At 42.3% G+C, this 144,179-nt stretch overlaps 2 protein-coding genes across 2 annotated transcripts; one reads left to right on the forward strand and one right to left on the reverse strand.

The window, feature by feature from the left end:
- The first annotated feature begins 16,292 nt into the window (after positions 1-16,292).
- On the forward strand, positions 16,293-79,106 carry fsip1 (fibrous sheath interacting protein 1). The gene is made up of 11 exons (XM_024430703.2): positions 16,293-16,536; positions 16,653-16,830; positions 19,756-19,813; positions 19,918-20,087; positions 20,179-20,260; positions 20,554-20,649; positions 23,775-23,911; positions 24,093-24,206; positions 28,109-28,276; positions 61,267-61,401; positions 78,740-79,106. Exons 2-11 carry the CDS (start codon positions 16,660-16,662, stop codon positions 78,980-78,982), a joined length of 1,374 nt encoding a protein of 457 aa, XP_024286471.1. The 5' UTR covers positions 16,293-16,536; positions 16,653-16,659; the 3' UTR covers positions 78,983-79,106.
- Positions 79,107-93,616: 14,510 nt separating this feature from the next.
- On the reverse strand, positions 93,617-106,702 carry LOC112256663 (thrombospondin-1-like). Its single transcript, XM_042325400.1, has 22 exons — positions 106,505-106,702; positions 106,286-106,366; positions 105,587-106,146; positions 105,223-105,298; positions 104,910-105,002; positions 104,687-104,796; positions 104,238-104,363; positions 103,526-103,622; positions 99,665-99,838; positions 99,383-99,559; positions 99,116-99,289; positions 98,731-99,011; positions 98,396-98,614; positions 98,196-98,303; positions 97,642-97,801; positions 97,405-97,523; positions 96,696-96,930; positions 96,303-96,530; positions 95,907-96,178; positions 95,695-95,792; positions 95,448-95,587; positions 93,617-95,343 (listed from the first exon to the last, which is right to left on the reverse strand). Exons 2-22 carry the CDS (start codon positions 106,347-106,349, stop codon positions 95,336-95,338), a joined length of 3,519 nt encoding a protein of 1,172 aa, XP_042181334.1. The 5' UTR covers positions 106,350-106,366; positions 106,505-106,702; the 3' UTR covers positions 93,617-95,335.
- Positions 106,703-144,179: the final 37,477 nt, after the last annotated feature.

Here is a 144,179-nt window from a genome sequence, read left to right on the forward strand (position 1 = left end):
CCTTCGACATCAAACCGTTGGCTGAGGCTATTAGAATGTGCCCTGACATACATGGCTTTGAGGTGGGCCCCCATACCCACAAATTATCGCTCTTTGCGGACGACCTTATTTTATTTCTAACAAACCCAGAACACTCCCTCTATCACTTGCAGATCCTACTACAGTGTTATAGTTCTTTCTCTGGATATAAGGTCAATTTTGATAAAAGCGAAATCTTACCGTTGTCTGTCTTTGACCACCATACCATCAAGCACAAGTTTCCTTTTAGATGGTCACCTATGGGCTTCACATATTTGGGCATAATGGTGGATGGTAATCTGAACAGCCTCTATAAACTCAATCTGGCCAGTTTGTTGCAAAAGGTGGAGGGTGACCTTTGTAAATGAATGGATTTACCGCTCACTCTACTGGGTAGAATCAATGTAATTAAAATTAATGTCCTGCCCAGGTTTCTATATCTGTTTCAATCTCTCCCTATCCCTGTTCCCGCAGCATTTTTTTCCTCTCTCGACAAGCTGACCAGACAGTTTATCTGGCACGGCAAAACCCCTAGGGTTGGCCTGGATAAACTGACCCTTGATTACAGTCAAGGGGGCTTAAACCTCCCCAATTTTAGAATGTACTACTGGGCTGCACAGTCTAGGTTTCTGGCTCAGAGGTTTGACAATGGTCCCTCTCCCTCATGGTTCAACATTGAAAAGCTTGAGGTAAATGATGACACTGGGGCAGAATTGTTTTACAAATGGGACAGAAAATCTATAAAAACCATCACAGACAACCCTTTAATCATACAGTCTGTCCTGGCATGGTGCAAACTGCATGAGCTGTTCAGACGAGGGGGATTCCTTTCCCCTAAAACCCCTTTATGGAACAATAGATTGATTCCTATGTTTTTCCAGAATAGTAACTTTAGACCATGGTCTGATAAGGGGATCACTCTTCTGGAACATTGTTACGAGGAGGGAGTTATGTCTTTTGATCAGCCGAAACAGAAATACCACTTGCATAACAGGGACTTCTTTAGCTACCTACAACTATGAAACTTTATTAGGGTGACTCTCAAGGGACAATGGAACCTACCTAAGATGTCACCTGTTGAACAACTCTGCCACGTAGACCAACCACTGTTCAAGACCATTTCCCATGTATAGAATGCTCTTATGTCAGGACTAACACTGCCTGGGCTAGATAAACCCCGACTTAAATGGGAAAAAGATCTGGGTATTGATCTTGAGGATCTATGGAGTGACCTATGCAGGGATGGTGTTACATCCACATTGAACTCCAGAGACAGACTGATCCAGTTTAATTTCCTCCATCAGCTCTATATCACCACATCTAGACTGTTTCCTCATGGCATGCAATTTAATCGGGCATAATCGGCGTCCAAAAATGCAGATTAGAGTGTTATGAAACCTTGATCGCCCCTAATTAATCGGCCGTGCTGATTAATTGGTCGTCCTCTAAATGATAGCTTTGAGGTTCGTAAGGATAGCGTAGCCAACAAATTGTCATTCAACATAACATGTAGCGTAACTTATTCGAAAGACATTACTTTAATACATTGCTCAACATTCTTAACTTGTCAGAATTAGTTAAAACAATGAATTTGTATCCACTCTCGTCAGACCTTAGCTGGTTGTGAAGCCATGCCCCTTTCCTGAAGTATTGTGTTATGGGCCCGGAAAGTATGGAAATCGTGTCCACTATGTGTATACTTCGTATTTTGGTGAATGTAGTAAGACATCTGGGAACTTCTGGCATACTATCTAAATCCATACTTTGACCAATAAGCATACTATATACTCAATTTACATCACAAATACTAGCGTTAGTGCGGTTTGTAGTAGGTGCCTGACACAGGTTGGCCCCTTACTTAGAGAGGATGGGCTCACTGTAATGCTGTAGTGGAATGATATCAAATACAGCCAACATATGGTTTCCATCTGTTTGATGCCATTCCATACTCTTAGTTCCAGACATTGAGCTGTCCAGCAGCCTCGTGTTGTCAGGTGCATCGGTTTGTGTAAAGAACTGCAACGCTGCTGGGGTTCTCACACTCAAAAGTTCTGTGTCTATAAAGTATGGTGCACTACCCAAAGGACATCCAGCCAACTTTACACAACTATGGGAAGCATTGCAATCAACATGGGCCAGCATCCCTGTGGAACGCTTTCAACACATTGTAGAGTCCATGCCCTGGGGAATTGAGGCTGTTCGGTGGGCAAAAGGGGTGGGTGCCACTCAATATTAGAAAGGTGTTCCTAATGTTTGTGTTACAAATCCCTTTTGGCCCGACAGTCTAGGGGGGGGATGGTAATGAGACCCGTAACATAACTCATGCAAATTATTATTGTGACAAAGTAAAAGTGTGAACGAAATAACCACGACAACAGAAATCTACCGTCAAACTCCAGGTTTATTTATAAACACACAGTAATGGGGGAGCAGGAAAAGGGGCTGAGCTGGACCCAAGGAAAGAAACAATAAATATACAAAAACACCCCTAAGCTAGACTAGCCTACTTTAACAGCTAACTAACCAAAAAAATACAGTGGGTGGTCCGCCCAGTTCTAACTAGTGTATTTAACAAAGTTCACCTACAGGTAGTGTATGCCCATGGGCGACTTGTCTTGGTTTCCCCCTTTTCCCACCAGCAACAAACAAACACCATAACCAAAAACAATACTCACAGGTGATGACAAAGTGCTATGGAGGTGCTCAAACAAAAGAGAGGTTAAGACACAAAGCGAGAGAGTGACACACAGAGACCTACAGACATGGCATTTACAGAGAGATTGAGCTCTAGAGCAAACAAATTATGGGGTTTTTAAACCATGGGGAAGGAACTGTGATAGGGTAGGAAATAGGAGGAGGTGTGTCTTCTGATTGATGATTGATTGTTGACTGATTGGGGAGTGATGATTTTCACCTGTGAGGGGAGAAGGAGAGAAAAGAAACACACACACACAGGATACACACACAGGATAACTGTACCCGTAACAGTTTGGTATAGTCAGTGTAAATATACATGTTTTTTATGTCTTAACATAAATGTAATATGGGAGTATGTGAGTTTCAACATAGATTATATCAGTTTCAATCTGGCTTTCCAATTGTTTACTTCTGAACAGTTAGTTCTGACCCGGTTCCAAACTAAACAATATTCCGGTTTATATGGTCCCTTTCTGTTCCTTTTTAAACCTCAGAAATGTACTTTTAGCTTGACATTAAATTACTTCACCAATCACTGCGGATAGAGCAGCTTGCTATAGGTTGCAAGATGTGACAGAAATTTTGTGAGTGAGGAGAGAGCAATAATGATCAGCTTTAATATTGCACATTGTGGATTCTATCAATGTAATTGTGTGCATCATTTCCAATCCCGCATATATTTTTTAAAGCATTTTTTCCTTTATTTTTTTCCCCTAACGCTACCACCCCTTGTACTTTCAGCTTATACATACAATATACATTTTACGGACATTTTCCATGTTCTCTTTTTAAAAAACATTTTTGTCCCACCCTTCAGCTACCCTCAACACCTCCCATCTATCTCTGAAAACCATCCAGTTTTGATTTCTAATCGACATGTATTTTTCAACTGTGCTGTAATGTTTCACAAAAGTTCTGAACATTTCCATTCTCATAGTTTCTACAGATTGTAAATTAAAGATGAAAATGTTTACTAAGAGTATGATATTATTGATCAATGGACTATGGATTTTCAAGTCACCCAGCAGTGCTATTTGCAGAGTTAGCTCCAGGTAAATGTTGCAACTCTTTAGCCATCCCTGAACCTGTGACCAAAAACAAGCTGCAGTTCCAAAACAAGTGATCTAATGATTCTGTCTCTTCGCAGCAAAATCTGCAAACCTGGGATGGTTGTATCCCCCATATACAGTGGGGCAAAAAAGTATTTAGTCAGCCACCAATTGGGCTCCAAACGGGCTGTCATGTGCCTTTTACTGAGGAGTGGCTTCCGTCTGGCCACTCTTTCATAAAGGCCTGATTGGTGGAGTGCTGCAGAGATGGCTGTCCTTCTGGAAGGTTCTCCCATCTCCACAGAGGAACTCTGGAGCTCTGTCAGAGTGACCATCGGGTTCTTGGTAACCTCCCTGACCAAGGGCCTTCTCCCCCGATTGCTCAGTTTGGCCAGGCGGACAGCTCTAGGAAGAGTCTTGGTGGTTCCAAACGTCTTCCATTTAAGAATGATTGAGGCCATGGTATTCTTGGTGAACTTCAAGGCTGCAGGAATTTTTTGGTACCCTTCCCCAGTTCTGTGCATCGACACAATCCTGTCTCAGAGCTCTGCAGACAATTCCTTCGACCTCATGACTTGGTTTTTGCTCTGACATGCACTGTCAACTGTGGGACGTTATATCGACAGGTGTGTGCCTTTCCAAATCAGGTCCAGTCAATTGAATTTAACACAGGTGGACTCCAATCAAGTTGTAGACACATCTCAAGGATGATCAATGGAAACAGGATGCACCTGAGCTCAATTTTTGAGTCTCATAGCAAAGGGTCTGAATACTGTAAGTAAAGTATTTGTTTTTATTTTTAATACATTTGCAAAAACGTATGAAACATTTTTTGCTTTGTCATTATGGGGTATTGTGTGTAGATTGAGGAAAAACAATTTAATCCATTTCAGAATAAGGCTGTAACGTAACAATGTGGATGAAGTCGAGGGGTCTGAATACTTTCCGAATGCACCGCATATGGACTCACTGTGTGAAATGATAGGGGTTGACATGATTTTTGAATGATTACCCCTTCCTCTGTCCCCCATACATACATACATACATACAGTTGAAATCGGAAGTTTACAAACAACTTAGCCAAATACATTTAAACTCAGTTTCACAATTCCTGACATTTAATCCTAGTAAAAATTCCCTGTTTTAGGTCAGTTAGGATCACCACTTTATTTTTAGAATGTGAAATGTCAGAATAATAGTACAGAGAATGATTTATTTCAGCTTTTATTTCTTTCATCACATTCCCAGTGGGTCAGAAGTTTACATACACTCTATTTGTATTTGGTAGCATTGCCTTTAAATTGTTTAACTTGGGTCAAATGTTTCGGGTAGCCTTCCACAAGCTTCCCACAATAAGTTGGGTGAATTTTGACCCATCCCTCCTGACAGAGCAGGTGTAACTGAGTCAGGTTTGTAGGCCTCCTCACTCACACACGCTTTTTCAGTTCTGACAACAAATGATCTATAGGATTGAGGTCAGGGCTTTGTGATGGACACTCCAATACCTTGACTTTGTTGTCCTTAAGCCATTTTGCCACGACTTTGGAAGTATGCTTGGGGTCAATGTCAATTTGGAAGACCCATTTGCGACCAAGCTTTAACTTCCTGACTGATGTCTTGAGATGTTGCTTCAATATATCCACATAATTTTATTTCCTCATGATGCCATCTATTTTGTGAAGTGCACCAGTCCCTCCAGCAGCAAAGCAGCCCCACAAGATGATGCTGCCACCCCCGTGCTTCACGGTTGGGATGGTGTTCTTCGGCTTGCAAGCGCCCCCCTTTTTCCTCCAAACATAACTATGGTCATTATGGCCAAACAGTTCTATTTTTGTTTCATCAGACCAGAGGACATTTCTCCAAAAGTACGATCTTTGTCCCCATGTGCAGTTGCAAACCGTAGTCTGTTTTTTTTCATGGCCGGTTTTGGAGCAGTGACTTCTTCCTTGCTGAGCCTTTCAGGTTATGTCGATATAGGACTCGTTTTACTGTGGATATAGATACTTTTGTACCTGTTTCCTCCAGCATCTTCACAAGTTCCTTTGCTGTTGTTCTGTGATTGATTTGCACTTTTCGCCCCAAAGTACGTTCATCCCGAGGAGATAAAACACGTCTCCTTCCTGAGCAGTATGACGGCTGCATGGTCCCACTTGCGTACTACTGTTTGTACAGATGAACGTGGTACCTTCAGGCGTTTGAAAATTGCTCCCAAGGACGAACCAGACTTGTGGAGGTCTACAGTTTTTTCTGGTCTTGGCTGATTTCTTTTGATTTTCCCATGATGTCCAGCAAAGAGGCACTGAGTTTGAAGGTAGGCCTTGAAATACATCCACAGGTACACCTCCAATTGACTCAAATTATGTCAATTAGCCTTTCAGAAACTTCTAAAGCCATGACATCATTTTCTGGAATTTTCCAAGCTGTTTAAAGGCACAATCAACTTAGTGTATGTTAACTTCTGACCAACTGGAATTGTGATACAGTGAATTTTATGTAAAATAATCTGTCTGTAAACTATTGTTGGAAAAATTACTTGTGTCATGCACGAAGTAGATGTCCTAACCAACGTTCAAACGTTTGGGGTCACTTAGAAATGTGCTTGTTTTTGAAGGAAAAGCAAAAAAATTTGTCCATTGAAATAACATCAAATTGATCAAAAATACAGTGTAGACGTTGTTAATGTTGTAAATGACTATTGTAGCTGGAAACGGCTGATTTTTAATGGAAACTACATAGGCGTACAGAGGCCCATTATGAGCAACCATCACTCCTGTGTTCCAATGGCAAGTTGTGTTAGCGAATCCAAGTTTATAATTTTAAGGGCTCATTTATCATTAGAAAACCATTTTGCAATTATGTTAGCACAATTCAAAACTGTTGTTCTGATTAAAGAAGCAATAAAACTGGCCTTCTTTAGACTAGTTGAGTGTCTGGAGCATCAGCATTTGTGTATTCGTTTACAGGCTCAAAATGACTAGAAACAAAGAACTTTCTTCTTCAAGAACAATCTATTCTTGTTCTGAGAAATGAAGGCTATTCCATGCGAGAAATTGCCAAGGAACTGAAGATCTCGTACAACACTGTGTACTACTTCCTTCACAGAACAGCGCAAACTGGCAATATACAGAATTGAAAGTGGAGTGGGAGGCCCCGGTGCACAACTGAGCAAGAGGAAAAGTACATTAGAGTGTCTAGTTTGAGAAACAGACGCCTCACAAGTCCTCAACTAGCAACTTCATTAAATAGTACCCACAAAACACCCGTCTCAACGTCAACATTGAAGAAGCGACTCCGGGATGCTGGTCTTCTGATTTTTTTGTTGTTGTAGAAAATTTGAAATGAAAATAGATAGCGACAATTGTCTTACACTGTGCATTTCCATTGAACTGTCTTGTCGATAAAAACCAATACGGTCCAGCTGCGACATCATGTCTCAGAGCAGTCATTCCTCAGGGTCTTTTGGTTGCCACCTACTGATATGTCATCTCTTGGGAAAAGTGGTGGTCGAAAGGAGTGTGGTTTTGAAAGGAACCATATAAGGAGAAGTGGGGATTTCGAAAGGAATCTTTTAAAACATGATATTTAAATTATTATTATTATTTTAAATATTCAATAATAAATAATACATTGTAAAATTAATGCATTTTATATAAGTTAAGGCATGATGTTACAGCTGGACCCCTCTCATAAAAATAGCTGGACAAAATGTCGTCACACCAAAAAAATGCTGTACTTTTTCCTAAAAAGCCAGAATGTCGAATAGAAATGAAGTGGTTGAAGTGTTTCCATAATCTTATTAGTAAAATAAAGTGGCGACAATCTGTATGCCCTGCTCATTGAATTGAATGCAAGAATTGACGTTTTGCCATGTTCTAAATATTCTCATGTGCCTACTTATCGCCATGGTCCGTGATGTGAAATTTGCACTCTTGTAAGCAATACTGAACAAAAATATGAACACAGCATGTAAAGTTTTGGTTCCATGTTTCATGAGGTGAAATCCCAGAAATTTTCCATTGCACAAAACGTGTATTTCTCTCAAATTTGTGCACAAATTTGTCTAAATCCCTCTTAGTGAGCGTTTCTCCTTTGCCAAGATAATCCATCCACCTGACAGGCTTGACATAAACAGCCTGATCATTACACAGGTGCACCTTGCGTTGGGGACAATACAAGGCCACTCTAAAATGTGCAGTTTTGTCACACAAACACAATGTCTAAAGTTTTGAGTTAGCGTGCAATTGGTATGCTGACTCCAGGAATGTCCACCAGAGCTTTTGCCAGAGAACTCACTGTTTATTTCTCTCCCATAGGCTGCCTCCAACGTCGTTTTAGAGATTTGGCATCCAACCGGCCTTACAACCACAAAATAAAAACCCACCCCTGTCGATCGGATAAAATGTTAGTCGATCTTGAGAACATTTCTTCAACATCTGCCGTTTTCGTTACACATGTCACAATGATTTTTTTGTTGTAACATTGCTTTTGTGGATTAAACCTTGGTCATTTTTTAATTATTATTATTATTTTAAATCCAAGATGGCAGCGAAGTAGGACGTGTATATGTCTTTTCCAGTGTCTTATCCCATGTAAATAGCCGGTCTTTTTCGTATATATCTTAATCTCTCTTTCTATCTACGAACTAAATTTACTTACCTGTAACCCGCCTCACCCAATTTGGTACGGATCTGCTATTTTTATTCTTTATAACTGGAAATTCCATCAGGAGCTAGCCACCTAACCAGCTGCTAGCGGTCCTCGCCCATTCATCGCCATTTACCCGTTGTTGTCTTAGCTCTCCTGATCAACACCTGTGATTGCTTTATGCCTCTCTCTAATGTCAATATGCCTTGTCTACTGCTGTATTGGCTAGTTTTTATTGTTTTATTTCACTGTAGAGCCCTCAGTCCCACTCAAAATGCCTTAGATAGCTCTTTCGTCCTACCCCACACACATACGGAGACCTCACCGAGGTTAACTGATGCCTCCAGAGATGAAACCTCTCTCATTGTCACCCAACGCATAGGTTGTCTTTACATTATGCCTTGAATCTATTCTACCACGCCCAGAACCCTGTCCCCAACGCACTAGACGACCAGTTCTTATAGCCTTTAGCCGTACCCTTATCCTACTTCTCTGTTCCTCTGGTGATGTAGAGGTTAACCCAGGCCCTGTAGCCCCCAGTTCCACTCCTATTCCCCAGGCGCTATCATTTGTTGACTTCTGTAAACATAAAAGCCTTGGTTTCATGCATGTTAACATCAGAATCCTCCTCCCTAAGTTTTTTTAATGCTTTAGCACACTCCGCCAACCCTGATGTCCTAGCCGTGTCTGAATCCTGGCTTAGGAATGCTGCCAAAAATTCTGAAATGTCCATCCCCAACTACAGCATTTTCCGCCAAGATATAACTGCCAAAGGGAGTGGAGTTGCAATCTACTGCAGAGACAGCCTGCAGAGTTCTGTCATGCTATCCAGGTCTGTGCCCAAACAGTTCGAGCTTCTACTTTTAAAAATCCACCTTTCCAAAAATAAGTCTCTCACTGTTGCCGCTTGTTATAGACCCCCCTCAGCCCCCAGCGGTGCCCTGGACACCATATGTGAATTGATCGCAGGCCATTTATCTTCAGAGTTTGTACTGTTAGGCGATCTAAACTGGGATATGCTTAACACCCCGGCCGTCCTTCAATCTAAGCTAGATGCCCTCAATCTCACACAAATTATCATGAAACCTACTGGGTACAACCCTAAATCCGTAAACACAGGAAACGCTCATAGATATCATCCTGACCAACCTGCCCTCTAAATACACCTCTGCTGTTTTCAACCAGGATCTCAGTGATCACTGCCTCATTGCCTGCGTCCGTAATGGGTCCGCGGTCAAACGACCACCCCTCATCACTGTCAAACTCTCCCTAAAACACTTCAGCGAGCAGGCCTTTCTAATCGACCTGGTCCAGGTATCCTGGAAGGATATTGACCTCATTCCGTCAGTAGAGGATGCCTGCTTATTCTTTAAAAGTGCCTTCCTCACCATATTAAATAAGCATGCCCCATATTTTTTTTTTAGAACTAAGAACAGATATAGCCCTAGTTCATTCCAGACCTGACTGCCCTTGACCATGCCAAAAACATCCTGTGGTGCACTGCATTAGCATCGAATAGCCCCCGCGATATGCTACTTTTCAGGGAAGTTAGGAACCAATATACACAGGCAGTTAGGAAAGCTAAGGTTAGCTTTTTCAAACAGAAATTTGCATCCTGTAGCACAAACTCTAAAAAGTTATGGGACGCTGTAAAGTCCATGGAGAATAAGAGCACCTCCTCCCAGCTGCCCACTGCACTGAAGCTAGGAAACACTGTCACCACCGATAAATCTACGATAATCGAGAATTTCAAGAAGCATTTTTCTACGGCTGGCCATGCTTTCCACCTGGCTACCGCTACCACGGTCAACAGCTCTTCTGCACACCCCACAGCAACTTGTCCAAGCCTCCCCCATTTTTCCTTCACCCAAATCCAGATAGCTGATGTTCTGAAAGAGTTGCAAAATCTGGACCCCTACAAATCAGCTGGGCGAGACAATCTGGACCCTCTCTTTCTAAAATTATCCACCGCAATTGTGGCAACCCCTATTACTAGTCTGTTCAACCTCTCTTTCGTATCGTCTGAGATCCCCAAAGATTGGAAAGCTGCCACGGTAATCCCCGTCTTCAAAGGGGGAGACACTCTAGACTCAAACGGTTACAGACCTATATCTATCCTACCCTGCCTTCCCAAGGTCTTTGAAAGCCAAGTTAACAAACAGATCACCAACCATTTCGAATCCCACCTTACCTTTTCCGCTATGCAATCTGGTTTCCGAGCTGGTCATGGGTGCACCTCAGCCACGCTTAAGGTCCTAAACGATATCATAACCACCATCAATAAAAGACAATACTGTGCAGCCGTATTCATTGACCTGGCCAAGGCTTTCGACTCTGTCAATCACCACATTCTTATCGGCAGACTCAACAGCTTTGGTTTCTCAAATGTCTGCCTCACTTGGTTCACCAACTGCTTCTCAGACAGAGTTCAGTGTGTCAAATCGGAGGGCCTGTTGTCTAGACTTCTGGAAGTCTCTATGGGACTGCCACATGGTTCAATTCTCAGGCCAACTCTCTTCTCTGTATACATCAATGATGTCGCTCTTGCTGCTGGTGATTCTCCGATCCACCTCTACGCAGACAACACCATTCTGTAAACTTCTGGCCCTTCTTTGGACACTGTGTTAACAAACCTCCAGACGAGCTTCAATGCCATACAACTCTCCTTCAACTGCTCTTAAATGCTAGTAAAACTAAATGCATGCTCTTCAACCAATCGCTGCCCGCACCTGCCCGCCTGATTAGCAATCACTACTCTGGACGGTTCATATTTAGTACTGTGCACCTTCCATAGTCTGTTCTGGACTTTGGGAATGTGAAGAGACCTCTTGTGGCATGTCTTGTGGGGTATGCATGGGTGTGCTAGCTGTGCACCAGTAGTTCAAACAGACACCACGGTGCATTCAACATGTCAATACCTCTCATAAATACAAGCAGTGATGAAGTCAATCTCTCCTCCACTTTGAGCCAGGAGAGATTGACATGCATATTATTAACATTAGCTCTCTGTGTACATCCAAGGGCCAGCCGTGCTGCCCTGTTCTGAACCAATTGCAATTTTCCTTTTTTGTGGCACCTGACCACAGGACTGAACAGTAGTCCAGGTGCGACAAAACTAGGGTAGGTAGGACCTGCCTTGTTGACAGTGCTGTCAAGAAGGTAGAGCAGTGCCTTATCATGGACATACTTATCCCCATCATAGCTACTGTTGTATAAATGTTTTGACCATGACAGTTTACAATCCAGGGTAACTCCAAGCAGTTTAGTCACCTCAACTTGCTCAATTTCCAGATGATGTATTACAAAATTTAGTTGAGATTGAGGGTTTAGTGAATGATTTGTCCCAAATACAATGCTTTTAGTTTTAGAAATATTTAGGACAAACTTATTCCTTGCCACCCACTCTGAAACTAACTGCAACTCTTTGTTAAATGTTGCAGTCATTTCAGTCGCTGTAGTAGCTGACATGTATAGTGTTGAGTCATCTGCATACATTGACACTGGCTTTCCTCAAAGCCAGTGGAAATTCATTTGTAAAGATTGAAAAGGTAAAGGGCCTAAACAGCTGCTTTAGGGATTTCCTGATTCTACCTGGATTATGTTGGAGAGGCTTCCATTAAAAGAACACCCTCTGTGTTCTGTTAGACAGTTAACGCTTTATCCACAATATAGCACGTGGTGTAAAGCCATAACACATAAGTTTTGCCAGCAGCAGACTATGATCGATAATGTCAAAGGCCGCACTGAAGTCTAACAAAACAGCCCCCACGATCTTTTTGTCAAATATTTCTCTCAGCCAATCAGCAGTCATTTGTGTAAGTGCTGTGCTTGTTGAATGTCCTTCTCTATAAGCATGTTGAAAGTTTGCTGTCAATTTGTTTACTGTAAAATAGCATTGTATGTGGTCAAACACCATTTTTTCCAGAAGTTTACTAAGGGTTGGTAACAGGTTGATTGGTAGGCTATTTGATCCAGTAAAGTTTTTTTTACTAATCTTAGGTGGCGGAATGACTTTTGCTTCCCCCCAAGCCTGAGGGGACACACTTTCCAGTTGGCTTAAATTGAAGATGTGGCAATATCGTCCGCTATTATCCTCAGCAATTTTCCATCCAAGTTGTCAGACCCCGGTGGCTTGTCATTGTTGATAGACAACAATAATTGTTTCACCTCTTCCACACTAACTTTATGGAATTAAAATGCTTGTCTTTCATCATTTATTCAGTTATACTTGGATGTGTAGTGTCAGCATTTGTTGCTGGCATGTTATGCCTAAATTTGCTAATCTTGCCAATTAAAAAAATAATTGAAGTAGTTGGCAATATCAGTTGGTTTTGTGAGGAATGAGCCATCTGTTTCAATGAATGATGGAGCTGAGTTTGCCTTTTTTCCCAGAATTTCATTTAAGGTGCTTCAAAGCATTTTTCTATCATTCTTTATTTCATTTATCTTGGTTTCATAGTGTATTTTTTTCTTATTTTAATTCAGTTTACTCACATGATTTCTCAATTTGCAATAACTTTTCCATTCGGTTGTGCAGCCCGATTTATTTGCCATTCCTTTTGCCTCATCCCTCTCAACCATTACATTTTTCAATTCCACATCAATCCATGGGGATTTAACAGTTTTTACAGTCATTTTCTTAATGGGTGCATGCTTATTAGCAACTGGAATAAGCTATTTCATAAATGTGTCAAGTGCAGTGTCTGTTTGCTCCTCATTAAACACCACGGACCAAAAGATATTCAACAACAGGAATCACTACAAAACTTATTGTATGACTTCTTATACATTATATTAGGCCCAGCCTTTGGAACTTTGGTTTTCCTAGATATGGCTACTATATTAATATCACTACATCCGATGGATCTGGATACTGCTTTCAAGCACATTTCTGCAGCACTAGTAAAGATGTGATCAATACATATTGATGATGTCATTCCTGTGCTGTTTGTTTACTGACCTATTCAATATCTCCCTATCCCAGTCTGCCGTCCCCACTTGCTTCAAGATGTCCACCATTGTTCCTGTACCCAAGAAAGCAAAGGTAACTGATCTAAATGACGATCACCCCGTAGTACTCACTTCTGTCATCATGAAGTGCTTTGAGAGGCTAGTTAAGGATCATATCACCTCCACCTTACCTGACACCCTGGACCCACATCAATGTGTATATCGCCCCAATAGATCCACATATTATGCAATAGCCCTATCCCATCTGGACAAGAGGAATACTTGTGTAAGAATGCTGTTCATTGACTATAGCTCAGCCTTCAATACCATAGTACCCTCCAAGCTCATCAATAAGCTTGGGGCCCTGGGTCTGAACCCCTCCCTGTGCAACTGGGTCCTGGACTTCCTGATGGGCTGCCCCCAGGTGGTGAAGGTAGGAAACACCACTTTGCTGATCCTCAACACTGGGGCCCCACAAGGGTGCGTGCTCATCCCCCTCCTGTTCACCCATGACTGTGTGGCCTCGCATGCCTCCAACTCAATCATCAAGTTTGTAGATTACACAACAATAGTAGGCCTGATCACCAACAATGACGAGACAGCCTACAGGGAGGAGGTGAGGGGCCTGGCGGAGTGGTGCCAGGAAAATAACCTCAACAAAACGAAGGAGCTTTTTGTGGACTTCAAATCAAAGTTTATTTGTCACGTGCGCTGAATACAACAGGTGAAATGCTTACTTACAGGCTCTAACCAATAGTGCAAAAAAGGTATTAGGTGAACAATAGGTAGGTAAAGAAATAAAACAACAGTAAAAAGACAGGCTATATACAGTAGCGAGGCTATACAAGTGGCGAGGCTACATACAGACACTGGTTAGTCAGGCTGATTGAGGTAGTATGTACATGTAGATATGGTTAAAGTGACTATGCATATATGATGAATAGAGAGTAGCAGTAGTGTAAAAGAGGGGTTGGCGGGTGGGACACAATGCAAATAGCCCGGTTAGTCATTTGATTACCTGTTCAGGAGTCTTATGGCTTGGAGGTAAAAACGGTTGAGAAGCCTTTTTGTCCTAGACTTGGCACTCCTGTACCGCTTGTCATGCGGTAGTAGAGAGAACAGTCTATGACTGGGGTGGCTGGGGTCTTTGACAATTTTTAGGGCCTTCCTCTGACACCGCCTGGTGTAGAGGTCCTGGATGGCAGGCAGCTTAGCCCCAGTGATGTACTGCGCCGTACGCACTACCCTCTGTAGTGCCTTGCGGTCAGAGGCCGAGCAATTTCCATACCAGGCAGGTTGTGTCGACTTCAGAAGACAGAGAGAGCATGGCCCTATTTTCATTGACAGGACCTTAGTGGAGAAGGTGAAAAGCTTCAAGTTCCTCTGCGTACACATAAATGACAATCTGAAATGGTCCACCCACACAGACAGTGTGGTGAAGAAGGCGCAACAAGGGAGAATTGAGAGCATCCTGTCGGGCTGCATCACTGCCTGGTATGGCAACTGCACCGTCCGCAACCGCAGGGCTCTCCAGAGGGTGGTGCGGTCTGTCCAACGCATCACCGGGGGCAGACTGCCTTCCTTCCAGGACACCTACAGCACCCGATGTCACAGGAAGGCCAAAAAGATCATCAAGGACATCAACCACCTGAGCTACGGCCTGTTCACCCCGCTCTCATCCAGAAGGCGAGGTCAGTACAGGTACATCAAAGCTGGGACCGAGAGACTGAAAAACAGCTTCTATCTCAAGGCCATCAGACTATTAAATAGCCATCACTAGCCGGCTATCACCTGCTTACTCAACCCGGCACCTTTGAGGCTGCTGCCCTATCTGCATAGACATGGAATGACTGGTCACTTTTAATGGAGCACTAGTCACTGTAATAATGTTTACATACTGTTTTACTCATTTCATATACTGTACTATATTTTAGTCAATGTCAGTCAGACATTGCGCATCCTAATATTTATATACTTCTTAATTCCATTCTTTTACATTTAGATTAGTGTGTATTGTTGTGAATTGTTTGATACTACTGCATTGTTGAAGCTATGAACACAAGAATGTCGCTACACCCGCAATATCATCTGCTAAATATGTGTATGTGACCAATAAAATTGGAATTGATCCCTAGCTTTTTTTTTTTTTTTTTGTATTCTAGGGAGTCTCGTGAGTAAACTGGACCATGGTTTTATGGATACACAATCAATTGTTTTTCCTGTACAGTGAAATTTGTTTGTGCAACATAACAAAAATAAAGACTTTTCTTAAACATCACATCTGTAAATTAAGAATAATTATACAATCAGAATAATTTCTTATTTCTTAATTGTATATTTTTTGTCAGTAGGCTAATGTACCTAACCTTCATGTACTTAAGCTTACTTACTTAAGTTTCCGTTTCTCAATGTGGCCCAGCGTCATCCAGGTTTAGCTGGGGTAGGCTGTCATTGTAATTATTTATTTATTTAATATATATATATATAATTTAACTAGGCAAGTTAGTAAAGAACAAATTCTTAATTAGAATGACGGCCTACCCCAGCTAAACCTGGATGACGCTGGGCAAATTGTGCACTGCCCTATGGGACTCCCAAACACGGCCGGATGTGATACAGTCTGGATTTGAACCAGGGACTGTAGTGACACCTCTGGCACAGAGATGCAGTGCCTTAGACCGCTGCACCACTCAGGGAGCACTTATTATATTCTTTATCTTATATGAAGTAGAAATGCTCAAACATTTCCCTGATTTGGTTATACTTTTTGAACCACATTTTTATATTACGCACTATGCGAAGCTGCCAAAAAGATTGATATCGTATCATACACATAGCGTTTTACCTCGGACTTGTATTTTGAAGGCAAAATCTGAAAACGGGAAGTCATGTGGATAGATGCTTCTACAGGTTTCTTCTGTGAAGCGAATGTTAGTGCAATCTGTGATCCTTGGGACCTCCCTACTCTAAACCCATATACCCTAACTATAACCATAACCTAACCCTACCATTTTAAATGTCAATTTCCCAAGGATTCCAGATTGCACCAACCGTGATGCTAATAATACATATATATGCCTTGTATTCAAAGTTTGTAGTTACCACATCCGGGTCTTTTGCGTCCTTAGTTACCATTCGGAAAGAGAAACATCACCACCCCTGCCTACACAGCTATCAGGTATCTAGGCTATATTTATAATTTAACGAAAAATACAATAGAACATTTGATTTATTTACCTATATACTCATTGCAAAATGCTCTAGTCTAATATTGGGTTACGTTAACGTTACCAGAGCACCCATGGATATTACGAGAGGCAGTTTAGATGATATCTCCCGCCCGGCATCCAACGAGCGTTCTCGCCCGGGTAGCCGTGTATCAACTGTGTCACTGCCTGACGTCGGGAGAGTTTTTCATCCCAGCCCGACGTCCCTGGTGGTCCTTAGCGATGATGCCCCCAACAATAAGCAGGTAATGTGCTTGCATGCACACTTTGTGCGTGTAGAACAAGATGACCTGACATATGCTCCTCAAGAAGTAAAGGGTCAAGTCAAGAAAACACATTTGGAATAATGTGTCAAGAAGGGGACACAGTTTGAACCTGATAGTATCTGGTTAATGTTTCACAATTTCCTTTGGGTGGTGGGCCATTCTTGATACACACAGGAAACTGTTGTGGTGAAAAACCCAGCATCATTGCAGTTCTTGACACAAACCTACCATACCCGGTTCAAAGGCACTTAAAGTTTTTGTCTTGCCCATTCACCCTCTGAATGACACATACACAATTCATGTCTCAAAGGTTAAAGAACGATTTTCAAGCCATCTCCTCCCCTTCAGCTACACTGATTGTAAGTCGATGTAACAAGTGACATCAATAAGGCATCACACTGTAGCTTTCACCTGGATTCACCTGGTCAGCCTATGTCATGGAAATAGCAGGCATTCTTAATGTTTTGTATACTCATTGTATAAAAGCACCACCATATTTGGTTCTGTTAGCAAACTGTCCAGGTTGGAGCTTTGTACCTGAAGGTCCCATGTAGAGGCTGTGTTGTGTGGTTGCTGTGCATGTTTGTTCAAGAACCATTTGAGGACCTTAGAATAATTTGGTGTGGTGGAGTTTCTTACACTTTTGTACTGTGTTTGGAGGCTTTGATGATGGCTTTTGGGTCTGGGTAGACAAAATATCCACAGGAAAGAATTATTAAACCGACTTCAACACACAAGTCTCACTGTGTGGTGAATATTTGTTTGCTCGAGACCTAAGACACATGCATGTAATTCATGCATATTAACTGAAGTCTTGCAGCTGTTTTACATGGTTTTGCGCATGTGACAGAAATTTAAACAGCAGTACTTTAAATAATACTTTCCTATGGATATTTTGGCAAAAATGTTGACCCACTGAAGGACCAACCGCACACAGACAACCGATAGAGTAAGTTCAAATGTAACCTCATCCCCAGGCTATTGCGCATATAAGCCTGTGACCATAGAAGTCTATGGAAGTGACCTACTGAGTAAATTATTTGAATCAGAACATTTTTTGTGAATCACACAGCTAGCTGTGTGTTGTGGGAGATGATTAAGCCAAAGCCAATTTGTCCAGGTCTTTCTGTTTTGGCAAACAAAGGCCAAGCTTGATGCGTTGGTCCACCAGACATTTGGGTGGAAGTGTCTGGGAACGACATTAGTTCAAATGTAATTTGATTCAACATTCTGGCTTGTAAGGAAACTTTCTGTCACGGCCTCACCAAAACCGCCACCGCGGAGTTATGCCCACCCAGACCCTCCCATATAGGCGAGTCCGCACCTTTGGGGGGGGGGGGTACTGTCACGCCCCGCCCTGAGTTTGCTTTGTTGTCTTTATTATTTTGGTTAGGTCAGGGTGTGACAAGGGTGATATATGTGTTTTTGTATTGTCTATGGGTTTTTGTAAGTCTATGGGTTTTCACTAGTCTAGGTTTTTATATGTCTATGGTTGCCTAGATTGGTTCCCAATTAGAGGCAGCTGTTTAGCGTTGTCTCTGATTGGGAACCATATTTAGGCAGCCATATTCCTTGGGTTATTTCGTGAGTTTTTGTCTATGTGTTAGTTGCCTGTGTCTGCACTTATCATATATAGCTTCACGTTTGTTTAACCCTAACCCCTAACCTAACCCTTTGTTCTTCGTCTTATTAAAGAAGATTTATTCATCTCACGCTGCGCCTTGCTCTCCTCCATACATCGAACGTGACACTTTCCAAGTTTTTGCAGTGCTCTGTTTGACTGTATACCAATAATTGGTATCACAGTCTGATTTATTACATTTTAGTCGATGCTTTTATCCAGAGCCTCTTACAGGAGCAATTAGGGTTATAAATGTCTTGCTCAAGGGCACAATCCCTGCTCAGGGATTCGTATCAGCGAACTTTCAGTTACTGGCCCAATGCTCTTAACCGCTAGGCTACCTGCTGCTCTTATTATTAGGCAAGGGTTGAGCAGTGTAACCTATATTCAACCAGTAGAAAATGAATGGTGGCAGAAGGTGGTTAACTAACTCTATGTAAACTTTGATAACTTTCTGAACTATACAGAAATAGTAAGAGCATCTTGGTGTGTTCTCTTAAATTGTCTTTTTGTCTTTTACTGTTACCCAGTCCTTACAAGGCAAGTCAACCCTAACCTTTATCCTAAACGTTGCTTTAAATATACTACCATTCAAAAGTTGAGAGAATGCCAAGAGTGTGCAAAGCTGTCATCAAGGCAAAGGGTGGCTACTTTGAAGAAACTCAAATATTACATATTTTGATTTGTTTAACACTTTTTGCTTACTACATGGTTCCATATGTGTTATTTCATAGTTTTGATGCCTTCACCATTATTCTACAATGTAGAAATATAGTAAAAATAAAGAAAAACCCTTGAATGAGTAGGTGTGTCCAAACTTTTGACTGGTACTGTATATATATCTGCCTCTAGTAAGGTTTCTTATTGTAACATATTGCTGGTTATTTCTTGATCCGTGCCTGTTTGGCAACACTTTTCCCACCTCCGAAGGTACAGTATATCCATAATCGGTAGACTTTTCTGATTTGAAAAGTCGTCATTTGCATCACCAAGGTGTGCCCAAGAAAGATTTAAATAATATTGAGTAGTTATTTATGATGCAAGGTGATTTGTAGATTAGTCAGTTTCGACTCGCCTTTAAAGCCGGCTGCAATGTTGAAAGTGCAAAAGCGAAATTCATGGGAAACTATGCCTCCGCTTCTTGTCTGGAAAGCCCTTAAGACGGAATGTTAATGTTAAAATAACTATACTGTTTTTAACTGTAAACATGACTGCCTCTTGACTTTCCCCATCAATGGGCCTAGAACCTGTGGTTTGAATAGATGTTACAATTACTTTCCTAGGATCACAGCAACTCACATGAAAACCTCAGGTCTCCAGATGAAAGTCTTCCTGAGAAAGGTAGGCATAAGTTCATATCACTATGACATTTTAGGAAGTAGAATAGTGAAAAGAAAATGGATGAACATATTTGTATGCATGCATTTCTTTGAATGGATTTCCAGAACACTCCAATGGAGATGTATCTGATGAGGAGAACGAAGATCCAGAACTCCAGAAGGCCATCAAGAAAATGAAAATACTTGACAAAATCTTGGCTTCAAGGATCTCAAATGAAAAAGAGGTCAAGAGAAAAGGAAAGGAGCTCCATCAGAAACTATGGCAGGAACTATTGGTAAGCACAGGGATACGCAGAATACACACATTAAATTACATTTTAAGAATGTCTATATGTTAAAGGATGTTTCCTACCTATTTCTGTGCAGCAGATAAAGCCCAACAGATCTTCAGAATGGGCAGATGAAGCAGAAAATACAAGGATGTTTTTGTCCCTGGCTCCTTCCAGTAGTAAGTGAAATATTAAACAGTAATTCCAGAACGCAGATCAGTGTGGATACTGTTTACAATGCACATTAACTGGAGCTTTGAGGACAATGTACTCATGCCAAATTACTATTCCAAGATATACAGTATAAATCACGTTTTGTTTTGTTTATCACCATTTTTGATCAGCTTTTTTTTGTATGGGATATGTCACAGCAAATTGATAACGTTATTTAGATTCAGTCTCAGAATTTGTATATGGTAATTTACTATTAATATACAGGCTAAGTGTAATAATCCATTTTCATTTTCCATAGCTCACGGATCCAGTGAAGAATTGGACTTTGCTCCTGTGTTTGGGACTCAAGTGCCTGACAAAGAGTATGAAAGACACAACAGACAAGTGGAGGAAAGTGAGTTTGTTTAAATATGCTGGAACACAATTTTACATTTTACATCATAAAGTTGCTCATATATCTGTATGTAGGCCAATGTACACTGTAACTAGTCCTGTAACTCATGCTGCCAAACATACCCTCGTAAAACTGACCATCCTACCGATCCTCGACTTTGGTGATGTCATCTATAAAATAGCCTCCAACACTCTACTACTGGTTGAATATAGCTACTCTACTCTGCTAGGTAAAGCCCCGCCTTATCTCAGCTCACCGGTCACCATAGCAGCACCCACTCGTAGCACGCGCTCCAGCAGGTATATCTCACTGGTCACCCCCAAAGCCAATTCCTCCTTTGGTCGTCTTTCCTTCCAGTTCTCTGCTGCCAATGACTGGAACAAACTGCAAAAATCTTTGAAGTTGGAGACTATCTCCCTCACTAGCTTTAAGCACCAGCTTTCAGAGCTGCTCACAGATCACTGCACCTGTACATAGCCCATCTATCTACCTACCTCATCCCCATACAGTATTTATTTATTTATCTTGCTCCTTTTTGCACCCCAGTATCTCAACTTGCACATTCATCTTCTGCACATCTAAAATTCCAGTGTTTAATTGCTATATTGTAATTACTTTGTCACCATGGCCTATTTATTGCCTTAACTCCCTTATCTTACCTCATTTCCACTCACTGTATATAGACTTTTGTTTTTCTTTTGTTCTACTGAATTATTGACTATGTTTTGTTTATTCCATGTATAACTCTGTTGTTGTATGTGTTGAAATGCTATGCTTTATCTTGGCCAGGTCGCAGTTGCAAATGAGAACTTGTTCTCAATTAGCCTATCTGGTTAAATAAAGGGGATAAAAAAATTAAAAAGTAACAACGTTAGGACTATATTGCAATGTAGTTTTATTATTCTACGCTAGATGGCAGTATAACCCTAGGAAACAATGCAACTATTTTGTGGTTTCACTGTGTATTCAGTTTTCTTGGTGCTTTCATTCCTGAAAACACCGCATAGGCTACATCTTTCCCTCCAAACTATCCATGAACAACTTTTCCCATCTTTTGAATTTGCTGTTTGCTGGATGACATGTCACTCAGTCATAGTTTGAGAGCCATGAACATTGTGGAGTGGGCCCTTTTCAATTGCATGTATTTCAGTGGTCCAGAAACATTAATTGATGTTTCAGTGGTCCAGAAACTTTAATTGATACATGGTCATTTGGAATACTTCCTTAGATTGTTGACAATGTCTCTCCAAAGCGTCTCAGGATGATATTAGACAGAGCCTTCTAATGGTTCTTAAACTCCTAAGTTTACACATTTACCTGCTGGAATCCAAAAATGCATGAACAGCTCCCAGCAGTGGAGGATCCTCAGAGGAGGAAGGGGAGGACCATCCTCAGTAAATTTAATAAAAATAGAAATAGTGAAACATTTAAAAAGTAATCAATTTTAGATAAAACTATACTAAATACAGTGCATTCGCAAAGAATTCAGACTCCTTGACTTTTTCCACATTTTGTTACGTTACAGCCTTATTCTAAAATTGATAAATTGTTTATTTCTCCTCGTAAACCTACACAAAATACCCCATAATGACAAAGCAAAAACAGGTTTTTAGAAATGTTTTCAAATGTATTAATAATAAACAAATATCATATTTACATAAGTATTCAGACCCTTTACTGACTACTTTGTTGAAGCACCTTTGGCAGCGATTACAGCCTCAAGTCTTCTTGGGTATGAAGCTATAAGCTTGGCACACCTGTATTTGGGGATTTTCTCCCATTCTTCTCTGCAGATCTTCTCAAGCTTTGTCAGGTTGGATGGGGAGCGTCACTGCACAGCTCTTTTCAGGTCTCTCCAGAGATGCTCGATTGGGTTCAGGGCTCTGGCAGGGCCACTCAAGGACATTCAGAGACTTGTCCCGAAGCCACTCCTGCGTTGTCTTGGCTGTGCGCTTAGTGTCGTTGTCCTGTTGGAAGGTGAACCTTTGTCCCAGTCTGAGGTCCTGAGCGCTCTGGAGCAGGTTTTCAACAAGGATCTCTCTGTACTTTATTCCGTTCATCTTTCCCTCAATCCTGACTAGTCTCCCAGTCCCTGCCACTGAAAAACATCCCCACAGAATGATGCTGCCACCACCATGCTTCACCGTAGGTATGGTGCCAGATTTCCTCCAGATGTGACGCTTGGCATCCAGGCCAAAGAGTTCAATCTTGGTTTCATCAGACCAGAGAATCTTGTTTCTCATGGTCAGAGTCCTTTAGGGGCCTTTTGGCAAACTCCAAGTCGAGGCCACTGTGTTCTTGGGGACCTTCAATGCTGCAGAAATATTTTGGTACCCTTACCCAGATCTGTGCCTCGACACAATCAGGTCTCGGAGTTCTATGAACAATTCCTTCGACTCATGGCTTGGTTTTTGCTCTAACATGCACTGTCAACTGTGGGACCTTATATATATATATATATACACAGGTGTGTCCCTTTCCAAATCCTGTCCAATCAATTGAATTTTCCCCAGGTGGACTCCAATCAAGTTGTAGAAACATCTCAAGGATGATCAATTGAAACAGGATGCATCTGAGCTCAATTTTCGAGTCTTGGCTTGGATTGTTTTTTTCACCTGGCCATATACAGCTGATGTGTATTGACGTCTGCCAGCGAAGGGAAAAGGTGAGAGAAGGAGAGCTCATAGATGCGAGAAGGAATACAACCTGGCTGCTATGAAAGTGAACTGTGTTTACGTGTGGTCAGGGGTCTATTCATTCCGCCGATTCTGTTAAAAAAACCATTTCTAAAACGGAAGCAAATGGAACGAAACGGGGATAAACATACTTGAATTTGTCCACCCTAGATCAGCTAGATGCAGGCAAAATGTTCTCTCGACCTGTGTGCATCCACATTGTAAACATTCATTCATAGGCTAGGTTGTAGCAACCTCATGATGGGTATATGGAACATTTGAGTATCATTCATGTAGTAGCCTATCAATGTTACATTGAACTGGGTGAATGGAATATGAATGACAGTCATCCGATATGCTGTAATAGAAATAAGGCCATGCTCATGAAAAAAAAAAACATCCTCCTGTACCAACCGCCACATGTACCAACCGCCACTGACTCCCACACAGGTGAAAAGGACCTCAACACCACAGCAGCAGACTTGGCTGAAGTGTGTCACGAAGAGAGGGCAGACGAGTCAGAAGGCAGCCAGAGTGGGGTTCCCAGGGGCAAAAATAAACAAGACTTTGTAAAGAAAAATATTGAGGTATGTCAAAGTTCATGTTGGGCAAAGTGCATGACTTTGGAGTCTCACATTACTCATGTTATGTTTTTTCAATGGGAAATTAATATAGTTCTTCAACTCAAAGACTCAGGGGACTGATTTGAAAGTAACTACAATCTGATCTGATCAATGATTGTTGTCACTACTTTGTCAAACATGACAGTTGGCGAGTGGTGCTGGAGGCCCAGTGCAGATGACACAGGAGGAGAAGTATCGTCTCGAGGAGCTCCTCAGAGACATGGAGGAAGGGGACAATGCTGGGAAGGCAGGCTGTGAGGTAGGCCAAAATACAGCCCTGATGGTGAGCATGTGGTGTAGGAGGACTCATGTTTTCAAGTGTCTAAATGTGGCAAACAGAGTTCATCTAGACTGCACCATTTGTCTCTCTCGCATAGCACTTGGTCTACACACAAACATTTCACTTATTATGTTTAGGGTAGTAGTAGCCAGTAATCACTCGTTATCATGGTGTGAATAGTTTGTCATGTATTGAGCAACGTCTTTCAAGCACTGTGTTACTCACACAGCTGTTATGGTTGTTGATATGGCCATTACTCATGAGAACTCAGAGAAACTGTTTAAATGATCTACCGTTTTGAAGTCATTTGCTAATCAAATCGAAGTGGCCTAACTAAACTGCCCTAAACGCTGACCTACTTTACAATTACAGCATATGTTGTAATATACACTACCGTTCAAACGTTTGGGGTCACTTAGAAATGTCCTTGTTTTTGAAAGAAAATCACAAAAAAAATGTCCATTACAACAACGAAATATTTATCAGAAATACAGTGTAGACATTGTTAATGTTGTAAATGACTATTGCAGCTGGAATATTTTATGGAATATCTACATAGGTGTACAGAGGCCCATTATCAGCAACCATCACTCCTGTGCTCCAATGGCATGTTGTGTTCGCTAATCCAAGTTGATCACTGGCAGCTTCATGAAATAGTACCCGCAAAACATCAACAGTGAAGAGGCGTCTCCTGGATTCTGGCCTTCTAGGCAGAGTTGCAAAGAAAAAGCAATATCTCAGACTGGCCAATAAAAAGAAAAGATTAAGATGGGCAAAAGAACACAGACACTGGACAGAGGAACTCTGCCTAGAAGGCCAGCATCCCGGAGTCGCCTCTTCACTGTTGACGTTGAGACTGTTGTTTTGCGGGTACTATGTTTAGCTGGGTAGCTGCCAGTTGAGGACTTGAGGCTTCTGTTTCTCAAACTAGACACTCAAATGTACTTGTCATCTTGCTCAGTTGTGCACCGGGGCCTCCCACTCCTTTTTCTATTCTGGTTAGGGCCAGTTTGCGCTGTTCTGTGCATGGAGTAGTACACAGCATTGTACGAGATCTTCAGTTTCTTGGCAATTTCTCGCATGGATTAGCCTTCATGGAATAGACTGACGAGTTTCAGAAGAAAGTCCTTTGTTTCTGGCCATTTTGAGCCTGTAATCGAACCCACAAATGCTGATGCTCCAGATACTCAACTAGTCTAAAGAAGGCCAGTTTTATTGCTTCTTTAATCAGAACAACAGTTTTCAGCTGTGCTAACATAATTGCAAAATCGTTTACTAATGATCAATTACTTTTAAAGTGATAAACTGGGATTACCTAACACAACGTGCCAGTGTAACACAGGAGTGATGGTTGCTGACAATGGGCCTCTGTACGCCTATGTAGATATTCCATAAAAAATCTGCCGTTTCCAGCTACAATAGTCATTTACAACCTTCTAACAATGTCTACACTGTATTTCTGATCAATTTGATGTTATTTTAATGGTCAAAAAAAAGTTTTTTTCAAAAACAAGGACACTTCTAAGTGACCCCAAACCTTTGAACAGTAGTGTAGTTTAGATTTGGGCAAATCCACGGTAACAGAGTGATGCTGAGACTCAGAATTTTCACTTTAAAATGTATGTCAAACTAAGCACAATGGTTGCAAAGTTAAACAAGCCAAAGGTGAAATATCTGAGTCTCTGCATGACTCTGTTACTGTTGAAAGGCCCATATGCACGTTTTGAAACAATGACTACTTGGCAGCAACGGTAGCTGATTTTGACTCCCCATAGTCGTTATTTACCAGATGTCATGTGCCATGCAAAGGTCACAGGGATTGGCACATCGTCTGCATATTAGACAGCAATCTTATTTAGGATTATGGTTTATTGGTATGTGCAGAAAATCTGTACTTATGCAGTGCCAGGTGCATTTGAATAGCCACCTGTATTCCTATGTTTAATATAATTTGTGAGAGTGTTTGCCACCTGGAGCAGACAGTTTTCTGTTCTGCAGCCACCCACTGACCCACACCCTGTAAACTTCAAATGTTTGATTTTTAGGTGCAATTTTCCCCTAATGGCTTAGCTGGCAGCTGTGGCTGCGAAGCCTGAATTTTGAGGTCAGTTATGATGAACCTTGCCCGTCTGATGAGAGGACCTAGACTAGCACTTCTCTCACATACGGTACCATTTAGTCTGACCCGGACTGCCATGCATCTCTGGAACATCTTGCCAACGTTTTGAAGTCTGGCTGCTGTATTTATGATGGTTTCCTTTACTTTTTAGAACAATACTGCTGTAATTACGTGGCGGATATCAAACCGAGAGGAGCATACATATAGATGCTGGGGTCTTTTATTGGTTAGAATTGGACTTCCTGTTATTGCGTGGGGTGCTGTTATGAATGGCTGTTGAATAGGGAGCACGTATTTCATGTTGATAGTCAGGAATCCACAGTGACCATGCGGGCAAGTGCACCCAGACAGGGAACTTGGCAGGGCCAAGTAGGACTCATAATCAGTTACAGGCCATAGCGCTGCGCCTGTGTCTCTCCTCCTGAAACACTTTCATGATGGCCTTGCCGCCATTACTAGTACGATCCTCAACTGCATATTGTACTAGAAACCTGGCGTGATAAACATGGCATCACACTGAGTGCTCTTTGAAAGGCTGCCTTTCCATAAACACAGGAAGACTTCTCTCTTTCGAAAGTGAATCGCTTAGGTGTACCTCAGGTCCCACTGTGTTTTCCGTGTAGGACAGGACACAATCTTCCTCAGATTTGGCTGTAGTTTTTCCTTAAATTAATCTTACAGATCATAGGTACAGTAATACAGTATATAGGCCTTTTGATACAGGGTGTTGAAGAACAACTCTGTGCGTCATTCTCTATGCCTCAACAATATAAATAAATGAATAATGTGTCCAGGACCCTGGATAGCTCTGTTTTATCATGTCTCCTCCTAGATCAATCCTGTTGTGCTGCACATCCAGTAGCTGACTGATTTGTCTGTTAATGTGTCAATTTGTGCTCCTAGAAATTAGACGGTCCTCTTTTTACATTCACATTCTATCATTCTACTGTATTCACATTCGATTGGTCGACTATATTACTGCATCTTTTTATCACAAAGTAATCTCCCACAAAAAACAACTGTAACTGGGCATATAACTAATGGGTTATAATGTTATTCAGATGGGTCATTTTGAAGTCTTTGGTTTGTGCTAGTTGGTAGTGGAAGCTTTATGGCTATGTTTGTTGATAAAATATTCTCCTGTTCACTCATCTTCATGCACTGAGATCATAGCGTAAAAGGGTTTGGCTCTCTCTGTGGAGCCGCTACTGAGATCTCTGAGCTTAGCAGTAGGGCTGCTGGACAAGTCTTAGCTCATTACTGGGCCCAAAATGAGCTCACCATCCACCTGCTGTTTCATATGATATAATGTAAGCCTTACGAGACAGTCACTCATTGTGAGGCAGAGGCAATTGTTAAATATTTGGCATTTTGGAGAGTTCTTGGCAAGACCCATGGAGCAGTGACCAATAGTCTGTCTTCTCTCCAAAAGCGAATTCCGGGTGCAAGAAGAGTTGTATTTAGAGTACCTATTGTAAATAGTGTGTAATTTGTGACAGTAGTTTGGATGGGAGGTCAAATAGTCCAATTTTATATTTGAATAATAACCTGAGGGTAGATTTAATTTGGACATGGCTTCGGTTCAGTTTTGAAGATATAGGGTTTGCCAAGTATTTCTGACAGAATTCTCAGTTGGGAGTCTGTTTTTTGGGCTCAACCTTTTTTCTTTTGCTGTTATTTGGGGGACATTTTTGTGCTCTTGCTACTTGGAGGGAGGGACCGCTTGTCATATACTACAGCCTATATGTTGTCTTCTTCCTAGGGAGACATGTGGGCCGCTCCAGTGCAAGCGGGTGAGGGTTACACCCCCGAACCAACAGAACGAGACCAGCTAATTCACATTGACTCCAGACTGCAGCTTCTCCTTCCTGTTGAAGACTTCCTGTCTGTGCGAAGCCCCTACCCTGACCACAGTCTGCCCCAGGCCCAGGTATGTACTGTACAGCCCAAATGTCTACTGCCTAATAGGTCTGGGTTCACAAAGGTGCCATTAACTACTCAAAACACCATCTCTACTTGCAAAGAGCCAAGGTCATTAAGACTCATAACATGGTCAACACAGTGGGACATCAACTACAGACTCTTGTAAAAGCTTTGTTCATTGAACCTCAGGCAGACCCACTTTCATAAAATGGGAAAATTTGTGATTTTGTGTTGTTAGTTTGCACCCTAACTTTAGTACTCTCATGTTGAGTCATATTTCCCCAACACCCATGCTAAATGTAACATAGTTTACCCCTTGTAAATTGTTTTAAAAAAACAACAACAAAAAAACAACAACATCAGCAAATTTAGGCTACTTTTAAGTTACTGCTTGACTGAGCTGGAGAATTGCCCAATAAATATTCATTCACTTTTCATATGTCGCATGCGCAAATCTATCTGGCTCTTACCCATGCTAATGCAGTTCAGCAAAGTATATGCAAATCTAAAAAAATCTGGGTTTGAGGCAAAGGATGATGGGAACGATTTCCCTTCATAGAACTACCACAATGGAAGAGGAACATTGTGTCCATTGATTCACATGAGGATTCCAACATCTCCTTGTGTGCTGTTTGAACGTACTGTTCTGGAGTAGCATGGTCATTTATCTGCTCATTAAAAAAACCTATGTGCTACTTGAAAGTCAACTCTCAACTGTTTACCATTTCATCACTGAATATATCATTTATCTTAGATTTTAATTTCAATGGCAGAATAATAAGGGGAATTCATTCAGCTTCTACATTAGGAAAGCAGAAGATGTACTTTTTCTTCAGGTTAGGTAGATGAGACTGAGCCTGTTGAGGAGCCTAGATAAGACTTGGTAAGGCATGACTCCTGTGGCTCTCCTCGTTTACTGGGTCTTTGCAGAAGAGGAATCAACACAATAAAAGACAACAATAGTCATAATCAGTATTGATACCTCTTCGGTAAAGACCATTTTTGAGGACATTTAAGTTCATTGTATTGGCACCAGATTATCTTTTGTCCTCACTTTAGTGACTTCTCCCAGACATGAGCTCACACAGAATTATCTCAGAACCTTATTGCTAAATTCACTAGGCCAGATGGCATCCTCATCAGTGTCTTCTGTTGAGGCCGTGTTCCTGGGGAAGATGTTTTTGAAGTCATAAAATGTTTTAGGGTAAGAATTTTGAGCATCTAGGGTATCATTTAATTCTGTCACTGATTGGATCACAGCTTGGAAAAAGAATGGCCATGGAATCCCAGCTTTTCAATGTCAAGTTCACGTTGTATTTCGTAATGTCCTGAGTATTTATTGTGCTGGAGAGGAGTAGATGAATCTCTGCCTGTCCGATTTGACTTTTTCTCATGCTCCCACCAGAGGCCTAGATCTTTTCAAACATTCAATGAATATTAGTTACAGAATGTGACACTGAAGGGACCATACAAAGTTTGATTTCGAAAGGTAAAAATAATATATCCAGTGCGATGTTGCAAGCGGCTGTGCCCATAAAATAGTTTTTAGCAGTTTGATTGCCATGTCTGAGGGGGCAGGGACTTGAAGCTATGGTCACAGTTATGGCATGTGCATTAAAGCTGGACTACAGTGTTGTCACACCCTGGTCTTAGTATTTTGTGTTTTCTTTATTATTTTGGTCAGGCCAGGGTGTGACATGGGGGATTTATGTGTCTTGTCTTGTCTAGGGGTTTATTAGATTTATGGGGTTGTGTTTAGTAGAGTTGTCTAGGAAAGTCTATGGTTGCCTAGAGTGGTTCTCAATCAGAGGCAGGTGTTTATCGTTGTCTGTGATTGGGAACCATATTTAGGCAGCCATATTCTTTAGGTCTCTTGTGGGTGATTGTTTCCTGTCTTTGTGTTTGTTGCACCAGTTAGGACTGTTTCGGTTTTTCACGTTTCTTGTTTTGTATATTGTTCATTTTTTCATCTTTCATTAAAGATGTATAAAGATAACCACGCTGCATTTTGGTCCTCCTCTCTTTCACCAGAAGAAAACAGTAACAAGTGTCAATAAATCAAGACCTTGTTCTGTCTGCATTTTTGTCCAATTTTTGCTATTGACATGTTCTGTTCAATGTTCTCTACCTATATAGTACTCTGAATACCCCAATTAATGTTGTTAAGTTCAAAAGAATACAATATAAAAATTGTTGACACCATTCAAACTAATGAGGGTTTGGAACTTTAAAGCCAATTATCTGAGAATCATCTTTTGGCAGATAGAATGTTATAGTCCCAAGCTCTCTAAATCACTACATACACCAGCCCTTCATTCTGCCTCAGTGGCGGTAAATCCAAGGGTGGTCATAAAATTATATGCTTTTGTTTTGTGGTTGCTTTTCTTCTCGGCAGTAGCTTGCACGAGTCTGACTCCTAATTGAAACCGTTTGGATGCACTGTAGTAACCTGCTTACGTGCCGTACACACACCGCCAAGTTATCGGAAAAAGTGATTTATTGGAAAGGTCTTCCTTGCTCACACTATACAAAATGAAACAGAGTGTGTCTTTTTGAAAAACACATGTTAACCTTCAACTAACAGATTGCTGTTGGAACAATCTCATTTCAGATCGATGATCTTCTACATTTGACATGGAAGAGGCAACTGTTTTAGAGTTAACACCCCATCATGCCCAGAGCTTAATGACAGGGCTGCTCAACATAGAGAAGTGCCAGCCCCACACATGGCACAACCTTATCCCTTTCATTTAGAGGCATCAGGGCATACAGTTGCAGCATACTACATGCAGATGGAATAGTGTCTCCTTAATCGTATTCTTAATCTCATCATACCGCAGTGATATTTTTTACTATTTTGGAGTCCGGTGTCTCAGACCAAGGCAGAAAATACATTTTAAATGCCTTTTTTAGTTACTGAGAACTTCTACCACTCACGCATATCTTAGTTAGGGTGTGGTCTTGTCTACATCCTGGTTTGTAGTCAGACATGCAGCCTTTGGTTTAGTGGTGGACCTAGCCCAAGTTGAGTTACTTGACACTGACGTTTGATTTTGAAGTTCTCTTTTATACATACCTCCACTCTAATGTAAAACACTGGCATGCAGGCCTTGGTGGATATTGTACTGATTTAAATGAAAGATGCATGGATTCCTGAAAATCCATTTTGTTAAATGGCTCATGAACCAGATTCTAAGAAGCATCCGTCAAATGGCCCTTTCACGGCAGGGGTGTCTCCTGTCTCAGGTGGAAGGCTTACATAAGAGAGGCCCTGGACTTGTTCCCCTTCCATGTTTTGCTTTTTATTCTAGGAAGAAGGCCATGTTTCATGTCAATCTCATACCTGTGTTATAAACATATAGTTAACCTTACCTTGTTGCAAATAGAATGTGGTACTAAGAAGTTGTGGACATGGCTGCCTAATATCACTGTATATGCACCAGCCCCTTACAGTGTGTTTGTGTGGGAATGTGTGTACCACCCACATGTTAAATCTAGAGGTGGGGACTCAGTTATGAGCATCAGCTGTTGAGTGGTGCAGCTTTTACATATCTGTATAACACATGCTATTCCTGCAAGAGGGGGCTGGTAGAGAATGTAGTGGTCAAAAGGGGTGGTCACCATGGCAGCAGATGCAGTGGGATTTGACTATGGAACAATTTCCTTAGTGACTGTTGCGATTGCACCTGATCTTTCTCCCAAGAATATCAAGGCCTTGTTAACTTTTGCCTCGTAACTCCAGCATTGCTATTGTTGTGTGCTGGCAGGTTATTTCTGCTATAAGGCTATGAGGTCACTTTGTGGGTTTTGAAGAAACCTATGGTTTCACTGCACTGAATGGTGAGTCAGAGACCAACACAGAAAACGCCCTGCTGACCACCACATGAGCAGAGTGTTGACTAGGCCTATACTTTGCAAACTCAGCTTATTTGATATCTTAAAACTCCTTAGCAGCTTTGGCAATGTGGACTAGCCCATCTTGCCATGCCATCGCTACAGGACTAACAAATTGCGCCGAGACTTTACAGATGGTGTCATCTCTCAAGCAATCACAAATATTCCCTAGTCCTAGAATGACCTAGAACGTTGTATGAGGAGGTGTTTTGTTCCACATTTTGAGCACTTCTGTTTGTTTTTCTTTCCCAAGACCCACTGTGATATTGATATGACAAAATGGGGCCGGTGTAGATTTCAACAGAACAATATCAGTTCCTCTAATCCTTTGCCAACAGGAAGATGGGAGTAGAATTCTTTGCCTTAACATTAGAAGAAAATGTCCTCCTTGATATATTAAAAACACTGCCGAAGGCAACAATACAAAAGGTATGTTCTGTTTCTGGGCATCTGCTTTAGTTTTAAAGTCCAACTTGTAGTACATTGGTTTAACAATGTGCAATCTGACACAGTTGAGCACCAAGCCATTTAGACTAGCATGACCAAGGCAAGAGATGACAAGGTGGCCAACCTATGGTCTGGTATCAACCTTAATTTGAGGATGAAGTATAAAACAGGATGGTAAAGAGAGCTTGGCCTTGGGAGCAGTGAGATGTCATCTGGTGGCACTTTAATGTTTCTTGCCTGGGTAAAGAGACTGTACTCCACACCCTTCCCTTCCCTAGCCTGTAATTCCCATGAAACAGGTTTATAGACTCTTTATAAACAAGTTTCCCATTGGTGTTATCCACAGGAACACTGGTGTTTATTTATTTGGTTAACTTGCTTTGTTTTCTTTTTTATTCCGATGTTAGACTCATGAGATTGATATAGGCCTGGGCCTATACTAGTGATACAATGATACATGGATTTAAGTAACAAAGGCACTGCAAGCTATTTAAAATATGCCTTCTAATAGCCTAAAGCAGGCAATCCTTTATGGGAATCAATTCCCTAGTAACTTGCCTTGCCTGATACAGTTGTAATGATATTATAGATATAGCCAGTCGTTCAGCAGTAGGACAGGAAATGAACACATTTTCCTGCAGTCACTACTTGTCTGAATGTATGGCCCTGGCCAGCTATATATTAACTACTGGCACTGCTCCCTGTTCAGCAATCTGTGTCCTTTAATAAACGTCATTGTATAATTAAGCAATGAGGCCCAACGGGGTGCGGTATATGGCCAATATACCACTGCTAAGGGCTGTTCTTAATCCCTGAATGCTGATTGGCTGACAAAACATTTATTTTTACTGCTATAATTACGTTGGTAACCAGTTTATAATAGCAATAAGGCACCTCAGGGATTGGTGGTATATGGCCAATATACCACGGCTAAGGGCTGTATCCATACACTCGTTGCGTCCTGTGTAAGAAGTAAGAACAGCCCTATTGGCAATATACCACAAACCCCCGAGGTGCCTTATAAGTTTCTCAACTTATTCATGTGCGTCATTCTTTGGCTAAAGTTATCTCTACTTCATATTGTTGAAGGGTCTAAAGGGGGGATGCCATTGGTTAGTAGTCTACAATGTCTCCCTATGCTTTAGCTGAAGTGTTGGGTTGTGATGTGTTGAATAGCATAAACACAGAGGAAATAGATTACAACTGATGTTAGTATAGGTCCTCCTTTGCCGAGAAATTTTACCCATGCAAGACTTCAAGAAGATTACACACTATAATTTCCTCCAAGCTTTACATATGGTTCAATTGTATTGCATGCCTGTTGTGAGACATAAGACATAATATTTGTGCAATATTGTATTCCATGTTCTTTTTGGGTACTAGATAAGCCATGAGGTTTTGATCTACGGAACAATGATTGCTCCAGACCACCCTCAGTTCCCCAGGAAGGAACTATAAAGTCCAGATGACCCACGAGTACATCTTCTAATACCTCAGGAATGTCCCGCAATCAGAATGTCATCTGCTGATGATCCAGCATGCTGTTGTAAAATCTGAACTCTTGTGTGAGGAAAGGAAAATGTCAACTTTTTCACAAGCTAATATTGTAACTAGGACATTTGAAAGATGTAAATATATACTGAAAAAAATATAAACGCAACATGTAAAGTGTTGGTTTCATGAGCTGAAATAGAAGATCCCAGAAATTTTCCATATGCACAAAAAGATCATTTGCAATGATAATCCATCCACCTGACAGATATAGCATATCAAGAAGCTGATCAAACAGCATGATCATTACACAGGTGCACCTTTGCTGGGCACAATAAAAGGCCACTCTAAAATGTGAAGTTTTGTCACACAACACAATACCACAGGTGTCTCAAATTTTTATGGAGCATGCAATTGTCATGCTCACTGCAGTAATGTCCACCAGAGCTTTTGCCAGAGAACATAATGTTCATTTCTCTACCATAAGCTGCCTCCAACATCGTTTTAGAGAATTTGGCAGTATGTCCAACCGGTCTCACAACCGCAGACCACGTGTAACCACGCCAGCCCAGGACCTCCACATCCGGCTTCTTCACTTGCGGGATCATTTGAGGGGGTGGTGAGGAGTATTTATGTTTATAATAAAGCCCTTTTGTGGGGAAAAACTCATTCTGATTGGCTTGTCCTGGCTCCCAAGTGGGTGGGCCCTTGCCCAGTCATGTGAAATCCATAGATTAGGGCGTAATGAATGTAAATCAATTGACTGATTTCCTTATATGAACTGTAACTAGGTCAGATCTTTGAAATTGTTGCATGTTGCATTTATATTCTTGTTCACTCAGTATATGATCCAACGTTGTCCTCTTTTTTTTTTTTAAAGATTAAGTGTATATGTTTTTCTTTGTCAGTCAGGTCTCTAGTAAGTAGAGGGATACTGAGAGAGATCCGTGTGGGCTGCAGTGTATGTCTTTGTCGGTTGATTAGTGTGGGGTTAAGGGGTTGTTGCTGTTGGATTGACCTCTATGTCCAGGCATCACTGTGCAGATGGTGCTGAGAGGCTACATCTGCATTTCACACCTCTGTCTGCGAGGTGGGGAGAAGGATTAAGGGTCATGGCTGGGCAAAGCGTCAGTCTGACTGAGAGGACCTTAGCCAGTGCTTCCGCACGGCACGGCAGACCCCAGAGCTCTCGCAGCGCAGAGCTCTTGGCGAGGCATGTGGAAAGGCCTTGGCAGATAGCCAGAGTCCACGTGGCACAGCCCAAATATGAAGCTCTGCTGTAGCCCAGCCTGAGAGGGGAGCATGCTTTTCTAAGAAACAACCGCTCTGAATGAGTCACAGACTAGTTCCTGTTTTCATTAGTACATTAGTACATTCATCTTTCACTGCTTACAATGAAGAGCCCTGTCAGAAGGTCACCTGCAAGACAACAAAATGTTGTTAATTTATTAGATATGCAAAACAGTGAATAACCTTTTTCAAGCTAGACAGGGTCGAGCATGGTTAGCACTAGGATGAGAGTTTAAGCCCCTGCAAGAGCATTAGCCCTATGTCAATGTGCATCATGTGTATTGTTTTTAGCATTATCAGTGATCAGAATGCACTGTGGTCCTTGCTGCATTATTGCTGCATTATTGGTTATTGGGCAGCAGGACATGTCTTTGTTTATCTTATTTTCTACTATGTTCGGAAAACACAGGCCCTGTTTGGCTCCTCTTCAGTCTGTTGACAAGGGAATGGTGCAGTTTCGGTGGCTCTTGTTATTCTTACCTGAATCTGGACTCCTGTAGTCAAGAATAAATCTAGCATCAATATGCTTTCAAGCTGCTGCCATGTATCGACTGTCAGAATAAATATATGGCTCCTATGAGAATACACATGCTGATAGATAGTAAGTGCAAATGTGACCTAATTAGTTGTCTTGTTGCAGTGGGAGGGCTATGAAGTGGTGTCTGTATCAATAGGGATCCAGCTGTTGATCTATCTTGGCAAGCAGCAGGACAGATGGGACCCACATTGGACTCTTGCAGGCACTGCTCAGTATCAGTCTCAGTGGCTGTTCTACAAGAATAAAACATTTGCGCAACGACATGTCACTTGTTCAGGTACACGACCTAAAACATATGATAAATGTCCACATCTCTGATATGATTCCAGGAGTTATCTTAACTCGTACCACTCTGATTGATTGAGTGTATTTTAATTTTGTCTTGAGTAGGGCTGTGGCAGTCATGAAATTTTGTCGGCAGGTTATTGCCATGAAAAGGTCTGCCGGTCTCTTTGTAATTGACCGTTAATGAATTGAAACACCTTTAGCATCTCCAGGCCTCCATGCGTAATAATATCCATGATTTATTTAAGTCAGGGCTAAAGAAACATTATGATATGAAGAAAATGTGTTTCAGAAGAACAGAAAATTAGTTGGCCTAACCTACCCTATGTTATCTGGCTATGCTCCATGCCATAGGCTGTAGGCTGTTTCATTTATCTGACAAGATATACTTATAAGTCCTGTGCCATTATTTTATATTATATGATTTTAAAGAAAGAATAATATAATTTAAGGATATTTTTCCCGTTCTGGAGTGAGTGCACATATGAAGTAGCTCTGTTGAGTGTAAAAGTTATCATTTGAAATAACTCTAAATCTAGCATATAGGACCTATTTGGCAACTTTAGTTGTGAATGATACAATCAAAGGAACAGGGGTGGGGGGAAAAAGACATGGCATCTGTATGCACTCAAATAGGCCGAGAGCTTTGCCTCCAATATGTTTTTGGATGATGCCGGGTAGGCTACTTCGGTTTTATAGTGGAGCTGTGCTTCAAATGAGCTGCTGAGAAATAAATATAACAACTTATTTCACTCCATGCATCAATCACTGACGAAAATGCGCTCGCTACACAAACTCTGTATGCTATGGGTTCTCCAACCCTTTTCCTGCAGCTACCCAGTGCTTCATTTGGGAATCTATTCGGGAACATGGATAGGAACATATTTTCGCAGCTGAACATATTTCACTAAACTGTTGACAGCTCCTCTGCGCACTTGAGAAAGTAATAAAGAAGAGCGAGGAAGAAATGGAAACGCATGGTGGTGAGATATTCTGTATAGCTAAAGGTAATGTGTCACCCAATTTAGTTATGAAAATTGAAAAAAATCCCTATTACTAGACTATTGAAAATCAAATACAAATTCACTATACTTGTGGGCTAACTGGAAGCCGCCCTGCACAGTCAATGAACCAACAGCATTGCCTAGGGCTCTACATTCTCTCCCAGACTCGTGGATATACATTTTGGCATGAAGCAGTATGCATAATAATACAGTCCACACTCAAAGGTTGTTTCATTTTAGAGTATAGGCTAGACCAGTGGTTCCCAAACATTTTATAGTCCCACACCCCTTCAAACATTCAACCTCCAGCTTCGTACCCCATCTAGCACCAGGGTCAGCGCACTCTCAAATGTTGTTTTTTGCCACCATTGTAAGCCTGCCACACACACACTATACGATAAACTCACATTTATTAAACATAAGAATGAGTGTTTGTCACAACTCGGCTCATGGGAAGTGACAAAGAGCTCTTATAGGACCAGGGCACAAATAATAATATAATAATAATCAATAATGTTGCTCTTTATTTAGAAATCTTACATATGAAACATTTGTTCATCAAAAATTGTTAACCACAGGTTAATGAGAAGGATGTACTCGAAAGGATGCACACAACTCTGCAATGTTGGGTTGTATTGGGGAGAGTCTCAGTCTTAAATCATTTTCCACACACAGTCTGTGCCTGTATTTAGTTTTCATGCTAGTGAGGACCGAGAATCCACTCTCACATAGGTACGTGGTTGCAAAGAGCATCAGTGTCTTAACAGCGCGAAACTCTGAATACAGCCCAATCCAGAAATCTGGCAATGGCTTCTGATTAAATTCAATTTTCACAGAACCGCTTGTTGCAATTTCGATGAGGCTCTTTCGTTCAGATATCGGTAAGTGGACTGGAGGTAGGGCATGAAAGGGATAACGAATCCAGTTGTTTGTGTCATCCGTTTCGGGAAAGTACCTGCGTAATTGCGCACCCAGATCACCCAGGTGCTTCGCTATATCACATTTGACATTGTTAGTGAGCTTGAATTAAAAAAATCATACAATGATGGAAAGACCTGTGTGTTGTCCTTGTTAATGCAGACAGAGAAGAGCTCCAACTTCTTAATCATAGCCTCAATTTTGTCCCGCACATTGAATATAGTTGCAGAGAGTCTCTGTAAATCTAGATTCAGATCATTCAGGTGTGAAAAAACATCACCCACATAGGCCAGTCGTGTGAGAAACTCGTCATGATGCAAGCAGTCAGACAAGTAAAAATTGTCCGTAAAGAAAACTTTAAGCTAGTCTCTCAATTTAAAAAACGTGTCAATACTTTGCCACTTGATAACCAGTGGTTAAGCGTACTTTCGTGCGTATGTTGTAAAAGCGTTACAAGGTCGTTGACCATATCATTGCATAATGTAGAAAATACACGAGAGTTCAGGGGCCTTGCTTTCACAAAGTTAACCATTTTCACTGTAGTGTCCAAAATGTCTTTCAAGCTGTCAAGCATTCCCTTGGCAGCAAGGGCCTCTCGGTGGATGCTGCAGTGTACCCATGTGGCGTCGGAAGCAACTGCTTGCACGTGCGTTACTACTCCACTATGTATCCCTGTCATGGCTTTTGCGCCATCAGTACAGACACCAACACATCTTGACCACCAAAGTCCATTTGATGTCACAAAGCTGTCCAGTACTTAAAAAATATCCTCACATGTTGTCCTGGTTTCCAGTGGTTTGCAGAAAAGGATGTCTTCCCATAAACATAACGGACATATACAGTTGAAGTTGAAAGTTTACATACACTTATGTTGGAGGTATTGAAACTCGTTTTTCAACCACTCCACAAATTTCTTGTTAATAAACTATAGTTTGGCAAGTCAGTTAGCACATCTACTTTGTGCATGACACAAGTCATTTGTCCAACAATTGTTTACAGACAGATTATTTCACTTATAATTTACTGAATTTACTGTTTACATGCACTAAGTTGACTGTGCCTTTAAACAGCTTGGAAAATTCCAGAAAATGAAGTCATGGCTTTAGAAGCTTCTGATAGGCTAATAGACACAATTTGAGTCAATTGGGGGTGTACCTGTGGATGTAAGTCTGGTTCGTCCTTGGGAGCAATTTCCAAATGCCTGAAGGTACCACGTTCATCTGTACGCAAGTATAAACACCATGGGACCACACATCTGTCGTACCGCTCAGGAATGAGACGCGTTCTGTCTCCTAGAGATAAGCGTACTTTCGTGCGAAAATAGCAAATCAATCCCATAACAACAGCAAAGGACCTTGTGAAGATGCTGGAGGAAACAGGTACAGAAGTATCGATATCCACAGTAAAACGAGTCCTATATCGTCATTACCTGAACGGCCGCTCAGTAAGGAAGAAGCCACTGGTCCGAAACCGCCATAAGAAAGCCAGACTACGGTTTGCAACTGCACATGGGGACAAAGATCGTACTTTTTGGAGAAATGTCCTCTGGTCTGATGAAACAAAAATATAATTGTTTGGCCATAATGACCATCGTTATGTTTGGAGGAAAACGGGGGAGGCTTGCAAGCCGAAGAACACCATCCCAACCGTGAAGGACGGGGGTGGCAGCATCATGTTGTGGGGGTGCTTTTCTGCAGGAGTGACTGGTGCACTTCACAAAATAGATGGCTTCATGAGGGAGGAAAATGAAGTGGATATATTGAAGCAACATCTCAATACATCAGTCAGGAAGTTAAAGCTTGGTCACAAATGGGTCTTCCAAATGGACAATGACCCCAAGAATACTTCCAAAGTTGTGGCAAAATGGCTTAACCTCTAGCGACGAGCAATCCCGTATCCGCATTAGCCTCAAGCGCATTACCATAACGCAACGTTTCCTATTTATGAAAATCGCAAATGAAATGAAATAAATATATTGAAACACAAACTTAGCCTTTTGTTAACAACACTGTCATCTCAGATTTTCAAAATATGCTTTTCAACCAAAGCTACACAAGCATTTGTGTAAGAGTATTGATAGCCTAGCATAGCATTAAGCCTAGCATTCAGCAGGCAACATTTTCACAAAAACAAGAAAAGCATTCAAATAAAATAATTTACCTTTGAAGAACTTCGGATGATTTCAATGACGAGACTCTCAGTTAGATAGCAAATGTTCATTTTTTCCAAAAAGATTATTTGTGTTGGCGAAATAGCTCCGTTTTGTTCATCACGTTTGGCTAAGAAAAAGACCGAAAAATGCAGTCACTACAACGCCGAACTCCAAATTAGCTCCATAATATCGACAGAAACATGGCAAACGTTGTTTAGAATCAATCCTCAAGGTGTTTTTCACATATCTATTCGATAATATATCAGTCGTGACAGTTGGTTTCTCATCAGAAGCAAACGGAAAAATACTGCAGCTGAAGATTACGCAATAATTGCAACGGAGGACACCAAGCGACCACCTGGTAGATGTAGTCTCTTATGGTCAATCTTCCAATGATATGCCTACAAATACGTCACAATGCTGTCGACACCTTGGGGAAGCGACAGAAAGCCTAAGCTCATTCGTGGCCCATTCACAGCCATATAAGGAGTCATTGGCATGAGGCGGTTTAAAAAAATGCCGCACTTCCTGATTGGATTTTTATCTGGGTTTCAAATCAAATCAAATTTTATTTGTCACATACACATGGTTAGCAGATGTTAATGCGAGTGTAGTGAAATGCTTGTGCTTCTAGTTCCGACAATGCAGTAATAACCAACAAGTAATCTAACTAACAATTCCAAAACTACTGTCTTATACACAGTGTAAGGGGATAAAGAATATGTACATAAGGATATATGAATGAGTGATGGTACAGAGCAGCATAGGCAAGATACAGTAGATGGTATCGAGTACAGTATATACATCTGAGATGAGTATGTAAACAAAGTGGCATAGTTAAAGTGGCTAGTGATACATGTATTACATAAGGATGCAGTCGATGATATAGAGTACAGTATATACGTATGCATATGAGATGAATAATGTAGGGTAAGTAACATTATATAAGGTAGCATTGTTTAAAGTGGCTAGTGATATATTTACATAATTTCCCATCAATTCCCATTATTAAAGTGGCTGGAGTTGAGTCAGTGTCAGTGTGTTGGCAGCAGCCACTCAATGTTAGTGGTGGCTGTTTAACAGTCTGATGGCCTTGAGATAGAAGCTGTTTTTCAGTCTCTCGGTCCCAGCTTTGATGCACCTGTACTGACCTCGCCTTCTGGATGATAGCGGGGTGAACAGGCAGTGGCTCGGGTGGTTGATGTCCTTGATGATCTTTATGGCCTTCCTGTAACATCGGGTGGTGTAGGTGTCCTGGAGGGCAGGTAGTTTGCCCCCGGTGATGCATTGTGCAGAACTCACTACCCTCTGGAGAGCCTTACGGTTGTGGGCGGAGCAGTTGCCGTACCAGGCGGTGATACAGCCCGCCAGGATGCTCTCGATTGTGCATCTGTAGAAGTTTGTGAGTGCTTTTGGTGACAAGCCGAATTTCTTCAGCCTCCTGAGGTTGAAGAGGCGCTGCTGCGCCTTCTTCACGATGCTGTCTGTGTGAGTGGACCAATTCAGTTTGTCTGTGATGTGTATGCCGAGGAACTTAAAACTTGCTACCCTCTCCACTACTGTTCCATCGATGTGGATAGGGGGTGTTCCCTCTGCTGTTTCCTGAAGTCCACAATCATGTCCTTAGTTTTGTTGACGTTGAGTGTGAGGTTATTTTCCTGACACCACACTCTGAGGGCTCTCACCTCCTCCCTGTATGTAGGCCGTCTCGTCGTTGTTGGTAATCAAGCCTACCACTGTTGTGTCGTCCGCAAACTTGATGATTGAGTTGGAGGCGTGCGTGGCCACGCAGTCGTGGGTGAACAGGGAGTACAGGAGAGGGCTCAGAACGCACCCTTGTGGGGCCCCAGTGTTGAGGATCAGCGGGGTGGAGATGTTGTTGCCTACCCTCACCACCTGGGGGCGGCCCATCAGGAAGTCCAGTACCCAGTTGCACAGGGCGGGGTCGAGACCCAGGGTCTCGAGCTTGATGACGAGCTTGGAGGGTACTATGGTGTTGAATGCCGAGCTGTAGTCGATGAACAGCATTCTCACATAGGTATTCCTCTTGTCCAGATGGGTTAGGGCAGTGTGCAGTGTGGTTGAGATTGCATCGTCTGTGGACCTATTTGGGCGGTAGGCAAATTGGAGTGGGTCTAGGGTGTCAGGTAGGGTGGAGGTGATATGGTCCTTGACTAGTCTCTCAAAGCACTTCATGATGACGGAAGTGAGTGCTACGGGCGGTAGTCATTTAGCTCAGTTACCTTAGCTTTCTTGGGAACAGGAACAATGGTGGCCCTCTTGAAGCATGTGGGAACAGCAGACTTGTATAGGGATTGATTGAATATGTCCGTAAACACACCGGCCAGCTGGTCTGCGCATGCTCTGAGGGCGCGGCTGGGGATGCCGTCTGGGCCTGCAGCCTTGCGAGGGGTAACACGTTTAAATGTCTTACTCACCTCACCTTCGCCTGTAACATCAGTTCTGTGGCACTCACAGACAATATCTTTGCAGTTTTGGAAACGTCAGAGTGTTTTCTTTCCAAAGCTGCCAATTATATGCATAGTCGAGCATCTTTTCGTGACAAAATATCTTGTTTAAAACGGGAACGTTTTTCATCCCAAAATTAAAATAGCGCCCCCTATATCCAAGAAGTTAAGGACAACAAAGTCAAGGTATTGGAGTGGCCATCACAAAGCCCTGACCTTAATCCCATAGAAGATTTGTGGGCAGAACTGAAAAAGAGTTTGCGAGCAAGGAGTCCTACAATCCTGACTCAGTTACACCAGCTCTGTCAGGAGGAATGGACCAAAATTCACCCAACTTATTGTGGGAAGCTTGTGGAAAGCTACCCGAAACATTTGACCCAAGTTAAACAATTTAAAGGGAATGCAACCAAAAACTAATTGAGTGTATGTAAACTGGGAATGTGATGAAAGAAATAAAAGCTGAAAGAAATAATTCTCTCTACCATTATTCTGACATTTCACATTCTTAAAATAAAGTGGTGATCCTATCTGACCTAAGACAGGGGATTCTTACTAGGATTAAATGTCAGGAATTGTGAAAAACTGAGTTCAAATGTAGTTGGCTAAGGTGTATGTAAACTTCCGACTTCAACTGTACCAGGAGCTGTGCCAGGCACTCCACGTCTGTTGACTCATCCAGCTGTAACGCATATAAGTAATTGGCTTGTATGCAAAGCAGTAATTGTTTCAAAACATCTCCTGCCATGTCATTGATGCGTCGGGAAAGTGTTGTTTGATGAAGGCATTGTCTGTCTCGTTATTTTGTCCTTTTTTGGCCTGGAAGAATTAAGACCTCCACAATAGGCTTGCCTGTATTTGCCACTCACCATATAAGACGCTTCTAGACCCTTCTCATTAATGGTATCTGTATATTTTATATACTGTATGTCTTACTACTCAAAAGTCGTCTTTATTCTCACTCAAACACCTCCCGTGGCTTATTTTTCAAATGGTCATGTTTTGTTTCTAAATGTCTGCGCAAGAGTGAAGGTTTCCTGCGAGAAAGTAACGGTTAATTTAATTGGATTTTCATTGTTTGACTAGACTACCTGTATTTGACATTGTTTTGTTATTTCGCTGAACACTAGATGGTTCAACTAGATGGTTCAATTTTATTTTTGATAGTGAAACGAGGCTACTCAGGCGAGAAAAAACCTCGCCCAAATGTATAGCCCCGTTGCAAAATATAAATGTACTGTTTGAAAAAAATGTGAAGAACATTTTTTATTTTTCATATATATATATATTTTTTTATAAAAAAAGATATGTGAATCACATTTTAATTTGCCGTACCCCCGACGGCCAGGGGTACCCTAGTTTTGGAATACCTGGGCTAGACCAATTATGTACCAAAGATATCTTAAATCAGTTTTGTTTTACATTTTCTGCCAATGTGTAATATGCGGTAGGCTATATATTGTATAATGGTGTAAGCATAATTTTCATGTGTTTTTTTGGGGCTTATATGCATAAACACTCATTCTTCCAAACAAGCTATTGTCAAATGGATTGATCATATTATGAGCAAAAAAACATGCTATTTTACTCTACAAATGGTGTCAGTAGAGGAGGTGTTATTACCTGATGGTAAATCTAAAGGTTATGATCTTATGACTTTTTTTTTACTTTGCTTTGCTGCTCCCCAGATTGTAGCTCCACTGAAATACATATTTAATTGGTCACTGGAAAAGGGGACATTGGCAAATGTATGGAAGCATGCTAAACTGTGTCCAATCCCGAAAGACTCCTGCCAATAGTCAACCAATTAGTCTACTACCTTCCCTCAGTAAGATATTGGAAGGTATTGTGAGTAGACACATATGGGAGTAATGGAAATGAATGATCTGATTACAGCTAATCAGCATGCTTATCGCAAAAAACATTCCACCACCACTGCATTGGTTGACATGACTGACCAGATGCTCAATGCTATGGATAATGGCAGGTTTGGGGAGTACTATTTTTTAATTTTAGTGCAGCATTTGATTTTGTGGATCATGAAATCATTTTGACAAAATTATAACATTATGGGTTTAAAGTGGCAGCATTGAATTGGGTACAGTCATACCTAACTGACAGGAAACAGTCCACCTATATCAATGGGTTGTTTTCTTCCCCTTGTGCTTTAAACTGTGGAATACCACAGGGCAGCACCCAAGGGCCACTTATTTACTTAATATATACCAACAACCTTCCTTATGCCTTATCTGAAACTCAAGCTGCTATATTTGCAGATGATACTACAATTTATACAGCAAGACAACTGGTTCAACATGTACAGCAAGCTCTACAAGTAGATCTGGGAAATATCAGGGATTTGCCTGAACAAACTTGTTTTGAACACCAAGAAAACCATGGTTATGTTGGTCTGTTCCACCAGGGAAATGCCAACACAGCATGGGATACAATTAAGTATGGGGGGAGTACAAATTGAGGAAGTGGCAGAAACCAAACTACTAGGGGTGCAGCTAGACAACTGCTTATCATGGTCGTCTCAAATAACTCATCTATGTCAAATAATTTAAACTGCATGCATGTTCAGAAGGATAGCTAAATATTTACCAGGAAAGATTCTTAAGCAAACAACCCAAGCATTAATTGGGAGTCAGGTAAACTACTGTTCTGTGGTCTGGGTAAATGCATCAGCAAGGGAAATTAGGAGGCTGCAGATTGAACAGAACAAAGCAGCAAGGATTGTTTTAAGGTGGAGATATGGTTCTTCTGTGTAGTCATGCTCAATGATCTTGGTTGGTCATCAATCAACAACATAATTGACAAAAACATGCTTATTTTCACAACATTCTATTCCCAGATGGCGTAGCAGTCAGACGTCTTTGTCTTGTCTCGTCCCATGTATATATTTTATTACATATTTTTCCTCGCATTCTTTTTTATATTTTTCCTAAACCTCAACTTCAAAATACTCTCCTGCAACCCGCCTCACCCAATGTGGTGTGGATCTGGGGTTTTTTCCTAACGTATTTCTATTTACTTCCGAACTGGAATACCTCAACTGAAGCTAGATAGCTAACTAGCTACTAGCTATCAGCTATCAGTCAGCTAACCACTGCTAGCGGTCATCAGCTAACCTTTAGCTTGGAAAACTCTTGCCAGTTCGTACAACGTGTTTCAAACCAGATCATACCGGACCTATTTTTCTCTCCATATCCCCGGATTCCTACCGCAAACTCTGAACTCTTTTCATATGGATCGTGGCAGCTAGCTAACCGCAACCCGGGTTGACAACTCCTGTATAACGTTTCCGTCCCAGAGCACGCACCAACTAGCCTGGAGTTAGCCCATGCTAGATCCATCTCCCGTCTAGGGCTCCTGGGCTACTCCTGAAGCCCACTCCTCGGCTACAATATCCGGACCCCTTCTACTGCCGGTACGGGGCACGGAACCCCGCCGATCCGTCACGACTGGATTACCGACATAACCTGCCCGAGGATCCCAACAGGCCCCTCAGGCGCAACGTCCCCTGAAGGCCTATTCTGCTAACCGCGGCCTGCTAGCTAGCTATAGCATATTGGACTGTTAGCTGATCCATCGGCCAGTATCTTGGACCACTATACCCATTTTGCCAATTGGACTTGGACCCCTCTGCTACTTGGAACCCTACTAATTCCACGACTGGTCTATCGACATCACCGTATGAGGAGGCAAAAACAGACTTTCCCCCATCGCGACGTACATCTAAGGCCCTTATGCTGGCTTGCTAGCCCCGGCCTGCTAACTGCTAGCTTGCTATCCCTGGCTAACTGTCTGAATCGCCATGTCCCCAGCCAGCCCAACCACTCACTGGACCCATATGATCATTTGGCTACGCATGCCTCTCCCTAATATCAACATGCCTTGTCCATTACTGTCCTGGTTAGTAATTATTGTCTTATTTCACTGTAGAGCCTCTAGCCCTGCTCAATATACCTTAACCAACCATGTTGTTCCACCTCCCGCATATGCTATGACATCACCTGGTTTAAACGTCTCTAGAGACTATATCTCTCTCAATGCCTAGGTTTACCTCCAATGTACTCTCTTCCTACCATACCTTTGTCTGTACATTATGCCTTGAATCTATGCTATCGTGCCCAGAAACCTGTTCCCTTTACTGTCTGTTCCAAACGTGCTAGACGGCCAGTTCTTATAGCCTTTAGCCGTACCCTTATCCTACTTCTCCTCTGTTCCTCTGGTGATGTAGAGGTTAATCCAGGACCTGCAGTGCCTAGCTACACTCCTACTCCCCAGGTGCTCTCATTTGTTGACTTCTGTAACCGTAAAAGCCTTGGTTTCGTGCATGTTAACATTAGAAGCCTACTCCATAAGTTTGCTTTATTCACTGCTTGACCACATTCTGCAATCCCGGATGTCTTAGCCGTGTCTGAATCCTGGCTTAGGAAGACCACCAAAACCCCTGAAATTTCCATTCCTAACTATAACATTTTCTGCCAAGATAGAATTGCGAAAGGGGGCGGTGTTCCAATCTACTGCAGAGATGGCCTGCAGAGTTCTGTCTTACTATCCAGGTCTGTACCAAAACGATTCAAGCTTCTACTTCTAAAAATTCACCTTTCCAGAAACAAGTCTCACCATTTCCGCTTGCTATAGACCACCCTCTGCCCCCAGCGGTGCCCTGGACACCATATGTGAATTGATTGCCCCCCATCTATCTTCAGAGCTCGTGCTGCTAGGTGAGCTAAACTGGGACATGCTTAACACCCCGGCCATCCTACAATCTAAGCTTGATGCCCTCGATCTCACATAAATGAGCTATGAACCTACCAAGTACAACCCCAAATCCGTAAACACGGGCACCCTCAGAGATATCATCTAACTCACCCTCCAAATACACCTCTGCTGTTTTCAACCAAGATCTCAGCGATCACTGCCTCATTGCATGCATCCGTAATGAACCTGCGGTCAAACAACCACCCCTCATCACTGTCAAACGCTCCCTAAAACACTTCAGCAAACAGGCCTTTCTAATCGACGTGGCCGGCGTATCCTGGAATGACATTGACCTCATCCCGTCAGTAGAGGATGCCTGGTTATTCGTTACAAGTGCCTTCCTTACCATCTTAAATAAGCATGCTCCGTTAAAAAAAATGAGAACTAGGAATAGATATAGCCCTTGGTTCACTCCAGACCTGTCTGCCCTTGACCAGCACAAAAACATCCTGTGGCGTTCTGCATTAGCATCAAATATCCCCTGTGATATGCAACTTTTCAGGGACGTTAGGAACCAATATACACAGGCAGTTAGCTTTCCTACGGCTAGCTTTTTCAAACAGAAATTTGCATCCTGTAGTACAATCTCAAAAATGTTCTGGGACACTGTAAAGTTCATGGAGAGTAAGAGCACCTCCTCCCAGCTGCCCACTGCACTGAGGCTAGGAAACACTGTCACTACCGATAAATCCACAATAATTGAGAATTATGAGAATTACGGCTGACCATGCTTTCCACCTGGCTATCCCTACCCCGATCAACAGCCCTGCGCTCCCCACAGCAACTCGCCCAAACCTCCCCCACTTCTCCTTCACCCAAATCCAGATAGCTGATGTTCTGAAAGAGCTGTAAAATCTGGACCCCTACAAATCAGCCGGGCTAGACAATCTGGACCCTCTCTTTCTAAAATTATCCACCGAAATTATTTCATCCCCTATTACTAGCCTGTTCAACCTCTCTTTCGTATCGTCTAAGATTCCCATAGATTGGAAAGCTGCCGCGGTCATCCCCCTCTTCAAAAGGGGAGACACTCTAGACCCAAACTGCTACAGACCTACATCTATTCTACCCTGCCTTTCTAAGGTCTTTGAAAGCCAAGTTAACAAACAGATCACCGACCATTTCGAATCTCACCGTACCTTCTCCGCTATGCAATCTGGATTCAGAGCTGGTCATGGGTGCAGCTCAGCCACACTCAAGGTCCTAAACGATATCATAACCGCCATCGATAAGAGACAATACTGTGCAGCCGTATTCATCGACCTGGCTAAGGCTTTCAACTCTGTCAATCACAACATTCTTATTGGCAGACTCAACAGTCTTGGTTTCTCAAATGATTGCCTTGCTTGGTTCACCAACTACTTCTCCGATATAGTTCAGTATGTCAAATCGGAGGGCCTGTTGTCCGGACCTCTGGCAGTCTCTATGGGGGTGCCACAGGGTTCAATTCTCGGGCCGACTCTCTTCTCTGTATACATCAGTGATGTCGCTCTCGCTGCTGGTGATTCTTTGATCCACCTCTACGCAGACGACACCATTCTGTATACCTCTGGCCCTTTGTTGGACACTGTGTTAACTAACCTCCAGATGAGCTTCAATGCCATACAACTCTCCTTCCATGACCTCCAACTGCTCTTAAATGCAAGTAAACCTAAATGCATGCTCTTCAACCGATCGCTGCCCGCACCTGCCCTCCCGTCCAATATCACTAATCTGGACGGTTCTGACTTAGAATATGTGGACAACTACAAATACCTAGGTGTCTGGTTAGACTTTAAACTGTCCTTCTAGACTCACATTAAACATCTCCAATCCAAAATTAAGTCCAGAATCGGCTTCCTATTTCGCAACAAAGCATCCTTCACTCATGCTGCCAAACATACCTTCATAAAACTGACCATCCTGCCGATCCTCGACTTCGGCAATGTAATTTACAAAATAGTCTCCAACACTTTACTCAACAAATTGGATGCAGTCTATCACAGTGCCATCCGTTTTGTCACCAAAGCCCTCGCTTCATTCTCGTCGCCAAACCCACTGGCTCCAGGTCATCTGCAAGTCTCTGCTAGGTAAATCCCCGCCTTATCTCAGCTCACTGGTCACCATAGCAGCATCCACCCATAGCAAGCGCTCCAGCAGGTATATCTCACTGGTCACCCCCAAAGCCAATTCTTCCTTTGGCCGCCTCTCCTTCCAGTTCTCTGCTGCCAATGACTGGAACGAACTCCAAAAATATCTGAAGCTGGAGACTCTTACCTCCCTCACTAGCTTTAAGCACCAGCTGTCAGAGCAGCTCACAGATCACTGCACCTGTACATAGCTCATCTGTAAATAGCCTATCCAATATACCTCATCCCCATACTGTATTTATTTGTTTATCTTGTTCCTTTGCACCCCAGTATCTCAACTTGCACATTCATCTTCTGCACATCCTACCATTCCAGTGTTTATTTGCTGTATTGTAATTCATTTTCCACCATAGCCTATTTATCACCTTACCTCTCTTATCCTACCTCATTTGCACATGCTGTATATAGACTTTTTCTACTGTATTATTGACTGTATCTTTGTTTATTCCATGTGTAACTCTGTGTTGTTGTATGTGTCAAACTGCTTTGCTTTATCTTGGCCAGGTCGCAGTTGCAAATGAGTACTTGTTCTCAACTAGGCTACCTGGTTAAATAAAGGTAAAATAAAAAAATAAACAAATGTACACCATTTAAGACGGCCAAACTCTATTCACAACAGTAATCAGTTGGTAAGAGACAGACATTCAGTAAATACTAGGAATATATTGTCCACCATCTGTGTTATCCAGACAGAAAAGATAAATATGCTAAATAACATTTAGATTAGAGCAATAAAGAAATTGCATAATTTATCTGAAAAAGCAGAAATCTTTCGATATATAAATTCAAACAATACTTTAGAACCATTTAAATATAATACATTTGAAGGTTGTGCGGGACTACGCTAGATGAAGTAATCAATCTATCTTTTCAGACTGTATTTATCTGGTCAATATGTTAGTGAGTTATGTCTGTTTGTAACAGTGTGTTATGTGAAAATGTGATCATATTATAAATTGTATTTTAATGTTTAAGGACTCTTGGAAGATTAGTCCAAATGAGGACTATAAGAGATCATAATAAAATAAAATCTAACTGTGCGCACCAGTGGCGGTCGGTGCCGTTTAAGATGAGGGAGGACGGGACGATTTTTTTTTTTTTTTACGAGCCTGGCCTTATTTCTGTTACAGCATATTGGATGACTGTTATTCATATTCCATTTACCCAGCTTAATGTAACATCAATAGATTTAGACTACTACATGATACTAGAATTTTCCCTACACCCATCGTGAGATTGCTACAACCTAGCCTCCAAATTAAAGTTTACAATGTAGGTGCACAGCTCGAAAGAAATTTGAGTAATCAAGGTGACTGACAGTGACATATTCAATACTGCCTTGCACACTTTTGCCTGCATCTAGCTGATCTAGGTGGTAATCATTAGTCCAACAGTTGCAAACAAGTTTCTATTGGACAAATTCAGGTATGTTTTTCCCCGTCCCGTTTGCTTCCGTTTAAGAAACGTTTTTCAACAAAATCGGTGGAATGAATACACCCCTTATTCTAAAATGGAATAAATGTTTTTTTTTTTCTTTCATCTATCTACACAGAATATCCCATAATAACAAAGCAACATTTTTTATTTTTTTTCTTCCAAAAAACTAGATACGAAAATATCACATTTACATAAGTATTCAGACACTTTACTCAGTACTTTGTTGAAACACCTTTTGGCAGCGATTACAGCCTGACGTCTTCTTGGGTATGACGCTACAAGCTTGGCAGTCTTGTATTTGGAGAGTTTCTCCCATTTTTCTCTGCAGATTCTCTCAAGCTCTGTCAGGTTGGATGGGGAGCTTTGCTGCACATGTCTTGGCTGTGGCTGGGCCACTCAAGGACATTCAGAGACTTGTCCCGAAGCCACTTCTGCATTGTCTTGGTTGTGTGCTTAGGGTCGTTGTCTTGTTGGAAGGTGAACCGTCACCCCAGTCTGAGGTCCTGAGTGCTCTGGAGCAGGTTTTCATCAAGGATCTCTCTGTACTTTGCTCCATTCATCTTTCCCTCAATACTGACTAGTCTCCCAGTCCCTGCCTCTGAAAAACATCCCCACAGCATGATGCTACCACCACCATGCTTCACCGTAGGGATGGTGCCAGGTTTCCTCCAGACATGACGCTTGACATTCAGGCCAAAGAGTTCTATCTTGGTTTCATGAGACTAGGTGAATCTTGTTTCTTACGGTCTGAGAGTCCTTTTAGGGGCCTTTTGGCAAACTCCAAGCCGGCTCTCATGTGCCTTTTACTGAGGAGTGGCTTCCATCTGGCCACTCTTCCATCAAGGCCTGATTGGTAGAGTGCTGCAGAGATAGTTGTCATTCTGGAAGGTTCTCTCATCTTCACAGAGGAACTCTGGAGCTCTGTCAGAGGGACCATTGGATTCTTGGTCACCTCCCTCATCAAGGCCCTTCTCCACCAATTGCTCAGTTTGGCTGGGCGGACAACTCTAGAAAGAGTCTTGGTGGTTCCAAACTTCTTCCATTTAAGAATGATGGAGGCAACAGTGTTCTTGGGGATCTTCAATGCTGCAGAAATGTTTTGGTATTCTTCCCCAGATCTGTGCCTGAACACAATCCTATCTCGGAGCTCTACGGGCAATTCCTTCAACCTCACGGCTTGGTTTTTGCTCTGCCATGCACTGTCAACTGTGGGACCTTTTTATATATATACAGGTGTGTGCCTTTCTAAATCCTGTCCAATCAATTGAATTTATCACAGGTGTAAAAACATCTCAAGGATGATCAATGGAAACAGGATGCACCTGAGCTCAATTTCGAGTCTCATAGCAAAGAGTCTGAATACTGATGTAAGTAAGATATTTCTGTTTTTCGCTTTTTTATACATTTGCAAACATTTCTTAACCTGTTTTCGCTTTGTCATTATGGGGTATTGTATGAAATTGATGAGGATTTGTTTTATTTAATTCGTTTTAGAATAAGGCTGTAACATAACAACATGTGGATAAAGGGAAGGGGTCTGAATTCTTTCCCGAATTAACTGTATAAACAGCAGGATCACTTTGCTCTTTGTGTATATAACTCTTTCTCGCATTGACGCTCTCTCCTCCTCTCATCTATTCCCTTAATATGTGGACATCAGTGCACAATATAATAGCTGTCTGTGACCAGGCAACAAAAAAAAACATTCAAAGGAAAACTTTCATAGCAAAACCGCTAACTGCTACACACAGCCTACATTGTTGTCACCATACTGATGTCATAGTCAACATAACTACTATAACTAACACGTTAGTAAACCCGCTACAATCATGCAGTTTAGTAATCAGTTTCCCACTTACACCGGCAGGCCCTGGTGGCAATAAATTGATAAAACCGAAAGCTTACCTTGACTTGGAAGAGTTCCAGTGTTGGATAGCCATAGCCAGTTAGCTAACAGCATCATTTCTTGTAGATACATTTGCACAAAGTCAAGGATTTTGTAGGCGTATAGTCAGGTGATTATGATTAAACAATTATGCCAAACCAGTGCTAGTGATCATCAATTCAATATGTAGGTTGGAACACAATCATTAACTGAAACAGAAACAGCTGTGCAGGAGGAATACAATTTCGTGAGGAACAGCCAGACTCAGCTAACAAGGTGAGGTTACTGAAGACAGTTTACTTAAAAAAAAAAAGTAATACACCATGACAAGACTGAGCACAGCAACAAGACACAAGGTATACTGCATCAGCAAGGTCTCTCCCAGGCAGAAATTTCAAGGCAGACAGGGGTTTTCAGATGTGCTGTCCAAGCTTTTGAAGAAGCACAAAGAAACGGGTAACGTTGAGGACCGTAGACGCAATGGTCGGCCAAAGAAACTTACTGCAGCAGATGAATGACACATCATGCTTACTTCCCTTTGCAATCGGAAGATATCCAGCAGTGCCATCAGCTCAGAATTGGCAGAAAACAGTGGGACCCTGGTGCACCCATCTACTGTCCGGAGAAGTCTGGTCAGAAGTGGCCTTCATGGATGATGTTCAGTGGCAAAGCAAGGGAAATAACTCTCTCGAGGGCAGTCTATATGAGTTTATGGAAGAGATAGTTGCTTTTCTCCTTGATTGCCACCACAAGAAAGAAAACCCATATCTAGCAAAAATGCATGATAAGGAGTTTGTATCAGATGTGTGTTTTTTAGTGACATCTTCAATCAATTCAGTGGACTTAATTTGGGACAACAGGGGAGGGATAAAACAGTTGTTGACATGATTGAAAAATTGACTTTTTTAAAAATAAATGTGCTCTTTTCTCCTTGAGACCAAACAAAACGCTCAATTTCTATACACTTCGCAACTATATTCAGTCATCATCAGTACAGATCACTCCCATGATGTCAGAGTTTTTAGGTAACTGAAAGCTAACTTTCCAACAAGATTTTATGAGTTTGTGTCCCCACTGAGTGGGGCGGGGGGCATTTGTTATAGGGACCTGTTCTTTACTGATGTGGGGGAGAGAGACTTCTCCGCAAAAGCTAGTCAACTGAGATATGCCATGCCTAAAACGTTTTCAATGTAAAAAATAATAATATTGTCAGAGAAAAGAACTACATGATATAGAACAGAATATCATGCTGGTCAACTGAGATACATTTTTGAAAAAAGATGAAGTTACGTATGTAAAACAGACATTTAATAAAAATGTATTAATGTGATGCAGATCAACTGTGTTATAAGTACAAATGTGTTCCATTATTTAAACAATTTGATGCACTGAATTAAGCTAATCTTAAAGAATTTAAAATGAACTTTTAACAATATGCCATGCATAAAAGGTTTCTATGTTTAAAAAAAAAAAAAAAAGTTAGTTATTGTTCAATTCAAAATTGATTCAATATATTTTTCTCAGGTGATTTTTTTCCATTTTTTTTTCCATTTTGGCATATTTATTGAAAATGAAATACAGTGATGTACTGAGCCGTACGCACTACCCTCTGTAGTGCCATGAGGTCGGATGCCGAGCAGTTGCTATAGGCGGGAGTTGATGCAACATGCTCTCGATGGTGCAGCTGTAGAACTTTGAGGATCTGGTGACCCATGCCAAATCTTTTCAGTCTCCTGAGGGGGAAAAGGTGTTGTCATGCCCTCTTCACGACTGTCTTGGTGGGTTTGGACCATGATAGTTTGTTGGTGATGTGGACATCAAGGAGACTTGGCAATACACTGCCAGGTCTCTGACATCCTTATAGGCTGTCTCATCGTTGTCGGTGACTAGGCCTACCACTGTTGTGTCGTCAGCAAAGTTAATTATGGTGTTGGAGTCATGCTTCGCCACACAGTCGTGGGTGAACAGGGAGTACAGTAGGGGACTAAGCACACACCCCTATGGGGTCCCAGTGTTGAGGATCAGCGTGGCAGATGTGTTGTTGCCTACCCTTACCACCTGGGGGCGGCCTGTCAGGAAGACCAGGATCCAGTTGCAGAAGGAGTTCTTTAGTCCCAGGGTCCTTAGCTTAGTGATGAGCTTTGTGGGCACTATGGTATTGAACACTGAGCTGTAGTGAATGAACAGCATTTTCACATAGGTGTTCCTTTTGTCCAGGTGGGAAAGGGCAGTGTGGAGTGCGATTGAGATTGTGTCATCTGTGGATCTGTTGGAGTTGGTCTAAGGTTTCCGGGATGATGGTGTTGATATGAGTCATGACCAGCCTTTCAAAGCACTTCAAGGCTACTGACGTGAGTGCTACGGGGCAGTAGTCATTTAGGCAGGTTACCTTCGCTTCCTTGGGCACAGTGACTACGGTGGTCTGCTTGAAACATGTAGGTATTGCAGACTCGGTCAGGGAGAGGTTGAAAATGTCAGTGAAGACACTTGCCAGTTGGTCCGCGCATGATCTGAGTACACGGCCTGGTAATCCTTCTGGCCCCACGGCCTTGTGAATGTTGACCTGTTTAAAGGTCTTGCTCACATCGGCTACAGAGAGTGTGATCACACAGTCATCCAGAACAGCTGGTGCTCTCGTGCATGCTTGTCTCGAAGCGAACAAAAAAGGCATTTAGCTCATCTGGTAGGCTTGCTTCACTGGGTAGCTCTAGGCTGGGTTTCCCTTTGTAGACCATAATAGTTTGCAAGCCTTGCCACATCTGATGAGGGTCAGAGCCGGTTTAGTAGGATTCAATCTTAGTCCTGTATTGACGCTTTGCCTGTTTGATGGTTCGTCTGAGGTATAGCGACATTTCTTGTAAGCGTCCGGATTAGTGTCCCGCTCCTTGAAAGCAGCAGCTCTAGCCTTTAGCTCGGTGCGGATGTTGCCTGCAATCCATGGCTTCTGGTTGGGATATGTACACACAGTAACTGTGGGGACGATGTCATCAATGCACTTATTGATGAAGCCGGCGACTGAGGGGGTATACTCCTCAATGCCATTGGTTGAATCCCGGAACAAATTCAGTCTGTGCTAGCAAAACAGTCTTGTAGCATACCATCCGCCTCATCTGACCACTTTCGTATTGAGCGAGTTACGGGTACTTCCTGGTTTAGTTTTTGCTTGAAAGCAGGAATCAGGAGGAAAGAATTATGGTCAGATTTGCCAAATGGTGGGCGAGGGAGAGCTTTATATGCATCTCTGTGTGTGGAGCAAAGGTGGTCTAGATGTTTTTTTCTCTGGTTGCACATGTGAAATGCTGGTAGAAATGGATAAAACGGATTTAAGTTTGCCTGCATTAAAGTCCCCGGCCACTAGGATCGCCGCTTCTAGATGAGCATTTTCTTGTTTGCTTGTGGCCTTGTACAGCTCGTTGAGTGCAGTCTTAGTGCCAGCATCGGTTTGTGGTGGTAAATGGATGGCTTCGAATAATATAGATTAAAACTCTCTTGGTAGATAGTGTATTCTACAGCTTATCATGAGGTACTCTACCTCAGGCGAGTGATACCTCAAGACTTCTTTAATATTCAACATTTCGCACCAGCTGTTATTGACAAATAGAAGCACACACCCACCTACCTCTCGTCTTACCAGACGTAGCTGTTCTGTTTTGCCGATGCACGGAAAACCCAGACAACTGTATATTATCCGTGTCGTCATTCAGCCACGACTCGTTTAAACATAAGATATTACAGTTTTTAATTTCCAGTTGGTAGGATAGTCTCGAACAGAGATCATCAAGTTTATTTTCCAATGATTGCACGTTCGCCAATAGAACGGATGGTAGAGGCGGGTTACTCACTCGCCGAAGAATTCTCACAAGGCACCCCGTATTTCTGTATTTTCTTCACACGAATGATAGGTATTTAAGCCTGGTCTCGAGAAGCAGTATATCCTTCGCGTCAGACTCATTAAGTAAAAAATCTTTGTCCAGTTTGAGGTGAGTAATCACTGTTCTGATATCCAGAAGATATTTTCTGTTATAAGATATGGTAGCAGCAACATTATGTACAAATAAGTTACAAACAATAGGAGAAAAAAAATTGCAGTCGGTTAGGAGCCCGTAAAACTACAGCCATCCCCTCCGGTGCCATTACTCCAGTGACTTGTTGCAAGCAGGATGGATTTTAAATATATATTTTATTCTGTACAGGCTTCCTTTTCACTCAATTAGGTTAGTATTGTGGAGTAACACCAATGTTGTTGATCCATCCTCAGTTGTATCCTATCCACAGCCATTAAACTCTAACTGTTTTAAAGTCATCATTGGCCTTATGGTGAAATCCCTGAGCGGTTTCCTTTCTCACCGGCACCTGAGTTAGGAAGGACACCTGTGTAACGGTCGTCGTATGAAGAAGGTGTGGACCAAAGCGCAGCGTGGTACGTGTTCATGATGTTTTATTTACTGAACACTGAAATACAAAATAACAATGTGAATAAACGAAAGAACCGAAACAGTCCTGTAAGGTGCAGAAAACACTAAACAGAAAATAACTACCCACAAATCATAGTGGGAAAACAGGCTACCTAAGTATGGTTCTCAATCAGAGACAACGATCGACAGCTGCCTCTGATTGGGAACCATACCAGGTCAAACACAGAAATACAAGACCTAGAACAAAAACATAGAGTGCCCACCCCAACTCACACCCTGACCAAACTAAAACAGAGACATAAAAAAGGAACTAAGGTCAGGACGTGACAACCTGTCTCTTTGTAGTGACTGGGTGTATTGATACACCATACAAAGTGTAATTAATAACTTCACCATGCTCAAAGGGATATTCAATGTCTTTTTTATTTTAACCCATCTACCTATCTATAGGTGCCCTTCTTAGGGAGGAATTGGAAAACCTCCCTGGTCTTTGTTGTTGAATCTGTGTTTGAAATTAACTGCTCGACTGAGGGACCTTACAGATAATTGGGGTAGAGAGATGAGGTAGTCATTCAAAAATCACAAACACTATTATTGCACACAGATTTGTGATTTGCTAAATGCTAATTGAGTGTATGTAAACTTCTGACCCACTGGGAATGTGATGAAAGAAATAAAAGAAATCTCTCTGTAATGGTTTTCCTCCTCCTCGTCTGAAGAGGAGAAGCGAGAAGGATCGGAGGACCAAGATGCGGCGTAGTAAGTTTTCATGATGTTTAATTTTAAAGACAAACTGAACACTAAAATACCCCCACTAAAATACCCCCACTAAATTTTTTATACCGGTTTTGGGAATAGTAATCCCATGTAGAAAATGTCTGCCCTCCTATAAATAACCTTTTTCATATCTGGCCCCTGTAAGAATATAGTTGAATGGCTCTGAACTATAAGGTGTTTTTTTTTTTATCTCCTAGCTGTGCCATTTAGGAACTAGAGCAAGCACATTTGTTTGGTTTGGAGCACAACCCTGCCTCCCCGCCATCAGACAATTATTGTAGTTTAAGCAATTCAAAAATGGCTAATTTTAAAATCGAAATCTGGGTCCGTTGGGCATCATTTGAAAGCTTGTTCTATTGCCAAAATAACTAGCTAAGTTATAAAATATGATCTTACAGTGTTAGGCTTTCAAAAGTAAATTCAGAGAAACATATCGTTATTTTGTTACACATAGAAAGGAGTCATGATTCAGGTGCGTGCATTCACAATAGGCAAACAGGCTCATTCTGTTCAGAACAACCCAGGGTATGATGCCATGTCATCTATTAACTGTACATCAAACATAGTGGTCAGAAACATTGACACTGTATATGGCATGAGTTTTATGATATGCACATTTGGACTCATGGTTGTTTGGCTTGCTTGCAGGACATCAAAGCGGTATTTATTATAATACTCAACGTCGCATCTTTCAAAATACATCGAGTCCTCTTATTTACAGCATTTCCCTCACTCAGACAACAAAACATTTGCAAAAGTTGTCCAATTAGTGGGAGGGATGAGGGAAACTTATTGTTGCTTGCTTTGCTCAAGTTCTGAACAGCTGACAGTCAAAACCCATACAGCGCTGTGGAGCGTAGTGCCTGAGCTCTGACGTCATGTATAGCATGTTACTGTACAGCCACTGTATTCCAATTTAGGCGCTTATCAGTGCCCAAATCTGCCATTCAACCCTTATGAGGGTACAAGTGTACAGGGCTACAGTGAGTTATGTTGCAACTGAAAATAGTCAAACTGATCATTCAAATGATTTAATTTGACTTAATCATATAAACACTTAATAAATGAGAGATGGAATCTCTTGCTCAGGTTAGACATATCTTAATCAGACACACGCTAAGTTGTCTTTCCACTGTGTAGAAATGCTGTTGAATGGATAAAATATGTGCCCTGCTGTGGACTCCATAGTGTATATATTGATAGCTCTAACCTTAATTACAGTACATTCAATAGAAATCCCACAGGATACCCATGTAGCCTATGTGGCTATTATAAGTGTTAAAAAGTCAATGGTATTTCAAGCCTAAATGTATGTCTCGTCTTCTGACGATAGTTGTGATTTCTTGAAAGTAGGACAGAATAAGCTGTCTTTTCCAAATTAATGGTCTGTCTTTCCCAACGATTTTTGAGAAAACATTTTTTAGAAACATGTAGTTAGTGGTGTGAATAAGGTAGTAAAACTAGACTTTAATTTGTATTTTGCCTTGTTGGGTCGGCGTGTTTCTCACTCAAGTGCATGAGAGCAACCTGATCCCACAGTGGTAGTCCATTGTGAGTGAGTCTGAAGGGCTCTAATAACAACCACTTAAGAGACATCACATGGAGGTTGTCATCGTTTCCCTCAGGCACAGGGAAACTACAGGGCATTTATAGGTGAAGCCACACACGTTCTACATGCCATGTGTTAAAAGAGGGCCTTTCTTTGTTCAAATCTAAAATTGATCGAATAATCTCATAGTGCTTGATGATTTCGTGGACAGAAACGTGGATATCAATAGAATTGTGATGGACACTTATTCTGTTAAGTTTACTACTTATGGAAGTTGTTATGAGGTCTTATATCAGACATAAATGTACAAAATGAGTGTAATGCGTTGTTACTGAGCTCTCAACTCTGAACTCAACTTGTATATGAAATCATAAATGTGTCATAACAATTATTCACTTTTTTTGTTGTTGTTGCAAAGAACAGGCCTCTCCCATAACCTACAATGTCACAATGAGCGAATCATATTTCCATCAATTTGACATTATTAGATCATAAATAGTGCTGCATGTCAAGCTGACCAGAGGATATGGAGACTTTAACCACATATCACTGTTTATACACACAAAAAGAACCCTGTGGTTGGCTACATCCTCTTAGAACCAACCATTATTTTACTTAGTTAGGTCTTAAATGTGCACTCATTTATTTTAGGGGTTGGATTGTGACCTTACTACAGGTCATCTATTGGTCACTCAAAGCAGGTAAGAAAGGGCTCTCCAGGACGCCCTTTGGAACCTAAGTACAAGTGTATTTTCTGAAATATTTGGTACAACCCATTGCTGTGAATCACCTTAATTTTAATTTACAATAAAGCACCGTAATGTAAACATTATAAACATATGTGATCTATGGATTTCTGGGGTAGATATCTGTGTCTCTATGGAGTCTAGACCTCATGATGATGCCTGCTCAGAGTTTCTCTCCTCTGTAGCCAAGACCTACCTAGACCTATGGTCTACCCATGAAACAGATCCCATGGTCATGACAAGTTCTCGAGGCCTTCTCATTCATCAGCTCTGGATAGTCCTCCAGGCATGATTCATCCATTTCCTCCTGACCCATTTTCAACATTTGCTTTGGATGTAGCATACTGCAGTCTGTGTCCCCAGCTTACAAGTCCATGCCATAAAAATGAGATTTATGTTGGACCCCATGAGAAGTGGAATGGGGTTATTCAGTTTCCTCAGCTCTTACGACGGGTTGGTTTCAACTCTCCTATGTCTCAGATTTTTTCCCATAAATCTAAAACATAGTACAGAAATCTGCCATTGGGATTCATAGCATTGTATTGTATTGATGACAGAGCATCATTACAGTGAAGTTCTACAGACAGACTAATTAGACTTTAGGATGATGGCATTTTTATACAATGTAGTTAGTTATTGGTTTAAGTAGAAGTCTTTTGATGGCTGTTTCTTCTGTGACCGTTTCAACTCTGCCTTATGGAAGTCCCCTCTGCTTTTATGGTCAAGTGAATGTCTCCTTCTACATGTGTGATGATTAGTGGTGCGTTCCCCATGAGAACATTACTGTCTGTTGTGTGTCTGTCAGGATCTGGAGGCTGGCTGGGACAGGTTGCCAGGAGAGAAGGTCCTGCAGGATATAAGGGAGAAGAGAGGGCAGGAGAGGCGTCTCCAAGAGATCCAGCTGCAGCTAGAGCTGCTGGGCCAGGGCCAAGAAATGACTGTGAGTTCAAAGCAGCCACACACGCACACCACAGCGCGCACACACACACACACACACACACACACACATTTATATACAATCACTAATACACACATATGATCAAAGTGGACCATTGACTCCACAGTGGGAATTCCACATGCACAGATATGCATGCACACGCACTGACACAATTCATATAGTTTGTAGGGGAATTGAAAAGAGCCTTATCACTGCTGACAAAAATGTCACAGGGCATTGGGCAATTAACCTCAGATTATGCATTACATTAAGCAAGTCATTATTTTATTGCACTGTGCCTAGAATTATAGGTAGCTGCCAAAATAAAGGAAACACTTGAGCCAATGAGGGATACCACACAGGTGTGGCTCGTGAGCAATTAAAACATCCCATCATGCTTAGGGTCATGTATAAAAATGCCCAGTTTCCCAATATTTTGGCTACCATGGCTAGAAGAGATCTCAGCGACTATGAAAGAGGGGTCTCAAAGGAGCATATGGGCCTTGCCACGCCCCCCTTTCGGAAAAGCTGACCACGACTCCATTTTGTTGATCCCTGCCTACAGACAGAAACTAAAACAAGAAGCTCCCACGCTGAGGTCTGTCCAACGCTGGTCCGACCAAGCTGACTCCACACTCCAAGACTGCTTCCATCACGTGGACTGGGAGATGTTTCGTATTGCGTCAGACAACAACATTGACGAATACGCTGATTCGGTGTGCGAGTTCATTAGAACGTGCGTTGAAGATGTCGTTCCCATAGCAACGATTAAAACATTCCCTAACCAGAAACCTTGGATTGATGGCAGCATTCGTGTGAAACTGAAGGCACGAACCACTGCTTTTAATCAGGGCAAGGTGTCTGGTAACATGACTGAATACAAACAGTGCAGCTATTCCCTCCGCAAGGCTATCAAACAAGCTAAGCGCCAGTACAGAGACAAAGTAGAATCTCAATTCAACGGCTCAGACACAAGAGGCATGTGGCAGGGTCTACAGTCAATCACGGACTACAGGAAGAAACCCAGCCCAGTCACGGACCAGGATGTCTTGCTCCCAGGCAGACTAAATAACTTTTTGCCCGCTTTGAGGACAATACAGTGCCACTGACACGGCCTGCAACGAAAACATGCGGTCTCTCCTTCACTGCAGCCGAAGTGAGTAAGACATTTAAACGTGTTAACCCTCGCAAGGCTGCAGGCCCAGACGGCATCCCCAGCCGCGCCCTCAGAGCATGTGCAGACCAGCTGGCCGGTGTGTTTACGGACATATTCAATCAATCCCTATACCAGTCTGCTGTTCCCACATGCTTCAAGAGGGCCACCATTGTTCCTGTTCCCAAGAAAGCTAAGGTAACTGAGCTAAACGACTACCGCCGTGTAGCACTCACATCCGTCATCATGAAGTGCTTTGAGAGACTAGTCAAGGACCATATCACCTCCACCCTACCTGACACCCTTGACCCACTCCAATTTGCTTACCGCCCAAATAGGTCCACAGACGATGCAATCTCAACCACACTGCACACTGCCCTAACCCATCTGGACAAGAGGAATACCTATGTGAGAATGCTGTTCATCGACTACAGCTCGGCATTCAACAGCAGAGTACCCTCCAAGCTCGTCATCAAGCTCGAGACCCTGGGTCTCGACCCCGCCCTGTGCAACTGGGTTCTGGACTTCCTGACGGGCCGCCCCCAGGTGATGAGGGTAGGCAACAACATCTCCTCCCCGCTGATCCTCAACACTGGGGCCCCACAAGGGTGCGTTCTGAGCCCTCTCCTGTACTCCCTGTTCACCCACGACTGCGTGGCCATGCACGCCTCCAACTCAATCATCAAGTTTGCGGACGACACAACAGTGGTAGGCTTGATTACCAAGAACGACGAGACGGCCTACAGGGAGGAGGTGAGGGCCCTCGGAGTGTGGTGTCAGGAAAATAACCTCACACTCAACGTCAACAAAACTAAGGAGATGATTGTGGACTTCAGGAAACAGCAGAGGGAACACCCCCATCCACATCGATGGAACAGTAGTGGAGAGGGTAGCAAGTTTTAAGTTCCTCGGCATACACATCACAGACAAACTGAATTGGTCCACTCACACAGACAGCATCGTGAGGAAGGCGCAGCAGCGCCTCTTCAACCTCAGGAGGCTGAAGAAATTCGGCTTGTCACCAAAAGCACTCATAAACTTCTACAGATGCACAATCGAGAGCATCCTGGCGGGCTGTATCACCGCCTGGTATGGCAACTGCACCGCCCTCAACCGTAAGGCTTTCCAGAGGGTAGTGAGGTCTGCACAACGCATCACCGGGGGCAAACTACCTGCCCTCCAGGACACCTACACCACCCGATGCTCCAGGAAGGCCATAAAGATCATCAAGGACATCAACCACCCGAGCCACTGCCTGTTCACCCCGCTGTCATCCAGAAGGCGAGGTCAGTACAGGTGCATCAAAGCTGGGACCGAGAGACTGAAAAACAGCTTCTATCTCAAGGCCATCATACTGTTAAACAGCCACCACTAACATTGAGTGGCTACTGCCAACACACTGTCAATGACACTGACTCTACTCCAGCCACTTTAATAATGGGAATTGATGGGAAATGATGTAAATATATCACTAGCCACTTTAAACAATGCTACCTTATATAATGTTACTTACCCTACATTATTCATCTCATATGCATACGTAGATACTGTACTCTATATCATCGACTGCATCCTTATGTAATACATGTATCACTAGCCACTTTAACTATGCCACTTGGTTTACATACTCATCTCATATGTATATACTGTACTCGATATCATCTACTGTATCTTGCCTATGCTGCTCTGTACCATCACTCATTCATATATCCTTATGTACATATTCTTTATCCCCTTACACTGTGTATAAGACAGTAGTTTTTTTGGAATTGTTAGTTAGATTACTTGTTCGTTATTACTGCATTGTCGGAACTAGAAGCACAAGCATTTCGCTACACTCGCATTAACATCTGCTAACCATGTGTATGTGACAAATAAAATTTGATTTGATTTGATTTGGTTTAAAGGGTGTGTCAGTCACCAGATTTCAAACCAATTGAACACTTATGTGAGATTCTGGAGCGCCGCCTGAGAAAGCGGTTTCCACCACCATCAACAAAACACTAAATTATGGAATTGTTTGTGGAATAATGGTGTCGCAGCCCACCAATAGAGTTCCAGACACTTGTAGAATCTATTCCAAGGTGCATTGAAGCTGTCCTGGAGGCTTGTGGTGCCCAACACCCTATTAAGACCCTTTATGTTGGTGTTTCCTTTATTTTGTCAGTTACCTGTAAATCCAATGACTTTATTTTTAATGCTGTATCACTTTTTATTTCTTTAATGGCCTTATTTATGAATTCTGAACACATTTTACTCTTCATTTGGGAACTCGTTAATTCCATTGATTGTCTGTGCCCAAGGTTCCTTTTTAGTGTTCAATATCTCACTGCAATTCTTCCCTCAAATTCTATTCCCCAATGTCCCCTGGAAACAATTGAGCATGGCCTCGTTCTGGGAGTCTGTAGAGTTACAATCACAACTGGCAAAAATTCTGGTTTCTGGGGACAAAAACACATGAACTCAGGAATGTACCTGCAACAAAGGGTGATGGATTTGTTTCCTCCATCCACTGACATTTGTGACTTTAATTTATTGTGTAGCAAAAGAGGGCATCAACCGTCGATGTGGCAGCTCTTTACAACCCCACACAATATGGCCTTCTGGGGTACCTGCCTCATCCCCATTTGGTAGTATGGATGTTTTTTTGTAGGTGTTACCTTCGGAGTCTATGAAATATGCCTTGATCTCATTTGGGGCTACCACTTTACCAACTGGTTGTACACTTTGCCATGGTGAACCACAACTCAACTTATCCATGCTTAATTAAAGCATCAGTAGACACTATTATGCAAAAAAATTAAAGTTCCAATGCAGCCATTTTTATCTCAATATCAAATCATTTCTGGGTAACAATTAAGTACCTTGCTGTGATTGTTTTCAATTAAAATTGCAAAAAATAGCTTCATACCAAAGGGCAACTAGGAAATAACACATATAGAATCATGTACTAACCAACAAAGTGTAGAATCAAATCAAATATATTTTATATCTGAGATTCTTCAAAGTAGTCATCCTTTGCCTTGATGACAGCTTTTCACACTCTTGGTATTCTCTCAACCAGCCTCATGAGGTAGTCACCTGGAATGCAATTCAGTTAACAGGTGTAAATGTATTAAGGAAAGTAATTCCACAATTCAGTTGAGCCAATCGGTTGTGTTGTGACAAGGTAGGGTTGGTATACAGAAGGTAGCCCTATTTGGTAAAAGGCAAAGTCTTTGGCAAGAACAGCTCAAATAAACAAAGAGAAACGACAGTCCATCATTACTTTAAACCCTGAAGGTCAATACGGAAAATTTCAGTGCAATGCGGAATATTTCAATACGGAAAATTTCAAGTGCAGTCGCAAAAACCATCAAGTGCTATGATGAAACTGTCTCTCATGAGGACCGCCACAGGAAAGGAAGACTCAGAGTTACCTCTGCTGCAGAGGATAAGTTCATTAGAGTTAACTGCACCTCAGATTGCAGCCCAAATAAATACTTCAAAGTTCAAGTAACAGACACATCTCAACATCAACTGTTCAGAGGAGACTACGTGAATCAGGCCTTCATGGTCGAATTGCTACAAAGAAACCATTACTAAAGGACACCAATTAGAAGAAGAGACTTGCTTGGGCCAAAAAACACGAGCAATGGACATTAGACTGGTGGAAATCTGTCCTTTGGTCTGATGAGTCCAAATTTGAGATGTTTGCTTCCAACAAGTTGTGTCTTTGTGAGACGCAGAGTAGGTGAACGGATGACCTCCACATGTGTGGTTCCCACCATGAAGCATGGAGGAGGAGCTGTGATGGTGTGGGGGTGCTTTGCTGGTGACACTGTCTGTGATTTATTTATAATTCAAGACACACTTAACCAGCATGGCTACCACAGCATCCCATCTGGTTTGTGTTTAGTGGGACTGTTATTTGTTTTTCAACAGGACAATGACCCAAAACACACCCCAGGTTGTGTAAGGACTATTTGACCAAGAAGGAGAGTGATGCACTGCTGCATCAGATGACCCGGCCTCCACAATCACCCAATCTCAACCCAATTGAGATGGTTTGGGATGAGTTGGACCGCAGAGTGAAGGGAAAGCACCAAAGAAGTGCTCAGCATATGTGGAAACTCCTTCAAGACTGTTGGAAAAGCATTCCAGGTGACTACCTCATGAAGCTGGTTGAGAGAATGCCATGAGTGTGCAAAGCTGTCATCAAGGCAAAGGGTGACTACTTTGAAGAATCTCAAATCTAAAATATATTTTGATTTAGCACTTTTTGGGTTACTACATGATTCTATATATGTTGTTTCTTAGTTGTAATGTCTTCACTATTATTCTACAACGTAGAACATAGTAAAAATACAGAAAACCCTGGAATGACTGGTACTGTATATATAACACAGGAAAATCACTTTTTGACTACAGTGGGCCTCTAAGTTAACCACACTCTAAATTATATTATAAGATAAAAAGTCTGTTTTAGCCTCATTTGTGCAGAGCAAATTGGATTTTATGTTAGCTAATTAAGGCCAAATCATCTGGAGGATACTATCATTATGAAAACCACCACCTAAACAACAACATGATTCTGTTCTCAGACTAGATTTATGTGTTCTACATCTAGATTTACCCCTAAACTAATCAGAACCCACTCATTTAGGTGTTGTAAGAGTATGGTTCTAGAGTTTGATTGTATTGGTCAGAAATGGAAACAAGTGTATAGGGAGACTAGGTTCACAGCATTGACATGGTGAGTTTGCTTGGTCCAAACTCAGCTGAGTGCTTCATGTTGATGTTCCTGCAGCCTGGTTACAGCTCTTTTGGTACCAGCCAATTGTGTCTGTCCTTAGGTCTTTATTTTGCCATCCATTCTGCAAAGTTATTGCCCTGGTTAATGTGCCAGGAACAAGCCTGTAAAGAGAGGCAACACAAGCTTAATCTAGGGTACTAGGGACCCTGTAAAAACTGGGATAAATCAAAAACATAATTCTGCATATGCTGCAATGAACTGGAAAATATCTCCCTTCCAGATCAATAGATCCTAAATAAATAGCTTATAACTACCTGGAGCAGTAGCAGTGGCTTCTCTCCCAAGACTTTGTAGAGGTAGGAAAAGAGGTATGCTCTCTCATATTGTTTAGTCTTGAGTCTCTGGAATTCCGCACTTTTTGGAGAGGAGGAAAATCTTAAAAGCTTTGGTGAACTAAATTGTTGATGTAACTCACAGATTAATGACCAGAGACGACCTGTGTCCCATCACATTTGATGGATTTCATTGTGGTTGACAGAATTTTAAGTGATTCAGTCTTATCTGTATGGATCATGGAAAAACACATTCACCCATTTTACTCCAATACAGTGCTATCTATGTATAGGTAACTGCCAAAATAAAGGAAACGCCAACAAAAAGTGTCTTAATGGGGTGTTGGGCCAGAACATCATGCACATTGGCATAGATTCTACAAGTGTCTAGAACTTTTTTGGATGGATGCAAGCAATACCATTCTTACTCCCATAACTGTTAAATTGGGTTGAGATCTGATGACTGAGACAGGCATATGGTTTACATCGTTTTTATGCTCATAAAACTATTTAATGACTACTCATGCCCTGTGGATGGGGCATTGCCATCCTTTCGGGGCATAGCCATGTTAGCCAAAATAATGGCCAAACTAATGCCCTGCCCAGCATTTATATAGATAACCCTAAGCATGATAGGATGTTAATTGCTGATTTAACTCAGGAACCACACCTGTGTGGATGCACCTGCTTTCAATATACATTGTATTGCTCATTTACTCAAGTGTTTCCATTATTTTGGCATTTACTTGTATATGTCATATTCTTGCTTCCTACATTTCTCTGGAATCAGATCTGAGGATTGCTTTATTGGCGTCAGTGAAGCTTCCCTGTTCCAAATTCTCCTGACCCCCCCAACTCCTCTCTCATCGAAGTCTTTAATTTCTCCCACCTTCTGTTCCCAATCTTGCTGGAATGCCTCTGTATCATGTTGATATACATGAACCTTTAAATATCGTCTCATTCATTTATTATGACTATCTATTTGGTCCATTGTGGGATGATCCCCCCCTTCTGAGTTTCTCAGTAACAAAACTATAAAAAGTATTCTTGTTGAGACGTGATAACCCTGCTCTTCAGCTGTCTGCAACAGGGCAAGGTAAAATGTTATTCCCACACCCTCTTCTGGCTCTGTCCCAATATCAACAGTATGAGGAAGCACAATCACAGAATTTACAGTAAGACAGGATACATCCAATGGGGCACTCCTCATTTTATCACTAATACATCATTAATACTGTCATTAGCCATTGTCTCAGATTTTATAAATGACAATCCAAAGGCCATGTTTATACACACACTTACACTTTTGACAAAACATATTAGATGTTAGATCTCTGTGAAGTATTGTTGTAGTTGATATATTTTTCACACAGTAGTTGTTGACAGACTAGTACAGGCTCAGACTGTGCTGATTAGAAAATAAGCCTGGCGTATGTGGAATGTGTTTGCTCTGGGCAGGTGGAGGTATGAGGGAAGGGAGTAGCTAGAGGCTATGGCTCTGACACATCGTGGGTGGAAGGCTGGCTCTGCTGTCAGAGACCTGTTATGCTCAGTATTCAGGTGGTGTATATGGGCTCTTTGTTCTGACAATCTGGTAGTTTCATAACAGTTTTCCACATAAGAGCGGTCAAGCTTTCCAGAAAGGCCTGTTTTTCTGTGTCTGTGGGGAGGAAAGCACAGGAATGTGAATGACGGGTGCTGCTGCACACTGCACTGCTACACACCCTGGATGAGTATAAAAAATGATTATATGTGTATATATATAAACTCAGCAACAAAAGAAACGTCAACTGCATTTATTTTCAGCAAACTTAACATGTGTAAATATTTGTATGAACATAAAAAGATTCAACAACTGAGACACAAACTGAACAAGCTCCACAGACATGTGACTAACAGAAATGGAAAATGTGTCCCTGAAGAAAGGGGGGGTCAAAATCAAAAGTAACAGTCAGTATCTGGTGTGGCCACCAGCTGCATTAAGTAATGCAGTGCATCTCCTCCTCATGGACTGCACCAGATTTGCCAGTTCTTGCTGTGAGATGTTACCCCAGTCTTCCACCAAGGTACCTGCAAGTTCCCGGACATTTCTGGGGGGAATGGCCCTAGCCCTCACCCTCCGATCCAACAGGTCCCAGACGTGCTCAATGGTATTGAGATCCAGGCTCTTCACTGGCCATGGCAGAACACTGACGTTCCTGTCTTGCAGGAAATCACGCACAGAACGAGCAGTATGGCTGGTGGTATTGTCATGATGGAGGGTCATGCCAGGTTGAGCCTGCAGGAAGGGTACCACATGAGGGAGGAGGATGTCTTCCCTTTAACGCACAGTGTTGAGATTGCCTGCAATGACAACAAGCTCAGTCCGATGATGCTGTGACACCCCACCCCAGACCATGACGGACCCTCCACCTCCAAATCGGTCCCTCTCCAGAGTACAGGACTCGGTGTAATACTCATTCCTTCGACGATAAACGTGAATCCAAGCATCAGGCTAAACCGCGACTTGTCAGTGAAGAGCACTTTTTGCCAGTCCTGTCTGGTCCAGCGACGGTGGGTTTGTGCCCATAGGCGACGCTGTTGCCGGTGATGTCTGGTGAGGACCTGCCTTACAACAGGCCAACAAGCCCTCAGTCCAGCCTCTATCAGCCTATTGCGGACAGTCTGAACACTGATGGAGGGATTGTGCTTTCCTGGTGTAACTCGGGCAGTTGTTGTTACCATCCTGTACCTGTCCCGCAGGTGTGATGTTCTGATGTACCGATCCTGTGCAGGTGTTGTTACATGTGGTCTGCCACTGTGAGGACGATCACCTGTCCGTCCTGTCTCCCTGCAGCGCTGTCTTAGGCGTCTCACAGTACGGACATTGCAATTTATTGCCCTGGCCACATCTGCAGTCCTCATGCATCCTTGCAGCATGCCTAAGGAACATTCACGCAGATGAGCAGGGACCCTGGACATCTTTCTTTTGGTGTTTTTCAGAGTCAGTAGAAAGGCCTCTTTAGTGTCCTAAGTCTTCATAACTGTGACCTTAATTGCCTAATTGCCTAAGTTGTTTGTGTCTTAACGATCGTTCCACAGGTGCATGTTCATTAATTGTTTATGGTTCATTGAACAAGCATGGGAAACAGTGTTTTAAATCCTTTACAATGAAGATCTGTGAAGTTATTGGGATTTTTACGAATTATCTTTGATAGACAGGATCCAGAAAATATATATAATTCTGTTGATGTGCCCTTGAGCAAGGCACTTAATCCTAATTGCTCCTGTAAGTTGCTCTGGATAGGAGTGTTTGCTAAATTACTAAAATGTAGGAGGGGAGGATTCTCCCTGAATCTAATTCTGAATTACTCAGAGTGGGTTTGTTTTGGGCTCTGGCCAAGTGGCCACTGCCTACCACTGGGCGAGACATCTAATGAAAGATTTAATGGAGCACTTTACCATTTAGCAGAAATTAAACATATTTCCATAAAGACTCTCCTGCCGGATGTGAATAAGGCTTACTCACCCTTGTATTCACACCCAAAATACTACAGTTCTATAGTTCTACAGTCCTTCTGGTCATTATGTATACCTGTAGGTGTAAACCCACTTGAAGCATTTCACTACACTCGCAATAACATCTGCTAACCATGTGTATGTGACCAATAAAATTTGATTTGATATTTACCCGAGTCAGGTCAAAGTGCAACTGTCATAATCTCACTAAACGAGCCATCCCTCAGCAGCCCTCTACTGATGAAGACCAGAAGGGGGCTCCCTGTTGTATCTTATCTGTTGGACTTACAGGAGCAAGTAGGGTTAAGTGCCTTGCTCAAGGGCACATCAACAGATTTTTTTCACCTAGTTCATTTGGCGATTCAAATGCCTTCCACAGACCCCCCCAACCACACACACACACGCACCCTGCTGCTACTCTCTGTTATTGTCTATGCATAGCCACTTTAATAACCCTATCCTCATGTACATAGTTACCTCAATTACCTCGACACCGGTGCCCCGCACTTCGACAGATTATTTACTGCTGCTCTTTATCTCTTACTTTATTATTTGTATTTTTAACATTTTTAGGGATTTTCATAAAACTGCATTGTTGGTTAAGGGCTTGTAAGTAAGTATTTCACTGTTGTATTCGGCGCATGTGACAATTTTTTTGTTGATTTGATTCAAACCAGTTGACCTTTCGTATACTGGCCCAACGCTATCTGCTAGGATATCCCAGACCTAACCTTATCCCCAGGCTAAGTTGCCCTTAGTGGGAGTGACCATATAATTATATGGGAGGGAACTTATTAAGTAAAGTATTTGTCCTAATTTAATTTTAACGAGTCACACATCCCTTTATTAGAGTAGAATTGGCCACAGGTTACTTTGGCTGAAGTAAAAAGTGGAGGTTTGTGACTGAAGCCTGTGCTTGTAACTTGAGCAATCCAAAATGTGGGAAGCTACCACCGAACCCTGCATGTACAGGATCTCAACAGTGAGCCCTCCAAGGTGATGTAGTCCAGGCTGGGATTGGGTGGGCTGGCCTGGGCTAGGTGAGGTTGGAGGTAGGGGGTGGCTGGAGAATTTGAGGGTGTTGATAGATGCAACTCTAGTGGGCCACATGTGTGAAGGGGAAGCTATGATCTGTTGACAGCTGACGTTGTTGTTTGTTTGAAAAACTTGAACGCAAGGAAGAATTTGACTTACCTGGATGGCGGATGACACATTGGTGGGTGCTTATATTTGTCCTGTTTGTCCAATGATCTTAGAGTTACAATGCTATACAATACAAGTACATGGGGATGACTGATTTTACAGTGTATCAACTGGCCTTGAAAGGTAGAGCTTTGATATGTCTTTCACTTTCTTTTATAGTGTGAGAAAAAGAGTTGCGGGTGGTATTTCACTGTGACAATGTTTAATGAGATAGAAATAGATATTATAATGCCTATATCATTAGGAGAGGCAGTCACTAATCATCTGAATCCAGGGTCTCCTCTTACCCGCAATTCAAATTCGACAATAAACAAACTTACCACTTCCCTAATTTACCCTGCAAGTGTAATATATGCATGGCCATGGTTCAGCTGGTGTTATATGGATTTTGTTATATGAATTCTGAAAGGTTTAGAATATTTGACTGTCTGAAATGAACCATATGGGTCTGTCTGGTGTGCATGTGGTGCAACCAGAGTGGGGAACATGGAGAGATGTCCGTCTCTCTGTCTGGCCCAGCCTCATTAGGATTCTGTAACAACCGCCAGGCATATGGCCTGGATCTATACACCATGTCTCATTCTAATCCTTCAGACCTCCAAGTCTTCCCTTCTCTAGAAAATAGTTGATCCTCGGCAGCATCACATTTATGTAGAAGTATTTTTGTTCTTTGTAGTTGATGTTTTTATAGCCCATACATTATCAGAATTTGGCCATTTCCTTTCCATAGTGTTACTTACAAATTGATCAGAAAGTTGTAATTCATGCTCTGTGTTCATTGTGCCATAGCCAGCTTCAGTCAGAAATGAGATCAAGGAATCTGGCACCTCTGCCTTATATTTCACATGTCCGTGTGGAGGTTGTATCGCTGTGAGGAAGCTGACCACAACGGGTCCGCAACTGCCAACTTCCTGACTGGCTCAGAGTTGGTCAAAAGCAAACATGTATTATTAACTTTTATTTATTCAGGGTAGCCCAATTGAGACCAGGGTCTTATTCCCAGTGGTGCCCTGAGTTCATTTTTTATTTTTTTACAAACAGGAAGAAACATCTGCATTACAAAAAAAACAAGAAGAGTACAAATAACCACAAGGCACAACCTCAACAAAATGTCAGCAAAGAAACCATTACAATCAATCAAAACAACTACAATCCTCACTGAGTTCATTCAACACCAGAGTCCTAAACTGCACAAGCGGCACCAGGGAATCATGATGTAAGGAATTTTGTAGGTTATTCCATCAATGGGGGGCACTAAAACTAAAGGGGGATTTACCTAAATTGGTCGAGACCAGAAGGAACTCAAGAGTTATACAAACCTTTTGATACAAGATGTAGTGGCAATTATTATAACTGTCACCTGTAATAAAGCAAAAGGTGCTATGGTAGACGCCATTGAAAGGTTAAAGAGTAGTGGCTGTTGTAATCTGGTACATGGTGTCACCATAGTCAAGAACTGGCAGGAAAGTTGACTGTAAAATATGCTTCCTGCTATTTAGGGAGAGGAGACAAGATCATTTTAAAAAAAGAAGCCACCTTCAAATCTTGGATTTTTAACTAGCTTATCCATATGTTTTTCAAACATTGTCTTTATCAATCCAAATGCCCAGATATTTCTAGGCGGGAACCCGATTGATGGGAGAACCATCTAATGAATAAAGATGTAGTTCATCTGAAACATGTTTGTGAGAAATTAGAAAACATATATTTAGTCTTGCCCGCCTTAAGTACAAGTTTTAAACCGACCAGGGCTTTCTGTAAGGCAACAAAGTCGCATTGCAGCTGTAACAGCCTGATCAACATACATAATATTGTGCCATAAATGTTTCCCAGCTCACTCCCCAGAGTGTTCAAACGGATTGTCTCACAAAGACATGCATTCTCCAGGCTGTCCTTTTCCCAATGGAACCAGCGTTTGATCGCTTTGCTCTGCATTGCAGGCCTGGCGGCCTCATTCCCCACTCAATGATAACCCTGTGAGAGAGTGCAGTCCCAAAACACAGCACCTCATTGAAACAAGTCACTTTTCATTTCTTTTGGATAGGGTTCCTCACTTTCCTGTCAACGCAGCACTTTCTCTGTTTGCTGGAATGTGGTCTCTGGCATTCCAGAAGCCCCGGCTGCAGCACAGGCCTTAACGAGTGGGTGCTGTGGAGAGCAGACTGGGCAGAGACAGACTGGGTAGAGACACACTGGGCAGAGACAGACTGGGTACAGACTTGGCAAAGAGACTGGGCAGTGACGGGCAGGGGAACATACATCAGTCACCCAGCAACACCCCCGGCCCGCACGGCAGAGGGGCATCTAGGGTCAGCCACTCCGTCGGATCAGAGCACTTTGTTATAGCCATTAAGGCTTCTCTCTCTCCATAGGGGAAGCTCACATGTGCTTCCCATGTCCAACGCACATGGTATTGGTAGGCCTAGAGCCAGAGGTACTCATTACTGCAGGCTGACCATGGAGTGTGTTTTATTGCCTCATCCATGAGCATTCAAATGCTGACATACCTGTAATTGACCGATGGCGATGTGTTTTAATGACAGTGGTTTCAAGTTGAAGTAATGGCTCATTTACAGGACAGCACATGTATTTCTAGTCACTGTCGTTCCCTCATGGCCCTTATCTTTTATGAGTCAAACACACCAGTCAAAAAATTATAGTGTATACAGGTTGAGAGAAAGGTTAAGTGTGTAATGTTTTACTTAGTGGTTAGTGTTATCACCATTCTGTACACACCATCAAGAGGCCCTAGCCATGCTAGGGTTGAAGGTCAAGTCCACAGGCCAGCGGCAGAGCAGCATGGGGTGCTTAATGCATGGGGTAGAGCAGGAATGTGTCCGAGGAGTGTACACCTCTGGCCGTTGTCAGCAGGGAAAGGATGATATGCTGTGCGGGTAATTGCAGGGGTCGTAAATGAGTAACACCGCCCACCCTGTAATGGCCTAAAGCAGTAGTATTCAAAGTTGGGGTCGTGGGGGAATTGCAGTGGTGTTGCAAAATAAAAAATGAATCAAATCAAATCAAATTTATTTATATAGCCCTTCGTACATCAGCTGATATCTCAAAGTGCTGTACAGAAACCCAGCCTAAAACCCCAAACAGCAAGCAATGCAGGTGTAGAAGCACGGTGGCTAGGAAAAACTCCCTAGAAAGGCCAAAACCTAGGAAGAAACCTAGAGAGGAACCAGGCTATGAAGGGTGGCCAGTCCTCTTCTGGCTGTGCCGGGTGGAGATTATAACAGAACATGGCCAAGATGTTCAAATGTTCATAAATGACCAGCATGGTCGAATAATAAGGCAGAACAGTTGAAAAGGCAGAACAGTTGAAACTGGAGCAGCAGCACAGTCAGGTGGAAGTCATGAAACTGGAGGGCAGGTCAGTTGAAACTGGAACAGCAGCATGGCCAGGTGGACTGGGGACAGCAAGGAGTCATCATGTCAGGTAGTCCTGGGGCATGGTCCTCACACAGGCACCTGTACTCCAGATATAACAAACTGTGCCTTATTGCTATAATAAACAGGTTACCAACGTAATTAAAAATACATGTTTTGTCATACCTGTGGTATACGATATACCACGGCTGTCAGCCAATCAGCATTCAGGACTCGAAACACCCAGTTTATAAAGTCTGACATACCACAGCATTTAGCCAATGAGCATTCAGGGCTCTAACCACCTGGTTTATAATACATTTTAGAGGACTTTCAACATACACAGGTAAGCTGAGGGAGAGACATCTAGCAAGCAACTGGGTCATGAGGGGCTGGTGAGTTTCAAAGGCTGGAAAGAGAAGGGACGTTGATGAGCGATTAGGCCGTGTTCCCATTATGAGATATCAAGGAGAGTTTAAGGAACGGGGTAGTGAAAGAGAATTCTACTTTTCAATTCGCATGCCTTACCTATCGTTGTGGCTGGAAATGTGTAATTTTTGGTCCGCACCTCAAATTGAACGTAAATATCCCAGTAGTGAATTGCTAGTAAGAACAAACATTTCAACAATGACAAAAACTTTTCTTCCAAAACATATTACATATTGAATAATGCAGCCAAACCATATCACACTCTTGAATAATGCGAACAATTCACAAGCTATACAGTTGCAGTCGGAAGTTTACATACACCTTAGCCAAATACATTTAAACTCAGTTTTTCACAATTCCTGACATTTAATCCTAGTAAAAATTCCCTGTTTTAGGTCAGTTAGGATCACCACTTTATTTTAAGAATGTGAAATGTCAAAATATTAGTAGAGAGAATGATTTCTTTCAGCTTTTCTTTCTTTCATCACATTCCCAGTGGGTCAGAAGTTTACATACACTCAATAAGTATTTGGTAGCATTGCCTTTCAATTGTTTGACTTGGGTCAAACGTTTCGAGTAGCCTTCTACAAGCTTTTCACAATAAGTTGGGTGAATTTTGGTCCATTTTGGCCCATCCCTCCTGACAGAGCTGTTGAGTCAGGTTTGTAGGACTCCTTGCTCGTACAAGCTTTTTCAGTTCTTCCCACAAATTTTCTATGGGATTGAGGTCAGGACTTTGTGATGGCCACTCCAATACCTTGACTTTGTTGTCCTTAAGCCATTTTGCCACGACTTTGGAAGTATGCGTGGGGTCATTGTCCATTTGGAAGACCCATTTGTGACCAAGCTTTAAATTCCTGACTGGTGTCTTGAGATGTTGCTTCAATATATCCACATAATTTTCCTGCCTCGTGATGCCATCTATTTTGTGAAGTGCACCAGTCCCTCCTGCAGCAAAGCACCCCAACAACATGATGCTGCCACCCCTGTTCTTCGCGGTTGGGATGGTGTTCTTCGGCTTGAAAGCCTCCCCCTTTTTCCTCCAAACATAACGATGGTCATTATGGCCAAACAGTTATTTTTTTGTTTCATCAGAGCATAGGACATTTCTCCAAAAGGTATGATCTTTGTCCCCATGTGCAGTTGCAAACTGTAGTCTGGCTTTTTTATGACGGTTTTGGAGCAGTGGCTTCTTCCTTGCTGAGCGGCCTTTCAGGTTATGTCGATATAGAACTTGTTTTACTGTGGATATAGATACTTTTGTACCTGTTTCCTCCAGCATCTTCACAAGGTCCTTTCTGTTGTTCTGGGATTGATTTGCACTTATCGCACCAAAATACGTTCATCTCTAGCAGACAGAATGCGTCTCTTTCCTGAATGGTATGACGGTGTTTATACTTGCGTACTATTGTTTGTACAGATGAACGTGGTACCTTCAGGTGTTTGGAAATTGCTCCCAAGGATGAACCAGACATGTGGAGGTCTACAATTTATTTTCTGAGGTCTTGGCTGATTTCTTTTGATTTTCCCATGATCTCAAGCAAAGAGGCACTGAGTTTGAAGGTAGGCCTTGAAATACATCCACAGGTACACCTCCAATTGAGGTGTACCAATTAGCCTATCAGAAGCTTCTAATGCCATGACATAATTTTCTGGAATTTTCCAAGCTGTTTAAAGGCACAGTCAACTTAGTGTATGTAAACTTCTGACCTACTGGAATTGTGATACAGTGAATTAAAAGTGAAATAATCTGTAAACAATTGTTGGAAAAATTACTTGTGTCATGCACAAAGTAGATGTCCAAAACTATAGTTTGTTAACAAGAAATGTGAGTGGTTGAAAAGCGAGTTTTAATGACTCCAACCTAAGTGTAAACTTCCGACTTCAACTGTACATGCATATGATACGTCTAACCCAATACATACATTCTACCTGGTGAAAATCAGTTTTTGGGACCTTACTTGCTTACCACTTTTTCCATGTGCTTTCTTCCTTCACAGAAAATTATGACCTCTTCCTAAATATTTGGTCAAATTATGCATTTTTAAAGATGGTTTCCTAGAAACAAGGTTGCCTCAACTTACCCCTTTTGCTCAACTTACCCCACTTTGAAAATGAATCCTCATTGTTAAGTTAAGAAAAAGAGCCTTGATAATACAGAAGTTACCAAACAGTTGACATTTGATTTCTGTCATTTGTGTAATCCATTTCTGTGCATTGGCTATCTCCTTGAACTCCCTGCATTTCCAAAAGGCTCTGTGAAGACCCTTACTTATCTGTAGAAAAACAACCCTGTGTCCAACTAGAAGTGTTTTAGGCAACTGGAAATTTGTTTAGTTGGATTGTCCAACTATTTTGTTTGACACAGTCCCACCAAGCACAGGGACGTCTGTGGCAGGTTCATTTATCATCATGAAATACCACTGCTATCAATGGTAGAGCATTTTCATTGGAGCTTATCGGAACCAAGTCATCGGCCTACTGAACAATGACTTCAGTAGGAATACTGCTGGGAAGTGATCTTAGACATCTTCAGTGTTTCTTGTTCAGTATAGTATTTTGTCTCTCTGTCTTTGTCACTGTCTCTATCTCTCTCTCTCTTGCCCTCTCTTTTTCTAGTTTGACAAACCAATACTACTGGAGGAGCAGCTGATGACTCTGTTGGATGAGTATGAGATATCACAGAGCTGGGGACATGGTCTGGGGAAAAGGGACACATCACCCAGGGACAACTCTGATACGGAGAGCCTGCCGGACAGCACCCCCCGTCTCTCTGACTATATCCTGTCAGAGTTGCTTAGAGATGCATACACCACCAGCTTTAGCCAGTTGGACAAAGCCACCACTATGTGTTCACCATAGAGTATTAACACAAATGTTGGGTGTGACAAATGTAGAAATGTGTATATTTACTGTGCATTCAGAAAGTATTCAGACCCCTTGACTTTTTCCACATTTTATTACATTACAGCCTTATACTAAAATTGATGAAATACATGTTTTGCCTCATCAATCTACATACAATACCCCATAATGACAAAGCATAAACAGGTTTATTTTTTATTTTTTTGTAAATGTATATACAGTGGACTCCAAAATTACTGGCAATGCACAAACAATACTTAAAAAAATATAAACAATATAAATATAGAGATAATTCCAAAATACCAATATGAGAAATACTGTACATTATTAATGTTTCAATGGAATCAACCAAAATCATGACATTTTTTAATACAAAATACATTTAACCAAAATCAAGGTTTCATAATTATTGGCACTCCTCATTTAGTACTTAGTGCAACCACCTCTGGCAAGTATAACCGCATGGAGTCTTTTCCTGTAATGTTTCACAAGGTTAAGGAGCACATTGGGTCATTATCTTGTTGGAAAGTCCACCTACGGCCAAGTCCCAGCCTTCTGGCAGAGGCAACCAGATTGTCAGCCAAAATTGCCTGATACTTGGTAGAATTCATTATGCCATCAATCTTAACCAGTGCCTCTGGACCTCTGGAATTAAAACAGCCCCAAAACATCACTGACCCCCCTCCATATTTCATATTTCACCGTGGCTTTGAGGTGCCTCTCCTTGTATGCATCTCTGTTTTGACGCCAAACATGCCGACCAAAACGTTCTATTTTGGTGTCATTTGACCAGAGCACCTTCTTCCAGGCCTAATTTAACTGATGTTTGGTAAACTCCAAGCACTTGCGTCTGTGTCTTGGAGTCAGAAAGGGCTTTCTTCTGGCAACCCTTCCAAAGAGCCTGTGGTTGTGGAGGTGGCGTCTGATGGTGGTTTTTGAAACCTGGTGACCCCAAGACGCCACCAAGACCTGTAATTCTTTTACAGTGATTCTTGGGGATTTTGTTGCTTCTCTCACCATCCTCCTCCCTATCCTGGGGGGCAAAATGCATTTGCGTCCTCTACCCGTGAGGTTTTCAACTGTTCCATATCTTTTGAATGTTCTAATAATTGCCCTGACAGTGCTCAGTGGTATATTCAATCGTTTGTGGATCTTCTTGTAGCCATTACCAGATTTATGAAGGCCTATGACCATCTGTCTCTTTTGAACTGCTAGTTCTTTTGTTTTCTTCATGGTGTTGGATGACAGTGGGATATTGCATGTGTGTTACCTCATTTTTATACCCTAGTGAAACAGGAAGTGATGTAATGGCTCAATATAGTTCCTTAAGACTTAGATAAACTTAAATAAGTGGAATTTAATTTGTGGTTTAATTTTGGTAGATGGTATTTACAATAATCTTTCAGGGTGCCATTAATTGTGAAACCTTGATTTGGAGAACATTGATTTTTAATTAAATCAATAAATTATTTTGTTTGGTTCCATTGAAACATTAATAAAGTACAGTTTTTCTCACATGTTGGTATTTTGAGTTTATCTCTATAATTATATTGTTTATATATTTTTTAAGCATTGTTTTTGCCTGGCCAGTCAGGGGTGCCAGTAATTTTGGAGCCCACTGTATATAAAAAAATATATAAACACATTTACATAAGTATGCAGACCCTTTACTCAGTACTTTGTTGAAGCACCTTTGGCAGCAATTACAGCCTTGAGTCTTCTCGGGTATGACGCTACAAGCTTGGCACACCTGTATTTGGGGATTTTATCCTATTCTTCTTTGCAGATCCTCTCAAGCTCTGTCAGGTTGGATGGGGAGCATTGCTTCACAGCTATTTTCAGGTCTCTCCACAGATGTTCGCTCGGGTTCAAGTCCAGGCTCTGGCTGGGCCACCTAAGGACATTCAGAGACGTGTCCCAAAGCCTCTCCTGCGTTGTCTTGGCTGTGTGCTTAGTGTCGTTGTCCTGTTGGAAGGTGAACCTTCGCCCCAGTCTGAGGTCCTGAGTGCTGTGGAGCAGGTTTTCATCAGGGTTCTCTCTGTACTTTGGTCCTTTCATCTTTCCCTCGATCCTGACTAGTCTCCCAGTCCCTGCCGCTGAAAAACATCCCCACAGCATGATGCTGCCACCACCATGCTTCACCGTAGGTTTCCTCCAGACGTGACGCTTGGCATTCAGGCCAAAGAGTTCAATCATCAGACCAGAGTGTCTTGTTTCTCATGGTCTGAGAGTCGTTTAGGTGCCTTTTGGCAAACTCCAATCATGGCATGTGCCTTTTACTGAGGCGTGGCTTCCATCTGGCCGCTCTACAATAAAGGCCTGATTGGTGGAGTGCTGCAGAGATGGTTGTCCTCATGGAAAGTTCTTCCATCTCCACAGAGGAACTCTGGAGCTCTGTCAGAGTGACCATCGGGTTCTTGGTCACCTCCCTGACCAAGGCCCTTCTCCCCGATTGCTCAGTTTGACCAGGCGGACAGCTCTAGGAAGAGTCTTGGTGGTTCCAAACATCTTCCATTTAAGAATGATGGAGGCCACTGTGTTCTTGGACCTTCAATGCAGCAGAACTATTTTGGTACCATTCCCTAGACCTGTGCCTCGACACAATCCTGTCTCGGAGCTCTACGGACAATTCCTTCGACCTCATGGCTTGTTCTTTGCTCTGACCTGCACTGTCAACTGTGGGACCTTATATAGACAAATCCAATCAATGGAATTTACCACAGGTGGACTCCAAGTTGTAGAAACTTCTCAAGGATGATCAATGTAAACAGGATGCACCTGTGCTCAATTTCGAGTCTCATAGTAAAGGGTCTGAAAATCTACGTAAATAAGATATTTCTGTTTTTTTTTTATTGTATATTTGCCAAAATTTCTAAAAACATGTTTTTGCTTTGTGATCATGGGCTATTGTGTGTAGATTGACGAGGGGAAAAACAACAACATTTTATTTCATTTAAGAATAAGGCTGTAACGTAACAAAATGTGGAAAAGGGGAAGGGGTCTGAATACTTTCCTAATACGCTGTATATGGTTATATGGTGCTAACAACCAGGCCTGTGGTCATGTCACCACAAGGGCAGCAAAATGGGTTTCTTCCAGACAGACTCTCCCACACCAACTAACACACAATGACTGTATGAATCACCGAGTCTTGTTAAACTGTGTAGTGTATAATCATAAGAATGTAGAGAACCATATTAAACAAGTATTTTGATGTTTGTCAAGGCTTTATACAATGTCTTAAGATTTCCAAAATGGCGTGATACATTATGAAACATTTAAACCTGTAACTAATTTTTTAATCGCTCTATTGTGCCTTTTACAATGATTGCTCCCCTAGGTCTGTATATTCTACTTGAGTATTTCCATTCATTTACACTTTCCTGTAGGTCCAAATGAGGAGTCAGAACAGTAGGAGAGCCCATTGTATTAACCCTGCTAATGTAGATGAGAACAGACCGTTTCTGGTCTCTTTAAACTTAACAACGGATTTATTTGACCACACAATGTACTAAATACATAACCATTTAGCTGTGAGCAGTGGGAGTATGGGTCTGTTGGACAGACAGACCCCCATGTACCAAACTGCCCAATGATTTCACTACAACAGTTTCACTCCAATTCACTTAGTCAATCTATATGTGCAGTTGAAGTCGGTAGTTTACATTCACTTTGGTTGGAGTCATTTAAAACTTGTTTTTCAACCACTCTACAGATTTCTTGTTAACAAACTATAGTTTTGGCAAGTCGGTTAGGACAGCTACTTTGTGCATGACACAAGTAATTTTACCAACAATTGTTTACAAACAGATTATTTCACTTAATCACGATTCCAGTGGGTCAGAAGATTGCATACACTAAATTGACTGTGCCTTTAAACTGCTTGGAAAATTCCAGAAAATGATGTCATGGCTTTAGAAGCTTCTGATAGGCTAATTAACATCATTTGAGTCAATTGGGGGTGTGCTTGTAGATGTATTTCAAGACCTACCTTCAAACTCAGTGCCTCTTTGATTGACATCATGGGAAAATCTAAAGAAATCAGCTAAGACCTCAGAAAAACAATTGTAGACCTCCATGTCTGATTCATCCTTGGGAGCAATTTCCAAACACCTGAAGGTACCACGTTCATCTGTACAAACAATAGTATGCAAGTATAAACACCATGGGACCACGCAGCCGTCATTCTGTCTCCTAGAGATGAACATATTTTGGTGCGAAATGTGCAAATCAATCCCAGAACAACAACAAAGGACCTTGTGAAGATGCTGGAGGAAACAGGTACAAAAGTATCTATATCCACAGTGAAACGAGCTCAGCAAGGAAGAATCCACTGCTCCAAAACCGCCAGACTACGGTTTGCAACTGCACAATGGGACAAAGATCGTACTTTTTTGAAAAATGTCCTCTGGTCTGATGAAACAAAAATAGAACTGTTTGGCCATAATGATCATTATGTTTGGAGGAAAAAGGTGGATGTTTGCAAGCCGAAGAACACCATCCCAACCGTGAAGCACATGGGTGGCAGCATCAGGTTGTGGGTGTGCTTTGCTGCAGGAGGGACTGGTGCACTTCACAAAATACAGGTCATCATGAGGCAGAAAAATTACGTGGATATATTGAAGCAACATCTCAAGACATCAGTCAGGAAGTTAAAGCTTGGTCGCAAATGGGTCTTCCAAATGGACGATGATCCCAAGCATACTTCCAAAGTTGTGGCAAAATGGCTTAAGGACAACAAAGTCAAGGTTTTGGAGTGGCACAAATCACAAAGCCCTGACTTCAAACTCATAGAAAATGTGTGGGCAGAACTGAAAAAGCGTGCGTGAGCAAGGAGGCCTTTAAACCTGACTCCATTACACCAGCTCTGTCAGGAGGAATGAGCCAAAATTCACCGGACTTATTGTGGGAAGCTTGTGGAAGGCTACCCAAAATGTTTGACCCATGTTAAACAATTGAAAGGCCATGCTACCAAATACTAATTGAGTGTATGTAAACCTCTGACCCACTGGGAATGTGATGAAAGAAATAAAAGCTCAAATAAATCATTCTCTCCACTATTATTCTGACATTTCACATTCTAACTGACCTAAGACAGGGAATTTTTACTAGGATTAAATGTCAGGAATTGTGAAAAACTGAGTTTAAATGTATTTGGCTAAGGGCTATGTAAAATTCCGACTTCAACTGTATCTGACGGGACACAGATGTTGCAATCTATCAAATCATTATTGCAGTTATTGGCAGAATAATACGCTTCAATCAGAGCGATTTGAGGAGCCAATGATGTCCTCTAGGTATGGTCTGCTTACCTTCATTCCATAACAATGAGGTCAACTCTGAGGTAGGGAGCAGTAGCAAGCTGGGGCTGTCTGGATTTGGATTTGGCATGAATTTGCAGTGTTGCCATTGACTGTCAGAGATGTGCCCTGTAAAATGACTGAATCAACATTCTATTTGTAGACAATAGAAAGTACAAGCTCAGTGTCTCTTCTACAGAAGCCTTAACAGCAAAGGCTGTAGGTCAGTGGAATTCCTCAGATAGGTGTGACTCTAATCTATTTGAGGTTTCATTCACTGGGCAATTCCAAGAACAATAGACATAGTGCCATGTGGGTTATATTGTGTAATAGCTCTACATTAGTCATGGTATTCTAATGGTGGCACACATTCCCATAACACAATCCTTTAGAAGGCTTTGGTGCTGAAGTCCTATGGCTCCTGAGCAATGTTCACTCAATTATTTTGAAACTTGAACGTTGTGAACATTCTGTGCAACTTCCGCCCTGAATTTACTGTGAACACTGAGGCTGTACCCGCTTTAAGTTTTAGCAGTGGTCAAGTAGGCTACTGTGGCTATTTGATCATAATGTAGGCCTGCCAGAGTGGCCTACCATCAAAAACAATGGAGCAAAACACACCCCATAACATTTTAACATGGAAATAGCTGTTAAATCATTCAGCCTACAGTAGCAGCCAATGTGTGGTGTTCAATGACTACATTCCATGAGACTTTAAAAAAAAGAAAATACATCCAGGGCTTGACATAAACCCGTTTAGGAGGTGACTTAAAATGTTATGTTTGATGCAATTAACCACTTTACAAAATAAATGCATTATTATTCCCATACCATTATTACGGAGAATCAGACCAATTATGCTACGCACTGCCTATTGGCTACTTACCTTATTCAAGACCGTCTCAAAATACAACACTTCCCCTAAGACATAAAATAGCTCTTTACCTGATTTGCCTTTCAAAGATGGACAGAAATACACACGTTTTGTGCTCTTGTTGGAAGCAACCACTCCCCCATTGTTGACCCGAAATGAGCTATACTACTCGAAAGTCGTCTTTATTCTCGCTCAAACACCTCCCGTGGCTTATTTTTCAAATTGTCATGTTTCGTTTCTAAATGTCTGCGCAAGAGTGAAGGTTTCCTGCAAGAGAGTAACGGTTAATGTGATTGGATGTTAATTATTTGACTAGACTACCTGTATTTGACATTTGTGTTATTTCGCTGAACACTAGATTTTATTTTAAATTTTATTATTGGCAGTGAAACGAGGCTACGCAGGCGGGAAAATAACTCACCCAAATCTATAGCCCCGTTGGAAAATATGAATGTTCTGTTTAAAAAAAAAATTGGGTGTACCCCTGATGGCATTGCGCGTACCCCTGGGGGCTTGCATACCTTAGTTTGGGAATACGTGGTCTATTGTATCAAAATCTTTGGCCAAGTCAATAAAAATAGCAGCACAATATTGCTAAGAATCAATGGCAATGGTGACATCATTAAGGACCTTTAAGGTTGCAGTGACACATCCATAACCTGAGCAGAAACCAGATTGCATACCAGAGAAAATACTATAGACATCAAGAAAGCCAGTCAGTTGATTATTAACAGCACTTTTGATGAACAGGGCAAAATAGAACTAGGTCTATAACAGTTAGGATCAGCTTGATCTTCACCTTTAAATAAAGGACGGACCGTGGCTGCCTTCCAAGCGATAGGAACCTCCCCAGAAAGGAGAGAGAGGCTTGGCGATGATAGGGCCAGCAACCTTAAAGAAGAAAGGGTCTAAAATATCTGACCCAGATGTGTTTTCGGGGCGTCAAGTTTCATGAGCTCCTTTTGCACTTCATGAGAGGTGCAAAAGCAGAAGCTTTGTCGCGGGGGAGGGGAAAAAGAGGGAGAAGCATCGGGATAGTCGCATCAGAAGGAGTGGGAGATGAGGAAATGTGGGACGGGCAAGGAGACATGGCTGAGTCAAATAGGAATCATGACTTAAGAGCTCAGCTATGTGCTTCTTGTCAGTAGCAACCACATCATCAACATGAAGGGACATGGTTAGCTGTGATGAGGAGGGTTTATTATCCAGGTCTTTAACCATTTCCAGAACTTCTTGTGAGAGAACTGCCCCTTAAAGTAACTAACTTTGGCCTTCCGGATACCCTGAGTGCACGTATTTCTCATTTGCCTGAACGAGAGCCAGTCAGCTTGAGTATGCATGTGCCGAGCCTTTCGCCAAATGCAATTCTTGAGGTGGAGAAACTCTGGTCGAACCAGGGGCTGAACCTGTTTTTAATTCTCGTTTTATTTATGGGTCGTATTTAACAATACCACTGAAAATATTAAAAAAGAAGGTCCAACTGTCTTCGAACGAGAGGATCAAGCTGATTCTATACCAATCTATACCATTAAAGTTTTTTAGCAAGCGTCTATGACAAATCAGGACAGGTCATTTCACTGAGCAGCCATTACGAACACAAGCTGTAAAACAGTGATCACTAAATTCATTACAGAAACAAACAGACTGATACCTATCAGGATTATTTGTGAGGATGACATCTAGGAGAGTAAACTTTTCTGGGTGCGTGGAGTCATACCTTGTGGGATTGGTAATAATCTTGCTTTAGGACTTGGTCAGGTGGTTTAAGCATGTCCCAATTTAGGTCACCTAGCAGGACAAATTCAGACTAAGTGTAAGGGGCCAGGAGAGAGCTTAAGGTAGGTAGGATACAGGCCGGTGCTGATGGAGGACGATAGCACCCAACAACAGTCAACAAAGAGCTATTTGAAAATGTAATGCTTAAAACCAGCAAATACATTTTGGGGGGGGGAACTGAGCACTGAAGGTGATCCTTGGTAAAGATTGCCACTCCTTCACCTTAGGAAGATCTGTCTTGCCAAAAAGGTAATAACAAGAAAGGTTAACATCAGTATTCAAAACACTCTTCATTAACCACGTCTCAGTAATGACCAACACATGTAGATTGGAGCTGTGAACACACACTTTCAATTGATCCTTTTTAGGTAATAAGCTTCTAGTGTTAATGTGCAGAAAACCTAGGCTTTTACGAGAGCAGAAATCAGTGAAGCAGATACCAGAGCACAAGCCAGAATTGGGGCTAGCAACTGTAGATGGTCCAGGGTGTACATGCACATTTCCAGATATCATCGACAGTAATACAATCAAGGTACAGGGAGAACTCTGCAGTGCTGATGTATGACATCTGAATGTGCATCAGATGGCAACAAGATCATATTGTACAGAAATTTCATCAGGTAACATGAATAATAAGCCGGCGAGAGGTGGTTAGAATATGATGGGAGGCCAAAGGTCTGTGTAACCAATAGATCAAATAGATAGAGTCCCAAGTGTGGGAACTAACAGTCTGTCCCGCGGTTGGGTAAAAAAAGTTTGTAGTCAACAAACTATGCAAGAGTCATGAGGCAAATAGCAAAATGCGCAAGAAAATAATATATATATATATATATATAAAACGACTTGAGGCTAGCCATTGTAAGTTCAGTGTCACTCGCCAAAAAAGTGTGTGTGTGCTGGAAGTGAGCGAAAGCTCAGGATTGAGGGGGGGAGTGTGGTGGGGGTACCTGTACCAGACAGGGGGAGACAGGGCAGATGGTGAACAGATCGCCAGGTGGAATCCAAACAGCAGTGCAGCAGGCAACGGGACTAGGTGTTACACCCACACTCACTTGGGAGAAGCTTTTATTTCTGGAGGCAGATTTCTTGTGGAAAATTCCAGTGGATGATCTCTGAACAACAGGAGGAGGCTTCAAAGACTCCTGCCACTTGTTGGGCCCAAAGGCCTCGACACCTTTCACTTCAAACCTCAGCGCTAATTGAAGTTGTATCTGGTCTGTCCTAGCAAGCCTGGCAGCCTTAACTCAGCATTCAGTCCCCATAAAATAAAATCTATCATTGTAATGTACTTTATTTATTTATTTGTATTTTTTCTTCTTTTCTTTCAAAATAGCATCAGACCAAACACTACTCACTCAGTTCCAGGTTGGATGGTGTCCTCAGGTCTCTGCTGTTTGTTTGCTTGAGCACCCTCCATATAGCTTGGAAGCAGGTAACCTTGGTTACAGAAATCTATCTGGTTAATTTTGGCCAAAATTAGGTTGTAGTTTTTATCTGGAGCGAAGGCCATTTATTTATTTGATTTATTTAACCTTTATTTAACCAGGTAGGCAAGTTGAGAACAAGTTCTCATTTACAACTGCTACCTGGCCAAGATAAAGCAAAGCAGTTCGACAGATACAACGACACAGAGTTACACATGGAGTAAAACAAACATACAGTCAATAATACAGTATAAACAAGTCTATATACAATGTGAGCAAATGAGGTGAGAAGGGAGGTAAAGGCAAAAAAGGCCATGGTGACAAAGTAAATACAATATAGCAAGTAAAACACTGGAATGGTAGTTTTGCAATGGAAGAATGTGCAAAGTAGAAATAAAAATAATGGGGTGCAAAGGAGCAAAATAAATTAATTAATTAAAATTAAATACAGTTGGGAAAGAGGTAGTTGTTTGGGCTAAATTATAGGTGGGCTATGTACAGGTGCAGTAATCTGTGAGCTGCTCTGACAGTTGGTGCTTAAAACTAGTGAGGGAGATAAGTGTTTCCAGTTTCAGAGATTTTTGTAGTTCGTTCCAGTCATTGGCAGCAGAGAACTGGAAGGAGAGGCGGCCAAAGAAAGAATTGGTTTTGGGGTGACTAGAGAGATATACCTGCTGGAGCGTGTGCTACAGGTGGGAGATGCTATGGTGACCAGCGAGCTGAGATAAGGGGGGACTTTACCTAGCAGGGTCTTGTAGATGACATGAAGCCAGTGGGTTTGGCGACGAGTATGAAGCGAGGGCCAGCCAACGAGAGCGTACAGGTCGCAATGGTGGGTAGTATATGGGGCTTTGGTGACAAAACGGATTGCACTGTGATAGACTGCATCCAATTTGTTGAGTAGGGTATTGGAGGCTATTTTGTAAATGACATCGCCAAAGTCGAGGATTGGTAGGATGGTCAGTTTTACAAGGGTATGTTTGGCAGCATGAGTGAAGGATGCTTTGTTGCGAAATAGGAAGCCAATTCTAGATTTAACTTTGGATTGGAGATGTTTGATATGGGTCTGGAAGGAGAGTTTACAGTCTAACCAGACACCTAAGTATTTGTAGTTGTCCACGTATTCTAAGTCAGAGCCGTCCAGAGTAGTGATGTTGGACAGGCGGGTAGGTGCAGGTAGCGATCGGTTGAAGAGCATGCATTTAGTTTTACTTGTATTTAAGAGCAATTGGAGGCCACGGAAGGAGAGTTGTATGGCATTGAAGCTTGCCTGGAGGGTTGTTAACACAGTGTCCAAAGAAGGGCCGGAAGTATACAGAATGGTGTCGTCTGCGTAGAGGTGGATCAGAGACTCACCAGCAGCAAGAGCGACCTCATTGATGTATACAGAGAAGAGAGTCGGTCCAAGAATTGAACCCTGTGGCACCCCCATAGAGACTGCCAGAGGTCCGGACAGCAGACCCTCCGATTTGACACACTGAACTCTATCAGAGAAGTAGTTGGTGAACCAGGCGAGGCAATCATTTGAGAAACCAAGGCTGTCAAGTCTGCCGATGAGGATGTGGTGATTGACAGAGTCGAAAGCCTTGGCCAGATCAATGAATACGGCTGCACAGTAATGTTTCTTATCGATGGCGGTTAAGATATCGTTTAGGACCTTGAGCGTGACTGAGGTGCACCCATGACCAGCTCTGAAACCAGATTGCATAGCAGAGAAGGTATGGTGAGATTCGAAATGGTCGGTAATCTGTTTGTTGACTTGGCTTTCGAAGACCTTAGAAAGGCACGGTAGGACAGATATAGGTCTGTAGCAGTTTGGGTCAAGAGTGTCCCCCCCTTTGAAGAGGGGGATGACCGCAGCTGCTTTCCAATCTTTGGGAATCTCAGACGACACGAAAGAGAGGTTGAATAGGCTAGTAATAGGGGTGGCAACAATTTCGGCAGATAATTTTAGAAAGAAAGGGTCCAGATTGTCTAGCCCGGCTGATTTGTAGGGGTCCAGATTTTGCAGCTCTTTCAGAACATCAGCTGAATGGATTTGGGAGAAGGAGAAATGGGGAAGGCTTGGGCGAGTTGCTGTTGGGGGTGCAGTGCTGTTGACCGGGGTAGGAGTAGCCAGGTGGAAAGCATGGCCAGCCGTAGAAAAATGCTTATTGAAATTCTCAATTATGGTGGATTTATCAGTGGTGACAGTGTTTCCTATCTTCAGTGCAGTGGGCAGCTGGGAGGAGGTGTTCTTATTCTCCATGGACTTTACAGTGTCCCAGAACTTTTTGAGTTAGTGTTGCAGGAAGCAAATTTCTGCTTGAAAAAGCTAGCCTTGGCTTTTCTAACTGCCTGTGTATAATGGTTTCTAGCTTCCCTGAACAGCTGCATATCACGGGGCTGTTCGATGCTAATGCAGAACGCCATAGGATGTTTTTGTGTTGGTTAAGGGCAGTCAGGTCTGGGGAGAACCAAGGGCTATATCTGTTCCTGGTTCTAAATTTCTTGAATGGGGCATGTTTATTTAAGATGGTTAGGAAGGCATTTAAAAAAAATATCCAGGCATCCTCTACTGACGGGATGAGATCAATATCCTTCCAGGATACCCCGGCCAGGTCGATTAGAAAGGCCTGCTCGCAGAAGTGTTTCAGGGAGCGTTTTACAGTGATGAGTGGAGGTCGTTTGACCGCTGACCCATTACAGATGCAGGCAATGAGGCAGTGATCGCTGAGATCTTGGTTGAAGACAGCAGGGTATGGTGTATTTAGAGGGGAATTGGTTAGGATGATATCTATGAGGGTGCCCGTGTTTAAGGCTTTGGGGAGGTACCTGGTAGGTTCATTGATAATTTGTGTGAGATTGAGGGCATCAAGTTTAGATTGTAGGATGGCTGGGGTGTTAAGCATGTTCCAGTTTAGGTCGCCTAGCAGCACGAACTCTGAAGATAGATGGGGGGCAATCAGTTCACATATGGTGTCCAGAGCACAGCTGGCGGCAGAGGGTGGTCTATAGCAGGCGGCAACGGTGAGAGACTTGTTTTTAGAGAGGTGGATTTTTAAAAGTAGAAGTTCAAATTGTTTGGGTACAGACCTGGATAGTAGGACAGAACTCTGCAGGCTATCTTTGCAGTAGATTGCAACATCGCCCCCTTTGGCAGTTCTATCTTGTCTGAAAATGTTGTAGTTTGGAATTAAAATTTCTGAATTTTTGGTGGTCTTCCTAAGCCAGGATTCAGACACAGCTAGAACATCCGGGTTGGCAGAGTGTGCTAAAGCAGTGAATAGAACAAACTTAGGGAGGAGGCTTCTAATGTTAACATGCATGAAACCAAGGCTATTACGGTTACAGAAGTCGTCAAAAGAGAGCGCCTGGGGAATAGGAGTGGAGCTAGGCACTGCAGGGCCTGGATTCACCTCTACATCGCCAGAGGAACATAGGAGGAGTAGAATAAGGGTACGGCTAAAAGCTATGAGAATTGGCCGTTTAGAACGTCTGGAACATAGAGTAAAAGGAGGTTTCTGGGGGCGGTAAAATAGCATCAAGGTATAATGTACAGACAAAGGTATGGTAGTATGTGAATACAGTGGAGGTAAACCTAGGTATTGAGTGATGAAGAGAGAGATATTGTCTCTAGAAACATCATTGAAACCAGGAGATGTCATTGCATGTGTGGGTGGTGGAACTAATAGGTTGGATAAGGTATAGTGAGCAGGACTAGAGGCTCTACAGTGAAATAAGCCAATAAACACAAACCAGAACAGCAATGGACAAGACATATTGACATTAAGGAGAGGCATGCTTAGTCGAGTGATCAAAAGGGTCCAGTGAGTGGAGAGGTTGGTTGGGGGTCATGGCGATTTAGACAGCTAGCCAGGCCATCGGTAGCAAGCTAGCATAGGATGGAGGTCTGTTGTTAGCCACCTCTTGCGTTCCGTCAGTAGATTAGTGGGGTTCCGTGTGGTAGAGGGGATTAATCCAAATCACACAACAACAACAAAAATAAAAACAATAGATATAGTTATAGAGGCCTAAGAAGAAAACATAATAATAATAAAAATAAATAAATTGTCCGATTGTCTATTCAGATAGCAGCCGGTAAGACAGCTAACGCCATGCTGTGGAGGGTAGCATCCTGCATATGTCCTTGCTGACTCCAAATCTATCCTTTTGTAAAAACTAAAATTTCAATCAATCAAATGTATTTATAAAGCCCTTCTTACATCAGCTGATGTCACAAAGTGAAACCCATCCTAAAACCCCAAACAGCAAGCAATGCAGGTGTAGAAGCATGGTGGCTAGGAAAAACTCCCTAGAAAGGCCAGAACCTAGGAAGAAACCTAGAGAGGAACCAGGCTATGAGTGGTGGCCAGTCCTCTTCTGGCTGTGCCGGGTGGAGATTATAACAGAACATGCCCAAGATGTTCAAATGTTCATAGATTACCAGCAGGGTCAAATAATAATAATGACAGTGGCTGTCGAGGGTGCAACAGGTCAACACCTCAGGAGTAAATGTCAGTTGGCTTTTCATATCTGATCATTCAGAGTATCTCTACATGTCAAAAACATGTTGAAAAATGTGAGAGCTCGCATGCAGCTGTGTCTCTCTTTCTCCCTCTCTGCAATCTCTCTCATAATGGGGACCATTCATGTAAGTAGGCCTATATTTGCATATAGGCCTACTTCAGCTCTGATTGGTAATTGTGCACTGGTCTGTGTAGAGTACTGCTTGTCCATGCAATAAAATCTTAGTCCAATGCGCTGTGCCTACAAGAAAAGCTCTTGCACAGTTAGTTTTGCATACTAAATCTTGCATAGTTCATTTTGTTTCAGTATATTACATTGAAAGTGGCTAATATTGTGTTGATTCGATCCCAATTCCCACAGTAGAGCGAAACGTTGAAAGTGTTAACTAAAGGGGAAAACTGTCAAGTTGAGTGAAGTTTGATCCCGTGCTTCTCTGCAGGGGCTCATATTTCTTCTGTGTGGTAGTCCTAGGGGAGCTGTGCGCCCATGTGCATCTTAAAGGGAACATTGCTCCTGTGATTGTTGAATGTGGTTAATGTTCTAAAACTGGGCCATAGTTCATCTTAAATGATCGTGCTGTTGACTCTCAAGGATACTCCCTTTCTCAGAGGGCTCCCAGGAATCAAGTAATAGATTCCAGCAGTTGACAGAATATGGCATCTATCCCTGTAATGTTTTGTAATACTGTAGCTATTCAAACTGAGAATATACTGTATCCACAAGCAAGCAAAGGACACTCAAACAAACATTTTTTTTCCCCTTGTGTATTTATTGTTTGGTTGAGATTACAAAATAACTGACAGAAGTAGAAACAACATTTGGGGAGTAAAACTATGGTAAAAATGTTTATAGACAAGCATCACTAACAGTAAAAAAAAGAAAGGAAATATACAAAACAAAACAATATTCAAAGACATCCTCATGTCAGTGTGCAAACAAGTTTATACAAACAGAAACACAGGTCACGTTTCTTGATAAATTATTTAAATAGCATTTATCTACACATGTGAAATAACCTCTTAACATAGAACAGACAATCCTAACAATAATTTATCCATTACAAATGCACAGGACAGCATACACAAAAAAAAGCCAACCAAATTCTGCTGCTAAAAAGGTACTATCATGTTTTGTTGGTTTCAATAAAAAAAATAATGAGGTAATATTTGTACATAAAGGTTTTCCTTCGTTTTTACCATCAGAAATGTACACACATTCTCAAGCACACAAGTCAGACATACTGTGCAAAAGAACAATGAGATTTAAATGACACCTAATTCGTCTATTTTGGAAGGTTGGAATGAGGGATAATACTGATAGTACTGAACACTGTTATAAGAGGACTTTTTAGAGGGATTTATCCCGGTTTCAAGATTTCAATTATTTAGAACAGGTTTCTATGAAAATAAGACACAGAGATGAAAAAAGACAAGAGATATCCTAACTCTAGGATCATGTGTCAATACTCTCAAACGGTAACAAACAAAATATGTAATAAGTTATATACAACCTTAGTAACCATAGTCCTTTTAAGGCAGGTTAGACTGACCCATGTGGTTTTTGTCCCTCCACTTATGTCTATACTAAGATGAGAGAAAACAAAAAATATCTTCCTGGAATTCTGACGAAATAGCAATTGTGTTGTTGTTGTTCGCTAGTAGTCTATATTGGCTTTTGGTGCAAGTCCTGATTCTATGCTCCTTCCATATATCATCTAGAGTTCTTTCCTGAAAAGCCACTTGGCAAGCCTGGTCAAACCCTGAGGACATACTTCATACTGAGCTGAACTTCAAGGGTCTACTAAAAGCCAATTAGTTACCAAATATAACTATTTCTAGACTCAGGGGGAATTTAAAGTTATCTAGAATTTGAAATTGTTAATGCATTGACTACAATTGGCTTAGGTGCCTTTATCACAAAGCTCTTCATGGGTAGCATTCACTCTCTTTGATGGTAACAGTCAATCCATACTGTCCATGGTGCCTCCACAGTTCCTTCAACGGGTATCTCTGGCCCACCTGTAGAACATCTACTGCTTTCTTCATTTGGAAACAACTCAAGTCCTTTTGGGTCCACAGCAGATCTGAAGTAATGCTCAAAAATAAAGAAAATACTCTTCCCTTTGGACCTCCATCCAGAGAGGGGATACCAACTAGTTGAGAAGTGCAGAGATATCTTTCTGAGTACAGCTAGAGAAACAGAAACTTCAGAGACGGAGAGAGACCGATTTCTTCACTGAGCAAAGTTATGCTCAACCTGCTGTTAGTGCAGGGGTCTAGTCATCACAGGGCAGTCAGTTGGCCTATGTCCTGAGGTCAGTCTGCCTCAATGCTGCACACTCGCTCTCCATTACACTAATGTGCGCGTCGCAAAGGAAAGAGTAATAAAGATATGGTCCCAGGTCATACGTTACATGTATATTTGAGCAGGTAGATACATTCTTCTAAGAGCCTCTCTCTGGTCTAATTTAAGAATCTGGAGGAAAAGGAGAAGGAAAAAAATCTGTTAAATCCCTGTAAAAATTCAGACTCAACGTATGTTTTTTGTTTGCCAAAACATGAATAAAAAAAGCATCTTACCTCTGCATTCGTATTTGAGGTCTGAGAAGTATGTCATCTCCTGAGAGAAGACATACATGCCTAGTCTTCCACCAGCATAAGTCTTGTCGTAGATATTTCCAGAATCCGCCATGATTCTCTTGCCTTCATACATCACAACTCTAAAAGAAGGGAAGATGACATGAGATCAGTAGCTCATGAAAGCAGGAGTTTGTGTGGCCTTGGTAAAGGCGGAGGACATTCAGAGCTAAAGGTAATCTGAGCTCACCTGATGAGTCCAGACTTGGGCCTGTGGACCAGGTGCCATCTGTAGGCAGTGTAGTCTTTCCAGCCAATGTTCTTGGGGTCGTGCCACAGAGTACGTACCTAAGAGGATGAATAACAAAAATACATGAGAAATGTTTCTTACCCAGTGGTTTTCTCTCTCACTGCTTTTAGATATGGCCAGTGCTCTCAATGTGGAGGGCATGCTAAGTGTACCTGTCCAGCAGTGTCACCGGTGTGCCAAAGGGCGTTCCTCAGATGCTCCCCAGGTCCCGTGGTGGAGTTGACTACTTTGATGGACACTCCAGAGTAGCCCTGAGCTCTGGTCGGGGTGTGGGACCAGTAGGTCTGTGTGATCTGCTTCCACATCACCACATAGAACCTGGAGCTGGACTGGTAGCCAAACACAAAGCCAGCGTAGTCATCATCCCTGTCTGTGTTGATGAAGAACGTTCCACTGAAGTCCACTGCGTTAAACTCATCGAACCCTATAGACAACAAAGAGCGATGGTTAGGACTTTTCTCAATGGACCCATAATCTACTAATGGTAGTTATTTTTGTAGTTGTTTTCCTTAGTTCCAAAGGTGTTATATTATTGGTGCAGTACATACCAACAGCGATGCCAGGGTCACAGTTGACAGTCTGCACCAGCTCTTTGCCCTGGTGGCGGACCACCCAGTTGGGGTCTATCTGGGAGGTGCCCTTGGGGTCCAGTGGTACCATCTGGAACCTGCGGAAGTCCGTCTCGCTGATGGCAAAGTTCTCAGGGCACACATCGTAGATATCAAGTATGTTATCTTGGTCAAAGTCATCTTTGCAAACATCTCCACGACCATCACCTGACAGGAGGAGGCAGAGAAAAACACTTAGACACTCCGGCATGGAGACAACAGGCTGACCCTATGTTAATCTCTGTGACACTGTACTTCTGTAGCGAGTACTGTATCTTTCTAGATGAATCGTTCTATAGGTCAGTTGAATAGAGCTACTGGAGAGTGACTCACCATCAGAGTCCAGCTGGTCAGGGTTAAAGGCCAGCCTGCAGTTGTCCTTGTCGTCAGGGATACCGTCATTGTCGTCATCGTGGTCGCAGGCGTCACCCTTGCCATCTTTGTCGTGGTCGGCCTGGTTGGCGTTGGGGATATAGGGACAGTTGTCCATGTTGTTCTGATGACCGTCCTCATCAATGTCCTGGTTGTTGTCGCACTTGTCTCCCACACGATCTGAGTCAGAGTCAATCTGGAGGACAACACAATTCATTTAGTCTTCACAAAAGCACATTCTTACACACTTGTATAAGAGAAACTTCTCTCTACTTCAATGGACTCAGACATGATGAATGTATTTCACCACTCATCTCCCTTAACATGAGAAACGCTATTATTTCCCTCATCTTAAATGTACCCCATTGTCTTCAGGTATTCTAGCAAGGCCTCTTCAAACAAAAATCCTGTGTCCTTTCACCTTGGCAAGACTACACACACATACATTCATATCGCTTCAAAAAGGGGGAATGAATAAGGGGAGGAGGAGCATTGTACAAATTCTTCTCTCAGCTTTCTCATTCCTGTCTTTCATTAAAACTCACCACTGATGCAATATGTGGCTACTGTCCTAAAAGGCAGGTGGGCCTATGAAAGTTCTACATCCCTCTAGGGAAAATATTTGATAGGATTGGGTTCTTATGTATTAGAAGATGAAAGCTGCAGTTACCTGGTCTGGGTTGTGCTCAAGAGGGCAGTTGTCGCAGTGGTCTCCCACTCCGTCCCCGTCAGTGTCTCTCTGGTCCACATTGTAGACATAGGGGCAGTTGTCCCTCTCATTTAGAATACCTGTGAAGTGAACACACACTTACATCGGTCTATGATACCTTTTAATAAGGACTTTGACAATGACTGACAGCACTGAGAAATGTAATTTTCTGGTGCTGGAGTAATGATGATGTCTTACCATCACCGTCAATGTCAATAGCACAGGCATCTCCCTCTCCGTTGTTGTCTGTGTCGACTTGGTCAGGGTTGCTCTCATGCACACAGTTATCACAGCGATCACCAACGTCATCTGTGTCCACATCATACTGAGCAGGGTTGTAGACCATTGGGCAGTTGTCCTATTATTAAAATGTTTGTTAAAGAATACCATTAGTACATTGAAAATACAGTATTAGAGAGGCTATTGTATTGGAAATGGTAAAACTCTGACTTCACAGCTAGCTAGTGTGTGAGTGATTGTGCTGGAATCTGATATTTCACTCTGAGAAAGCTAGTGTTTTCTTACCGCATAATTTCTCCCTGGCCTATTTACAGTATGCACACTATGAATTATGGGCATAAGGCCAAGCTGTTTTGCACTTTTGGCCACAAGCCCAAAATTATATTATTTCTCATATTTCTCCATGACTCCTCTACTTTCTATAGCCTAGAAGAGAAATGCCTACTGATTGCTATGTTTAGTTTCTCTGTGGATACCAAAGTCCTGAGAGAGAGGATGTTTTGATGTCTCACCCTATCATCAGGGATCCCATCATTGTCATCATCGTGATCGCAAGCGTCACCAAGCCCATCTTTGTCATGGTCCTCCTGCCCAGAGTTGGGAAGGTTTGGACAGTTGTCCTGCAAAACAAAAGGGTTGGTTAGAGAGCCATAACCACAATAACACAGTGGAGAAGCTAGGAATAGACTGTGTATAGTGGGGTCCTTCCTACTTTCTTGCAGTGGTAGGTGGCGTTCTCCACACACAGGAGGTCTTTGTTGGGCCATCCATCCAGGTCGGTGTCATCTCCACAGATGTGGCCATTGCCAGCGTAACCAGGTTTGCACTCACAGCGGAACATGGTGTCGCTGAACTGACCCAGGTAGATACAGTTAGCATTCTTGTTGCAATCATGGGTGCCGTCTTGGCAGGGGTTACGGGGTGTGCACACCTAGGGGGAAGGGAGAGATATGTAGGGTTAAGATGTGCTTCTGAGCTCCTAGCATCAGAATAAAAATGAATCCTCTCATTCTTGTATTTTTCCGCAGTAGTCAAAGGCTGTCTCACCTGTTTCTTGGCTGTGGCTTGCTCCACTCCCCTCCCGAAGGGCTGTGGTCCTGAGTAGCGAGGGGGGCAGGCAAGGCAGTTGTAGCCAGGCGCAGTGTTCTCACAGCGGTGGACTGCGTTGAGTGTGAAGCATGCATCAGGAACCTCCTTGCACTCGTCGATGTCCTTGCAGTTGATGCCGTTTCCGGTGTAGCCCACTGGGCATGAGCCACACTTCCAGGAACCATCATCAAAGCTGGTACACTTAGCTCCAGCAAAGCACGGGTTGGACAGACAGCCATCTGTAGACAGAAGCATATTGATTTTAAATACTGAACAATATTGGATTTGTACACTGTTAGGTAAAAAATAACAAATACCATAATCTATTGATAAAAATGCTTACTAATAGGGCAGTCCTCTTTGCCACACAATTGGGATGTTTTGGTGTCACCCTGACATTCCTTCCCATTGTACTTGGGGGCAGGGTTGTTACAGAGACGCTGGCGAGTCTGGAGTCCACCTCCACAGGTGACAGAACAGGTGTCCCACAGAGACCAGGGTCCCCAGCCTCCGTTAACTAAAGGACAGAGAGAGAGAGATGAGTTACACCTGTATCTCCAGACAGATGGATATATATGTGCAAGTGTTTAGATGCTCCTCTTCTGCTTACTTGGACAAGGTGATTCCTGGCAGACCTCTGTCTCTCGGCCCTGTCCTTGACAGTCTCTGCCTCCCATCTGGGGAGTGGGGGAGTTGCAGAGGCGGATGCGGGTGATGACTCCCTCACCACAGGTCACAGAGCAGGAAGACCAGGGAGACCAGTGGCTCCAGCCACCATCCTGCTTAACTGTAGAGGACAGACATGTAATTATTAATTAATGTGCTATTACAGTACATATGAGAAGGATGTTACTGAGAGAGACTGTAGAGTACAAATAGTAGGTTTACTCACAGCGCTTGTCACATTCCTGAGGGTAGCAGTCGCGGGTCTGCACAGAAGTGCCTTCGCAGTTGCTGTTGATGCGGTCGCAGGAGCGACCTCGCTGCTGGATACCCCGTCCACAAGACACAGAACAATGGGTCCATTCAGACCAGGGGGACCAGCCATCCTCAGCATAGTCACTCGCTGGGGGCAGAGAGATAATGGGAGAGCTATTACCACAGCAGAGCTCAGCCAGGGGGGCAAAGGACTTGTGAAGAACAGTGCCTTTTTAGAATCAGTTTAACCCAGGAGATTTGAGACTTGGCATTCCAAGGTCAGGGAATGTGAAGGACTGAGAAAAGTTAATGAAAAGTAAAATGGAAGACATTAAAATACACCTCATAGGCAGGTTGTCAAAAAAGTGAAACTTCTAGGGCCTCCTAAGTGGCGGAGCGGTCTAAGGCACTGCATGGCGTCACTACAGACCCAAGTTTTATCCCAGGGTCTGTAGTGTCGTGACCGGGAGTCCCATAGGGTGGCACACAATTGGCACAGCGTCGTCCGGGTTAGGGGAGGGTTTTGCCGGGGGGCTTTACTTGGCTCATCACACTCTAGTGACTCCTTGTAGTGAGCCGGGTGCCTGCAGGCCGACTCCAGTCGTCTGTGTTTCCTCCTACACATTAGTGCAGCTGGCTTCCGATTTAAGGGGGCTGGTGTTAAGAAGTGCAGTTAGGCGGGTCATGTTTCGGGGGATGCATGACTCGAACTTCGCCTGTCCCGAGCCCGTTGGGGAGTTGCAGCGATGAGACAAGATCGTAATTGCATCGCAATTAAATATCACGATATTGGGGGGGATATGCAGTTGAAGTCTGAAGGCTACATACACCTTAGCCAAATACATTTAAACTCAGTTTTTCACAATTCCTGACATTTAATCCAAGTAAAGATTCCCTGTCTTAGGTCAGTTAGGATCAACACTTTATTTTAAGAATGTGAAATGTCAGAATAATAGTAGAGATAATTATTTATTTCAGCTTTTATTTCTTTCATCACATTCCCAGTGGGTCAGAAGTTTACATACACTGAATTAGTATTTGGTAGCATTGCCTTTCAATTGTTTGACTTGGGTTAAACGTTTCGGTTAGCCTTCCACAAGCTTCCCACAATAAGTTGGGTGAATTTTGGCCCATTCCTGCTGACAGAGCTGGTGTAACTGAGTCAGGTTTGTAGGCCTCCTTGCTTGCACATGCTTTTTCAGTTCTGCCCACACATTTTCTATAGGTTTGAGGTCAGGGCTTTGTGATGGCCACTCCAATACCTTGACTTTGGACAACTTTGGAAGTATGCTTGGAGTAATTGTCCATTTAGAAGACCCATTTGCGACCAAGCTTTAACTTCCTGACTGATGTCTTGAGATGTTGCTTCAATATATCCACATAATTTTACTGACTCATGAAGCCATCTATTTTGTGAAGTGCACCAGTCCCTACTGCAGCAAAGCACCCCCTCAACATGATGCTGCAACCCGCGTGCTTCACGGTTGGGATGGTGTTCTTCGGCTTGCAAGCCTCCCCCTTTTTCCTCCAAACATAACGATAGTCATTATGGCCAAACCGTTCTATTTTTGTCTCATCAGACCAAAGGACATATCTCCAAAAAGTACGATCTTTGTCCCCATGTGCAGTTGCAAACCGTAGTCTGGCTTTTTTATGGCGGTTTTGGAGCAGAGGCTTCTTCCTTCCTGAGCCGCCTTTCAGGTTATGTCGATATAGGACTTGTTTTACTGTGGATATAGATACTTTCGTACCTGTTTCTTCCAGCATCTTCACAAGGTCCTTTGCTGTTGTTCTGGGATTGATTTGCACTTTTCACACCAAAGTATGTTCATCTCCAGGAGACAGAACGCGTCTCCTCCCTGAGCGGTATGACAGCTGCATGGTCCCATGGTGTTTGTACTTGCGTACTATTGTTTGTGCAGATGAAGGTGATACCTTCAGGCGTTTGGAAATTGCTCCCAAGGATGAACCAGATTTGTGGAGGTCTACAATTTTTTTCTGAGGTCTTGGCTGATTTCTTTTGATTTTCCCATGATGTCAGGCAAAGAGGCACTGAGTTTGAAGGTAGGCCTTGAAATACATCCACAGGTACACCTCCAATTGACTCAAATTATGTCAATTAGCCTATCAGAAGCTTCTAAAGCCATGACATCATTTTCTGGAATTTTCCAAGCTGTTTAAAGACACAGTCAACTTAGTGTATGTAAACTTCTGACCCACTGGAATTGTGATACAGTGAATAATACGTGAACTAATCCGTCCGTAAACAATTGTTGGAACGATTACTTGTATTATGCACACAGTAGATGTCCTAAACGACTTGCCAAAACTATAGTTTGTAAACAAGAAATTTGTGGAGTGGTTGAAAAATTAGTTTTAATGATTCCAGCCTAAATGTATGTAAACTTCCGACCTCAGCTGTATATATAAATAATATTTGAGATTCTTCAAAGTAGCCACCCTTTGCACTGATAACAGCTTTTCACACTCTTGGCATTCTCTCAACCAGCTTCATGAGGTAGTAACCTGTAATGCAGAAGATAGCCCCATTTGGTAAAAGATGAAGTCCATATTCTGTCAAGAACAACTCAAATAAGCAAAGAGAGAAGGCAGTCCATCATTACTTTAATAAGAAATGAAGGTCAGTCAATCCGAAAAATTTCAAGAACTTTGAAAGTTTCTTCAAGTGCAGTCACAAAAACCATCAAGAGCTATGATGAAACTGGCTCTCATGAGGACTGCCACAGGAAAGGAAGACCCAGAGTTACCTCTGCTGCAGAGGATAAGTTCATTTGAGTTACCAGCCTCAGAAATTGCATCCCAAATAAATGCTTCACAGAGTTCAAGTAACAGACACATCTCAACATCAACTGTTCAGAGGAGACTGTGTAAATCAGGCCTTCATGGTCGAATAGCTGCAAAGAAACCACAACTTAAGGATAACAATAATAAGAAGAGACTTGCTTGGGCCAAGAAACACGAGCAATGGACATTAGACCAGTAGAAATTTGTCCTTTGGTCTGATGAGTCCAAATTTGAGATTTTTGGTTCCAATCGCCGTGTGTTTGTGAGACGTAGAGTAGGTGAATGGATGATCTCTGCATGTGTGGTTCCCACCATGAAGCATGGAGGAGGAGGTGTGATTTGCTGGTGACACTGTCATGATTTATTTATCATTCAAGGCACACTTAACCAGCATGGCTACCACAACATACTGCAGCAATACGCCATCCCATCTGGTTTGCACTTAGTCCCACTATCATTTGCTTTTCAACAGGACAATGACCCAAAACACACCTCCAGGCTGTGTAAGGGCTATTTGGCCAAGGAGAGTTGTATATTGTGCTGCATCAGATCTGGCCTCTACAATCACCCGACCTCAACACAATTGAGATGGTTTGGTATGAGGTGGACCGCAGAGTGAAGGAAAAGCAGCCGTCAAGGGCTCAGCATATGTGGGAACTCCTTCAAGACTCCTTCAAAACATTCCTCATGAAGCTGCTTGAGAGAATGCCAAGAGTGTGCAAAGCTGTCATCAAGGCAAAGGGTGGCTACTTTGAAGAATCTAAAATATATTTTGATTTGTTTAACACTTTTTTGGTTACTATATGATTCCATATTTGTTATTTCATAGTTTTGATGTCTTCACTTATTATTCTACAATGTAGAAAATAGTAAACATAACGAAAAACCCTTGAATAAGTCGGTGTGTCCAAACTTTTGACTGGTACTGTATATATATATATATATATATATATATATTTTATAAAGTTTAACTTCTAGTTCAAAGTCCAGCTCACAAAAAAGAATAATAACTACAAAGAATAATACTCACGGTTTCCACAACGTGGGCAGCACTCTCCATCAGGCACGGTGGCATTGGCACAGGGCATCAGGGGGCAAGAGATTTTGCGACACACAGTGGCAGAGTTCTGTAGAGAGGATTGCTGGGATTAGTAATGGGTTTGTCTCCAGAGCAGACTGTTCGGCAACAGCAAAGGAAAATAATCTGGATCATTAACTTTGCATTACGCAAAAGCGCTTGCTGCTTTGCCAGGATTAATTGCTATGTTTGGGAACATTGGGATGGTCTCTGGCTAGGGCAGGGGGGTTCACCGCTATGCTACCACCCCAGTTCTGTGCACCTGCACTGGGTTCAGGCAAGCAAGGTGCTGGGGGGAAGGATAGTGACAGTGGAAAGGCAGAACAGAGGGTCTGAGCAAATGTCCTCATTAAAGACACATTCTTGATACCTATCCAAATAGATAACCCTTAGTGAGAGAGTAGGTGGGAAAGAGAGGGGTTTGACAGGGCAGACCCCCCCCCACACACACACACTGCTTTATTGCCATTCTCTCTAACACCTTATTAGAGGTGAGGTGATGGATAGCAGACGGACACAGGGGCTTTGCTTAAGTCTATAAACATAAGAGCCCATTAGCACCTTATTACAGAAGGGGTTTAGGAGCTACTGCCTGGTTTTCACACAGCCTACTACTGGCCGGATTACTGGATAACTGCATTCCAACAAGTGTGATGACACCTACCTGGCAGGTACACTCTGTGCAGTCGTCCACAGTCCACTCATCTTTGTCCTTGTGCACAATGCCGTTGTGAAGACAGACCCCACTGTGGATGTTCATCTGGTTCATGAGCAGAGTGCTCTCCTTATTCTGCACACAGAGGGGAGGTAGAGAGAGGAGCATGGTTTCAGACACGAGGATGGAAACTTTTACATAGCCATGGTTCCAGTAGAAATGAATCACCTACCAACATTGTGATTAAGACATAGCTTGATTTAACTGAAGTAAATACAAATGAAATGACAGTCAAACATATTTGTGTCCTCATATGGGAGTCATTAGGGATCTGGCAGGGAATGCCATTCCAGGGACAAGTGGCTGTGCAGTGGAGAGGTTTTAACTGGGAACAGATAGACTAGAGAGGGAGGGAGAAAGGATGACAGTGTGCAGACCAAGTTGCTTCCTATGCTTACCACTCTGTTGAGCTCGTTTGACAGCTGCTTAACAATCACACCAAGCCCCTTGAGCTCCTTGAACATGCTGGTGATATCCTCACAGGAAAAACCACAGACCTGCTGAATATCTGGAGAGGAGAAAAGCAATCCGTTAGTTACCTACCTCTTTCACATTAACAGTTGTACACAGACCAGTATTAAGCAAATGACTTTGTCCATGGAGTGTGAAGTCTGGTCTCACCTTTGGTTTTGTGGCCAGTGTAATCAGTCCTTATTGCTGGGCTGGACCCATTTACTGGGTTGTCCAGTGTCATGACATCAGTCAAAGTTGCAGCTGGAGAAGAACAGACATATTAATTTCCACAAACAGCATAATAACACCCACTGTGAATTGGCTTTAATGACCATAGCAATAGAGTTACTATTAATTATATTTGTTAATGGAATGCATTTAGATTTGTATAATTAACAAGCATTGGATAACATATACCATACACAGTAATTCCAACATTTAAATGCAAAAAGAACGTTTATATTTTGTAATTCACACTTACAGCTTTGGCATCCCTTATTGCGTAAAATCGCCTCCAAAGTGGTTCCAAAAACGAAGCGCACGTTCTGAAGCACTCCCTGCAGACGTACACATTGCATTTGGAGTTATTCCATATCCACACATTTACATCTTTTCAATACATTTCCTAAAGGATCATAATGGCTTATTTTAAGTTTTATGTCGAACATTAGGCTACATGTCTGTGAGTGTGACTATCCTCGAGCACCAAACGCTGCGCTGCTCGCAATAGCTTCAGGACAAGGTTAGACTTACTCAGGCTAGGCTATAACTGTAACATTTATTTGTATACAATTACAACATTATTTGCAATGTATTTATGAACTCATAAATTAATTCATATTTACCATAAATCTATCTTTCACAGCTCCTTTTCCGATCCTCAGACGGGCAATGTCGGCAACCTCATGCGTCAGGACCTTTTGGATGGGTACGTCCATTTCTGATATATTGATCTCTTCACACCCGACGAACAGCTGGGCACGATCCTCCTGAATGAACAGCGTGATATTCTTCCAGTGTCCAGTCGCTAGATCCGCATCTTCTATGGACACTACCTGTTGCTTGTTCCCGGTGGAGTATACCACATCCAGAGTTTGCGCCTTGCCATTAGAAATGATTTCGAATAACGGTCCTGATCCGTCATCCCTCTCCACAGTCAAAAGACTGCCCCTGGTTTTTTTGAACTGCTTGAAGTTGACCAGGAGAAGGAATCCCCTCTCAGCTTGTATCGAATCAATGAGGTCCCTGAAGGAGATCTCGGGAACCGGGGGGATCAGGTCTGCGTTCAGGATCTTATAGGCTGGGCTGTAAGGATCTGCGCCTTTTACCAAGGTAACACCTTGGTGCCTTTTGTTCACTTTCACAAGCTCGAATAGGTCGTATACACTGTTATCATCTCTACTCTCTGTGAAGGGAGAAACTGTAGTGAGTCTCTATGGGCAACTTTAAGTTCGCAGATAAACTATTGCCAGACCTTTTAACAGAATAACTCCATTGTTGATTTTAATATTTCTATATTTAATTAAACATTTACAAAATCTCACCTGCCACCCTGCTGCCCTCACAATTCCAAAGCACCAAAAGGAGAAAGACTCCTGTCAGCTTCATCTTGAAACCTCAGAAATCTGTTTAAACCAAAAGGTAGACACACAGTTAAATAGGTATTGTCATTTACACACTTCTAAAGATTACAGTCCAATTATAAAAACGTAACAAAAAGCTTATATTATTCGAAGAAAATATTATGATTAGAATTTACCGACCTGAATAAAATAAAATAAATAAGTCACAGATGGATAAGTTGAAGAAACTCCTTGATTGTCAGAGCTTCGTTGTCTCGTTAGTTCTTCTTTAATTCTCCAATTTATTCCATGTGTTAAATAGTCTTAGAAATCTTAATGTTCGCTAAAAACTCTCAAGTTCGTTCTGTCTTTATTCCGATGCTCAGACTATTCTACTAACACTGTGGACATAAGTGCTATTTAAATAGTTTCGTGACATTCCTGAGACAACACTTCCTCCAATCAGAGCACAGAAGGAAAAAGGGACGAGCTTATTACCTCAAGAAGCTGAGCGTAATATCCGAGACATACTTTCAGAGCCGATTTCCATCAGCGGATAAATATTTTATAGATGGACAGGGGCCAAGTGGGGTAACCCGTCATTTCCTGTAAAAAAAAAAAAAGGAGCCTACCTTATTTGTGAAATATGCTTCTCTCTTTATTTTCATTGTCGCTTTTTAATACATTTCAAATAAACTGGATCATAATAAACCATGTAGATCCCCTTAAAAAAACGTGGGTGAAGTTGTTAGGCCATATGTTATGGCGGGAATTATATAGAAATGGAGAAACATTTACTTTAATAAGCTATAATGGAAAATACATCATATCAATGTATATGAATAGGCATATGTCTTCTTTTTGAGAGGATGTGTATTTCTGGCCTATTTGTCTTGCCATTCACAGTTCATCCACCGAGAGCCGTTGTGAGTTTAGGCTACACCTTTGTGTTGGTCAGACTTTTCACTAACACATACACAGAGTATCAAAACATTAAGAACACCTGCTCATTCCATGACAGTATACAGTGCCCTCTGTAATTATTGGGACAGTGAAGACTTATTTCTCCTTTTGGCTCTATACTCCAAAAGACTTGAAATCAAACAATGACTATGAGGTTAAAGTGCAGACTGTCAGCTTTCATTTGAGGGTATTTTCAACCACATTGGGTGAACCATTTAGAAATTACTGGACTTTTTGTAATAGTCCCCCCTATTTTAGGGGAACAAAAGTATTTGGTTCCATATTCATAGCACGCAATGACTACATCAAGCTTGTGACCCTATCTTGAATAATGATGAGTTAGAAAGTATAGACACACAAATGTCATACACCCAAGACATGCTATCCTCTCACAATTACAATAACAGGGGAGCTTACCATTTTGGGGTGGGTATGATATTTTTGCATTTGTAACTTTCTCACTCATCCTTATTCACGATTCATTCTGGATTATCCATAATCATGGTAGCATCCACATCCATGTAGAAGTGTTTAGAAACATATTATATTCTTACTTACAAAAAAAGTGACTTAAAAATTACACAATACATGATTTACAAAGAATTTCTATTGGGCACAAAATATTCTGAAACAACCAAAACCAACAGAAATGCATCCAACAAATATGTATAGGGTCACAGGTTTGATATAATCATTGCATGCTTGTAAGGGGTGCATAACTGGTGGCAGGGAAGTCAGACGCAGGAGAGCAGAACATGGTAAATAGCCGGAGCAGTTTAATACCAAAACCAACAGCATCAAGAAAATAACAACTTGGGTACAAAACCCGACACGCACCAGTCAACATGCGCACAAGCACTTACAAACAAACAATACCACACAAAGACATGGGGGGGAACAGAGGGTTAAATACACAACACGTAATGAGTGAATGAAAACCAGGTGTGTGTGAAAACAAGACAAAACAAATGGAAAATGAAAAATGGATCGGCGATGGCTAGAAGACCGGTGACGTCGACCACCGAACACCGCCCGAACAAGAAGAGGAACCGACTTTGGCAGAAGTCGTGACAGTGCTATGAATACACTTTTTACTACTTCAAATGCACCTATAAGTGACTTTGTCCCATTACTTCTGCTGCCCTAAAATGGAGGGACTATGTCCAACAAGTGCTGTAATTTCTAAATGGTTTACCTGATATGGATTAAAATACTCTCAAATGAAAGCTGACAGTCTACACTTTGACCTCACAGTCATTGTAAAATTTGAAATCCAAACTTTTGAAGTATAGAGGCAAAAGAAGAAGAAATTACTGTCCCAATAATTATGGAGGGAATTGTAGGTAGGAGTAAAGTGACTAGGCAACAGGATAGATAATAGACCGAGCTGTGGCAGCATCGAATGTGGAGTAGTAGCAGCAGCATATGTGGTGAGTGTGGAAATGTGAGTGTATGCGTGTGTGCCCATGTTATGTGTGTGTGGGTGTATGTAGTGTGTGTGTATGTGTGTGTTGGGGTGTCAGTGTTAGTAAAAAAAAAGGGTCAGTGCAGGTAGTCTGGGTAGCCATTTGATTAGCTATTTAGCAGCCTTGTTTAGCAGTCTTGTGGCTTTTGGATAGAAACTGTTCAGGGTTATGTTAGTTCTAGACTTGGTGCACTGGTAGCACTTTCCGTGTGGTAGCAGAGCGAACAGTCTATGGCTTGGGTGGCTGAGGTCTTTGCCAATTTTTAGTCCTTCCTCTGACACCGCCTGGTATAGAGTGATGCACTGGGATGTACTCACCACCCTTTGTAGTGGTTTAGCATCCGCTTCATTAGACCACTTCCTTATTGACATGTCACTGGTACTTCCTTTTTTAGTTTTTGTTTGTAAGCAGGACGCAGGAGGATAGAGTAATGGTCTGATTTGCCAAAGGGAGGGAGAGGGAGGGCCTTGTATGTGTTTATGGGTGTAGAATAAAGGTGACCTAGAGTTTTGTCACCTCTAGATGCACAGGTGACAAGCTGGTAAAAATGTGGTAAACAGATTTGAGTTTTCCTGCATTAAAATCACCAGCCTCGAGAAATGCAGCCTCTGAATGTGTATTTTCTTGTTTGCTTATGCCCCTATACAGCTCATTGAGTGCAGTGTTAGTGCTAGCATCGGTGTGTGGTGGTAAGTAGACAGCCACGAAAAATATAAATGAAAACTCTCTTGGTAAATACTATGGTCTGCATTTTTTTATCAAGGTATTCTAACTCAGGTGAGAAAATACTGGCGACTTCCTTAAAATTTGAGATTGTGCACCAGCTGTTGTTGATGAAGAGACACACCCCTCCTCCCGTCATCTTACCCAAGTCTGCCATCTGGTCGATGCATAAAAAAACAGCGAGATGTATGTCCATGTCCTTGTTCACCCATGACTCTGAGAAACATAGGATATGTTTTTCAGGTCCCATTGATAGGATAGTCTCGAACGGAACTCACCTTCCTGCAATGCAGGACATTTAAAACTTGTAGTGTATTTTTAGGTTTTAAAAGGCGTCAACCCCTACAAAATTGTTCACTCATTTTAATCCACATATTAATTAGCGGTTAATGTGAAACCTATTGTCATTATTATTATTATTTTAACTTTTTTTTTCTTACGTTACCAATCTATGCTTCAGTTACCATGTCAAATAACTAAAGCATAGATTGGTAACAACAACAATAAAACATATTGCACACAGAAACTTGCGGCCAAGAGTAAATTGGTCAAAAACAATGGCACTAATTGGCCTATAGGGGGCGCTGTTATAAACAGTCTCACTTAAACCCTCAAATCTGCCGCCCCATTTGATCTAGACTTCAAACTTTGTATACATGTGTCTTTCCTCGTGCTGAACAAATTTACCTCAATGACCCATAAGGTCCGTCAAGATAGATTTTCCTCCATCTTGGACATTTTGGAAAACCTTTGAAAGCTTCTCATAAACCATCTCATGATCCAAATAACGCCAACTTCATTAAGGGATTGGTTAAAGGGAAATTTCTAAAGGTTTTTCTTGTTCTACTGTTTGTTCTCTAGAACATGCAAATGTCCTGAAATTAACTTGAACTGCTGGCCAACGTAAATCATTGATGGTAATCCACACTTCATCCCTAAATGCTAACAAGGGAAGTATGGCTTTTACCATGGCGTTGGAACTGCCTAGCACGTCTTGATCTAAATGAAGTACTATGAAATAACGTCATGATGGCCTATTCAATCTTTTCACCATAAAACTACCTTAGAGCCTGGCAAACAGCATGTTCGGATCTGGATATAGGTTATCATTGCGTATCCATGTGCACTATACTTGTATAAAGTATGTATAGAAGTACAGGCAACATGTTTGGAGGTAACTTAGTGAAAGCACTTCCAATGCAGTGTGTTAGCATGGTTAGCATTGTTAACTTTGGAGTCCTCATGGATCCATGCTTGGAAGAAGATGATTCATTGGTTGCAGTGACTCTGTCCGATTCCTGTAAGTGAGGTCATAGTGTGAATATGTTGGATGCACTTCTCTCAAAGGCCTTGTCTTCATTCATTGTTTATAGACAGACGCCAAGTCATCCGCAGTGCTCCCTGTGCGCCAAAGATGCAAGCCCAGAACATTCTAGCTAATTGGCTCAGAGTTGGTGATAATGGACGATCAGCTGCCTTTCAGGCCACTTTGTTTTGCCATGTGCTGTACTACATGTATGGAGGAATAAAGCCCCTCAACTCTCAGTCCATTACATTCAGGAATGTAAAAAAGTATTTTGAAAGTCACCCTGAAACACAGTGTGCCGTTTGTAAATGAACCGTAAAGCATTACGATGTGCAGAGCAACAGGATGTATCATCACATCATTACATTAGAAGTCCTCCTGGCGACCACACGTGTAGATAACGATGACATTGTCTGAGTGCCATGGACATGCCATCTGTATTTCACTACTTCAGACTCTCGCCAGTGGTTGAAAAGCTGCAGTTGACTGACTGGCACCTGTGGAACAGAATGATTCTGAGAATCCCATACTGACACTGATGAGGTTTAGAAGGAAAATGATTGGAAAGGTAACTCATATGATGCCTCATGATATTGTTCTGATATTGTCCTTTCAAGCTTAGTGTAAATGGCATTTTTGGTTGATAGCAAAAACACAAGAACATACCATGATCGTTGTTACTACAGAATATGGAATTAAGTTGTTCCAAAAAAAACTAAGCAGATAAATATGTAATCATTACTAATACAAAGCAAAATTATTTTCACTATAATCATACATCATGTTTTTTGGGGGAACTTGTCCTGTTCCATTGCTATCTAGTGGATATTGTACAAACTACTGTTTCATCAGTTCATTCAGTTCTATTAGAGAAAGACCAAGCAGCTGTAGGGATTATCTTATTGTATTTGTTTGCTTTTGCAGTATGTGAACACATCTGTACCACCAATATTATATCATTTAAAATCTTATTGACAGGGTACCGTGCCTTAGAGTATTGCCAAACTATCGTCATTTAATAATATGGCATGAATGTAATCTGAGGGACTGGTCATAGCTGTTCATGAATAATAATTGAGTGGTTGATAAGAGTGCATTAGTAGAGTGTTGCACACAGTGAACAAATATGCACACACAAACAGACAGCCCTTTCACTGTACAGAACACCAGCATAGCCTGCCTTTCCCACTAGCCAACACTGATTTGAATGAAAGTGAATTCTTCAGTGAGGGTTTGCAGAACGATTCGAAGGTCAACAATGGCATTTCATCCTCCCACATATACTTCCAGTTTTATTTGCTGTGGCTACTCTGCTTTTGTCCATTCTGATAGTATGGGTGTTTTTAGCTGCTCAGGCGATGGATGATGTTGAGACCCATGCATCGAAATTGCTTTGAATAATGGCAACGAATTGAAGTCAAACCTCTCCCTTGTGCCACCCCCCAGACACTGAGCACCCATTAACATCCAGTCGGCCACAGCTCTCCACAGTGTGCCAGCATACATCATCCCCCTGACATCATAGTAATCTGCTGATGTAGAGGTTCTAGTTCTGACAAAGTCACATAACAGATCTGGATATGAGTCCATAGGGAGCTCTGGCTCTCAATGCTCCTACAGTATGAGTGTAAACACTTCCAGTGCTTTTTATTGGACCCTTTACAGGGCCAGAGTGCTCTGATGGGAAAGAAAAGGGCACAGACAGCTCACAGGTTGATCTTTTAACTGCTTTAGGCATTGGGCTAGTTCTGTCTGTGGGTTTGGAAACCAAAGGTACTGCACACAACACTGAGTCTTACTACAGTCATGCTTTTATCTGCACTTTTTGCACCCCACAAAAGCCTTATGAACTAGGCTTTGGATAAATAAAATATGATGACTGATCTACGTAGCTGAACAATATAAGGTTATTATGACCATACACGTGTAGTTAACAATGTAGGGTTATGAAACAATGTAGGGTTATCACCATCCACATGTAGTTAACAATGTAGGGTTATCACCATCCACATGTAGTTAACAATGTAGGGTTATCACCATCCACGTGTAGTTAACAATGTAGGGTTATCACCATCCACGTGTAGTTAACAATGTAGGCTTATCACCATTCACGTGTAGTTAACAATGTAGGGTTATCACCATCCACGTGTAGTTAACAATGTAGGCTTATCACCATCCACGTGTAGTTAATAATGTAGGCTTATCACCATCCACGTGTAGTTAACAATGTAGGCTTATCACCATCCACGTGTAGTTAACAATGTAGGCTTATCACCATCCACGTGTAGTTAATAATGTAGGCTTATCACCATCCACGTGTAGTTAACAATGTAGGGTTATCACCATCCCGTGTAGTTAACAATAACAAGGCTTATCACCATCCCCGTGTAGTTAACAATGTAGGCTTATCACCATCCATGTGTAGTTAACAATGTAGGGTTATGAAACAATGTAGGCTTATCACCATCCATGTGTATTAAACAATGTAGGGTTATGAAACAATGTAGGCTTATCACCATCCATGTGTATTTAAGAATGTAGGGTTATGAAACAATGTAGGGTTATCACCATCCATGTGTATTTAAGAATGTAGGGTTATGAAACAATGTAGGCTTATCACCATCCATGTGTATTTAACAATGTAGGGTTATGAAACAATGTAGGCTTATCACCATCCATGTGTATTTAAGAATGTAGGGTTATGAAACAATGTAGGGTTATCACCATCCATGTGTATTTAAGAATGTAGGGTTATGAAACAATGTAGGCTTATCACCATCCATGTGTATTTAAGAATGTAGGGTTATGAAACAATGTAGGGTTATCACCATTCACGTGTAGTTAACAATGTAGGCTTATCACCATCCACGTGTAGTTAACAATGTAGGCTTATCACCATTCACGTGTAGTTAACAATGTAGGGTTATCACCATCCACGTGTAGTTAACAATGTAGGCTTATCACCATCCACGTGTAGTTAATAATGTAGGCTTATCACCATCCACGTGTAGTTAACAATGTAGGCTTATCACCATCCACGTGTAGTTAACAATGTAGGCTTATCACCATCCGCGTGTAGTTAATAATGTAGGCTTATCACCATCCACGTGTAGTTAACAATGTAGGGTTATCACCATCCCCGTGTAGTTAACAATGTAGGCTTATCACCATCCCCGTGTAGTTAACAATGTAGGCTTATCACCATCCATGTGTAGTTAACAATGTAGGGTTATGAAACAATGTAGGCTTATCACCATCCATGTGTATTTAAGAATGTAGGGTTATGAAACAATGTAGGGTTATCACCATCCATGTGTATTTAAGAATGTAGGGTTATGAAACAATGTAGGGTTATCACCATCCATGTGTATTTAACAATGTAGGGTTATGAAACAATGTAGGCTTATCACCATCCATGTGTATTTAAGAATGTAGGGTTATGAAACAATGTAGGCTTATCACCATCCATGTGTAGTTAACAATGTAGGGTTATGAAACAATGTAGGCTTATCACCATCCATGTGTATTTAAGAATGTAGGGTTATGAAACAATGTAGGCTTATCACCATCCATGTGTATTTAAGAATGTAGGGTTATGAAACAATGTAGGGTTATCACCATCCATGTGTATTTAAGAATGTAGGGTTATCATCATCCATGTGTATTTAAGAATGTAGGGTTATCACCATCCATGTGTATTTAAGAATGTAGGGTTATCACCATCCATGTGTATTTAAGAATGTAGGGTTATCACCATCCATGTGTATTTAAGAATGTAGGGTTATGAAACAATGTAGGCTTATCACCATCCATGTGTAGTTAACAATGTAGGGTTATGAAACAATGTAGGCTTATCACCATCCATGTGTATTTAAGAATGTAGGGTTATGAAACAATGTAGGCTTATCACCATCCATGTGTATTTAAGAATGTAGGGTTATGAAACAATGTAGGCTTATCACCATCCATGTGTATTTAAGAATGTAGGGTTATGAAACAATGTAGGCTTATCACCATCCATGTGTATTTAAGAATGTAGGGTTATGAAACAATGTAGGGTTATCACCATTCACATGTATGATTTACTCACACTGTAAAAACATCTGCTTTCGATTGTTGGATCAAAAGCTCTTGTTGCAAATCACTAGATCATATCACACCGTGCACTGGCACATAATAGGAGAAAAGTGTAAAATGAAAGCCACGCAATGGAAACATTAATCATTTGAAAAATAAAAGCAACGGTCAATTGCATTACGATGCATCATCCATACATATCACGTAGCCAAGGCAGTCTCTGTTGCCATGTACTGTATCATCCATACACAAGTCACAGATAGTTCAGTAGGGTAAGCTATCTCTGATTAGAAACAACTGGAAAAAACCAAGGGGAATTCCTCGGACATTGATTGCTCGGGAATCCCTTTTATCCCAGGTTTCAAGAATGTGCAAATTAACAACAGAACAAGATCATCGCTCATTTACAGGAAGTATATGTTCTTTGCGATATAAGTCAGAGTATCAGAGGGGATCCCTCATTGTGGGCTTTAGGAGTTCCCCCTCTTGCATAGCTGAGGTACTCTGGGAAGTGAGATCTGCTGTCCATGTTTTACTATCGTGATTTGTGGCACATGACTGATCAATTTTTAAAAGGCGAGTAACAAACTACCCCCTTCTTCTGTGAAAGTATTTATTGTCATTTTGGACTATGAAAACGACCACGAAAACCTGTGAAAGCATGCCATACTGTCCTCCCTTCCTATTTGTGGGGAGCTCTCAGTGTGTCACGTCAGATATTATTATTTGTATAGAGAAGTAACTAATTGGAATAGTTTTATGACGCATATCTCCATAGTGCCATCCAAGCTCAGGGTCTGAACCCTTTCCTGTGCTACTGGGTCCTGGACTTCCTGATGGGCCAACACCAGGTGGTGAAGGTAGGCAACAACACCTCCACCACACTGATTCTCAACATGGGGTCCCCACAGAGGTGTGTGCTCAGCCCCTTCCTGTACACCAGGGGTGGGCAATTCCAGCCCTCTGGGGCCTGATTGGTGTCAGAGTTTTGCCCCAGCCCCAGCTAACACACCTGACTCCAATAATCACCTAATCATGATCTTCAGGTTAGAATGCAATTTGATTAATCAGCTGTGTTTGCTAGGGATGGAGAAAAAGTGTGACACCAATCAGGCCCCTGAGGACTGGAGTTGCACACCCCTGCTGTACACCCATGACTGCGTGGTCATGCACATCTACAACTCAATAATCAAGTTTACTGATGACACAACAGTGGTAGGCCTGATTACCAACAACGACGAGACAGCCTACATGGAGGAGGTGAGAGCCCTGGCGGAATGGTACCAGGAAAATGTACATGCAGTCATTTTTAAAAGCACTTCAATCATTTAGCGGATGCTCTTATCCTGAGAAACTTACAATAGTGATTACATACAATTTCATTCTGGTCCCCATGGGAATCAAACCCACAATCCTGGTATTGCAAGCAGCCATGCTCTACCAACTGAGCTACACAGTACACCTCTCCCTCAATGTCAACAAAACGAAGGAGTTGATCGTGGACTGCAGAGAGCGCATGCCCCCATTCACATCAACGGGGAGAGGGTCAAATACATCACTGACGACCTGAAATCGTCCCTTCACAGTGTGGTGAAGAAGGCTTGCCATCTAAGACCCTCGCACACTTCTATAGATGCACCATTGAGAGCATCCTGTTAGGCTGTATCACCGCCTGGTACAGCAATTGCACCGTCTGCAACCGCAGAGCTCTCCAGAGGGGTGTGTGGTCAGCCCAACGAATCCCCGGGTGCACACTGCCTGCCCTCCAGGACATCTACAGCGCCCAGTGTTCACAGGAAGGCCAAGAAGATCATCAAGGACCTCAGCCACCCGAGCCACAGCATGTTCATCCCGCTTCCATCTAGAAGACAGGGACAATACAGGTGCATCAAAGCAGGGACCTAGAGACTGAAAAACAGCTTCCGTCTCCAGGCCATCAGACTGTTAAACAGTCACCACTAGCCAGCCTTCGCCCAATACCCTGACCTGAACCTTAGTCACTGTTATTACCCGCCTACCACCCGGTACTCTACCCTGCACCTTAGAGACTGCTGCCGAATGTACATAGAGTCATCCTATATAACTACTGCTGTACACACCTTTTCAATTCATATACTGTCCATACTGTTTATACACACCATTATGACCAAAGGTATGTGGACACCTGCTTGTCGAACATCTCATTCCAAAATCATGGGCATTAATATGGAGTTGGTCCCCCCTTTGCCGTCTCCACTCTTCTGGGAAGGCTTTCCACTAGATGTTGGAACATTGCTGTGGGGACTTGCTTCCATTCAGCCACAAGAGCATTTGTAACAATTTAACCACCGTCTCTTTCGCAGATGAGCCCTGCATCCATGAGGTACTATGGTTTGTAAGGCTTCTTTAGATAAGGCTTCAGCCCCAAAAAATACAGAAATGTAGGAAGAAGGTTTGATTATCTTCATCTTGATTCATGATTATGTTGACTGGGTGTCATAAACAGCAAGTAACCTCCCGTCGAAATAGGGCTTCTGTTTGGTTTCAGTCTGTGGCTTACACTTGGCTCCATCTCCTACTGCTTATATGGTTTCCATGCAGATAGGTAGGTAGTAAACTCTTAGAAAAAAAGGGTTCCAAAAGGGTTCTTCGGCCGTTCCCCATAGGAGAGCCCTTTTTGGTTCCAGGTAGAACCCTCTGTAGAAAGGATCCTACATGGAACCCAAAGGAACAGATGGCGCCGAAAGAAATGGCAGCAGTTTTACGGGCGCCTAACCAATTGTGCTACTTTGTGGTTTCTTTGTGTTATTTGTAACTTATTTTGTACATAATGTTTCTGCCACCTTATCTTAAGGCAAAAAATAGCTTCTGGATATCAGGACAGTGATCACTCACCTCGGATTAGACAAAAAAAAAATCTTCAACAAGCAGGACTCACAGAATGTACTTCAGACACCCAACAAGGCCGAAATCCCCGTCATTGGCAAGAGAAAGAGACGCAGGTATAGAGGACACAGGGCGGGGTGCCACGTAAGGATCTATATTTGTAAACAACAGCTGGTGCATGAAATCTAAGGAAGTTTCTAGATTTTGCTCGCCTGAATTAGAGTATCTCATGATAAGCTGTAGACCACACTATTTGCCAAGAGACATTTAATCTATTTGTTTCGTAGCTGTTTATTTACCACCACAGACGGATGCTGGCACTAAGACCGCACTCAGCTGTATAAGGAAATAAGCAAACAGGAAACCGCTCACTCAAAGGCGGCACTCCTAGTGGCAGGGAAACTTAAATCAGTTTGACCTATTTTCTATCAGCATGATAAATGCCCAACCAGAGGGGAAAAAATTCTAGATCACCTTTACTCCTCACACAGAGACGCATACAAAGCTCTCCCTCGCCCTCCATTTGGCAAATCTGACCATAATACTATCCTCCTGATTCCTGCAAAATTTCCTGCAAAAATTAAAGCAGAAGTACCAGTGACTCAGTCTATTAAAAAAAGTGGTCAGATGAAGCATATGCTAAACTACAGGACTGTTTTGCTAGCACAGACTGGAATATGTTCCGGGATTCTTCCGATGGCATTGAGGAGTACACCACATCAGTCACTGGCTTTATCAATAAGTGCATCGAGGATGTCATCCCCACAGTGACCGTACGTACATACCCCAACCAGAAGCCATGGATTACAGGCAACATTCTCACTGAGCTAAAGGGTAGAGCTGCCGCTTCAAGGTGCGGGACTCTAACCCGGAAATGTATAAGAAATCCTGCTATGCCCTGCGACGAACCATCACACAGGCAAAGCACCAGTACAGGACTAAAATTGAATCGTACTGCACAGGCTCCGAAGCTCGTTGGATGTAGCATGGCCTACAAACTATTAAAGACTACAAAGGGAAGCACAGCCGCGAGCTGCCCAGTGAAACGAGCCTACCAGACGAGCTAAATCACTGCTATGCTGGCTTCGAGGCAAGTGACACTGAGGCATGCATGAGAGTATCAGCTGTTCCGGACGACTATGTGATAACTCTCTCCGTAGCCGACGTGAGTAAGACCTTTTAAACAGGTCAACATTCACAAGGCTGCTGGGCCAGACGGATTACCAGGACGTGTGCTCCAGGCATTTGCCGACCAACTGGCAGGTGTCTTCACTGACATTTTCAACATGTCCCTGATTGAGGTTATAATACCAACATGTTTCAAGCATCGATAGTCCCTGTGCCCAAGAACACTAAGGTAACCTGCCTAAATGACTACAGACCCATAGCACTCACGTCCGCAGCCATGAAGTGCGTTGAAAGTCTGGAAAAGGCTCATGTTAACACCATTATCCCAGAAACCCTAGAACCACTCAAATCTGCATACCGCTCAAAGAGATCCACAGATGATGCAATCTCCATCGCACTCCACACTGCCCTTTCCCACCTGGCCAAAAGGAACACCTACGTGAGAATGCTATTCATTGACTACAGCTCAGCGTTCAACACCATAGTGCCTTCACAGCTCATCACTAAGCTAAGGATCCTGGGATTGAACACCTCCCTCTGCAACTGGATCCTGGACTTCCTGACGGGCCGCCCAAAATTGGTGAGGGTAGGTAGCAACACATCTGCCACGCTGATCCTCAACACTGGAGCCCCTCAGGGGTGCGACCTCAGTCCCCTCCTGTACTCCCTGTTCATCCACGACTGCATGGCCAGGCACGACTCCAACACCATCATTCAATTAGCAGACGACACAACAGTGGTAGGCCTGATCACTGACAATGACGAGACAGCCTGTAGGGAGGAGGGCAGAGATCTGGCCTGCTGGTGACAGAATAACAACCTATCCCTCAATGTAATCAAGACAAAAGAGGTAATTGTGGACTAAATGAAAAGGAGGACCAAGCATGCCCCCATTCTCATCGACGGGGCTGTAGTGGAGCAGGTTGAGAGCTTCAAGTTCCTTGGTGTCCACATCACCAACAAACTAGAATGGTCCAAACATGCTAAGACAGTCGTGAAGAGGGCACGACAAAACATATTCCCCCTCAGGAGAATGAAAATATTTGGCAAGGGTCCTCAGATCCTCAAAAGGTTCCACAGCTGCAACACTGAGAGCATCGTACTGGTTGCATCACTGTCTGGTAGGGCAACTGCTCGGCCTCCGGCCGAGGGTAGTGCATACGGCCCAGTACATTGCTGGGGCTAAGCTGCCTGCCAACCAGGACCTCTACACCAGGCAATGTCAGAGGAAGGCCCTAAAAATTGTCAAAGACCCCAGCCACCCCAGCCATAGACTGTTCTCTCTACTATCGCATGGCAAGCGGTAACGGAGCGCCAAGTCTAGGACCAAAAGGCTTCTCAACAGCTTTTATCCCCAAGCCATAAGTCTCCTGAACAGGTAATTAAATGGCTACCCGGACTATTTGCATTGTGTCCCGCCTCCCGCCCCCCTCTCCATCCCCCTGCCAACCCCTCTTTTACACTGCTGCTGCTCTCTGTTTATCATCTATGCATAGTCACTTTAATTATACATTCATGTACATATTACCTCAATTAGCCTGACTAACCGGTGCCACAGCACATTGGCTACCCGGACTATTTGCATTGTGTCCCGCCACCCCCCACCCACCAACCCTCTCTTTTACGCTGCTGCTACTCTCTGTTTGTCATCTATGCATAGTCACTTTAACTATACATTCATGTACATATTAGCTCTATTAGCCCGACTAACCGGTGCCCCCGCACATAGACTCTGTACCGGTACCACCTGTATATAGCCACACTACTGTTATTTTCACCGTCATTTTACTGTTATTAAATTACTTTATTTATCTATTGTTTACCTAATACCTATTTTTACTTAATAATTGCACTGTTGGTTAGGGCTTGTAAGTAAGCATTTCACTGTAAGGTCTACACCTGTTGTATTCAGCGCACGTGACAAATATACTTTGATTTGATTTGATTACCTAAGAGGACACTAAAGACAGGCTCAGCTTTGAATAATTTATTTTTGGTCTCCTCACAGTAAATGTACCTTAACCTCATGATCAATGAAGCAATACCTGTCCTGAAGCACTCACATTCAGAATAACATGATACTAAGCACTGACGTCTGGAATAGCCATGAATTGAACACATTCTGAAATATCGCTGTGTTTTCATAAGAAAGACGAGGAATTACACAACTGAATTATACCTTTAAGGTATTTTACAGATGTTAGCTCCACAGCCACATTTGTTTTCACTGAAACCCTGCACATCAAAGAAGGGGAGAAATTAATTGACTTGGCTGGATTGCATCATATCCCAATTGATTGATTTTTGATGTTGGATCATGTATGTATTATATCCTCTTTTTAATTTCGCCAATGATTCTGTCTAAATATATTTTTTCAGCTACTTTTTTTCTCCGTACTAGTTACGGAGACCTGGCATTAGACTAAAGGACATGCAGGCTCTCCCTAGTGATTCCTGCCAAAGCTCAAAGAGGTCGACATGGAAGTCTCCAAGACTAACTGTGCATAATTTACAATCATTTGTTACAGGGAATTGGCCAGTAGAAGCAGATGTTCATTGGATGGGTCCTAACTAGGATCTCAGCACAAGCAGCATGACTATTTATCGCTGGTTATTCATACTGAATGTTTGAACACATTAGCGGACTACGAATGTCATCGTTTTATGATAGTCAGGGGCAGAAAACCCTCCTCAGCTACAGACTAGGGGTGTTGACCAACGTAGAAACTAGGCTTGATTTCTTTGTCTAGTCCCTTCATGCAAAGCCCTTGAATGTGATTTACTACCTTTTCTTGTCAACATTGAAATTCGAGGTAAGATGTTTTTTTTCTCTAATTTACCATTTCAAAACATGGGAGGTAGGTATGCAGACAGTTGGCCACAAAAACAGTGAAGGTTATGTGCAAGATCTAGTAACACGTGCCTGCTATGTGCTCATGTCTAGATTAATAACTCCCTGTTCTCTCCCACATTGGACGTTAGATTACAGTATGTGTTCTTAGTCACCATTCAAAAAGAATGACGACTATTATTCACGTGTGTGTGTGTGTGTGGAAGATTAAATAAATATTTGGTCTGCATAGATAGTCTGTCTGTATTTGGTCATATTTAGCAGCGATTAGAATCTTAAGACTCCTAAACTGTAAGGGCTGTAAACAAGACATAAACCATGTGTTCTGCACATACTGTATATAGTTTCCCATATTTGGAGTAAGAATCACATCCCGTGTAGGATCCCAAGGATAACACTTGAAACTCAAACTTGCAGTCGAACACGTATGCCTATCCATTAGATTTACTGGGACATACGCTAGATTTATTGGAACAAGCAGGAAAGCGGTTGAGTGAGGCATTCCATTGAGCTATAAAAGAACTGGAGACTACGTCCAAGATGGCTGACCGTTGTTTTCAACGTGATCTACCCATGTTCGCATACCCCGTTTCGTGGTTGCAGCCATGTTTCTAGATCCGGTTTTACTGGGACGTCTACACCTGCACACTAGCACTCAGTGTGCACAGGGACCCTCTGCGAGTATCGAGTACGTCATCACATCATCCAGAAGCATGACAGACAATGGATGAAAATAACATTTTTATATCTTCGGCTGAGAGTGATGAAAAACAATCTGCCTCAAAAACAATTATTTAAATAATTAAATGGATGTTTGTGCAAAAAGGTGATGAATAAAGTGTTTTATTAGGAATTTTCTCATTATACTTCTCTACGGGGCCGAATGGGAATTGTCTTTCTGAGCCGGACTTCAGTTAAACTGCAATTCCGAAACTGTCCTCTTGGTACAGTGGAAAGCGTGCTTCTAGACCGGAACCCTGGGGCCTTAAGGCAGTCTGGGCTCCGCTAGACAAACTAAAGCTTTGTTCACATTGGCAGTTTGAAGTGACTAAAATCCAATTTTTCTGCATATCCGATTAGAATCTGTTCTTTTTCCTGCAGATTTGAACGGCCAAAAAGCACATGCAATCAGATATTTTAAGCCACATTTCAAACCACCTTCGTAAGTGGTTTGAAGTCAGATAGAAATCTGATTCCTGGCAATGCGTCTGAATGGTCAAATCTGACTGATTTGCCCTCAAGTGGTTTTTAGACTGTTATTTGGTATATTTTGTTGCGTGCTAGCTACTCTGTTGACAGTTTGACAAGAACATGTGTTAGCAACCTAGCTTGTTAAAGGAGTAGTTCACTATTTTACAACTTGATGTTAGATGGTTCTTCACCCTGAAAGTAGTCCATGGAGCAAGATAAACTGTAATCCATGGTTCAGATTTCTTTGAACATCCACGACAAACTTCAGCTAACCTTAGCCACCACAAGCTAACAATCAATGGAAGTGATTTGGGCATTAGAGCATGTTTAAAAAAATAATGTCAAAATAATCTGAAATCTATTCAAATCAACGCCATGTTTGATTTAATGTTACTAAAATGTGATTTGGCAATAAAAAATAAAATAAAAATCACTTCCATTGATTGTTAGCTTGTGATTGATAAAGTTAGCTGAACTTTGTAGTGGCTGTTTTTATACTTTTTTTTTCTCCTCTCCCATACACTATGTTCAGGGTGAGTAACCATCTAGTTTTAAGTAATAAAAAGGTGAACAACTTCTTTAATTGTTTACAAACAAATTAGTGAAAGTGCTAGAACGCTCAACATCTTCCTAGCTAGCTAAGTGACTGCTGTGGCTAGCCAAAAATGACTCGTTTTGAAAGTTGGATCATCATATCTTTTGAGGCTTTAAAAGTGTTATTACACTATGATTCTGAACATTCAAAGGAAATGGGAAACATCCATGGCAGGCATTGTTGTCACTTTAGTTTGCTACATAACCTCTGAGCGATAGGAAGCAGGAGCACTACCACCAATCAGCCTACAGTACACCACAGCATGCACACCCAACGTTACCCATCGTTATGACAGCTAGTATAGCCATGTCAGCAAAGGACTGCTGTCTGAACACACAAAAAAATCAGATTTGGTCACTTCTAATTTGATGTTTGGACAGTCAGTGTTAAAAACAATTCGCTATTTCTATGCTTCCCAGTCTTAAGTTTGGTTTTTGCATTTTTTACTTTTGGTTTTGTACACAAGCTTTAAACAGTTGAAAATACTATATTTTTGTGTTATGGAAAATATATTTCACAGCGGTTTAGATTGTACAATGATTCTCTACACTATACTTGCTTTTTTGTCACATAAACTGAAATTAGGTTAACTATTAGAATTTTAGTAACCAGGAAATGGCGGAGTGTGACCAAGGCAGTGTGACCAAGGCTTAAGAGGCTTTCTCAGATGAGGGGAGGAGAACTGGGGGGGGATCTCTCCATAGTGCCACTGCAGTGCCCTCACACACACACAGGGTGTACTACCATGCTCCACACTCTCATGCTCCAAGTGCATTCTCCGATGATGTTCTCTTGAGTACGTTCTTGTGAGGATGAGAGTGTGGAGTATGCAGAAAACATTACATTTGAGAAGCACTTGCACTCCCCCTAGTGTAGTACCTCAATCTGCACCTCCCCATTCACTGAACCTTCTTCCAGCCAGGACAAAGGCAACAATAGAGGCAAAACAAGATATGCACAAAGCAAACGGTTACTTCATAATTATCAGCTAGCTATATGTCAATCCTAATAATCTATCTAAGCTGCTAAGGTAACAGGCAAAAAAATTCCTAAAACTAATGTAATGCAAAGTAGATGTTAATTATTTGTGGCTAGCTAGCCAGTTAGACCTATTGACTTACTATGGACTTACCCGTTCACTGAACCTTCTTCCAGCCAGGACAATGGCAAAAGAGACTAAACAAAATATACACAAATCAATGTTTTACTTCATAACTAAATCAGCTAGCTATATGTAAATTGGAATAATCTACTGAAGATAATGAGATAGTTTAACAGGCAAAAATGACCTAAATTGATGTTATGCAAGGTAGATGTCAATTCTTTGTGTGTAGCCCTATTGACTTACTATGGTATGTGTGCACATTACAGCCAAAACATGCCAAAATTAACACAGTATGTATTTATTAATGCATCAAGATATAATATTGTAGTCAGGTGACTTGTAAGATTGAATGGGTAACATTTTTTCTTGATTCAGCTCAAATATTGGACACCATTGATTTCAATACATTTTGCATCCTTTTTTACTTGATTGTGCCATATTTCTGTGCATCCTTTCCATTGACGCTTGTGTTGATGCATTCTTCACATACTTTGATTTGGACTCATACTCCAACCCTCCTGTACTCCAATTTGCGTGCTCGGAGAGTGGTAGTATGCATTTTGAGAAACACCTACAGTACAGTACTTTTCTAAAGGAGGTTTCCTGTATCTTCACACTGCTGTTTGGGGGTACTTACAGAGACGTGTGAGATTGTACTAAAGTTGTACATGTTTGCCAAATTAGAGCAGCAATATATCCAATAAAGAAATGAATCAATGCTTCATTTTGTTGCTTTATAATGAGCCAAGAGCAAAATGCTAGCAGTCAAAGCAAAGTCTGCGACTTCTCTAGCGTATTTACAATACAGTCAGTCACCAGACACATTCTTGCAACATTTTCCAGTTGGTAGCTGGGGCTGATATGTCGAATATGGACATAAATCATGTGTAGTCAAACACTATCACTCGTTAGAGATTTGAGTCTTGTTTATGTCGAATCTGCTTTGAAGTTTCTTGACGTCAACCTGGACCATGTGGTGGTAATTCATTCATTTGTACCTCGTCTCTTTTCTTAAATCCAAAAACAGAAAGTAAAATGTCATAGTGCAGAGAAACACAAACATCTGCTATAGTTTTTAGATCAGTTGCATGTGCCTTATCTTTTCATGTTGGGCATAATGTTGTAATCCTCAACTGTAGTTTTCCTACAACTCAACGTGCTCTTATAGCCCAACTTGCTCATAATACTAAAGTATACAGCTCTTGCTCCTTTACATAAAAGTATTTCAAGCCAATGTTGAAGAAAGAACTATCTAAAGAATATTTCTGTTAACTTCCATCCAGTTTCTTTTAGTTACTTGACCTAGATCATGAGATCATTAAATCATCATATGGGCCAACATTACATTTTCCTACTCAGTGATGTGGCCCGTAACTGTCTGTCGATGGGGAGTAATTTGTTCAGGAAGCTTTATTCCTGAAATCAGGTCAGTGGTACATCCTCTTGGACCAATATATCTGCTGTGGGATTTCTTTAGCAGATGATACGGGGCAGTAGGAAAACAAGGAGTCCATCGAATGTCAACAAATGACTAATGTTCCAAATCAGTTGTCTTCAAAGGTCAAAACCTCTTTCATCAAGTTTCACAAACATCCCTGATGAAGACAAGCTGGTAAATCAATCAATAATACTGTAAGGTCATTATCCTTCTCTTTTTTCTCTAGATTTTTTCCTCTACACTGATTGCACACAGAATGTGCCATAGAATACCTGAACAGCTATAGCACTTATTGTCACGATTGTTGGAATTAATGGACCAAGGCGCAGTGTACTCCACATGTTTAATAAATATGCAACTCAACAAAAACAATGTAGAAGAAAATGAAACGTGACGTTCTGGGCTGCTCACAGGCAGCTACACAAAAACAAGATCCCACAAACAACAGGTGGGAAAAGGCTGCCTAAATATGATCCCCAATCAGAGACAACGATAGACAGCTGCCTCTGATTGGGAACCATACCAGGCCAACAAAGAAATAGAAAACATAGATTGCCCACCCTAGTCACACCCTGACCTAACCAAGTAGAGAATTAAAAGGACCTCTAAGTTCAGGGCGTGACAGTAACCCGCCCCAAAGGTGCGGACTCCGGCCGCAAACCTGAACCAATAGGGGAGGGTCCAGGTGGGCATCTACCCTCGGTGTCGGCTCTGGTGCGGGATGCAGTCCCCACTCCACTCGTGGTTCCGCCAACTTCGGTGGCGCCTCTGGTGCAGAGATCGTCGCCGGAAGCTCCGGACCGTGAATCACCGCCGGAGGATTCGAACCGTGGATCTTCGCCGGGGACTCCGGACTGTAGATCTTCGCCGGGGACTCCGGACCGTAGATCGTCGCCGGGGACTCCGGACCGTAGATCGTCGCCGGGGACTCCGGACCGTAGATTGTCTCTAGAGGCTCCGGACCGTAGATTGTCTCTAGAGGCTCCAGGCCATGGATCATCACTGGAGGCTCTGGGCCATGGATCATCATCACTGGAGGCGAACCGTCGCTGGAGGTTCCGGACTGTGAACCGTCGCGGAGTTTCCGGGCTGCAGACCGGCAGCGGAGGCTCGGGACTGCAGACCGTCGCCGGAGGCTCTGGGAACCGTCGCCGAAGGCTCTGGACTGCGAACCCTCGCTGGAGGCTCTGGACTGCGAACACTCGCCGGAGACTCTGGACTGCGAATCCTCGCTGGAGGCTCTAGACTGGGAACCCTCACTGGAGGCTCTGGACTGGGAACCCTCGCAGGAGGCTCTGGACTAGGGGTCGTTGCAGGAAGCCTGGTGCGTGTGGCCGGAACTGGTGACGGGTGACACGCTCTTCCAAATGCCTGTGTTGCCGCATACTCCTCGCCAACTCCATTCTCCGGTATCCATCCTCGCACTGTTCTATTGACTCCCAGGCGGGCTCTGGCACTCTCCCTGGGTCGACCGACCAACTCTCTACCTCCTTCCAGGTTGTCTCTGGTTCGCACCTCGGCACCGCCGACCACCCTGTGTGCCTCCCTCAAAAAATATTTTGGGCTGTCTTTGTGGCCGCGAACCCCGGCGTCGTCGCTGTTGCTCCTTCGCTGCCTCCGCCTGCTTCCATGGCAGGCTACTGTCTCCTGCCATGATTTCGTCCCATGTCCAGGATTTCCTCCACTCCTGGGCATGCTGCTTGGTCCGTGGGTGGTGGGATCTTCTGTCACAATCGTTGGACAGGACCAAGGCGCAGCGTACTTAGAGTTCCACATGTTTAATAAATATGCAACTCACCAAAAACAATGCAGAAGAAAACGAAACGTGACGTTCTGGGCTGCTCACAGGCAGCTTCACAAAAACAAGATCCCACAAACAACAGGTGGGAAAAGGCAGCCTAAATATGAACCCCAATCAGAGACAACGATAGACAGCTGCCTCTGATTGGGAACCATACCAGGCCAACAAAGAAATAGAAAATTGCCCACACTAGTCACACCCTGACCTAACCAAATAGAGAATTTAAAGGATCTCCAAGGTCAGGGCGTGACACATATTCATGAGATATTCCCCATTACACTGCTCAGGAGGTAACGTGAGGTTCACCATCACAGTCTCTAATGTGGGGATTGAACCAACTCTGTGATCAGGGGGGCAAAGTAACTGACAGTGTCGTTCAGTAACTGGTGCACATGTATTTATTTGTACAAATAAAACAATTAGGGGGCTAGATCAGCTTTAATATTGCAGATAGGTTGAAGTTTCCATGAATGTAATGGTCTGGATAATTTCCAATCCCCCATAGTATATTATTTTTGTAAATATCTACAGTACCAGTCAAAAGTTTGGACACACCTACTCATTCAAGTGTTTTTCTTTATTTTGACTATTTTCTACATTGTAAAAAAGAAGTGAAGACGTCAAAGCTATGAAACAACACATGTGGAATCATGTAGTAAGATTTTAGATTCTTCAAAGTAGCCACCATTTGCCTTGATGACAGCTTTGCACACTCTTGGCATTCTCTCAAGCAGCTTCACCTGCAATGATTTTCCAACAGTCTTGAAGGAGTTCCCACATATGCTGAGCACTTATTGGCTGCTTTTCCTTCACTTAAATAGCCCCTACACAGCCTGGAGGTGTGTTGTGTCATTGTCCTGTGAAAAACAAATGATAGTCCCACTAACCGCAAACCTGATGGGATCGGGTATTGCTGCAGAATGCTGTGGTAGCCATGCTGGTTAAGTGTGCCTTGAATTATAAATAAATCACAGACAGTGTCACCAGCAAAGCACCCGCACACCATCACACATCCTCCTCCATGCTTCACGGAGGGAACCACACATGCAGAGATCATCCGTTCACCTACTCTACGTCTCACAAAGACACAGTCGTTGGAACCAAAAATATCAAATTTAGACTCATCAGCCCAAAGGATAGCTTTCCACCAGTCGAATGTCCATTCCTCGTGTTTCTTGGCCCAAGCAAATCTCTTCTTCTTATTGGTGTCCTAGTTGTGGTTTCTTTTCAGCATTTTGACCATGAAGGCCTGATTTACACAGTCTCCTCTGAACAGTTGATGTTGAGATGTGTCTGCTTATCTGGGCTGCAATTTCTGAGGCTGATTTTTTCTCTGCAGCAGAGGAAACTCTGGCTCTTCCTTTCCTGTGCCGGTCCTCATGAGAGCCAGTTTCATCACAGCGCTTCATGGTTTTTGTGACTGCACTTGAAGAAACTTTCAAAGTTCTTGACATTTCAAGTTCTGACCTTCATGTCTTAAAGTAATGATCGACTGTCGTTTTTCTTTGCTTATTTGAGCTGTTCTTGCCATAATATGGAATTGGTCTTTTACCAAATAGGGCTATCTTCTACCCCCTGTACCTTGTCAGAACACAACTAATTGGCTCAAATGCATTAAGAAGGAAATAAATTCCACAAATTAACTTTTAAAAAGGCACACCTGTTAATTAAAGTGCATTCCATGCACCTCGTGAAGATGGTTGAGAGAATGCCAAGAGTGTGCAAAGCTGTCATCAAGGCAAAGGGTGACTACTTTGAAAAATGTCAAATATAAAATATATTTTGATTTGTTTTACACTTTATTATGTTATTTCATAGTATTGATGTCTTCACTTTTATTCAACAATGTAGAAAATAGTAAAGATAAAGAAAAACCCTTGAATGAGGTGTGTCCAAACATTTGACTGGTACTGTACATTTTCCTTTATTGTTTTCCCCTAACCCTACCACCCCTCTCCTAATTGCAGTAAACTAATGGACAACATCACATAGGGTTTTACTTCCAGCTTATACATACTAAACTCAGCATGAAAGAAACGTCCCTTTTTTCAGGACAGTGTCTTTCAAAGATAATTCATAAAAATTCAAATGACTTCATAGATCTTCATTGTAAAAGGTTTAAACACTGTTTCCCATGCTTGTTCAATGAACCATAAACAATTCATGAACATGCACCTGTGGAACGGTCGTTAAGACACTAAAAGCTTACAGACGGTAGGCAATTAAGGTCACAGTTATGAAAACTTAGGACACTAAAGAGCCCTTTCTACTGACTCTGAAAAACACCAAAAGAAAGATGCCCAGGGTCAAATCAAATCAAGTTGATTTGTCACATACACATGGTTAGCAGGTGTTAATGCAAGTGTAGCGAAATGTTTGTGCTTCTAGTTCCGACCATGCAGTAATATAACCTAACAATTTCACAACAACTACCTTATACACGCACGTGTAAAGGAATGAATATGAACATGTACATAAAAATATATAAATAAGTAACGGCATAGGCAAGATGCAGTAGATGGTATAGAGTACAGTATATACATATGAGATGAGTAATGTAGGGTATGAAAACATATAAAGTGGCATTGTTTAAAGTGGCTATGATACATTACATCAAGATGGCAAGATGCAGTAGATGGTATAGCGTACAATATATACATATGAGATGAGTAATGTAGGGTAAGTAAACATTATATAATATAAAGTAGCTAGTGATAAATTGATTACATCAATTTTTCCATTATTAAAGTGGCTGGAGTTGAGTCAGTATGTTGCCAGCAGCCACTCAATGTTAGTGATGGCTGTTTAACAGCCTGATGGCCTTGAGATAGAAGCTGTTGTTCAATCTCTATGTCCCCGCTTTGATGCACCTGTACTGACCTCGCCTTCTGGATGATAGCGGGGTGAACAGGCAGTGGCTCGGGTGGGAGAGCCTTCCGTTTATGGGCGGAGCAGCTGCCATACCAGGAGGTGATACAGCCCGACAGGATGCTCTCGATTGTGCATCTGTAAAAGTTTGTGAGTGTTTTTGGTGACAAGCCAAATTTCTTCAGCCTCTTGAGGTTGAAGAAGGCGTTGCTGTGTGGGTGGGCCATTTCAGTTTGTCCGTGATGTGTACGCCTTAAAACTCTCCACCCTCTCCACAACTGTCCTGTCAATGTAGATAGGGGGCTGCTCCCTCTGTGGTTTCCTGAAGTCCACGATCATCTCCTTTGTTTTGTTGACATTGAGTGTGAGGTTATTTTCCTGACACCACACTCCAAGGGCCCTCACCTCCTCCCTGTAGACCGTCTCGTTGTTGTTGGTAATCAAGCCTACAACTGTAGTGTCGTCTGAAAACTTGATGATTGAGTTGGAGGCGTGCATGGCCACGCAGTTGTGGGTGAACAGGGAGTACAGGAGAGGGCTGAGAATGCACCCTTGTGGGGACCCAGTGTTGAGGATCAGCGGGGTGGAGATGTTGTTACCTACCCTCACCACCTGGGGGCAGCCCGTCAGGAAGTCCAGGACCCAGTTGCACAGGGCGGGGTCGAGACCCGGGGTCTCGAGCGTAATGACGAGTTTGAAGGGTACTATGGTGTTAAATGCTGAGCTGTAATCGATGAACAGAATTCTTACATAGGTATTCCTCTTGTCCAGATGGGTTAGGGCAATGTGCAGTGTGATGTCGATTGCGTCTTCTGTGGACCTATTGGGGCAGTAAGCAAATTGGAGTGGGTCTAGGGTGTCAGGTAGGGTGGAGGTGATATGGTCCTTGACTAGTCTCTCAAAGCACTTCATGATGACGGAAGTGAGTGCTACAGCGCGGTAGTCGTTTAGCTCAGTTACCTTAGCTTTCTTGGGAACAGGAACAGTGGTGGCCCTCTTGAAGCATGTGGGGAGAGCAGACTGGGATAATGATTGATTGAATATGTCTGTAAACACACCAGCCAGCAGCATCTGCACATGCTCTGATGACGCGGCCGGGGATGCCGTCTGGGCCTTCAGCCTTGCGAGGGTTAACACATTTAAATGTTTTACTCATGTTGGCTACAGTGAAGGAGAGCCTGCAGGATTTGGTAGCGGGCCGTGTCAGTGGCACTGTATTGTCCTCAAAGCGAGCAAAAAAGTTGTTTAGTCTGTCTGGGAGCAAAGCATCGTGATCAGCGACGGGGCTGGTTTTTCTTTTGTAGTCCATGATTGACTGTAGACCCTGCCACATACCTCTCGTGTCTGAGCCGTTGAATTGCGACTCCACTTTGTCTCCACTTTGAAGTTAGAATAATAGTGGTCTAGGGTTTTGCAAGCCCTGGTAGCACAATCGATATGCTGATAGAATTTGGGGAGCCTTGTTTTCAGATCAGCCTTGTTACAATAAATGCAGCCTCAGGATATGTGGTTTCCAGTTTACATAGAGCCCAATGAAGTTATTTCAGGACCGTCGATGTGTCTGCTTGGGGGGGAATATACACGACTGTGATTATGATCGAAGAGAATTCTCTTGGTAGATAATGCGGTCGGCATTTGATTGTGAGGAATTCTGAGTCAGGTGAACAAAAGGACTTGAGTTCCTGTATGTTGTTATGATCACACCACGTCTCGTTAATCACAAGGCATACACCCCCGCCCTTCTTCTTACCAGATAGATGCTTGTTTCTGTCAGCGCGATGCGTGAAGAAACCAGGTGGCTGTACCGACTAAGATAGCGTGTCTCGAGTGAGCCATGTTTTCGTGAGAAAAAGAACGTTACAGTCTCGGCTGTCTCTCTGGAATCCTACCCTTTCTCGGATTTCGTCTACCTTGTTGTCAAGAGACTGGACATTGGCGAGTAGTATGCACGGGAGCGATGCGCGATGTGCCCGTCTACGGAGCTTGACCAGAAGACCGCTCCTTCTGCCCCTTCTTCTACGGCATCGTTGTTTTGGGTCGCCGGCTGGGATCCGATCCATTGTCCTGGGTGGTAGGCCAAACAGAGGATCCGCTTCGGGAAAGTTGTATTCCTGGTCGTAATGTTGGTGAGTTGACGCTGCTCTTATATCCAATAGTTCCTCCCGACTGTATGTAATAAAACCTAAGATTACCTGGGGTAACAATGTAAGAAATAACACATAAAAAGCCAAAATAGTGCATAGTTTCCTAGGAACGCCATCTCTGTCGGCGCCGGAAGCTCATCTGCGTGAACGTGCCTTAGGCATGCTGCACGGAGGCATGAGGACTGCAGATGTGGCCAGCCTAAGACAGTGCTACAGGGAGACAGGACGGAGAGCTGATCGTCCTCGCAGTGGCAGACCACATGTAACAACACCTGCACAGGATCGGTACATCTGAACATCACACGTGCGGGACAGGTACAGGATGGCAACAACAAGTTACACCAGGAACACACAATCCCTCCATCAGTGCTCAGACTGACTGCAATAGGCTGAGAGAGGCTGGACTGAGGGCTTGTAGGCCTGTTGTAAGGCAGGTCCTCACCAGACATCACCGGCAATAACGTTGCCTATGGGCACCAACCCACCTTCGCTGGACCAGACAGGACTGGCAAAAAGTGCTCTTCACGACGAGTTGCGGTTTATCCTGATGGTTGGATTCACATTTATCATCGAAGGAATGAGCGTTACACTGAGGTTTGTACTCTGGAGCGGGATCGATTTGGAGGTGGAGGGTCCGTCATGGTCTGCGGCGGTGTGTTACAGCATCATCTGACTGAGCTTGTTGTTATTGCAGGCAATTTCAACACTGTGCATTAAAGGGAAGCCATCCTCCTCCCTCATGTGGTACCCTTCCTACAGGCACATCCTGACATGACCCTCCAGTATGACAATGCCACCACCTATACTGCTCGTTCTGTGCGTGATTTCCTGCAAGACAGAAATGTCAGTGTTCTGCCATGGCCAGCGAAGAGCCCGGATCTCAATCCCATTGAGCACGTCTGGGACCTGTTGGATCGGAGGGTGAGGGCTAGGGCTAGGGCTAGGGCCATTTCCTCCAGAAATGTACGGCAACTTGCAGGTGCCTTAGTGGAAGGGTGGGGTAACATCTCACAGCAAGAACTGACAAATCTGGTGCAGTCCATGAGGAGGAGATGCACTGCAGTACTTAATGCAGCTGGTGGCCACACCAGACACTGACTGTTACTTTTGACTGACTGTTACTTTTGACCTATTTTGACCCCCCCTTTGTTCAGAGACACATTATTCCATTTCTGTTAGTCACATGTCTATAGAAATTGTTCAGTTTATGTTTCAGTTGTTGAATCTTGTTATGTTCATACAAATATTTACACATGTTAAGTTTGCTGAAAGTTAACGCAGTTGACAGTGAGAGGACGTTTCTTTTTTTTGCTGAGTTTATATACATTTCACGGATAGTTATTTTTTGTTTGTCTTTAATCCCAACCAGCTACCCTCAACCCCTCCCATCTATCTCTGAAGACCATCCAGTTTGATTTCTATTTGCTATATATTTTAACTGTGCTGTTTCACAAAAGTTCTGAACCTATATACATTTTATGGACACAGCATATTTTAAATTAGTTATTTTGTTGTTTTTAGTCCCACCTTTCAGCTCCACTCAACCTCTCCCATCTATCTCCGAACCACATCCAATTTTGATTTATATTTGCCATACATTTGCACTTGGTTTGTTTATAGGTAGCTGGTTCTGTGCTGGGCTTGTGAGTCTTGGCCCTGGAAGGACATCTTGTAATCTGCTGATAGCAGAAGTGGTGAATGCCACAGCAGTTCCATTGAGAGAGCCGGTCACATAATGACCTGCCTATTCATTTCCATGTCCCACAGGTTTAGCTACTGCTCGCTGCACACTCACACAGCGTACTGCATCTACACTAGAGGTCCCATGCAGCAGGTATGTGCCCTCTGAGATGTGCTGTGTCAGTGAAAGTGGAGAAACAGACTGACTGTTTTTGGTTTTCTAGGTTTCTGTTGATGGCTGAGTCTTGTGACACTTTCCGGTGGTTTTCCTATTGGGAGGCATAATACAGGGTTGCATAACCTGCTGAGCCACAGAAATGAACAGCAGCATCTACTCGAACCCCTCGCTTGGATATCTGTTATCCAGATCTCATCAGAGCCCAGAGACATGGAGAGCCAAAAGAAGCTGTGAACGGGGCTAAGGGGGCCTGCAGGAAATTGGACATAAGTACAGACCTCTTGTATGGGGATTGTTAACATTAACGACAATAACAGACACTGTTTCCTTGACAGTGGTATGAAAACTATAAAAGCATCTAAGAAATAGTTTCTATTCTGTTCATTTTAGAACATTTGAATGTTTTACTAATCCTGAAGGAATCTGGACTGGAGACTAAACAAGCTGAATCTGGTGAAGAAATGATTGGTAACGTTTTAGTTTTGACTGATCTGCTATCCCAACAGATGAGCTCCAGTCTGTGAAATGCATCTGTATATAAGGAGACAAAATGGTAGATGCATTATTGCGTGCATGAGTTGGTTTCAGGATCCAGTGTGTTCCTAAATCATTGTTTTCTGTTTTAACAGCACTTGCAACAAAATAGTATAGTAGTTCAGGTGACATTCATTTACATCTTTCAGATCGAGTCCCGAATAGCTCAGCAAGCCCTCATTAGAATAGATTGCTAGAAATTATATCGAGCTCATTTCCAGATGTTAACTGAAATACTTAATTACACCAGTCACTGTTCATAACTTAAGTCATATATTATTGTACATTATGAATTTCAAAATGTTATGTGGTGTCCTCTAGCCAGACTAAAGGATTTGACATACAAACCTAGTGACCTCCATTGATGGAAGAGGTGGTCTGCTTACAATCTACTACCCTCTGATGTCAAGTAGACAAGATGAATAGCCAAAGGATGTCCCGTTTATCCAAACAAGATGGCTAACAGACTCAAATTGGTGTGCATATAACAAATGTGGTCCACATTTTTAAAAGGCTCTGTTGTTTTAATGGTGCTTGTGGTCAATTCCCCAAATTTTACCATCAGCCTACCATGAGCAGGCAGCACCATTAAAGATTTCAAACTGATGAGTAAATGTGTTACGAGAACCGTGTCATACAGTCTTGCCTCTGTCATCTTAAGAATGATAAATACAAACCAAAAGCATGCCTCATCAACGAGACAAACATGTAATCAAGTCTGACAATGGGGAGAGACCCGATGATTGGCAAGAGGCAAACCCTTGACATAGTAATCCAGTAAAGGGGAGTGCGGACAAACAGAGACAGTACTGTTGTGTCATGACAGTGGGGAAGAGCCATTGGAAAGGGAAAATAATATCACTCATTTGTGGATTAGATGGTCTGACTACGTAAACTGAGCTCAACATTTCAAAAGATTGAGCTGACATCTGAAATATTGGAAAAACTCAAAACAGAATCCAAAACTCTCAATCCTGCTTTGGTTGTTCTAGTTACACCAGAGATCAGAGGGCTGTTTATTTGAGATGTCTGCAGGAACACCAAAGGCTTTGTCTATAGTCTCAATCAGCCTGGTTTGCATTGCTACTTTAATTTTGTAAATAAGGGTCTAAACTAAATGGTATCCTTGTGGTTCCATTTCTGTAGTTGCTAAATTAACCAACATGATAAATAGCATGTCGCAGTTCATTTACCTTGTTTTCATCAGTGGTGGAAAAAGTACCCAATTGTCATACTTGTGTAAAAAAAGTCTAGCCATGGATCCTCAGATTTCTCCTGATGTTACAGTCAGAGGAATTGGTTGGCTTGGTTGCTTGGTTTATTTCAATCAAGAAATTACAGACATCGCCTTCATCCAAAACGATGCATTCATTCGACATATAAAAAGCAGTGATTTTAGATGGCCTTTTAATTACCCATACGCCTTTAGTCTAAAAAGTGCAATAATACTAAAAAACCTGACTTTGAAATCAATTACTTTTCTAACTAGAAAGGGGAGTCATGACAGCAGTGTGTTTTTAAAGGAAAGGAGTTTTTATAGACATGAATTTGATTGATTTAATAGACCTTTCTAACTCCCCTCTCTCTCCCCAGCTGAAGGATTTATGAGAACCCTCCCCCTTCTCCTCAGGCACTATCATGTTTGCTGCTACTGTACACTTCAACACCACAGAAAGACAGAGCTGCACATTCGTGCGTGTGTGTGTGTGGGGGGGGATACAGTAGGACCATGTGCAGCAGAATATCAGAGTGAAACTGAGACGTCAGGATTGCGGAGCAGTAACCCGTACCACACCACACCAGACCCTGATAAATGGTCATCATACAGTATGATTAGGAACTTTCTATAAATAACATTCACACTGGACACAGCATAATGAGTTAACACCATGGCTCTGGTCTGTCTGAGACATTAAACACTCTGAGAAACAGGGGTCTGTCTGTATGGTTATTTGGTGAAATTTGCACTCAATTTGAACAAAACATGGCTTATATTGGACATGTGGTTTGTTAACTCTTTTGACATCATGTAGTAGTTAACATAATAAACAGCATTCTCAAGAAGATCCCTCTGAACTGGACGGTGGCACTCTGATGGTACTCCAGTAGAACAGTAAGGCAATCCTGGGAAGGCGATCCTTCCTTTGACAAGTTTACAGTAGCTGTACAGAAAACTAGGTGTCAAGTGAGTAACCAATGAGAAACAGTTTATTGATCCTAAGAGAGACTGAACTGTGTATGAAGAGGTGAACAGAGCACTCCACTGATCCCACTTCAGACAGACAGCATCTCAGCTATCCAGAAGGCCAGTAGTACAGCAGCATCAAGACCAGCCACAGCAGACTCATGAATGTCCTTTACATCCTTAATCTGTGTTATGAATCGCTTCAAAATCTGCTCAGCTGCTAGGATTAACCCTCACACAATACTTGCTTTCACCTAACTCTAACATGTTGGTCTATCCTCTCACTGGCCACTGTCGTAGTTGATGGATGTATCTGAATTGTGAATTTTGTTCAAACTAGACAAGCGTTTAAGAAGCCATGATAAATAAACAGAGCTATCTGCCAAAAGCAGACAGTATAAACAAGAACCGTTGTGAGAACCAGTATATATGGAGGGAATGCAAAATCTCAAGTATCAGAAACATACTTTTTGGGTAAAACGTACTCTAAAAATATGGACATATGTCATAATATTTTTTTAAAGATCTTTCTAGGTTTGTGGTCAAATTTTTGTATGATAAGGTTACACTTTCGAATATTATATGTGAGGATATTTTTTACATTTGGTTAAGCCATTTTTTTTGTCTCCTTGTCCTGGTGGTTTTGGCTTTTAGATACTACGGGCTGAATTTTACAAGCTGGAATTTCCTGCGTCCTGGACATTCCGGACTTTGGGATGACAGCTAAGACAGCTGAATCATCTCCTGCCTGAATGTTAATCACTGGAACAGAGTCAAAAGAATAAACAGTGACCTGTAACAAAATCATAATCTGCCCTGTAAAATCACTCAGGATCATGTATACCCACTTGTGAGTGCTGCAGGTCAAAAGTTAAGTTAACTCTCATTACCTGCAAGCTTTTATCTGAGGTATGCATAAAGGAAACCTGATACTGCCTGTTATGGACCCAAATAACATACTTACCTACCTGTGTTTCTCTCAATGTTGTTTTATCCTCATAACGATGAATGATATTGGGGTACAGAGAGAAAACTGAACCACGGTCCATCATAGGGGCTAGAGACAAGCAGTTTGAAGAAGTCTGCTGAAATTTCAAAACACTGAGGGAAATGAATTGCCCTGTCCACAAGATAAATGGCTTTTTCATCCTTATCTATTTCCTGCTTTGTCACATATAAGTGATTTGGCTCAGGTATTCATGGCTGTGCTGTGCAGTGCAGATGCAGTGGGGAGTCGAGTCTTAGACCAGTTAGGCTCAAGAAATCATTCAAGAAACCCTTCCAGTACATCATTTGAAATCTATGCAGACACAACGGTCTCACTGTTGAAAGGATAGTTATTGAAAATGGACTCACTCTCTGAGAGGATTTTCTCAACATTACCCTTACAAAAAAACACCTGAAAAAATCATGTATAATTCCAAAAGGTTTTGGAACACTGTAAAGTCCATGGAGAATAAGAGCACCTCCTCCCAGCTGCCCACTGCACTGAGGCTAGGAAACACTGTCACCATCGATAAATCTACAATAATCAAAATTTTAATAAGCATTTTTCTACGGCTAGCCATGCTTTCCATCTGGCTACCTCTACCCCGCAAACAGCTCCGCACCCCCTGCTGCAACAATCACCACATTCTTATCGGCAGACTCAACAGACATGATTTTTCTAATGATTGCCACGCCTGGTTCACCAACTACTTCTCAGACAGAGTTCAGTGTGTCAAATCGGAGGGCCTGTTGTCCGGACCTCTGGCAATCTCTATAGGGGTGCCACAGGGTTCAATTCTATGGCTGACTCTTTTCTTTGTAAATATCAATGATGTCGCGCTTGCTTCTGGTGATTCTCTGATCCACCTCTATGCAGACAACACCATTCTGTATACATCTGGCCTTCTTTGGACACTGTGTTAACAAACCCGCAGATAAGCTTCAATGCCATACAACACTCCTTCCGTGGCCACCAACTGCTCTTAAATGCTAGTAAAACTAAATGCACGCTCTTCAACCGATCGCTGCCCGCACCCGCTGGCCCGACTAGCATCACTACTCTGGACGGTTCTGACTAGGAATATGTGGACAACTACAAATACCTAGGTGTCTGGTTAGACTGCAAACTCTCTTTCCAGACTCACATTAAGCATCTCCAATCCAAAATTAAATCTAGAATAGGCTTCCTATTTCGCAACAAAGCCTCCTTCACGTATTCTGCTAAAAATACCCTCGTAAAAATGACTATCCTACCGATCCTTGACTTCGGCAATGTCTTTAAAAAAATAAACTCCAACACTCTACTCAGCAAATTGGATGTAGTCTATCAAAGTGCCATCCGTTTTGTCACCAAAGCCCCAAATACTACCCACCACTGCGACCTGTATGCTCTCGTTGGCTGGCCCTCACTTCATATTCGTCGCCAAACCCACTGGCTCCAAGTCTTTGATAGGTAAAGCCCCCCTTATCTCAGCTCACTGGTCACCATAGCAACACCCATCCATAGCACGCGCTCCAGCAGGTATATTTCACTGGTGATCCCCAAAGCCAACTCCCCTTTTGGCCACCTTTCCTTCCAGTTCTCGGCTGCCAATGACTGGAACGAATTGCAAAAATCACTGAAGCTGGAGACTTATATCTCCCTCACTAACTTTAAGCATCAGCTGTCAGAGCAGCTTACCGATCATTGCACCTGTACACAGCCCATCTGTAAATAGCCCATCCAACTACCTCATCCTCCTATTGTTATTTATTTTGTGCTCTTTTGCACCCCAGTATCTCTACTTGCACATCATCATCTGCACATCTATCCCTCCAGTGCTAATGCTAAATTGAAATTATTTCGCCACTATGGCCTATTTATTGCCTTACCTCCATATCTTAATACATTTTCACACACTGTATATAGATGTTTCTATTGTGTTATTGATTGTACGTTTGCTTATTCCCATTTGTAACTCTGTGTTTTTGTAGCACTGCTTTGCTTTATCTTGGCCAGGTCGCAGTTGTAAATGAGAACTTGTTCTCAACTGGCCTACCTGGTTAAATAAAGGTGAAATAAATTAAAAATAATGTGTATGCTGGGAGTCTGGAAGCAAGTTCAGGGAGTGACTTTAATAATAAATAACACAAAGAACAAAACAAGAAACATGAGTAGCGTACAGACATGAAACAACGGAACAGAAACAATAACGCCTTGGGAAAGAACCAAAGGGAGTGATATATATAGGGAAGGTAATCCGGCAGGTGATTGAGTCCAGGTTAGTCTCATGAGGCTCATAACGATGGTGACAGGTGTGCGTAATAATGAGCAGCCTGACAACCTTGAGCGCTGGAGAGAGAGTTTTTGTGACAACGTGAAAAAACGTGTTTTTCAGACACGTGTTAACACCTCAGAACAAAACACATGAAAAGTTCACATAAAAAATACATGTAAGTGTGACATTTCACATGTGAACAATTCACATGAAAAATCTCAGGTGGGAAAAACAGACATGAGAAGTTTCACATGGAAAGTCAGATTTTCAAAGTTGGTATTTTCCTACATGTGAAACTGCAAATTGCCAATTCACAAGTGAAGAACAATACATGTGGAAGTTTTTCACATATGAAACTTTTTCACTTTCACATGTGAAAGTGAGATTTTCACATTTGGAGTTTTCTTACACGTGAGCCTGCTAATTTGATTTTCACATGTTATTGATATTCATGTGATTGATTTTCACATGTGAACTTTATAAAAGTGAGATTTTCACTTGTTCTTCACATGTGAAACCGCATATTCGATTTTCAACTGCAATTCACATCAGGTGAAAACATATTATTCTCCTCACATGTGACAACGTGGTGTTAACATGTGAACTCAAAATGTAATACATGTGAAATATAGTTTTACATGTGAAATTTAAACTCAACATGTGAAAACCGCTATTTCACATGTGAAAATGTGATTTCACATGTGAAAATGTAAATTTGACTTATGTTTTATTTTTTAAGGGCAGTAACACTGAATGGATAGATCGGAACTAAGAAATTATAATTTTTAACACACTTTAATTATGATACGCAGGTAGGCTAAATGACCTTGTTACAGAATGGCATTACAGAATTTGCAATTCTATATGTGGAAACATTGCTACTACTGTACACATGTTAACACCACCTTTTCAGATGTGAGGAGAATAACACTATTTCACCACTACATGTTAAACTTGCAATTCCACATGTGAAAGTTAGATTTTCATATATGAATGTTTCTTACATGTGAAACTACAAATTAGATTTTCACATGTGAACTTTGAATTCCACATGTGAATGTAAGATTTTCACATGAGAAAGTTTCACATGTGAAACTGCAAATCACATTTTTACGTGTGAAAGTTTTTAACATGTGAAACCACACATTTGACATGGGGGTTTTTTTGTAAGAGAAGTGCATGGCAGGAAATATATTATTTTCATCTTCCACCAATACATTGTTGTGTTGTTTCTACAATTGTTAGATACACGTTGTACTTCTTCAAGAGACAATGTGAAAAGATCTTGTGTTGTGTTCAAGTATTGGCAGTGCAGTTGTTTTACTTGGTGACAATGAGGCATTTTATCAATTTATTTATTGTGCTGGGAACGTATTATGGCAGGTTTACAGAGGACAGTCTGGCTCGTAGTGCCTTGCAGACCTACCCGGTGCTGCTTTATCCGTAGAGTTTTTATTATCAAGCTCTAAGTAGTTTTAAATGTGCATGCATTATGTCGTAAATTAAGACAGTTGAGTGAGACGAGGCAAATTCCATGGCTGGACTACTAACCATCTGCACACTGATCTGCCAGAGCTGCATCACGCTGTTGGCCTGATGGGCTTTAGGGGGCTTGACCCATTCAGCTGGAGGGGGACGTCTAAACACACAAAAGAACTTGACCTCTGAGGATTGGCTGTCAGTGGAAAATGCTGACACTGCTCCAATGGACAAAATATATCTACTGAGGCAGTTATAGGCAGTTTTGTCTTGCTCATCTGTAAAACAGTTTAGCCTTGGAAGTAGTGCTGGAAGCAGATCAAGGCACTGTTGACTTAAAGCAAGTTGGATATATACCTGCAGAGCGAGACTGATACTGTGAATAAGCACCCAGGATTCCACAGTGAGGTTGAAATGTTTGATAATCAGCAGTGCAGGTTTCACTTCCTCATTTCATCGATACAGACAGTCACGTTTGTTCACAGATGATTAAAAAAAGAAAAGGTCAGAGATTTGATAAACAATACCTTGTCAAATGGACAGAGGTTTGACAGCTTGACACGGTTCCATGGTCCAGATGAGAGCAGGGTCAGTGGAGTCCAGATCCTATCTCCAAATGAACTCTCAAGGTTGACTGCCCAGGTCTATTTGGGGTTGGAGGGGGAAAATATTTCAGTGACAATCTTTGAAAAGATAAAGGTAATAATGCACATCTTACAAAGTGATGCATTAACCAAAGAGGAAGGAAATGTGGTGAACTTAAAGGGAGATAGTGGTGAAATGAGTGAGCTTAAGCTTCCATGTAATTTCTCTCTGCTTGACTCCACTCATGGTTGGCCCAGTCTGTGGGCATCTGTGAGGCCGCTGTAGGACGAGTGTCCAGTGATATACAGCATGATCTAAAACTGACCTAGGTGAAGAGAGAGGGGGGAGAGAGAGAAAGAGAGGGAGAGAGAGGGAGAGGGAGAGAGAGAGAGAGGGAGAGAGAGGGAGAGGGGGAGAGAGAGGGAGAGAGAGAGAGAACGAGAGAGAACGGGAGAGAGAGAGAGGGGGAGAGAGAGAGAGAGGGGGGGAGAGAGGGAGAGAGAGAGAGGGGGGAGAGAGAGAGAGAGAGGGGGAGAGAGGGAGAGAGAGAGAAAGAGAGGGAGAGAGAGGGAGAGAGAGGGAGAGAGAGAGAGAGGGAGAGAGAGAGAGGGAGAGGGGGAGAGAGAGGGAGAGAGAGAGAGAACGAGAGAGAACGGGAGAGAGAGAGAGGGGGAGAGAGAGAGAGAGAGAGGGGGAGAGAGGGAGAGAGAGAGGGGAGAGAGAGAGAGAGAGAGACAAAAGAGAGAACGGGAGAGAGAGAGAGAGACAAGAGAGAGAACGGGAGAGAGAGAGAAAGGGACAGTCTGCTGCTACAGTACAAAGTTCACTTGAGATTGTGTTGAGTGTTATTTACCACTTGCCTAGGGTCACAGAACACTAACGGGAAAAAGGGATACAATTCTACAACTAGGTTTATTAGTAATAGTCATCTTGCGGAGTATTATCATTCTACAGAGTATTGTCATTCCACAGAGTATTGTCACTCTACATTGTATTGTCATTCTACAGAGTATTTTCATTCTACAGTGTATTGTCACTCTACATTGTATTGTCATTCTACAGTGTATTGTCATTCTACAGTGTTCTGTCAATCTATAGGGTATTGCCATTCCAAGATGGCGTAGCAGTAAGTCGCCCTGTCTCGTCGTGTCCCTTGTATATATCGTCTATTTTTCGTTTTTTACATATTTTTCTTCAAAAACATTTTGCTAAACCTAAGCTTCCAAATACTTCCAAATACTCTCCTGCAACCCGCCTCACCCAATGTAGCTATTTTTCCTAAAGTATTTATATTTACTTCGGAGCCGGAACCCCTCAACTGAAGCTAACCGGCTAACCACCAGCTATGCTAGCGGTCTTCATCTAACCGGTCATCAGCTAAGCTAACCTTTAGCTCGGAAAGCTCTCGCCAGCTCGAACAACGCGACTCTAACCAGAGCATAACGGACCTATTTATTTTTCATCCCCGG

The sequence above is a fragment of the Oncorhynchus tshawytscha genome, linkage group LG08 (genome assembly GCF_018296145.1).
Source record: "Oncorhynchus tshawytscha isolate Ot180627B linkage group LG08, Otsh_v2.0, whole genome shotgun sequence".
In the NCBI taxonomy this organism is placed as follows: Eukaryota; Metazoa; Chordata; class Actinopteri; order Salmoniformes; family Salmonidae; genus Oncorhynchus; species Oncorhynchus tshawytscha.

Bases quoted from the DNA above. Each gene is read 5' to 3' on its own strand.
- fsip1 (XM_024430703.2), top strand. From the start codon at position 16,660: ATGGATATTACGAGAGGCAGTTTAGATGATATCTCCCGCCCGGCATCC. The intron at 20,261-20,553 runs GTAAGTGAAATA...CATTTTCCATAG, and splicing joins GTCCCTGGCTCCTTCCAGTA to CTCACGGATCCAGTGAAGAA. The intron at 61,402-78,739 runs GTGAGTTCAAAG...CTCTTTTTCTAG, and splicing joins GCCAGGGCCAAGAAATGACT to TTTGACAAACCAATACTACT.
- LOC112256663 (XM_042325400.1), bottom strand. From the start codon at position 106,349: ATGAAGCTGACAGGAGTCTTTCTCCTTTTGGTGCTTTGGAATTGTGAG. The intron at 99,839-103,525 runs GTGAGTATTATT...CTCTGCCCCCAG, and splicing joins CTGCCCACGTTGTGGAAACC to CGAGTGACTATGCTGAGGAT. The intron at 99,560-99,664 runs GTGAGTAAACCT...TGTCCTCTACAG, and splicing joins TCAGGAATGTGACAAGCGCT to TTAAGCAGGATGGTGGCTGG.